Raw genomic sequence first — 144,179 nt, forward strand, 5'->3', positions numbered from 1 at the left:
TTTTCCTAACTACGGCCCAATGTGGTAGGTTAACCTAAGAGATAGTGACTGATCCAGGGCATCCAGCGAGTTCCGTGGCTGGGTTGGGACTTGAATCCAGGGGCCTTCCTAGATGAGGGTTTAGCCCGATGCGAAGCCCGGGCTCCCTGCTGTGCATGCAGATGACGCACAGGGGATCCTGGGGTCAGGTCGGGCTAAACCCTCCCTTGACCCGGGATAACCAGATCCACTTGTGGCCCGGTTTTTCCGCAGCCCCGGAAAAATCCCGGGGCTGCGGAAAATCTAGCTGGTTCCACGGCTTTTCCCGGCTGCTCACTTACTCACGAGTAGCCGGGAGAAGCTGCGCACTGGGAGTGCTGTGCCCATTGGGCTGGGGGCGAGGGAATCGCGGGGGGGGGGAGAGATGGGGGCCGGGGGGGAAGAGCGGACCTGGCAGGAGAGATGGGGGGGAGAGCGGAGCCAGGAGGGGAGATCGCGGCCAGGGTGGTGGTGGAGGGGGTATTGGATGTGGTGAGTGGGGGGGGGAGCGAGCGGGGGGGAGAGCGGAGGGGGAGAGCAAGGGGGCGAGCGAGGGGGCATCGGACATTGTGTGTGGGGAAATTGGGGGGAGTGGGGAACCCTTTATTTTTAAAAAAACCCAACTTACCTTTTCGTTGGTGCGCTCCTGCGCACATGGCCCCTTTAACATTTTTTTAAAAATGGAGGACGCGACGGGGCTTTCCTTTCCCTGTCACATCTGACGTGTGGAAAGGAGCGACAGCCCACGCTACTTCTAGCGCGGGCTGGCTGCTCCTCCCACACGGATTCTGAGGTAGGTCTAGCAAGGCCCCAGGTCTTGTTGCTCCTAATTTGACACTACACCACATTGCACCTTCACGGATTGCCATTTGATTGGTCAGGGTAGGCTGCAACCTGGGTGCCAGGGTGTGCGAGTGTAATATGAATGCAACCTGTGCCTTGCCCTCTCTGCCCTACTCACTATTGTCTGGCGTGCATGACCGTAACATCTGCAGCGGGAAGTTACCAGTAGGTCGAGGGGGTGATATGGTGGGAGGAGAACATGGATAACTGGAGGTTTGCAGCTGAGCGGGAGAAAGGCAAGAGCTCCACCTGACTGATTCTTTATGGGACGATTGCCAACAGAAGACTCTCTTTCCAGGATGCAGAAGGAGAATGCGGTGCTTGGAAGTGGCTGGCAGGAGATTCAGGCCAGGCCAAAGAAAGCCCGGCTCCACCAAGCGCATCGCTCAGCTGTGGAACTCGCTGCCAGACAATGGAGCCACTAGTTTGGGTGGCTTCAGAAGGGGAGTAGACCAACTCTTGGAGGAGGAGGTTGTCAGTGGCTACCAGTCATGATGGCTACATGCAGCCAGTGATAGGCAGCCGCGTGGAAGGAGAGAGCGATTGCCTCCATGTCCTTGTGGGCTGCCCAGAGGCATCTGCTTGGCACAATGGAAAATCCCTCCAATTTTAGCCATTTCTTGCTGTCCTGTAGCCTTCTAAAACCAATAAAGGGGGACTCCCCCCTCCTCCTTCCTGGTTCCTTCTCCCCCTGTAATTTGAGCTCTGGGAGATTGTCTCTATTGAAGAGCAACCCCAGTTGTTCAGATTTTCCATTTCACCATATAGAATCATAGAATCATAGAATAGCAGAGTTGGAAGGGGCCTACAAGGCCATCGAGTCCAACCCCCTGCTCAATGCAGGAATCCACCCTAAAGCATCCCTGACAGATGGTTGTCCAGCTGCCTCTTGAATGCCTCCAGTGTGGGAGAGCCCACAACCTCCCTAGGTAACTGATTCCATTGTTGCACTGCTCCAACAGTCAGGAAGTTTTTCCTGATGTCCAGCTGGAATCTGGCTTCCTTTAACTTGAGCCCGTTATTCCGTGTCCTGCACTCTGGGAGGATCGAGAAGAGATCCTGGCCCTCCTCTGTGAGACAACTTTTTAAGTATTTGAAGAGTGCTATCATGTCTCCCCTCAATCTTCTCTTCTCCAGGCTAAACATGCCCAGTTCTTTCAGTCTCTCTTCATAGGGCTTTGTTTCCAGACCCCTGATCATCTTGGCTGCCCTCCTCTGAACACGCTCCAGCTTGTCTGCGTCCTTCTTGAATTGTGGAGCCCAGAACTGGACGCAATACTCTAGATGAGGCCTAACCAGGGCCGAATAGAGAGGAACCAGTACCTCACGTGATTTGGAAGCTATACTTCTATTAATGCAGCCCAAAATAGCATTTGCCTTTCTTGCAGCCATATCGCACTGTTGGCTCATATTCAGCTTGCAGTCTACAACAATTCCAAGATCCTTCTCGTTTGTAGTATTGCTGAGCCAAGTATCCCCCATCTTGTAATTGTGCCTTTGGTTTCTATTTCCTAAATGTAGAACTTGGCATTTATCCCTATTAAATTTCATCCTGTTGTTTTCAGCCCAGCACTCCAGCCTATCAAGATCACTTTGAAGTTTGTTTCTGTCTTCCAGGGTATTAGCTATCCCACCCAATTTTGTGTCATCTGCAAATTTGATAAGCGTTCCCTGCACCTCCTCGTCCAAATCATTAGTAAAAATGTTGAAGAGCACTGGGCCCAGGACTGAGCCCTGCGGTACCCCACTCATTGCCTCTCCCCAGTTTGAGAAGGTTCCATTGATAAGTACTCTTTGAGTCCGATTCTGTAGCCAACTGTGAATCCACCTAATAGTTGTTCCTTCTAGCCCACTTTTAGCTAGTTTGTTAATCAGCTAATTAACACTTTGTCAAAAGCTTTGCTGAAGTCAAGATATATGACGTCCACAGCATTCCCACGGTCCACAAGGGAGGTTACCTTATCAAAAAATGAGATCAAATTTGTCTGACAGGACTTGTTCTTGACAAATCCATGTTGGCTTCTAGCGATCACCGCATTGATTTCAAGGTGTTTACAGATTGACTTCTTTATAATCTGCTCCAGAATTTTCCCAGGGATGGATGTCAGACTGACTGGTCTGTAGTTCCCAGGTTCCTCCTTTTTGCCCTTTTTGAAGATAGGGACAACGTTAGCCCTCCTCCAGTCGTCCGGCACCTCACCCGTCTTCCATGATTTTGCAAAGATAATAGACAAAGGTTCTGAGAGTTCTTCCGCTAGCTCCTTCATTACTCTAGGATGCAGTTCATCGGGCCCTGGAGATTTGAACTCATTCTAGGAAATTAGGTGTTCTTTGACCATTTGTTTATCAATCTCAAACTGTAATCCTGCCCCCTCAACTTCTGCTTCACTTTTTCCAGGGGGGTCATAGACCCTCTTTTGGGAGAAGACTGAGGCAAAGTAGGAATTGAGTATTTCAGCCTTTTCTTTGTCATCTGTTATGAATTTGCCATCCTCATTAAGCAGTTGAACCACCATTTCTTTCCTCTGTCTTTTACTACTCACGTATCTGAAGAAAGCCTTTTTATTGCTTTTAGCATCCCTCGCTAATTTCAGCTCATTCTGAGCTTTAGCCTTCCTGACGCCATTTCAGCACTTCTGCGCCACTTGCCTGTACTCTTCTTTTGTAGCCTGTCCTTCCTTCCACTTCCTATATGTATCCCTTTTTGTTTTCAGGTCATCTCTAAGCTTTTTGTGGAGCCACATTGGTTTCCTCTGTTGTCTTCTGTCCTAAGTATGTTTAGAGTGCTTGCTATTCTTGGTGGCAAGAGCAAGATTCCCTGGGTGGTGGTGGTGGTGGTGGTGGTGGTGGTGGTGGTGGTGAAACAAAAATGGTAGGTTTCCCTGTGTTCAGTCTCGCTTGCGGGCCATGGGTTAGGGTGAGTGGGAAGATGGGCCCCAGCATTTTTTTAATGGGTCCAATGCAAACTTGTAACATGGACACAGTCTCAGGGGGGTCATGAAAGAAATGTTTCAATTTTAATTCTGGATAACGTTTTCTACATTTCTGACACTACACCGTTGTCCACACTGGGGCCTTTCTACCATGACACTTGCGCCTCCCAGTTTTTCTGTAATGTAGCATCCACCTTAAAGAGGAAACGTACAAAGCGTTTTGATTATTTTGTGATTTTTTTTTTGCTTTGCAGCTGCACTGGCTCCCAGGCCTTAGCTAGACCTAAGGTTTATCCTGGGATCGTCCCGGGGTCATCCCTGTTCATGTAAATGACACACAGGATATCCCGGGAGCAGGCAGGGACGATCCTGGGATAAACCTTAGGTCTAGCTAAGGCCTCACTGTCCCTGAATCAATGTCCCTGATTATTACAGCGCTTTGCCTCTCCCACCAGCACCTCTCCCTCCTGCCTATAAACAAACCCAGGGACTGGTAGTTCTTGAGAGAGCATGTCTCCTAGGGAAGCAGAAATCTCTCTTTCAAAACCCAAGCCCTAGTTCAACAGCACAAGTGCACACTGACCTGGTTCCCATGTAACAGGGTTGTTGTTGAATCATGGGTTGTCGTTACGTGTGAAACCTACACTATAGTTTAATGGTTCTCTTCCTGGGTTGTTTGTGGTTAACAAACTATAGTTAAACCATAGTGCAAGGTTCGCATGTAATGACAACCCATACTCAACCGGTACTCTGGGTTGTCATTATATGCAAACCAGTCTGTGCCCGGGCCAGCGATTCAGAACGTTTCAGCAAGTTCAGAATGTTGCTTGTTCTGCTCTAACGATGATTCAGGTTGGCTAATAAGCAAATTTTACAAGTTCTGGGACGTAAGTTTCCATAAAGATCCCCAAGCGTGATCTGCTGCAATTTAACCTCAGTTTTTTTCCCTCATGGTGATGGGGTTGCACCATGGGCCAAGGGGAGCTGAATCTCCGGGCCTTGATAAAGTGTACGTCCCCCATGATCAGGCCCAGTAGGAAAGCTACTGAAACACATATGTAATTGGGTTCCAGGGAGCATCCCCATGTGAAAGCAGCAAGTGATGTACTATTACTTCCCCAGCGGTTGTGCTGCTTTGATGCCCCTCAACATGACTCTGGCAGTGAACATGCCTTTTCTGGGAGATGGTTTGGTATATCCCCGTCTGCCTAGCAAGGGACACTTGTCTCATCTCTGAGTCATGGCTGACTTTTTCTCTTCTCTCTTTGCTTTTCTTGTGTTCCACATCCTCCACCACCAGCCACGTCTGGCTCTCTGGCCTTCTCCGTGGAGTTGTACAAGCAGTTAGGTGCTTTCCTGTGTCTGTTGCAGTGTGGCATCTTGGGCTCTGTGTTTTGGGTTTTCTTTTTCGTCGCTCCTTTGCAAATGGGTAACCAACTCTACTGATTATGGGGGGACGTGGACACGGAAACATTCCGTACATTTATCCTGTGGCACGGGATTGCACAGGAGCTGATTTCCTCAAGGGGTGTGTGTGTGTGTCAAACACAAAGAGGCCTGGATTTTCCCAATCTGAGCCAGGAAGGTGTGGGCTGATGAGGTGATAAAGGACCATTTTGTTGTTTATTTGATGCACAGCATCACATCTACAGGGCATGGAAACGGCTTCCCCCGTGCTGTGTGTATGCGTGCATGAAAGAGACCTTGGTGCGGTGATATGTTGAAAGTTACGCAGATTACCCAGCTACCGCTTGAAAGTGGGGACCTCATTCTATTAGCGGCAGAAGCATGCAGAAGGTCCCCAGGCAGTGGTGGGAATCCACTCTGGGTTTCAGTCAGAACCAGTCAGAACTCTAAAGGCACTATTCAGCACCTTGGAATTCTGGCTGGTTCTGACTGAAATCCAGGGTGGATCCGCAGCCCTACCGAAATCAGAGCCACCAGCCTCCAGTGGTCCCAAGTTCAGTCCCTGGCATCTTCAGTTCGAAGGATCAGGTAGCAAGTGTTGGGAAAGCATACACACACACACACACACCTCCCACCACGGAGGGTCTATGTCATCATCATGGCAGAGAGTACTGGGCTGGAAGCACTAGTAGTCCGTCTAGCATAAAGCAGTTTTCTAGACCATTCAGTCACACCTGGTGGAGCAGTATTACACCCTGCCCACCTGCCCACACAGAAACATAGCAGTAGCTGATTGGAAGGATGTAAGTCCCTTGCCTACATCATGGAGAGAGAGAGAGAGAGCAGACAGCATCATCTGTGGTTAAGTGCTTTGAACTCACTGGATCCTTCTTCTTTAACATCATTTCTCAGAGCAGCCTAGCAGTTCTTCTAATGCCAAGTTTTGGCAGTGTGGATAAAAATCAATGATTAAAAAAAAATCCAAAAAATTGGATTTTTTAAAATTTAAATCAGATTTTTTTTTATTTAAATCGGATTTTTTTAATAAAATGCTTTTTGAGGAAAAATCGATCTAAAGATAGTTTTCTATTTAAGATACATTATAGTGCAAAGGTTATTCATCATGAAATAAAGGTTAGTTTTTAATTACGGTATGTAGCATGAGGCTGTTTACGTTTTTTGGTAAATGAATTCCATTAATCCATTCACAATGTCAGGCTCTTCCAGAGGTTTCTGTAAGATGATTTTTCTCCTTCCAATAAAGTACAGCAGAAAAGTTGTCCAGATATGAATGATTAACCTATTAAACTGGAGATAGTTCACCTCACAATAATTTCATAATTATCTATCTATGATGTGTTTCTAATAGTATAACCAAATCAGTATTTTTTTTATATAACTGTAAAGGAAGGAAAGGAACTTCTCGTGCAAGCACTGAGTCATTACTAGCTCTTGGAGGGACGCCAGCTTTCGCTGATGTTTTCTTGGCAGGCCTTATAACGGGGTGGTTTGCCATTGCCTTCCCTGGCCATTACTACCTTTCCCCCAGCTAACTGGGTACTCATTTTACCGACCTCGGGAGGATGGAAGGCTGAGTCGACCCGAGCTGGCTGCCTGAAACCAGCTTCCGCTGGGATAGAACTCAGGCCATGGGGAGAGTTTCAGCTGCAGAAACTGCTGCTTTACCGCTCTGCGCCACACAAGGCTCATTATAACTGTAAAATTAATCTGGAAAGTTGCTATTCTAAAAATGAAACCTTCATCTGGTTGTAAATATTAAGATTATACTAGCAAGAACGAGTCTTTGGTAACTCTGAGTTGTGTAAAATATTGCGAGGAAGAGTGCACTTTTTTTGGGGGGGGAAGTCACATGGTTAAATCGAGTCTTTCTGAGTAATGTTTTAAATTGTGATTGATTAATTTATTAAAATTGATTTAAATCAAATCCACACTGAGTTTTGGGACATGAAACTTGTTCTATTTTTGTGTATTGAGAGATGACTGAGTTAAAAAGAAAATGAAAAACAGGGGAAATGAAGCTGAAGGTGTAGGAGTAGGTTCCTAAATAAACACGGGAATGGTTGGGTGTTGCTGAAGGGCTCCTTATGCTGTGTTTTCTCTTTCTCCCTTTTCTTGTGGTTATACGTCTTTGTAAGAAACAATAAATGTGATTATTCAAATTTTAAAGACATCAGAGGAAACCAGAGGAGCCCAGTGGCATACCTAATTAGGATCTCTTCTCTTGATCACTAATTAGGATGGATCATCATACTGTAGATGTGTCATATTTGAACTGTGCATGGGCATAGCCACTCAACTCTCTTAGAAACAGGCACAAGTAGGAATTGGGAGAAGATTATTAGTCACCCACGTGTGTGTTTGGAGATTTGAAGGAAGCAGGGACAGCAGCTTTCTCCAACCTGGTGTCCTCCAGATGTGTCATTCTGAGCCAGCATAATCAATGGGATCTGGAGAACATCAGGTCAGGGAAGACAGGCGTACACCTTTCAGATATGATAAAATGGTTGGATTTGGGTTTATCAGAGTACCAAAAAATGTATTTAAGCAGACCACTCACACACATGATATGATATCAGATGGATCACCTACAGCAGCGGTTCTCAACCTGTGGGTCGGGACCCCTTTGGGGGTCGAATGACCCTTTCACAGGGGTCGCCTAAGACCATCGGAAAACACATATTCCCGATGGTCTTAGGAAACTGTATTGACTGAACTATGTCATGTATCATCTTTTGTATTATTAAAGCTATTGTTATATATTATGTTCATTAGCAAACCATCCCATGACAATGGATCATGTAGAGAAGAATGAAAATAATTTCATGGTTGGGGGTCACCACAACATGAGGAACTGTATTAAAGGGTCGCGGCATTAGGAAGGTTGAGAACCACTGCTCTACAGGAATCCATTTCTTGCCTCCTGCCAAGCTGGTCAGTGATCCATCAGTTACCACACTTTGTTTGTTTGTTTTATCAATTAATACTTTTATTTATTTTCCACACAAAAAAAGACACATAAGGAAAGGTACCAAAAAACCAAACTACTACAAACTATACAAACTACTACACCACGTATACATCTACTAAAATAAACACAATACATAAAGCTATATTTCATTTAAAGCGATCTTCATGTCAGACGGCAAACATCCGTTGTTTCTAGATTGCCAGGTATGGATTTCATAACAACAAGCTAATGTATATATATCAAAGGCAAAGGTACAAGTTATATATAAAACCCACAAAAAAATAAATCATCCTTTTGCTGTTCTTGTATATACTCGATAAAAGGTTTCCAGTCCAATACATAGGAGGCTATTGTTCTTTCATGTACTAGCGCCGTTAATTTTGCCATCTCCACCAATTCCATCACCTTGAGGAGCCATTCTTCCATTGTTGGTAGTTGTGTTTTCCCCCCAATATTGCGCATATAGTAGTCTTGCCGCTGTCACCATATGTTAGTTACCACACTTTGGAACAGGTTCCCAGTGAATTTTGTATCTATATGGTGGCAATAGCTTCCAATACTTAAAAATACTTTTGAGAATGTCGAGAGAAGTTGTGTCAGATTCCAGGCTGATTCAAGAACTGATCTGTATAGAAATGTCATAGATGTTCTGGTGCCTCTTTTTTTCCTCTTTAGAGAGTGTGTATGTCTATACATACAAAGACCCCGGAAAAGATTGCACTTCATGCATCTATCTGATGTAGTAGTAGGTACACAAAAGCTTATGCCACAATAGATCTGTTCATTTTTAAGGGGCTGCAAGTCCCTTCTTGTTTGCTGCAAGAGACTTGCATGGCTACCTCTTGTAAGATTGCTTTGTTCACTGCCTCTTCCTTACTTGACGGGTCAGTTTACTTGTCAAAGGAAAAACATTTTATTTATTTGGCATGGCTTGTTCTTTACAAAGCCCAGTTTGTTATTGGAATGGGACAATTAAAAGAAGCAAGGGCTCAAGATGCAAATTTTCTTGTTATTCATTAATGTTGGTTGGTTGGACTTTGTTTATGTATTGAATTTAAGATTAATAATAGTAATAAATTATGATTTAAAGACACCCCCCAAGCTCTGTAGTTCTCCTGAAATTGCTTGGTTTCTTCCTGTATGGGTCAACTTTGATTGCTTCGGCATTTATGTGCATAACTTATTCACACACCCCACCCCCTTTTGTACTTTGTTAGGTTAATCACAATATGAATTAACCTTGTTCAAAAGCCAGAATTCGAGTAGTCAGAAAGTGATGCAGTTCTAGTGTACCCTCCCTAGAAATTGGTGGAGCTGGTATTGGCACATAATGGGTGAAATCTTAACAGCTATCTGTTAACAAATACATAAAGCAGCAATTACATCTTTAAATTATCTTTCCCTCTAAACAGATCCTAGGAGTGAAGAGCTGTAAAGGCCTTCCTCTGAGAAAATGGTGTGAAATCAGATTTTAAGGAGCGATACCATTGTGAAACTTGGTGTGCTATGAAGACATTCCATGTCCAATTGTATATCTGCTTCTCTTATCTTTATTTTTCTGGTTGTACCTGGATCTGTTTTCCACAATTTGCCAAATGCCAGCCCCGTATTAGCCTATTTGAAATGTCACACTTCCTCCTCTGTATTGTTCATTCTTGGAATGGAATGTTAGCAAGAGGCGGCTGTTGGGTACCTTTAACTTCCGACATCTGCTGCAGCTTTATGCACACACATTTTATGGGTATGGTGGGCCATTGAGGAAAGGCAGAATTAGTGGCACAGAGGAAGCAGTACTGGCGCCTATATCTGGTTCATGTTACTACCTTTTCCAATGTAGCTGCTGCTGTTTGCGCTGACTTCTCTATACTTCTGGCTCACATAGAGAGGCAGTCATGTGCACGTCCAAGTAATGCTTTCCACGTTCTCAGCAGCTTGTGGAAAGTCGCTGCAAATAAAACTCGTGTGTCATAGGCCTGCATGTGGCCACTTCTATGCTTGGTAGGGGTGGTGAGAATGAGGAGAGGCTGCCATGCTGGGAGAGACGTGAGAACTGGGAGATACTGATGGAATTCAAAGAAACAAATAAAGCCACTCCCAGAACAAATACATATGGCGGAGAACATCTTGTATAAGAATGGTAGGAAGAGTCTCAGTTGCGGAAGTATTTGATGGTCTGGCTCTTGAACTTGAAATGTGACAGGAGCCTCTGTAATGTAACTGCAGAGAAACACTAACAGGCAACGCAGAATTACGAGGAACTTCAATATCACTGCACTAGACCAGTGCATGCATGCAGCAAAGGGTTGTAGAGTCCAACTGATTCCCAAATGTGTTTAAATGGATGTGATCATGGGGTCACTAAAATGCTGTGTTGAATTTGCCACCAGCAGTTAGTAAGGAGATAATAGATAAGACAGTTATTGGGGCCTAAGCATGGGTTAAGTGACAACAAATTAGTCTGGCATGATTTAACTGGAATGGCGAGTGGAATTTGAGCTGCACCTGCAGTATTTTGAGATGCTAAGGTTAATGCACCCATTAGAGTAAGGAACTGAGGGCCTTGCTAGACCTACCTGATAATCCGGTGGGGAGTCGGGGCGAGGCCGCACTGCAGCTAGCGTGGGCCATCGCCCCTAGCTAGATGTAACACGTGACGGGGTAAGGGAAAGCCCTGCCGCGTCCTCCATTTTTTTTTATCTTAAAGGGGCCATGTGCGCAGGAGCGCACCAACAGAAAAGTAAGTAGTTTTTTAAAAAAATAAAGGGTTCCCCGCTCCCCCTGCCCCTGATTCCCCCCCAATGTCTGACGCCTCCCCGGCCCGCTCGCTCGCCCACCCATCCCCGCTCGCCTGCCCGTCCCCGCTCGCCTGCCCGTCCCCGCTCGCCATGCCCGCCCCCCGCTTGCTCGCCCGTCCCTGCTCGCCATGCCCGCCCCCCCGCTCGCTCGCCCGTCCCCGCTCGCCATGCCCGCCCCCCGCTCACCCGCCTGTCCCCGCTCGCCATGCCCTGGCCCCGTTCTTCTTCCCCCCCCTGTCCGCCATGTCTGATGCCCCCCCTGCCCTCTCGCCGTGCCCACCCGATCACCCGCCTGCCATGTCCGATGCCTCCTCCGCGCCCCCCCGTCCGTGATCTCCCCACCCTGGCTCCGCTCTTCCCCCCCATCTCTACTGCCGGGTCCGCTCTTTCCCCCAGCCCCCATCTCCCCCCCTGTGATTCCCCCCCCCGGCCCAATGGGCACAGCGCTCCTATGGAGTGCTGTGCCCAGTGCGGGGCTTCTCCCGGCTACTTGCGAGTAAGCGAGCAGCCGGGAAAAGCCACGGAAGTAGCTAGACCTTGAGCCCGGGGCTGCAGAAAAGCTGGGCCATAAGCGGATCCGGTTATCCCGGGTCAAGGGAGGACTTAGCCCGGCCTGACGTCTGCACGCACAGCAGGGAGCCTGGGCCTCACACCGGGCTAAGTCCTCGTCTAGCAACGGCCTGAGCCTCCAGAATATGAAATTTCTATCAACCAGTCTTCCCCAACCTAGTGCCCACCAGATGTTTTGGGCCAATTCCCATCAGTCCCAGCCAGCATAGGCAGTAAGGGTTAATAGACATTGTAGTTCAGAATAACTGGAGGGCACCAGGTTGGGGAACACTGATGTACCCTATTCAGGCATGATGCCTGAACAGGGCTTTCCTCTTTTCTTTCTTTTCCTGAATTTATGGGAATGGGATTGGTCCCTAACCAGCCTCACCCACATTGCACCATACTAATACTTGGTAAACTTAACAACATTTCCTGCCGCCATGTCTTTGCTTCCTGTTTTCTTGGGGCTGCCTGGACACTCTGAATGCTCTGCAGTGGGGGCACGGTGGCGCTATGTCGGTTATACGATGCAGCAGCCACCTCGCAGCTTCGTGGCTTTCCCACGAAGCTGCGAGTTAAAAAAGTCAGGGAGTTACCAGACCCTGGCAGAGGTGTTCCTGGGCGCATGGTGCCCCCTTATTGGTCACCATCTGCCCGGGCAGAGAGTAGAGAGAGGGCCAAGCGGGTCAAATGGCTGCTGGAGTTTTCTCTCCATTGGGACTAGCCGTCGCCACCGTGCAACAGAGAAAGTGCAGGGTTTCTTTAAATGTGGTGGCAACCCACCGCCTTCTAATATTTCTCAAATTATTGTTACATAAATTTATGTTTGGGACCAAGTGTAACAGAGTGTCCAGATACAGATGCACTTGGTAGAAAGACGACTTGGAGGCCTCTTGGGTTTTTTCAGTTTACTGAACTCGAGTTAAGGGTAAAAATTGTCGCTCATGAGTATACAATGTCACGCCCCTCCCTAGTTGAGGGGATATTTTATACATTCATGTTATCAGCACCATCAGCCTTTATTCATTGATCCACGTGATTCATCATGTGGTTAGTAGTGTTGGTATGTGCTTGTTAGCGCAATCAAACATTTATTCCACGCAAGTGGAAATGTAACTTCTTTGCTAGGTTAGCACTCTAACCCTATTGGTTCACTTGATGATTTGCGTCACTGAGCTTGTGCTCTTAAAGTTTCTATGTTCTCAGCCCCGTAGGAACCTCCCCAAACATCAGACCATTTACTGATCTGTATCGCTGCCTCGCGTGTGCGTGGCGTGTAACTTTTACATCAGCGCTGAGGCTGAGTCCCCGTATGTGGGACCACTCTGAGAGGGACTTTCCGGGCGGCATCTTTGGTTAGTAGCTTTGATTTCCTGTTAGGCGTTGCTTGGCAACCTACAATACAGGTAAACAGTGGAAATTTGTATAACATTATCTCCAAAGGTATCTTTAAGAAAGGCAAGTAATCTTCCTTAGACTGACCACATAAGTAAAATCAAATTGTTGTTTGGGAACGCTACTATTTTCAGGGATGCCCATGTAGCAATATGCAGTCCACGGGCCTGTCTTCACGGTGCTGCATCGCCACTCCTCCTCACTGAAACCCTGTGGTATCGCTGGTGAGGGGTGGGGTCAAGAAGTCTCCATGCCAGGAGAGACCCTGGGGTTTTCTGGCGGTCATCCGGGTATTGGAGCCCGCCCCCTGCCATTTTCCTGGCTCCGGCAACCAAGCATAGGTCACCATCCACCCCAGAATGCCCCCTGGATCTACTACAGAGTGAGGTCACACAGCTGTGGTGACCTCACTTTGAAGAAAAAAGACGGGGTTAGTCCCCGACATTTTAAAAACAGAGGCCTTAGCTAGACCTAAGGATTATCCCAGGCAAATGGAGGGATTGTCCCTGCCTGCTCCCGGGATCCCCTGTGTGTCATTTGGATGCACAGGGATGATCCCGGGACAATCCCGGGATATAGGCCTGGTCTAGCCATGGCCACAGCTTCAGAGAAAAGCCCCATGAGGGCTGCGAATTGGTGGCTGCATCATATAAGGTGTATAGGCAGCACCCCCAGGAGGTGGGGGAACAACTCCCCTTGCAGTGTGTTACAGAGGATGTGGGGGCACAATGTTCAGACTACACACAAATTGTGCACCTCTATATCCTCTGGGACACTGGAGGATTTGCAATCCTTGATTCTTTCTGTAGCCCCAGCAGTGGTATAATGGTAAGCCATCTTGTGCCACAGCTTTCTCCCTGGAGCACTGCCTGTCCTAGAAGAGACAATTCAAGTTTAATCACCAAGACACACATTCCATTCAACAAAAGCTGATTAAACTTCAATTGCCTGAGCTTTGAACTGACTGACGGTATCTTTGAACAGCTCCTGAACCCTAATCATTTTGTCTATGCTTTCCATTTATGAATAAATCATTTTTTGTTTTGCTTTTTTAAAGATACAAAAAGTCTCTAGGGCTCTCTATCTTTTCCTTCCCACCCCACTCTTTCAATTGAAATTCACTGCGGTTTAGATACTTGGGGATGAAATGACTCAGGGGTGGGCAATTTGTAGTCTTCCAGATGTTTTGGGCTACTTCTCCTAAGACACACTTCCCCCCCCCACCCCATATAAATATCTCTAAAAACGGGGTGCGTCTTAGAATCGTGGGTGCGATTATTATTCTTAGAATCAAAGCTTTTTTTCTGTTGGTGGTACTGAAATTACTGTGTGTCTTACAATCGAAGAAATACGGTATCTTGGTGAGGGTTGATTATTATTATTATTATTATTATTTATTTATTTATGATGGGTGTTGTAGGTCAAAACATCTGGATAAGTTACCCACCCCTGTAAACATGTGGATTGCAAACATCCTGCTTTGCATTATTTACAATGTAATATGAAGTAAGACCCAGTGAGTTCAATGGGACTTACTCCCAGGGAAGTATGTATAGCTTTGCAGCCTTAGTTCTGCTGAAGGCATGTTTGTTTTTGTCTCCCCTGGGAGCTGGCAATGGAGAGCTTAGGCTATTGGGCGGTATAAAAATGTAATAAATAAATAAATAAAATATTCAAAATTTCCGCATAGGGACATTTGGCAGGAAACCTAAGCTCCCCCCGCCTTCCACGTGCACACACGGTAGGGAGATAATGTTCTATGTGGGCATTAGCAGAGCAATTTTTGAAACGTTTAAAAACAAAACCAAAACCACATTTTTCAAGACTCCCATCTTTGCTGCTGTCTTTTGTTTCTGAGTGGACATTCTGCTGGGGAATCAAAATCCTAGTTTTCTCCATTGTTTTCTAGGCTGCAGCACCCACTTCCACCCTCGGGGTGGGGGTGGGGGGAAGCGTATAAAGGAACTGGGAAGTTTTTTTCTCTCCAGACCACTGCATTGTCGCTCTGCGCTTTCCCTATCTTTGTGCCTGGAGCAGCTGTGGAAATACATACTGATGTGGTGTAGCGATGGTGCAACATAACCTGTTGTTGCTCTTGTGCCCTCTTGGTGTATTCTTCCAAATAGCCAGCTGCATGGAAATGTTGAGAGCATATCAATATTCTGATCACAACTCACTGGCCGTTTCCAAATCAACTGAAAACCGATCTTCCACGGCTGTGTTGCAGCAGCCCTAGTTCATGCCCAGCAGACGCAACAACACATTTTGACACTTTAGGCGGAAAGTCTCCTTCTTGCTAATTAACCTGGGGAGCAATCCACCAGGATGCTGTCCTGCACATTGAAAAATCTACCTTTAAAAATAATTAGAGGTGGTTGTGGACAGAGAAGAGCAAACCATTGTGTTACAGCTAGAGGCGTGCAAATGGTTGTGGATTTTACCCTTGAGGAGGGTTCTGTTAGTGAAAGCATTCTGATGGCCAAAACAGACATTACTTTAAATGTGTGTCTAGCAGCTAAGTCTCTCTCCCTCACCACCATTTTTACTCTAGAGGAGATGCAGGAATCCCAATCTGGATTACCCCTAGTGGGATGGGGTGGTAGAGAGGCCCTGTGCCTACTCTAGAGGAAAAATGAAAAGAAAAAAAGAGACAGAGCTGCCAGTCATGCATTTTAAAGTAATGTCTGTTTTGGTCCTTAATAGATGTTGTTCATAGCGCAGCACAATGAGATGGAGGAACTGTGATATGGTAGCCTGTATTATTTCATACTACAGGTGGGTGATAGCAATTTAAAAACAAAAACAAAACTACCTTGTAAGACAAAAACTAGCATAGCAGGAAGAAAGATTCTATTATTATTATTATTATTATTATTTATTTATTTATTTATTTATTTATTTATATAGCACCATCAATGTACATGGTGCTGTACAGAGTAAAACAGTAAATAGCAAGACCCTGCCACATAGGCTTACATTCTAATAAAACCATAATAAAACAATGAGGGGAAGAGAAAGCAAACAGGCACAGGGTAGGGTAAAACTAACAGTATAAAGTCAGAACAAAATCAAGTTTTAAAAGCTTTAGGAAAAAGAAAAGTTTTTAGCTGAGCTTTAAAAGCTGCGGTTGAACTTGTAGTTCTCAAATGTTCTGGAAGAGCGTTCCAGGCGTAAGGGGCAGCAGAAGAAAATGGATGAAGCCGAGCAAGGGAAGTAGAGACCCTTGGGCAGGTGAGAAACATGGCATCAGAGGAGCGAAGAGCACGAGCGGGGCAATAGTGTGAGATGAGAGAGGAGAGATAGGAAGGAGCTAGACAGTGAAAAGCTTTGTAGGTCAACAGGAGAAGTTTATATTGGATTCTGAAGTGAATTGGAAGCCAATGAAGAGATTTCAGAAGTGGAGTTACATGGTCAGAGCGACGAGCCAAGAAGATGATCTTAGCAGCAGAGTGGTGGACAGAAACCAACGGACTGATGTGAGAAGAAGCCCCCTCCCTGCTGTACTAGTTTTCTAGCTCAGCCCCCTCCCTGCTGTACTAGTTTTCTACTTGCAGGGAACTGTTTCCCTAGGGGAACACTCAACTATGACCTGCTACAGGTATGGTGGCAGAGTGCTGAATTATTGGTGCTTCTAGATGAGCACAGAGGTAATCCGACTTCTCTTAGTCCAACCCTCTGTTTCTACCGTATTTCTTCGATTCTAAGACGCCATCGATTGTAAGATGCACACTAATTTCAGTACCACCAACAGAAAAAAAAGCTTTGATTCTAAGAAATAATAAACGCACCTGTGATTCTAAGACGCACCCCGTTTTTAGAGATGTTTGTATGGGAAAAAAGTGCGTCAGAATCGAAGAAATACAGTATATACCAACCTTATAGTAGAAGTCTAGAAGCAAAGATTTGGAGGAGACATACCAGGCAAAATGCGAAGTTCATTAAAAAATATTTATCTATTACACGTTTATACCGCTCAATAGCTGAAGCTCTCTGGACAGTTCATAACAATTAAAACCATGAAAATGTGTGAACCAGCCCTAAAAGAGAAAGGAAATAACTGAAAGAGAGGCCCAGTAGGAGCCAGATAGAGAGACACCCAGGGCGGCATCAGGCTAGATTTCAGTTGTAAATGCAGAAGAGACTGGGCGGAACTTGGAATTTGGTGGAATTTGGAGTTGCTGATGAAGATAAACATCTTCTACCGAAAACTCCCCCCCCCCCGCCAAATAAAATGCCTTGGCTGGATACAGAGGAAGTTTTCTTTAAGGAAAGCTTGTAAAAGCAGAAGTTTACAGACATAACTTCCCCACTAGCAGATGTTGGATCAACAGATTAATGAACCTCTTTTAGGCCGTTGCTAGACGGGGCTGTAGCGCGCGTTACATACTGTCGTCGTCTCGACAGATCCAGATGACGTTCACCAGGATCCGTGTTCATCCTGTGGTGAAACCTCTATTTTCCCGTGTTTTCTGAAACGGCTTTAAGTGCTGCTTTTCCTGTCGGCGCGTGCGAATTTGAATTCGGGAGGCAGAAGTGTGGGACGAAATGAGGTCAGTGCGGTTTCCGGTGTGGTCAGCACTGGTCAGGAAAAGGCGTGCTAAGGGGAGTGGTCAGCGCCTTCGGCCAAGCCACCTTCGCCGTTTGCGCCCCGTGCGCAGCTGTGGCAGCGGCGTGGCGGCCTTTTTTTAAAAAATCCAACAGCTTCACTTTGCGCATGAATGGAGGACCGGAAAAGTGGCTGGTGAGCTGTTGGGGGTTCTGGTGGATGTGTGGGATATGTGCAGCTCGGTACCTCTGTGTGGGTCACTCTTCGGGAAGGCGGGCATCCAACTGTAATGGGAAGTTGGTGACCCGTTGCGGTGGGCAGCCACAGGTACCGTCCTAATGCCGGCGGTTTTGGCTGCGTGGAAGATGTAAAGGCGAGCGCGGAATGACGGGCACGGTATTGGCACGCAGGGCCGTGTGCCTATTGCTGTGGGTACGCGGCAGCTGGCTGTAAGGGGGCAACAAGCGAGAGTGGGCGGCCATCTTCCAGTGGCCACGCGGCGGCAGGCGGAAGGTCAAGGAAGCATCAGCCCAGGGGGTGGCCACCTGCCCTAGGGGCCCTTTAAACTGTGTCAATACACTCCCCTGTCCTTCCGACTGCATTTGCTAGGGGGTGGGGAGTGAGGGGGGCAGGCTATTGACGCTGGTTTCGCGGTGGTGAGGAAACTGACGAGCCCCCTTCTCTCTGCTTGGCCCCTGTGTAGGTATCAGGAATGGGTCCGAAAGGGAAGGGAACGACTTGGCGCCACAAGGAGATTCTAGATCTGCTGGACATTTGGGGAGAACAGAGGATTCAAGAGCAGCTGAGGGCTAGCCACCGCAACTTTAATGTGTTCCAACAAGTGGCATGGGAGATGGGCAAGAGAGGCCATAAGCGAACCGCAGAAGAGTGCCGCACTAAATCCAAGGGCATACAGACAGAGTACCGGCATGTGAGGAACTATAATGAGAGGTCAGGCAGCAATGCCACCATGTGCCCGTACTACGATAAATTACATAATATTCTTCGTTGGGGATACCACAGTGCGCCCCAAACGCGTGGCAGGCAGTCTGAAAATTACTCGGACACAGTCCAAACGCCTATCTACCCAAGCCACTTAGCCACCACCCTCTCTTCGTGTGGGCTCCCAGGACATGGGGGATACTTGGCTCAGCAATACTACAAATGAGAAGGATCTTGGAATTGTTGTAGATTGCAAGCTGAATATGAGTCAACAGTGCGATATGGCTGCAAGAAAGGCAACTGCTATTTTGGGCTGTATTAATAGAAGTATTGCTTCCAAATCACGTGAGGTACTGGTTCCTCTCTATTCAGCCCTGGTTAGGCCTCATCTAGAGTATTGTGTCCAGTTCTGGGCTCCACAATTCAAGAAGGACGCAGACAAGCTGGAGCGTGTTCAGAGGAGGGCAACCAGGATGATCAGGGATCTGGAAACAAAGCCCTAGGAAGAGAGACTGAAAGAACTGGGCCTGTTTAGCCTGGAGAAGAGAAGATTGAGGGGAGACATGATAGCACTCTTCAAATACTTAAAAGGTTGTCACACAGAGGAGGGCCAGGATCTCTTCTCGATCCTCCCAGAGTGCAGGACACAGAATAACGGGCTCAAGTTAAAGGAAGCCAGATTCCAGCTGGACATCAGGAAAAACGTCCTGATTGTTAGAGCAGTACGACAATGGAATCAGTTACCTAGGGAGGTTGTGGGCTCTCCCACACTAGAGGCATTCAAGAGGCAGCTGGACAAGCATCTGTCTTCTATTAATGCAGCCCAAAATAGCATTGGCCTTTCTTGCAGCCATATTGCACTGTTGGCTCATATTCAGCTTGTGATCTACAACAATTCCAAGATCCTTCTCGTTTGTAGTATTGCTGAGCCAAGTATTCCCCATCTTGTAACTGTGCCTTTGATTTCTATTTCCTAAATGTAGAACTTGGCATTTATCTCAATTAAATTTCATTCTGTTGTTTTTAGCCCAGCACTCCAGCCTATCAAGATCACTTTGAAGTTTGTTTCTGTCTTCCAGGGTATTTGCTATCCCACCCAATTTTGTGTCATCTGCAAATTTGATAAGCGTTCCCTGCACCTCCTCGTCCAAATCATTAATAAAAATGTTGAAGAGCACTGGGCCCAGGACTGAGCCCTGCGACACCCCACTCGTTGCCTCTCCCCAGTTTGAGAAGGTTCCATTGATAAGTACTCTTTGAGTCCGATTCTGTAGCCAACTGTGGATCCACCTAATAGTTGTTCCATCTAGCCCACTTTTAGCTAGTTTGTTAATCTTGAGTGCCTGCCCATCTTAATCCTTTAGTTTTATCACCCTTCACTCTCCATCCTCAGCTCTGCTTTCCCCTTCTTCCTGGTTCGCTCCGTTCGTCTGCCATCTCAGCTCTACTTTCATGTCTTTTGCAATGACATTCCCTGGAAAGGCCCTTCTCTGCCCTGTCCATCAGCCCATTCCTTTTGTTTTTAATAATTTATTCTTCTGATTGGACTATTACTATTGTGCATAATTTATTCAGCGCAGAGTTAGGGAGCTGTAAAGGGCATGGCACCCCACCCTCTGATCACTGGGAATCTTATTAGCACGTCCTTTAAATTGTGTGTGCAATGACCACACACACTTTAAATCTTCTTTGCAGCCATTAGGGCTAGAATCTTGCTTCTTTTTTTTAAGTGCAAGCTGAATTTCTCAGGAAGTTGTTGTTGTTATTATTACTGCTACATTTTTTACCACCCTATAGCTGAAGCTGTCCGGGTGGTTTACAAAAGATAAAAACATCAAAAACGATATACAAAATTTGAAACCATAAAATCATTCAACAGGCTATAAACACAAAGACAACATCTTATTTAAAAACAACTTTCAGCTATCAGCCAAACCTAAAAACCAGATCTGGGGTCAATTAAAACTCATCACATGCTGTTAAATGCCCGGGAAAAGCGAAAAGTGTTGACCTGGCACTGAAAAGATAGCAATGTAGGTGCCAGGCGGGGAGTTGAATTATATGTTACATTACATAATAATACACATCCTGACCTTTTCCTTATGCACTCATGGAATCATGGCCAACACACATTCGAACCTTGACCGACTTCTTCGGCAAATCCTTTCTGGGGTCACTAGAGATTCACTTGCTCTGTGCTGACTGCTGCCATATCTCTACCTGGCTTCCCCACCTCTGTTTTTGCATTTTTTTGATAATGGGCTAATATTAGTAGAGTCTAGTTTGCCTGTACATCAGCCTTCCCCAACCTGCTGCTCTCTATATGTGCTGTACTACAACTCCCAACATCCATGGCCAGCAGCCCAAGGGCCATCCTAACTGGGAGTGATTGGAGTTGTAGTCCAATACATGGGGGGCGCACAATGTGGGGGGGGAGGTTGCTGTACGTTTCCCTCTCTCATATTTTCAGCCCTGTGCAAACTTCCCAATGGTTGGGGAGTCTTTTCTCGTTGGAGTGAAGACTTCTTGACCAGCTGCCGTGACCCATCGCCTCCAGGACAGCTCCACCTCATATAAGCAGACCCTGTGCCTTGTGTGGTTATGTACTGAAGAGCAGTGAAACATTTATTACAGAAGTAATAGACTGATGTCCTTGTTATTATTTTTCTTCATCGAGGGTGGGTTGTGGCAGCCAATGGCCAGACTTCCTATCCTCACCGTTGGTTTGGATCTGTAACTAATGGGATTTTATGTATTTATTTATTTGCAGAAGGACCTCCCTTTGCCCAGGAAAAGCAGCAGGTAAGTACAGGATTTTCATATCTGTAATATATGTGTTACAGAATCCCAAGGTAAGAGAAAACTCTTTCCGCACAGCTCTTTTGTCATCCCTTGTCCATGGTGGGTAGAGGAAAGTTTTCTGAGATATATGTTATTTCCCAGTTGCTAGGCTGATGAACTAAAGCTCCTGGCCCCAAGGTGAAGGCCACCAGCCTTTTGCCACGGCAATGCTTTGTGTGGAAAACAGGGTTTAAAAGCTCTTTGCTGTGTGGATTGTCCTATTTGCATGATGCATGTCCTTGGCAGTGGTGGAACTTGTACAAGTGTTGCACACAAGTCAGGTAGGTGGTCATGCTTGCAGTGTGGAACTTTTAAGCATTAACCTCCACCCATGGAGTGTCACTACGGGGAAGGAAATTTCAGCAAACATGGGGCCCATCATAACGTTTTAAAAGCTGATTTACAGCTTAAATCAGTTTTTCCCAACCTGGTGCCCTTCAGATATGTTGCACTGCAACTCTCATCATTTCCAGCCAGCATGGTTATGGGGATTATAGTCCACCACCCCTGGAAGGCACCAGGGTGGAAAATCTGACTTTAATTCAGAATTTCCATTGATTGCTATTTTATTGTCTCCCGGCTTGCATAGACACTACCCTAACAGGATTGATTCCAATGTAAAACCTACACAATTACAGTTTTAACACTCATTCTGAATTATGAGCAAAGTGTTTCATTTTTAAGGGGAAAAAATGCCTGCTCTGTTCAGCAAGTACTTTTCTTGCAAAGCCACTCAAGAGAATTAAGTAAGGGGGTTGGAGGCCAAAGCGCCAACTGTTACCCCACAAAACAGGGCTGCAGGCTATGTCCTCGGACATCTGCCTTGCCTCTTGGTTGGCAACTGTGTGGCAAGTCGTTGGAGGCCAGATTTGTCCTAAGGAATTCCAGTTGCTGACCACTCTACTAGGAAGAAAAGATATTTCGTGAAGAAATCGTGTTGGACTGGGGTATAATGGTTGTGATGTTGACTGGTTCTGTTAAGGCAATCAGTTAACTAATTCTTAACTGAATATTCATAGAAATGGAATATTACATTTGCATGGAGTTCTCCCACTATTTAAAAATTTTGCAGGAAAGTTTTCTTATGTGCACACTCCATTAGTTTACAATTCTCTACTACTTGCTCTAGTCATTATATTTTTACAATTTTAAGTTAAAGAGAAGTCAATTTATAAAGGTCATAATTGACCTTGCAGTAAGGAATTTATTTATTTATTGCTTTTTTTGTGCACGAGGCTGTTAATCTGCTGAGCTCCACACAAGGAGCTTTATCCTTTCTTGCTTTTCTGCTATTTTACTTCTAGGTGGCATTGTGCTGTAGCAGGATAAGGCATTTACACAAGTGGGATGTTATATTTTATTTCACTTTCACAAGATCTACATGTGGATTTATTGTGAACTCATCATTCTTTACTTACAGTTGTTTACGGATTCTTTAAATGACATCATGACCCTCCAGTTTCACTTCTGTTTTTTAAGATCATTTCCCCATTTTTTAAAAGAGCTTTTCTACACAAGACTGTTAACCTGCTGTATCGACTTTCAGTTTCATCACAGAATTAAAATCCGAGCGCTACATAAACAGCTCTTCCTTTCCTGCTTTTCTGTTACATTACCTGTAGGTCATGCTGCGGTATAACAGAATAACTGGATTACACAATTAGGAAAATACGATACATTTTTCTCGCTCTAAAAAACCCGAGGAAAGTACTCAGAAGCGAAACTGGAGGATTATGACATCATGTAACGAATCCGTAAACATGTGTGAGTAAGGAATGATGAGCGCATAATAAACGCCTCATACAGGAAAGCTCTTAGAACGGGGGAAATGGAGTCTTACTTGTGAAAGCAAAAAAAAAAAAGTATTTTCCTACGTGTGTAATTGCCTCAGTGCCACCTATAGGCAGGGCTGGTGCTGCCATATAGGCCAGTCAAGCGGCCGCCTAGAGCGCCAAAGTAAGGGGGGTGCCGAACGCCACGCCCGGAAGTCGCCCTCCCATTCCCAGAGCTGCTCTAGCCGAGCGAGGGCATCTTCCGGGTGCGCCGTTCCAAAGCTGCCCTTCCGTCCCGCCCCACCCCAGCATCCGTGGCTTGGCTTCGGCTGGGCACCTGCCCAGCCGAAACCAAGCCAAGACACTCGGGTGGACGGACGGCTCCACGTTCTGGCGTCCGGGCACACTGGACGTCAGAATGTGGAGCCATCCGCCCCCCGCCCCCCAGCATTATGCCCATCCAGAGCCAAGCCGGGACACATGTTCTGACTTCGGGTGAGAGAAAGGTAACACGGCCTCCATCCCTGCCTGTCTCCGCCTACCGGGGGGTGGGGTGAAAGCCTAGGGTGCAAAATAGCCTGGCACCCGCCCTGCCTATAGGTTTGTTTGTTTATATATTTATTTAAATTATTTCTAGGCATTCGTTATATCTTGTATTGAATCTACTCCGTTATGGGATACTTTTAGGTAGAGTTTTGTGCATGCATAGCAGTTTGTTTCTATTAAACCTCAAACTGTGCCCAACTGTGGATGCAACTCTTACCTTAAATCAAACTAAGGCTGATGGGGATGGATGGACCAGAGAATTATGTTTCGCCCGCCCCAGCCCCACGCATACACATGGTCACTCTGCACTACAGTTTCAAACCTAGATTCCAGTGCTGAGTTTAGTGTTTCTATTTTTGAAGCACTTTCTTGTAGTATTCTGACTTGAAGGACAAGACTGCTGAATACAGCAGGAATGAAGAGTATGGATATTTGGGACAGATGGTCAGTAAATTCAGAGGAAGACAGAGGACAGGGGTTGTATTCCTGAGAACTCAGCCAAAGCTTTCCACTCATTTCTATCTATTGCTCTCTACCCATGAGGATGGGAAACCAACTTTGTACAAATAAGGGGAGCAATTGTTCTAACAAGCTCTGGGATGTCCCTGCCTCTCAAAAGATGCCCTCACGTGGCAGGGCAGAATAGAAGAAGCCAGCCTTTCCTAAAATAGAGCCTTCCAGTTGTGTTTGACTACAACTCCCATCATCTTCAGCCAGCATGGGACCCTGGGTTGGGATGATGGGGGTTGTAGTCAAACACATCTGGACGGTGCCAGGCTAGAGTAAGCCAATTCAAAGCCTGTAGCAAGACTTTAAGAAGTCTCTTTTCATTTGTTCCTGGGAATGTGAGTGTGTCAATATGGACGTTGTTAGGAGATGGTGTGTGTGTGTGTGCGTGTGTGTGTGTAGTTGTGTTTCTTTGGCCGTGCACATACATTTCCCAGATTAAAATGAGCATTCAGGTGTTTCTACAGATGTCTGTTGAGAAAATTTTCTCTGTGCATTCATGTATTCCCCCCCCCCCCTCTGGGAACAACAGAGTAAAATATGAGAGAACATTACTGGCAGCTGAATAAGCATAGATACCACGGTATATGGTTGTATTTACTGTATCCTGCAGCAGTGCAAGCTTGCATGGTGTTAGTTTACAGGTTTTGTTCTGGTTCTGTGGCTGATCACCTACTTGGAGAACTGCAGCCAGTTCCTGGACTGCACGGGTGCAGCAGCTCAGGTCCAGGGTCCAAATCTGGTCTGCCTGGGGTTCCCCAAATGGCCATGCTCCCCTCCCCTGGCCCCACTCCCTTTCTGCACTTGATCTTGGCCAAAAGGCTAAGAACCCCTTTCCCCACAACCATCTCCATCAACTAAGGCTGAGTTATTAGCAGTAAGACCTTTAAGTTAAAAGCATGCTTGGGTTGGGTGGGTTCCCCAGCCACTTTTGCCTTCGACTCTGCCCACCATTGGAATCTGCCCCTCAAGATTCCACAGGTGGAATTCAGCCCTCGGGCTAAAAGAGGTTCAACACCTCTGCTTAGGATGACCCTATGAAAAGGACGACAGGGCCCCTGTATCTTTAACAGTTGTACTGCAAAGGGAATTTCAGCAGGCGTCATTTGTATGCATGCAGCACCTGGTGAAATTCCCTCTTCATCACAACAGCAGCTTTAACTGTTGTGATGAAGAGGGAATTTCACCAGGTGCTGCATGCATACAAGTGATACCTACTGAATTTCCCTTTTCTATACAACTGTCAAAGATACAGGAGCCCCGTCCTCTTTTCATAGGGTCACCTTACTTTCACTGTACTGACACAGTGGTAAAAGCGGCTTGAAACACTTGTGTGTGGTGTTGTGGTGGGGAGACTGGATGTCTCTGTGCACTCATGCTGCTGTACCACTGGGGGTTTGCTGTCTTGGAAGCATCCCTGCTTCATCAACATCACTATGATCACATTTGGGCCGAAACCCTGTGCCCGCTTACCTGGGAGTCAACCCCATTGACTTGCTTCAGAGTGGACTTGTGTAGGATTGTCCTGTTTGGGAGGAAAAAGAGAAGGCTTTCAGTCTGGCCTTTTCTCCAACCTGTCAACTTTCCATTTGCATGGAGACTTGTGGCGGCGGTGGGGGGGTGGGGCTCCGCCATGCAAGCAATCCCCCCTGGTGCATTCTGAAGTGCTATAGCTGCGTGGAGGACTGTGCCACATCTCCCTCCCTTGTCATATGTCTGAATCAGCCCTGTGATTATTACGAAACCAAAAAGTGCTGTCTGTCTGTCTGTTCGTTTTCCTCTCATGTTGTCAGCAGGGCTTTGCACCCCTCTGCCATCCTTGCCAATTGCTTTTCTTTTACATATATATATATTTAAAATGTGCTGAAAAACGGTGTAATTAGATAAAACAAAGCGAGCAAAAATCCCAGAGTGACACAAAATCCATCCAGCAGGTTGAAAATGAGCTTGCCTGTCACCTGATCACATTTTGCACCCATTGGAATGGGAGCAAGCAGTGGGGTAGGTGGGTGGGAAGACCAGTACACAGCTGAAGCAGCTCCGCCAATGTACAGCAACCGTTACGGATGCACGCTGATGCATTTTGTACGCTACTAATGGTGGTTCAGGCAAACAAGTCCTCTCAATCATTTGCCACAAGCAGAAACTGCAAATTTGCACACCAACTCAAGCGGCATTTAGAAAGTTTGCAGTTGCATGATGTCTGCCTATACGTGTTATTTGCCCCGAGGTGGTGGCACAGTGACGCTGCGTTGGTTGTACGACGCAGCCACCAACTCTCAGCCATCATGGGGGCATTTCCACGAAGCTGTGGACTAAAAAAAGTCAGGGACTTACCCCGACTTTTCCATTTGTTGCAAGGCCACCATCCTTCTTCCGTGTGTCGGTGGAGGCCTCAATTCAAGTTCACGCCAGATGGTGGATCGCGCCCCCCAATTGGTCCCTGGAGGCGTGGGGAGGCAGGGCAAGATGCAGGGGAGCGGGCTCATGGCCACGGGAAAACCTTCCCTCCGACCGTGGAGCCCTACTGTGTAGCAGCGATACCATAGAGTTTTGCGAGGAAGGAAGGGCAAAGCGGTGCCGTGAAGACACCCCCATGGAGAATTGTTTTGACTTGTTTTGCCAGATCATAATGATGCTTAGCATTTATATGGTGCTTTAGAGCGTTCGAAATTTATTTATTTATTTATTTATTTATTTATTACATTTCTATACCGCCCAATAGCCGAAGCTCTCTGGGCGGTTCAGAAGGGCCTCAGAAATACAATAACCCTGTAAATTAAGTCAGTATTATTGTCCCCATATTTCAAACTCCTGCTTGTGCTTTTATATTGTATTTTATATGATGTTTTTATACTGCTGTTTTATACTTTGGGTGGTTTTAATTTTTGTGAACCACCCAGAGAGCTTCAGCTATTAGGTGGCATAGAAATGTAATAAATAAATAAATAAATAAATAAATAAATAAAGATGGTACCGAAGCCAAGAGAGATGTTCTCCTAATGAGTTCAGGGCAGAGGCAGGATTTGAACCAGACAATTCCTTATTCCTTGCTTAGTTTCTTCGCCACAACACAATACCAGCCAGTAGTGGGCAGCTGCCATGGTCAGTGGGGAAAAGTGGTCATCACAAATAGAATAATAGAATCATAGAATAGTAGAGTTGGAAGGGGCCTATAAGGCCATCACGTCCAACCCCCTGCTCAATGCAGGAATCCACCCTAAAGCATCCCTAACAGATGGTTGTCCAGCTGCCTCTTGAAGGCCTCTGGTGTGAGAGAGCCCACAACCTCCCTAGGTAACTGGTTCCATTGTCATACTGCTCTAACAGTCAGAAAGTTTTTCCTGATGTCCAGCCGGAATCTGGCTTCCTTTAACTTGAGCCTGTTATTCCGCGTCCTGCACTCTGGGAGGATCGAGAAAAGATCCTGGCCCTCCTCTGTGTGACAACCTCTTAAGTATTTGAAGAGTGCTTTCAAGTCTCCCCTCAATCTTCTCTTCTCCAAGCTAAACATGCCCAGTTGTTTCAGTCTCTCTTCAGAGGGCTTTGTTTCCAAAGGTGCAGTGGTCTTGAGAGTGACTTCAACACCTGTCTCCATAGGATTGATGATTTTCTCCTGTTTTACTGGGGAAATTGGCTCCTTCTTCAAAACAGAGCAGCTTGCATTGGACAAAAGAACACCTCACCCAGTGACGTGTGCTCTGTTTCCCAGATTCAACGTTAATGTGTAGGTCAGTTGCTGGCGGCTGGTTAAATCAGCTTTCACCCTGCTGGCGCCTGCATTGCAACCATAATCTCGAGCGAACCATTCTGTGCCTCTCCGTGTCCCAGCCATTGTGTAGCTGACAACACCCAGAGCTCCACATACAATCGGGCAGCCTGTTCATGTGCGGAGATATTCACGGTGGACACTTTTGTATGCCAAAGGAGTGTGGATATACCCAGCCGAGGCAGAAAACAGATCCACCTTTTACACAAAGCAGCATGTATTTGTGCACAACCTGCCCGTGAACATAAGAAATAACTCACCTGTCTGTGCACGCCCAGTAGGCCAGTGTTTGTATGCAGCAAATGTGCGTACACACAATCCACACCCATATGCAGAGCAGAAGCACCTTCAAGCGTGCACTCATGCACACACTGGCACTCACACAGCGCCGCCCCCTCACGCCTCCCCCTCTTCTGCCTGCCCATCCTCACGCTCCCTCCCTCCCTCCCTCTCTCTTCCTCCTCCATTCCAGTTCTCCTTTCTTCTTCTTCCAAAGGGAAGGCTCACCCCAGACCTCCCCCTTCCACTCTTGCTCCAGTGGGGGCTGAGACGGTGCTTCAGCAGACAAAATCCACCCTCCCCCCCCAGAGCAGGCTCGCCACCATGACCCCCCTGGGGGATGATGTCTGAGTCCCTGTGGACAGCGCTCTCCAATTTCTCTATGCCCGATTTCCTTGACAGCAGCATGTTTCGTCGCACAAAAAGGTACCGAGAAAGGAAGCTTTTTGCCTTTCTGCCTCCGTCCCTCCATCTTCTCCATCCCTCTGTAGCTCCTCCTTCCCCCATCTCCCCTCCACTTCCATTCTTCCATCCTTCCTTCCTCCTCCATCACTTCATTCCCTGTACCTCCACATTCTCTCTCTCTCTCTCATCCCTCCTCCGTCTCTTGCATCCTTTGCTTCCCAACCCCCACTTCCCTTCCTCCTTCGCAGCAGTGGCTTTGGGGACCCGGACCGTCTGCTTTTTGTGCCTGCGGGGATGGCTGAGTGTGATCCCCTCCCTCCGCCTGTCATGGCCAGGCAGCTCAGCATCTCTGGGGAGGTGGCTACAGTGTGGGGGGGGGTTTGCAGTGGCTGGCAGGATTGTGGCGCAGTTGGGGGAGAAGGGGAGGATGGCATGGCAGCTGCCAGGGACATGGATGTATCCGAATGGGCAGCGTTGCCTGTCGAGATGTGATATGTCTTCCCTGTAGGGTCCGTCCATCTCTTCATTCATCCGTCTAGCTGGCTTTCTGATTTAGGCTCTGGGGGGCCCTTTCTTCTAGGTCACTTGATCTTTGGCAAGCTTGTGGCTGCTGGATAGGCAGATGGATGCACTGAAGACGTGGTGGTGGGAGAGAGAGAGAGAGAGAGAGAGAGAGAGGCTGGATTGGGAGTCTGGATGCAGTGAGCAAATGGAGATGAATAGGAGTGGGGAGGCTTCCTGGATGGAAGGACGATGCAGAGCCAGAGGTGGGGGAAAGCATATACATACATCTGGCCTCCTGAAAGATAGGAATGATTCTTAGTAGTACTGATGCATATATATATATATATATATATATATATATATATATATATATCGCGGTCCTGAACGGTCCTCTAGGGATGTGGCCGCGTATTTGGTAGGGGGAAAGCAAGGTGGGAAGGGTAGAAATAGGGATCAGTGGAAGGGTGTCTGTAGAGGCAAGCTGTTGGGTCCTGGCCTTGTGTTTCCTGGTGATGCTCATGCTGGCTATGGGTTTTTCAAGTGCCTACGTGCTTAATGCTCAGTTGGTGGCACCTAGGAATTTGAAATATGTTCTAGCCCCGGAGGTGATGGTATGAAAAGTGATCTAAGATGACATGGTGGGGGGGAGGAATCTTCCCTTACCCATCCTCCGTAGCAGCTGATAACTACATGTGTAACAATAATATTCTCTGCATTGTTAAGCTCTTCCCCCAGTAGCCTCCATTTCCACAATGCCTGAATGTATCACAGTCTCCTTTGTGTTTTCCTTCCTAACCTGCCTGGCTACAGGGCTGTGTTCTTATATTTGCATATCAAAGAGAGACGGAAGGACATGTCCAGACTCCATCAGCAGGGTTTCTCCCAGAGGCACTAGTTAAATTTAGTTCTCCCTGCTGTGTTGGTTTACCAGAAATGCTGTCTCTCTCTCCCCACTCACCCCAAGTCTGGCTCAGTCTGAGTTGTTTGGGTTAACTGCCCATCTCTGTATGTGTGGACATCTGTATACTTCAAGTGTGTTCACTTGAATTTTGGTAATTGGAAGGATGGGTTTGAGACTGACTGGAAGGATGAAATGGACATGCAGGGGAATTATGGAGTCATGCGTGTCAGTGTGTGTGTGCATGTGTTAAATGTAGATGTGGAAGCTGGGGTGCATGTTGTCTTTGTGCGTCAGGATGTGTAGTAAAATAGTGGTGTAAGGCAGAATCTGGTGTCCTTCGGATGACTTGGACTACAAACCCCAGCGTCCCCCAGGCAGCAGGGCAGGCTGAATGGGGCTGAGAATTGTAGTTTAACACTGGGTGGGGTGAGGACCAAGTTGGGAAAGACTGGGATAGGAAATTCAGGCCAGCGGCTAGGTCACTTACGATGACTCCTTGCACAGAACTGCAATGCTGGAAGGCACTGTTCAGATGTGCAAGACTTGGACAGTATCCCTAGCCAAAGAAGGGAGAGGTGTTGAGTTGCAGAGGGGCCAGAATCAGAGATATCTTCTGCCCTATTGCTCCACCTATAGGAAAGATGTGTTCTCAAACGACCAGAAATAACCTCTGAAGAATATTCCCAATGTGTGAGTTGACCAAAGCAGTTATGTGTTTTTTTAAATTTATTCCACCCCCTGGCTAAAGAGCTCTGGGCAGCATATTTAAAGATGATCCCATTTTACTCTACCACAGCTCTGTGAGGTAGGTCAGGCTGAGAGCGAGTGGCCACCCAAGGTCACCCTAGGGGCTTCCTAGTTGAGCCTGGGTCGGAGAATGTTTAAGGGTTCAGACGCTGCAGAACGCATCCGATCGCACTGCTTTTCTGAATACCTGACGTGGTTTTCCAATGTCTTTGGGAAAAGATCTGCCCCCTTGCGCTCAAGAAAGGGGGAAGAACTGAGGTGCAGACTTAAGAGCTAGCCCGGATGTGACGAAGGCAGCCAGGCAGCCATGTGACTGCCCTATTCGGAACAGTGGGCAGTGTGGGGCAGAACTGGAGGGTGTGGAGCAGAGCCTTCCCCGACCCATTTCTCCATGCTTCTTCACTTTCCCTTCCAGCCCAGTTCTGATATTGAAAGTGAGCCGAAATGTGGAAGGAAAGTGCCTGAAGTGATGGCATACAGGGAGACAAATTGAGGAGGGAGCAGGTTTAGGCTCAGGTGAATCGCACGTGAGCCTAATGTTAGAAACAGTTCCTATCCCCCACGTCACACATGCATGGAAAGGAACATGGCTGCTCCTGTTGTATCCAGTGTGACACTGTCACTGGATCAGGATTAGACTGTTCTTACACTCTTCCCACCGCACTGACTCAACCGTCTGCAAGGCAGCACAAAGCATTTACCCCAAAGATGGAGTCTGACCTTGCCTGGGTGCATCTCACCAGTCCTTGCTAGAAACCTTACATGGTGGAGCTGAGATTGCTGCTGTTAATGGAAGATCGTTGTTCCTTTTTCATTGGTAACTCTCTTGTTTTAAGCTTTTACGCTGAGAAATTTTCACTTACGGCATTCCCTTCCGCAATTCACAAGAAAAAAGTTGGCCTTGGAAACCAGAGGCATTAGTGCAAATACCCCCTCCATCGTGGACTCCCAGCCTGGCCTTTGGCAAGTCATCTACAGACATTTTAAAGTGTTATATAAATGCTGGCCGTTAATTGTAGCATATAATCTTGTTCCATTTCGAGATATGCAAGAGGGGAAAATCTTCAAAATATCAGGGAATACTAGAGGCATTCAAGAGGCAGCTGGACAACCATCTGTCAGGGATGCTTTAGGGTGGATTCCTGCATTGAGCGGGAGGGTTGGACTCGATGGCCTTGTAGGCCCCTTCCAACTCTGCTATTCTATGATTCTATGAATGTGCCCTGTTATGCTTCTGTCTCATGTGCTCAGTTATTTCTTTAGTTCTTTATACATATCCCGTCTTTTTGGATAACTCCTTTCAAGACGGCTTACAAAGCGTGTTCAGAGGAGGGCGACCAGGATGATCAGAGGTCTGGAGACAAAGCCCTATGAAGAGAGACTGAAAGAACTGGGCATGTTTAGCCTGGAGAAGAGAAGATTGAGGGGAGACATGATAGCACTCTTCAAATACTTAAAAGGTTGTCACACAGAGGAGGGCCAGGATCTCTTCTTGATCCTCCCAGAGTGCAGGACACGGAATAACGGGCTCAAGTTAAAGGAAGCCAGATTCTGGCTGGACATCAGGAAAAACTTCCTGACTGTTAGAGCAGTGCGACAATGGAATCAGCTACCTAGGGAGGTTGTGGGCTCTCCCACACTAGAGGCATTCAAGAGGCAGCTGGACAACCATCTGTCAGGGATGCTTTAGGGTGGATTCCTGCATTGAGCAGGGGGTTGGACTCGATGGCCTTGTAGGCCCCTTCCAACTCTGCTATTCTATGATTCTATGATTCTATGAATTCAAATAATCAGTCCATTGAAATCAAAATCAGAATGTAATAAACTATTAATAAAAGATCCTCCTAAACAAAAGTGCTTTAAAAGAGCACTTAAATGTATGGGGGCAGGGGCACGGTGTGTTGCCCGTTATTCCTGGGTGCCACCACAGAAATGGCCCTGTATTTGGTGCTTGCAAATGAGTCTCATTCAGCAAGAGACCAGACAGAGCAGGGCCTGAGATGACGATCTTAAGATCTGGGATGGTTCATATGTCCAGAAGATTGTACAATAAGGATTAGGATTGTACAAGCAATCCCAGTTGGCTGTACCAGGGATAAGATTTTTTACAGATTGAGAACTCAGCTCTGCTTTGGGTCCTGTAGCAAAATATGACGTAGAAGTAGAAGAATTTATTACGGTCACAAGATCAGCAAAACAGAACAGCACTGTAAACACAATAATATTCCCAGAGTTCATTTGTTCAGGCATTAATTTCTACCCAGGGTTAGAGGTGGCATGGGAGTGCAGAAAAATGGAGGTAGGATAATATGGAATTTCATAAACAAATTGTTTTGATGGTAGTATTTGGATACCCAGTATTTTTATTGCCGACTTTGGGGGGAAATTGAGGGATTTTACTCTTGCAACTGGGCATGGTGCTGATAGCTCTTCTTCGCTTCTTGTACTATCTGTAAGTGTCTGAAAATTAATATTTCATTCCCTTTGTCTTATGTTGGAAGGGGGGGTGGAGAATGTCTTTCAGGAGGCATTGAATTCAATGAAGGCTAGTTCCCCACCCCTTAAGACCAATGAACTACCTTGTTGCCTTCACAGTGACACTGGCTGAAAGGTGGCGGAAATTTCCACTTTATAAGTTTATGTTAAAGGAGAAAGAGACTTTCATTTGTGCTAACAATTGTAAGTATGCCACTAAGAGGTGGTATTAATTCTGAATGAACTAACGCAAAGGATGTGGCTTTGTTGTGATGAAGCCATGCGTAGGAGCTACTGGCTCGGTGCAAGGTGGGCAGGGAGCATAGGTAGGCCAAGTCCTGTGCCCAGGATGTTGTTGAACCTCTCTCAGCCCAAGGGACGAATTCAGTTTGGAGAAGCTTTCAAGGGGGCACATTCTGGTGCTGGGCGGAGTAAAAAATACCAGCATATTTTAGCTTGTAGCTCTTCCTGCCAGTAGCTAAGCCTTAGAAGAGGCATTTCACCCTTTTGGAATGGAGGAAAACACACACACACAAAAGCCCAGAAACGACCGAATGATTGGTGGTCAAGAGAAAGTGGGTGGGGCTAGGAGAAGGGGTGGAACCGTCTGGGGAACCTTAGAAGTCTGGATTAAGGCATCAAATGGGCTGGATTTGACCCAGAAACCTGAAGTTCAACACCTTTATCCTATGCCCTGGCTGCAGAGGTTGGCCTCGGGAAGGGACGGTGGTTCTGCTGCCCACAAAAGTCCTAGCGACAAACTTCTGGGCATAGATTAAAGACCTGTCCCCTTTCCCCTCAACCTTCCTTAGGTTTTCCTGCTTCACACGCATAGATCTCTTAGCTGATGGCCACAGCACCTGGTGCTGACTGGCATGTGTGAATGAGCCGTCACTCATTCACCCAAGATAAACCTTTCATATCACCTCAAACATAATGCTTCTTTTTCAGTGGAATCCGCTCTGAGTCATGGAGTGGTGGGAAATCAAACAATGATTCATGCGTGTGTGCATCAGCCTCTAAAGAGTAGTTATGTCAGGAATCACCTCGGCTTGCCCGTCTAGTTCAACAAAAGAGAAGGGTAGGTGTGTGCTGACGGATATCTTAGACAATCAGAAGTGATGTAGGAGCTCATAGTTGTGAATGCTCCCCAAGTAAACAAAAGAAAACAAACCTACCCACATAGTGAGGTAGCACAGTGGGGAGAGTTGTACACTGATCCTTACTCTCCAATGTGCTAATTACATGGGTGGTTTTTGTTTTTGTTTTATGGGGGGAAGTATTTTAATAATGCCGTCCTCCGCTTACAGTCTGAATTGGTCTACAGCCTATTCCGACATTACCTTCACAGTGTGGAACCTGCTGAAGCTCCTTTTCCTGCATAAAGGTAACATCAGAAGATGTGGGTCACAGAGGAAGAGTCCATGATATAGATCCTTCCCATGTCAGCATTTCCACACCCAGAAACTGTTCCAGTACTGGTATGGGAAGACGCTTATAGTACAAACTCATCTTGCATGACCTGGTGCTTCTGATGTTATCCGTGAAGTATCACACACACCTGCTCTTCAGAGTGGTGTCCAAAGACCCCAGAGAGCTGGATTGCAAGGGATGTTGAGTTGCACCTCTTGGATTGTGTAGTGTTGGTTACAAGAGGCAGCCAAAGGTCTTGCTGGACAAGCCAAAACCCCTCATGCCCATTAGAGCTACATGAAGGAGAATATGGGGAAGATGGTTTGGGAAACAGATTTGATGGTACAGATAGGGCAACAGAGTTGAGAGGGAATATGGAGACAAAGAGTGTTGAGAAACATGTCGGTGAGAATTAAAGAAAATTATTATAAAATTATATGGAGGTGGTATCTAACCCCAGTGAGATTAAATAAAATAAATAAGCTGTATTCAGCAAATTGTTGGAGAGGCTGTGGGGGAAAAGGAACGTATTTACATATGTGGTGGGAATGCGAATATGTACAAAAATTGTGGAAAATGGTGTTTAATGAGATAAAAGAAATTGTTGGAATGGAGATTGAGGAGACACCTAGTGTGGCATTACTATCATTATATGGAGATTTAAAGTGTAATAAAGAAATTAAAGAATTGATAACAAATTTGCTGACAGCAGCGAGATTAATTATATCTAGGAACTGGAAGGTTCAAGGAGATTATCGTATTGAAGAATGGTATAAGGAAATTTGAGATATTGCCATTAATGATAAATTGACATGTAATATAAAAGTAAGAAGAGGCATAACAAATACGAATGAATTTGAGGGAATTTGGAAACAGTTTCTGGTATATGTGTTCTCTAAGGGAAGTGGAAAACCACCACCAGAAGAAGTAATGAGATTTTGGAAGCAGGAATAGATCCCAAAGGGTGAAGGGGAGCAATTGTATTGTTTGATTATGAATAATGATAAATTACAAATGTTAACACTTGAGCAAATTTATGTAATATCTTTTTTTTTCTCTTCGACTGTTTTAATGTGATGTTGATGTATTTTAATTTGTGTTAATAAAAAGTTATAACAAAAAAAAGAGCTACATGAAGAAGGAGGAGGAGGAATTAAAATGTAATAATTACAATTATTACAACAACTGCAGCTATTAATTACAGTGTTTGATTTCATTGGTCTTTCTCTTATGTGCACATGGTCATTTTAAGGGCCGTTCCAGATATTGCGGCTTACTCTGGGGAATAGGGGGATGAGATAATGCATCTTTCTCTGATCTGTCCAGATTTAATTGTCTAAGCAAGCACGACAGTTACGGTGGGTGATGCTGTCAACCAACCCTTGAAACGCTAACCGATGTTGCTGGTAAATTACAGCGCTTGGCCCAGTAAATACTATTGTTACACATCTTTTGCTGTGGTTATAGCAGTATTGCAGGGATCCATTGGTTGGTGCCTGTGACATTGCTGGGCTGCACACTACAAGTCTCCCTTGACCCCATTCTTCCCTACGTTATTATGAATGTCGAACCATTCATAATGTGGATGGCCAGTAGCTCAGTAGTAGAGTACCTGCTTTATGCTCAAAATGTCCCAGGTTCAATCCCCAGTGTCTTTATTAAAAGAAGCACATAGCAGGTGATGGGAAAGACCCCTGCCTGACGCCCTGGAGAGCCACTATTAGTCAAAGCAGGTAATACTGGCATAATCACTTGCCCTTTGAGGCTACCCAGGTTGTTTCTTTACATCCTTTAATGACTCCGTTTTATTGAGTGGCATAAGGAGTGCCAGAACCAATAAGGAGAGGTGGATATGACAGCAATCCCCAGAATGACTGCAGGACAGAATGTTTAGATTTTAAAATAGGGATTGATCATGAGAGGCAGGGGTGGAGGAGGCATAAAATTCTGGCAGTGAGGCAAAAGAACAATACTTTTACTTTATTTTATTTTATTTTATTTTACAGGCCCTTGATCTTGCTCAGGCAGGCTGGGAAGGTCATGCCTTCCTTGCTAGGAATGGATCTCATAAGTGGGGGACCCACAAGAAAATCTACACCAAATAACTTGAGCCCCTGTAGAGAGGGCTTCTGTTTATGGCTCCAGCTAGCCTGGGACCAGGAGCATTATAGATTTGTTTGGGCTTGCAAGGAGGGGGGTGTCATCTCTTCTCGCTCCTCCCAGAGTGCAGGACACGGAATAACGGGCTCACGTTAAAGGAAGCCAGATTCCAGCTGGACATCAGGAAAAACTTCCTGACTGTTAGAGCAGTACAACAATGGAACCAGCTCCCTAGGGAGGTTGTGGGCTGTCCCACCCTAGGGGCCTTCAAGAGGCAGCTGGACAACCATCTGTCAGGGATGCTTTAGGGTGGATTCCTGCATTGAGCAGGGGGTTGGACTCGATGGCCTTGTAGGCCCCTTCCAACTCTGCTATTCCATGATTCTATATACTGTATAGTGCTAAGGAGCTGAGCTTTGGGACTGGTTGGCAGCCCAAACTTTAGTGCTTCATTGTGATGTTGGGGAGAGGAGTGGGAGAATAAAAAAGGAAAAAGATGTCCTTCCTAATTTCCTCTTTCTTAAACCCCCCTTCTCTTTCTCTCAATTTAACCTCCTGGTGTGTATGCTCCTGACCCTTATCAAGGCTCCCTTTGTGCCTAGTCCAGAAACTTCAACTAGTTCAAAATATGGCAGCCAGATTGGTCACCATTACACCTAGGGGTGACCATATTACACCAAATTTAAAATCACTTCACTGGCTGCCAGGGTGGATTTGATTTAATTTTATTGGATTGAAATCATGATTGAAATCACGATTTAAATCACTACGCAGAAAGACTCGATTTAATCATGTGAATCCTCCCCCCTCCCAAAAGTGCACTCTTCCTCGCTATATTTTACACAACTCAAGAGTTACCAAAAACTCATTCTTGCTGGTATAATCTTAATATTTATAACCAGATGAAAGTTTCATTTTTAGAATAGCAACTTTTCAGATTAGTTTTACAGTTATATCAAAAAAATACTGATTTGGTTATACTATTGGAAACACATCATAGATAGATAATTATGAAATTATTGCGAGGTGAACTATCTCCAGCTTAATAGGTTAATCATTCATATTTGGACAACTTTTCTGCTGTACTTTACTGGAAGGAGAAAAATCATCTTACAGAAACCTCTGGAAGAGCATGACATTATGAATGGATTAATGGAATTCATTTACCAAAAAAATTAAACAGCCTCATGCTACATAATTAAAAACTAATCCTTATTTCATGATGAATAACCTTTGGACTATAATGTATCTGAAATAGAAAACAATCTTTGGATTTTTCCTCAAAAAGCATTTTATTAAAAAAAATCCGATTTAAATTTTAAAAATCTGATTAAAATTAAAAAAAACTGATTTTTTTTTTAAAAAAAGTCATTGATTTTTACCCACCCTGCTGGCTGCCAATTAGTTTCTGGGTGAAGTATAATGTGTTGGTTATTACCTTTAAAGCCCTACATGGTTTGGGTCCAGACTACCTGCGGGATCGCCTTCTCCCATACAATCCTGCCCCACACACTCAGGTCCTCTGGGAAGAATTTACTCCAGCCAATAAAAACAAGGCTGACAACCATTACCAAGAGGACCTTTTCTTCTGCCAGTCCCAAATTGTGGAATGTCCTGCCGGAAGAGATTCATCAACTTAACAGTCTTCTGGAAATCCGGCAGGCCTACCCAGTTGAATTTCAAGATGCCTTTTAATAATGTGCTGCTTTTAATAATGTATTACTTTTATATGTTTTAATCAATTATATGTATTTTATGGTGCTTGCATTTGGGTTGTGCCTTGCCTCTATCCAGAGGGAGAAGTGGGTAACAAAGTGGGTCATCATCATCATCATCATCATCATCATCATCATCATCATCATCCAGGAATACCATAGGGCAGGGGCGGGCAGAAAATAGATCAGGATCTAGGGGTTGATCTTGGAATATTTGTAGTCATTTGTAGTTATTCTTTCAGCTGTTTAACAATAGGAGCAACAAAATGTCCCCACCCACCCCGCCTCAATTAGGCTGTTACAATCCTTGATTTGCAGTAACTCAAATAGAATCTGTATACATATATGCAGGTCATCCCACTATATGGCTCATGGGGCACAGTAGACAATAGGCTCCACCCCACCATTTTGCTTCTGGCTTCATAGAATCATAGAATAGCAGAGTTGGAAGGGGCCTTCAAGGCCATCGAGTCCAACCCCCTGCTCAATGCAGGAATCCACCTAAAGCATCCCTGACAGATGGTGATCCAGCTGCCTCTTGAAGGCCTCTAGTGTGGGAGAGCCCACGACCTCCCTAGGTAACTGGTTCCATTGTTGTACTGCTCTAACAGTCAGGAAGTTTTTCCTGATGTCCAGTTGGAATCTGGCTTCCTTTAACTTGACCCCGTTATTCCGTGTCCTGCACTCTGGGAGGAGCAAGAAGAGATCCTGGCCCTCCTCTGTGTGACAACCTTTTAAGAGTGCTTTCATGTCTCCCCTCAAACTTCTCTTCTCCAGGCTAAACATGCCCAGTTTTTTCAGTCTCTCTTCATAGGGCTTTGTTTCCAGACCCCTGATCATCCTGGTTGCCCTCCTCTGAACACGCTCCAGCTTGTCTGCGTCCTTCTTGAATTGTAGAGCCCAGAACTGGACGCAATACTCTAGATGAGGCCTAACCAGGGCCGAATAGAGAGGAATCAGTACCTCACGTGATTTGGAAGCTATACTTCTATTAATGCAGCCCAAAATAGCATTTGCCTTTCTTCCCCTTCCGCAGTCTCTATTTTGCTCCTGCCTCCAGATGGTGGACCATGGGGTTTAGTAAAAAAAACCTAAGTAGATCCCACAACCGTGAAGTCTGCCTAGGCCTACCATAGGGACTTGAGCAGGCCCGTTTCTAACAGATGTTCTGCTGCCCTTAACATCTGTCCTAGATATTACCAAGCATGGTTCATTTTTAGCTTTCTTTTTCTTTTCTTTTAATTTAATGTAAAGAAATTGCTTGGCTCTTGCCTACAAAAGCTCATGCCATGTAAATTTCTTAGTTTTTAAAATGGTATAAGACTTCTTCTTTTTTTAGGTCCTCTCTAAAAACTGAATGTCAGAGATGGGACAGCAATGATGACCATTCGTTGGATATGTGGTGGTGTGCAGTTTTGTGTCTGGAGCTGGCTGGTGTTAAAAAAATCTGCCCTCAATCTCAATCTGCCCTTGACCTACTTCATACATAACAACAACCCAGGATACAAATAGAATATGGGTTGTCATTGAATCGTGGGTTGCCGTTACATGGAAACCCTGCACTATGGTTTAACTATCGCTTGTTAACGATGAACAACTCAGAGTTCTACAACCCAACAACAAACATGGGTCCTCTTCCTAGGTTGTTTTTCATGTAATGACAGTCAACAACAACCTTCGATTCAATGAGAACCAATACTTAACCCATACCTTAGGTTCTCACTATGTGCAAACCAGGCCATTAAAAATAATTCTTCATCATAACCTTTGTGTGAGTTTGGTGTTTGCCCAGAACACATATTGGGAACTTTCTGTAACTCAGCCTTTGGAAATAGCAGCAGCAGGAATGAGAGGTGACGAGACCCAATGCCTGGGCCACCCCATGTTCTGGCTGCAATAGCGTGCGGGTGGGGTGGGGTGGGGTGGGCTTTCTCCATGCTGGGAAGAAGTACAGTTCCATGCCTCTTTCCACCATGAAGAAAAGAAAAAGAAAAAAAGGCGGATGACGTTAGGGAGCAGGGCCATGTCCTTGACATCATCCAGCCTGCGGGGGGTGGGGTGGGGTGGGGTGGGGTGCAACCCACCTCCCCAACCCAAAACAGTTCTGCACCCCTGGAACGCTTGAGAAGAGCCCTTGGAGACAGATTCCTTCAAAGGTGCTTCTTCCTGCTCTGGTTGTTATTGATTCATATCCTGTCAGTCACAGTATTGAACCTCAGCATGTATCAGACACCAGGGCTGTTGCACAACACCAAACCATTGTTGGCAACATAGGCCCACACAGCCTCTGAGCAATGGTGCAGCTTGAGGATCTGACAGCAACATGGATCTGGGCAGACATCCATCCCTGTGCACCACCAGTAACTTACACCACATGCTTACACAGCACTGAGCGGCAGCTGAGTGGCAGGTATGGGAATTGCATCTGAGGAACTGAATGGGCGTCCAAGACAGCCCTTGTCAAGGTGTACATCTGAATGGTGCTAACCACAAGGTCACCCCAGTTTGCCTACATGCTCTAGCAGAAGTTCCTTCTTTGAATTTGCTTTGTTTATGGTATGACTTGAAGAAGCCCCAACTCATCACTAAGTCCAATTCACTTGAGAGTGCAGGGCACGGAATAACAGGCTCAAGTTACAGGAAGCCAGATTCCGACTGGACATCAGGAAAAACTTCCTGACTGTTAGAGCAGTACGACAATGGAACCAGTGACCTAGGGAGGTTGTGGGCTCTCCCACACTAGAGGCCTTCAAGAGGCAGCTGGACAACCATCTGTCAGGGATGCTTTAGGGTGGATTTCTGCATTGAGCAGGGGGTTGGACTCGATGGCCTTGTGGGCTCTTTCCAACTCTGCTATTCTACGATTCTATGAGAGCTTATACCTAAGTAAACGTAGAAAGGTGTGAGTATTGTGCTATTATGGCAAATCTTCTGCCTCGAAGGTGGGAGGCCCCATTGAGTGGCTTTGGGAAGAGAAACATAGGGCTGTAAGTCTCACCTAGAAATGTTACTTATTTATTTATTATTTTATTACATTTGTATTCCGCCCCACAGCCAAAGCTCTCTGGGCGGTTTACAACAGTTAAAAATGGTAAACATTAAAAAGTATACAAAATTTAGAAAACATCAAAAACATCAAAACAACAGTATAAAAACAACAGCATTAATTTAAAAACAACAATTCTGGGGTCCATTAAAAATAAACTTAACGTTGTTAAATACTGTTAAAATGCCTGGGAGAAGAGAAAAGTCTTGACCTGGCGCCGAAAAGATAACAATGTTGGCGCCAGGCGAGCCTCATCGGGAGATCATTCCACAGTCAGGGGGCCACCACTGAGAAGGCCCTTTCCCTTGTTGCCATCCTCCGAGCTTCCCTCCGAGTAGGCACTCGGAGGAGGACCTTAGATGTTGAGCGCAGTGTACGGGTAGGTTCATGTTGGGAGAGGCGTTACATCAGGTATTGCGGTCCCAAGCCATGTTACTTATTTACTGTAATTACTTATTTACTGTATTTACAAAACTCTGCTCTGCCCCAAAAACCAAGTATGACTGTCTGTTCCGTATGAATGGGAACTAATTAAATACCCAATGCCCTCCTGGTCATCTTTCAGAGGAAGAAGAGCTGAACATCTAGTGGTCATAGCAGCTAAGTGGAGCCAGGGCTTTGAATTTCTATCCTTCCTTAGAGATGGTGTGTTGGAAGTCAGGTCCGGGAGCAGGAAAAGTTCTCCTTTTGGATCACTCTCTAGATAGGCCCACCTCCATCTGTAGTGGGGCTCTGTGGCCCTAAGTCCGTGGTGGGGAATATGTGGCCCTCCAGATGTTGTTGAACTGCAGCTCCCATCAGCCCTAGCTAGCATAGCCCATGGTGAGGGATGATGGGAGCTGCAGTCCAACAACATATGGAGGGCCACACATTCTCCACCCTTGCCGTAGCTGGAGTCCTTGGCTCACCTTACGCATGACCAATGCTCCTACTTTCCTCATGAGCCTCTTATGAGAAGGTATCTTAAGGCCTTAGCTAGATGGGGCAAAATCCCAGGGCGATCCCCTGGACCGTCCCTGTGCGTCCACATGACGCACAGGGGATCCCAGGATCAGGGAGGGATGATCCGTCCCTTGCCCTAGGATCTCGCCCTACACTTTAGGGCCGTTTTTTCTGCGGTCTTGGGATGATCCCGAGACCACGGAACGTGTGGGCGGGCATCAGGGGTTGTCCCGGTTTCTCGCGAGAAGCCAGGACCTGCGCACGGGGCATAGAGTTCCTCAGGAGCTCTGCGCCCATTGGAGGTGGGGGAAGGGGGGAAATTAAGTTTAAATTAAAAAAAAAACCCTACCTTTTTGTGCACGAGTGTTCGTGCGCTTTTCTTCTTTAAGAAAAAAAATAAAAATGGCGGCTGCAATGTCCTCGCCTTCCAACGTCGTTGCGTGACGTGGGAAAACAGAGGGAGAGATCTCGTGATAAAAATATTGTGAGATCTTCACCCCTCTGTCCCGCTAGACCGCTAGGTCTAGCTGAGGCCTAAGATGGCGTGTCCTTTGGAGGGGGGCATAACTCAGTTATAGAGAGCACATTATTTGCGTGATGCTTAGCATCTGCAGTTACATGGGTCGTGGGTAGCAGGTCTGGGAAAGATGTCTAGTTGAGACCAACCAGCCAAAGTAGGCAGTCTTGGACTAGACCAGTGGTTCTCAACCTTCCTAATGCCACGACCCTTTAATACAGTTCCTCATGTTGTGGTGACCCCCAACCATAAAATTATTTTCGTTGCTACTTCATAACTGTAATTTTGCTACTGTTATGAATCGTAATGTAAATATCTAGGGTTGGCGTGATGATGTCATCACGCCAGGCACTCGTATGTGGGCGTACCTGCATGTGGGCGGACCCTCCTGGAGACGGATAGAGGAGCGGTGTCTCGGTTCCTAAGACCATCGGAAATATGTGTTTTCCGATGGTCTTAGGCAACCCCTGTGAAAGGGTCATTCGACCCCCAAAGGGGTTGCGACCCACAGGTTGAGAACTGCTGGACTAGACAGATTGATGGCCTGTCTCAGTCCAATGCAGCTTCACTTTTCACAAGGTGGGGCAACGGTTAAGTGGGCACTACGAAAGGTAACAACCTGCTACAAGTTGGAGTAGTCCGCTGAACTGAACAGAAAGGAGAACTGTTTGGGCAGGCTTCTCAACTGTGGTCTTTCAGAGAAACCCACATGGTTTAGCATCCTTTCTCTTATGCACACCCTGATTTCGACCTGTCTTCTTTTCCTCTCCTTCTTTCCTGCCCTTTGTACAGCTGCCGAACCAGTAACAGAAAGAGCCTGATCCTGACAAGCACATCGCCGACGCTGCCACGGCCTCACTCTCCACTCCCAGGTCATATTGGTGAGTTCAACCCTGGACCAGTCTCATCCTTCTTTCCAGAATCTCATCCAATATTTGCATAAATTCTACACAAAAGGATCCAGTCACCCTCAGCCGTGTCTTTCTGCCCAGGCAGTGGTCCATTCTTCAAATAAGGCCTAGTTGCCTGTTCGACTGGAAGGAAGGACATCTTGGACCTAAGTAGTTACCATCCTTATCCAGGTCTTACGCTGTCCTAGTTCTTACCCGTACTGATGCAAGTCCTTCACTTACGAAGACCTTTTGAAATGTGGGGGTTCCTTCACATTGCCACAACTGCCAAAGACTGGTTGAACACAGAGGGCTGTTCTGTGGCTAGTCTAATGCTTTATCTATTTGCCACAATATGGCAAGCTATCCACATAAATCCAAAGAGAAATCGCACCCCGCTCAGTACATGTCCACCCACCCAATATCCATTCTGATGGGTTTACTGTGTGTTTAGCAACAAGCATTAAATCACCTCCAAAACCGTCCTGTTGTGTTGATTGAGAACTAGTTTTGACCTTGTGGGGTTTATCCATCTTCCTCTCCGCCTCTGCATCAAAGCTGTAATTTTCCCACTGATTTTTCCCCCATCTCTCCATGCATCCAGACCATCTGTCTTTTATTCTATCCATATATTTAGCAGTGTGAATGTTGCATCACCTTCTCGTCTGTTCTTCTTACTAACTGTCCATGCCATTGACTGTCCATCTGCTCTACTCCTCATCTTTTCCTCTGATTAGCTGGCCATTTCCTCTACCTAGCTGGCCATTTGATGCTTCATCATCAATCCACTATTGTCTTATCCATCTGTTTGGTTGGTTGGACTCTCTCTCTCTCTCTCTCTCTCTCTCTCTTCACCTTTCTTATTTATTTATTCACCCATCCAGCACCCTATTTCTTGGCCTCTTTCTGTCTTCTGTTTTCATGTTGAACACGCTTCTCTGTATCTCATCTGATTTCACTGGCTTGTTGTTGGAGTTGCTATGGCAACCTTTTTTTTCAGCAGGGCAGGCTCTCATCAGAATATGCTGTCACCTTGAGATGGCGTTAAGGATTTGATTTGTTCACGGTCTGCTAGCAGTCTCATGAAGCCAAGTGTTGATTTCCTTTCGTGTGTTCTTTCCCTGCCCTGTCCACAGGTAGCAGCCCTCTTGACAGCCCTCGGAACTTCTCCCCCAATACACCAGCTCACTTTTCCTTTGCTTCTTCCCGCAGGTAAGAGCAGCCCTTCATTCTTTGGGACTTGGGTATAAAAGGGCTGTAATTCCATGTTTGTTTATTTATTTATTACATTTCTATACCGCCCAATAGCCGGAGCTCTCTGGGCGGTTCACAAAAATTAAAACCATTCAAAGTATAAAACAACAGTATAAAACCATAATATAAAATACAATATAAAAGCTCAACCAGATAAAAACAGCAGCAATGCAAAATTACAAATTTAAAACACCAAGTTAAAATTTATTTATAAACTGTTAAAATGCTGGGAGAATAAAAAGGTCTTCACCTGGTGTCTAAAAGCATATAATGTAGGTGCCAAGCGAACCTCCTTAGGGAGCTCATTCCACAGCCGGGGTGCCACAGCCGAGAAGGCCCTCCTCCTGGTAGCCACCTGCCTTCCTTCCTTTGGCAGGGGCTCGCAGAGAAGGACCCCTGAGGATGACCTTAGGGTCCGGGCAGGTACATATGGGAGGAGGCATTCCTTCAGATAGCCTGGCCCCAAGCCATTTAGGGCTTTAAATGTTAATACCAGCACTTTGAATTGGGCCTGGACATATCCTATATGTTTCCCACTATATCCTATATGTTTCCCACTATAGGATAGAGACTGGTGCTAGAATTAGGATGAGGAAGAATCTAACTGCTGCCCTAGCCTTGAGCATGGTGTATTCAGTAATAAACTCACCCACTACCCTCCTCAAGAGGAAGTAAGGAAGTAGAAGAAAACAAGGATCTCCTAAGTTTCCATATTAATCAACAAAACAACTGATACTTTATCTGATACTTTTTGTTAAAAAGTAAACAATAAAACCATTAAATCAAACAATTCAGAAGCAGGAGATACTATTAGCTGTTACCCCAGCGGCTTGGACCATTTCCTTACTTCCATTCAATCCAGTGTGTGGTTCATCAAAGCTGCCAAAGGATCCTCAACATGTTCAGCCTGGAGACCACAGAGATGAAACCAGAATTCTGTCACGGGTGATGGTTAGGGTGACCATATGAAAAGGAGGACAAGGCTCCTGTATCTTTAACAGTTGCATAGAAAACGGAATTTCAGCAGGTGTCATTTGTATATATGGAGAACCTGCTGAAATTCCCTCTTCATCACCACAGTTAAAGCTGCAGGAGCTATACTAGAGTGACCAGATTTAAAAGAGGGCAGGGCACCTGCAGCTTTAACTGTGGTGACAAAGAGGAAATTTCAGCAGGTTCCCCATAGATACAAATGACAGCTGCCGAAATTTCCTTTTCAATACAACTGTTAAAGATACAGGAGCCCTGTCCTCCTTTTCATATGGTCACCCTGGTGATGGTTGCCTAGATTTTGAGCTTCTACCTGCCTGAAGTGGTTCTTATTTTTCTGTCCTTTCATCATGGGTACCCTATTCTGGAATCCCCCCCCCCAATCGCCACCACTCACAGCACTGCAACATTATTTCCAAACCCCAGGAGGAGGGGTGGGGCTTGTCCTACCTGAAGAACCCCTCAGGTTTGCTTCTGATAGTACAGCAAGCAGCCCAGGGGAATTTCCTCTTACCCTCAGCAAGGCGGCACCATCTTTTCAGGGCCTGAGACCAGGCAGGGCCGGGCCTGTTTGAGGCATAGCTCAAGGCCTGCCATAAATTCCACTGGAAGTAGGCTTATCCATTAGCAATACTCATTTGATGAAGTCTTAGCATTTTCCCATGCCCAGCTCTGGAGGTAGGGTCCTCTGAGCAAAGGCCCAGGGCCTACAGAGCAATAGGGAATCCATTTAGGGGTAGAGATCAGTTGCACTGTGCACAGGGAAGGAAGTTAACCTAGGCCATTGCTAGACCAGGCGTTAGCGCGGTGTGAGGCCCGGTTTCCCTGGTGTGCATCCAGATGACGCACAGGGGAATCCGGGGTCAGGCTGCGCTAAAACCTGCCTTAACCCGGCATAAGCGGATTCGCTTATGTCCCGGTTTTTCCGCAGCCCAGGCCTCAGGCCGGGGCTGCGGAACGTCTAGCAGGGTCCTTGGCTTTTTGCGGCTGCTCGCTTACTAGCGAGTAGCCGGGAGAAGCCACGGACTGGGCACAGCGCTCGGGGGGAAGGCCGGACCCGGCAGGAGAGAGGGGGGGAGAAGGACGGGCATCGGGCCTGGCAAGCGGCGGACGGGGGTGGGCAGGGGAAGGGTGGGCATCGGGGATGGCAAGGGGGGGAAGAAGGACGGACACGGGCATTGGGCCTGGCAAGGGGGGGAAAGAAGGACGGACATGGGCATTGGGCCTGGCAAGAGGGGGGGAAGAAGGACGGACACGGGCATTGGGGATGGCAAGGGGGGGGAGAAGATTGGGGACGGGGACAGGCCTGGCGGATGGGGGGAGGACGAGCGAGCAGGCAGGGGGGAATCTGGGGCAGGGGGAGTGGGGGGAGGCTTTATTTTTGTAAAAAAAACACTTACCTTCTCCGGCGGTGCTCATGGCTCCTTTAAGGCAAAAAAAATGGCCGACGCGGCAGGGCTTCCCCTTGCCCCGTCACGTGTTACGTGTAGAAGACAGCGACGGCGTGCGCTAACTGTAGCGTGCCGTCGCCCCTCCTCCCTGCCGGATTATCTGGCAGGTCTAGCAAGGCCCCTAGGCATCAGTTCCCACACACTCTTTTTCCCCACCCCACCTCTGTGCACTCTCTCAGCCCCCCATCCCACTCCAATAAATCCGTATTGCTTTTGTATGCTTGGGAGGAGACCTGTAGGGTGCTGGCTGTCATTCTAGTGTTTGATCTACCGGGCCCTGCTTCCAGAATGCAACATACAGGCACATTTGAGGCGGTAGAAGAATCTACAGTTGCTGCTCCCTCCTCCCCATCTGCTCTCGGCTCTTTTTATAGTCACACCACCACTTCTTCCTCCCACCTCTCCACCCCACAAAAGCCAGAGAACAGACTGTGAAGTTCCATCTTGCTATCAACAAAGTACTGAGGAAATCCACTCTAGGCTGTTTACATCTCTTTGTTCTGCGATCTGCTAAATTGGACTAAAATGCGTGAAAGGTTTTCAGTCAGGAGGATGGGTAGAAATTACCTTGTGTCAAGTTGCTTGCAAAAACGCGTGTGCTAGAGAGTGGGTGCACTGAAATACAGTGCAGTCTTACATGGGATGGCTGGAAACAGACCCACTGGGGCCAATCTGTGCATCACTGAAGCTGCCTAATTCATGGATAAAAGGAGGCGGGTACAAGTTTTTGTTTCCTCAAGGGCTTCCTTGTACCGTACAATTGCCTACATGGAGATTAATTTGCAGCTGCAGTTGCTTGATTCATGTTCTTCGTGCAAATAAAAACACTTGAGCCGTACATCTGTGTGTACTTCTCATGTTCCAGTGCCTGTGCTCTTTTGTGCATGAGGAGATAGCCTTTTGGGGCCAGCTTGGCTAGGGAACTCCAGAAGCCACTGGCCAGATGTTCAGGGCATCATGAAGGAAGGACCATCCAAACCAGGGTCATTCAATACCTGAGGTCAAAGCTGAGGTACCTTTCCAGGGAGACTGGGAGCAAGATGCAGGGATCCAGCAGATACAATAGAAGAGCCAGCAAGGCTAAGACTAGGCTGTTTTCCAGGATACCTCTCATTTATGGAATTTATAGGAGGTCTGGAGAGCAGCATCTTCTGTTTGTAGCTCTATCATATTTCCCCACAAGTTCTTCTGTTTTTTTTCTTACTAGAAAAAAAATGTGAAGGAGGAAAAGACAGAATAGCTGTGCCTTTTGAGTGTTAGTGCTAGGAGGCCCCCATCTGGAAGCACCCAGGGCTGACTTGGCAGTATCCATAGGTAGCCCAGATCGGGTGAACCATTAGGTTATCTGGAGGTGGAGACAGTACTGGTGCCTGAGGGGGCAAAACACTGACCTTTTGCCTTCACTCTGCAGCTTCGAGGGGTTCAGTCTCTATGAAGAGAGACTGAAAAAACTGGGCATGTTTAGCCTGGAGGAGAGAAGATTGAGGGGAGACATGATAGCACTCTTTAAATACTAGAAAGGTTGTCACACAGAGGAGGGCCAGGATCTCTTCTCGATCCTCCCAGAGTGCAGGACACGGAATAACGGGCTCACGTTAAAGGAAGCCAGATTCCAGCTGGACATCAGGAAAAACTTCCTGACTGTTAGAGCAGTACGACAATGGAACCAGTTACCTAGGGAGGTTGTGGGCTCTCCCACCCTAGAGTCCTTCAAGAGGCAGCTGGACAACCATCTGTCAGGGATGCTTTAGGGTGGATTCCTGCATTGAGCAGGGGGTTGGACTCGATGGCCTTGTAGGCCCCTTCCAACTCTGCTATTCTACGATTCTATGAATTCTACTTGTGGTTTACTATGGAAAAGCAATGATTTAATTGCTCAAGGAGTCATCTGTTTGGAAGCACCCCAAGTTTGGAATTTAGCCGACACAAGGACTTTCTCTCATGCTTTCCTTATCTCTGAACTTGGCGCTGCTAGGAGAATTCTAGTTCAGATCTCTGATTAGAATCCACCCTTGATCCAAAATTGCTGCACTGATTTGGAGTTAATATTCCTGAAGGGCTCGTATTCTTCCCTTATTTGACCCATGTGCTCTACTGCAGCAAATCCAGTTTACACCCTCGAAGGCTATATCATCACCATACATGACCTTATTGCTTCTTTCAGGGCTCCCACTGTTTTCTACTGGTTTTTATTTGTTAGCCATTTAATACGTTTTTAGCTGTGTATATTATTTATGTTTACATTGTTCAGGTTTTATGCGTCCACCACCCAGAGATCCCAGTGATATAGGGCAGGGTACAGAAGTTTTAATAAATAAATAATAAAATAAATAAATAAATAAATAGTCACAACTTGCTATCAAGCCATCCATGGACCTGGGCTTATTCACAAAAGAGGATTAAATATCTCATCAGAGAGACACTGAAAGGGAAAGAATGTTATGCAAGAACATTGATAGGAGAGCAAAGCTTTGAGCTCCTTGGAGGGAAGGCAGGATATAAATGTAATAAATTCCTAAATATGATTACTTACCACCAAGATTACTTACCGCCTTCAGCATCTGATTTGTTTAGATTTCTAAGGCCATAGCTACACGGGGCGAAATCCTGGGGCGATCCCTGGGGTCGTCCCTGTGCACCTACATGACACACAGGGGATTTTGGGAGCAGGGAGGGATGATTCCTCCCTTGTCCCAGGATCTCGCCCTCCCCTTTTTCCGTGGTCTCGAGCTGATCCTGAGACCACAGATCGTGTGTGCGGGCATTGTGGTTTGTCCCGGCTCCTCACGAGTAACTGCGAGGAGCTGGGAGCTGGGCACAGGCCACAGAGCTCCTCAGGAGCTCTGAGTCCAGTGGGGGTGGGGGTGGGGAGCAGGAAAAATTCAATAAAAAATAGTAAGACTTACCTTCTGCGCATGAGCGCTCGTGCGCTCCTTCTTCTTTAAAACACACCAAAAAATTGGTGCCCACAATGTTACGCACCATGTGTAGACCAGTGCAACGATCTCACTATAATAAAATCGCGAGATCGTCACGGTACAACCCCACTGGTCTAGCTGAGGCCTAAGTCTGTTGTTTGGATTGTTTAACAAAGCTAATGTTCAGACGGTTTTAGATATTCAAAAGAGATCAAACTAAAAGTATTCTCTCACAGGCAATTTTATTTATTTGGCTTCTGCTGCCTTGCCTCCAAGATGCTTTGATGGCATGCATAGGAGTGATTTTATTTTTTATAGTACTACCCTAGAGATGTCTTACAACGCTGAAAGATGATAACATCATAAGACGATTTGAAATAATAAATTGAAGCGTGAAACCTACAAAATAGTTTAACAATGAAACAAGTTAAACACCAAAATGCTCACTAATCCAATGAGCCATGAACCTTCCAAAAAAGAAGGTTTTGGTTTGTCTTCTGAGAAATGCAATAGGGACAACCAAGGACGTTATTTCCTCTCAATAATCATGCAAGACAGTGTAAGTTCTGTGATAACGAGCTGATGAAGACCACCCTGTGAGATTCATGGCTGTGGATAGATTTGAACCCAGGTCTCCCTAGTCCTAACCCAGCTACATCACCTTGACTCGTTCAGTTATTCAGTGAGTGTAACATCATAGAATCATAGAATAGCAGACTTGGAAGGGGCCTACAAGGCCATCGAGTCCAACCCCCTGCTCAATGCAGGAATCCACCCTAAAGCATCCCTGACAGATGGTTGTCCAGTTGCCTCTTCAACGCCTCTAGTGTGGGAGAGCCCACAACCTCCCTACGTAACTGGTTCCATTGTCATACTGCTCTAACAGTCAGGAAGTTTTTCCTGATGTCCAGCCGGAATCTGGCTTCCTTTAACTTGAGCCTATTGTTCCGTGTCCTGCACTCTGGGAGGATCGAGAAGAGATCCTGGCCCTCCTCTGTGTGACAACCTTTTAAGTATTTGAAGAGTGCTATCATGTCTCCCCTCCATCTTCTCTTCTCCAGACTAAACATGCCCAGTTCTTTCAGTCTCTCTTCATAGGGCTTTGTTTCCAGACCCCTGATCATCCTGGTTGCCCTCCTCTGAACCCGCTCCAGCTTGTCTGCATCCTTCTTGAATTGTGGAGCCCAGAACTGGACGCAATACTCTAGATGAGGCCTAACCAGGGCTGAATAGAGAGGAACCAGTACCTCACGCGATTTGGAAGCTGTACTTCTATTAATGCAGCCCAAAATAGCATTGGCCTTTCTTGCAGCCGTATCGCACTGTTGGCTCATATTCAGCTTGTGATCTACAACAATTCCAAGATCCTTCTCGTTTGTAGTATTGCTGAGCCAAGTATCCCCCATCTTGTAACTGTGCGTTTGGTTTCTATTTCCTAAATGTAGAACTTGGCATTTATCCCTATTAAATTTCATCCTGTTGTTTTCAGCCCAGCACTCCAGCCTGTTCTTTTAATATGAGCAATAGCGAGTGTGTGTGATCCAAAGGTGGATGACCCACCTTATCCGAAGTCCTACTGGACACAACTAGCAAGGAGGGCAGAGTGGCATTTTTCTTTCTCTTGTGTGTTGGGAGCACAGGAGGGCTTGGGATCCTCCACAGTTTTCCCTGGCACACACTTGGAATGCTCCTGGAATGCCTCCTTTTTGTGCTCTCTGACATTGGAGAAGCACCGGCCATGGGCCTTTTCCGTGGCCTCACAGAGGAGACTTGCAACATCAGGTCTCCCTCTGCAAGGGCAGACCTCTCTGTCTGCCCTCACAGGGGGAGAGCAGAAAAATCCTTCGGCCCCCTGGGCTGCCCTCCCAGGAGCCACAGGAACGTGGCCTAAGTTTCTTTGCCAACCTCCAAGTTAAGTCAAGGTGAATAGGACTCACAGGATTGAGTGTGGCTGGCAGAGTCTTGTGGGCTTGAGAGGGGTTATTTCCCTACTCACAAGAAGACCTATATCTCTAAAGTACCTCTGTTTTCAAAGCTGGGACATGTCAGAGGAGCTGGCAGTGACTGATCAGAAAGGGGCAGCATATGCCGAACATGTATGAAGGAGACCATTTTCCTGTTTGCTACACCCTAAAAAAGGGCTATGGGCAGGTCTTAAGATGGCTGAAAGCTGGGCTGTAAATAACCATACATGCTGCATCCTCCTTCTCCTTTCATAGAGCTTAAAGCAGAGCTCTGCAAACTGTGTGTCACGACACGTTAGTGTGTCAGCTGCAGTGTGTAGGTGTGTCACGCGAACGTAATGAGAAACCTCTGAGTCTATGTGAAATAAGCAATACCAACTTGCATGCATTTTTACGCAGCAAAGGTGCCGATTAGTATGGTGCACTAGTATATTCCCCTTCCGTCGTATCCATGTACGCACACCATGGTCAAGGGATCATACAGGTACTGCGCATGCACAGTCTGCATAATGGGGTCGAAACAGCTGATTCCACATCACTTCTGGTGACGCAGCTGCACCTGGAATGACGCATTCGAGAAATTCCATGGGTCCAGTTTTTTGATAGAACACCGTCTCAACCGCCGCTCAATCGCAGCTCGACAAAATTGGTTCAATGTGAAAAGTCTTGGAAATGTATGTTATTATCTTGCAAAGCATATATAAAATATAAATGAAAGGTTTTCATGAGATATGTTGTGTCCCCATACATTTCGTTTTTAAAATTTATGTATGTGTCCGTATCTCTTATAAGGGGCTAGTTTAACCTCCAGTTTGCTAGTAAAACTGAATTACTGTGTCGCGAAATGATGCTTGTCTAAAAAGTGTGTCGCCAACGTGAAAAGTTTGGAAAGCTCTGGCTTAAAGCAACTTCCATTTGGTTCCCAGCCAGTTTCCCCTTGAGACAACTTACAGAGGCAGGCCTGCTCAGCTTTAGCAAAGGACCTGCCTTCTCTGAGTGCACATCGCTGATTTGTCCTTTTCTGGGATGGTTCCAAACACCACAGCCTGGCCAAATTGGAGTGGGCCAACATCCTTCGAACACGAAGGATTAATTAATAATTCAAGACGAGACCGATCGATTGTCACTGAATCCAGAAGATTGATTGCAACAACCCAACAGCATTTGTCGATATGTTTATAGCCTTCTGTGATACAGCCAGGTCACACAGGCATTGTGTATGTGGCCAGTCCCTTGTTTATGGTCCAGGTTCAATGTGCTCTTACAATGAAGCACTCCTATCACGTGTACACCAGAAGCACATTTTTGACTCTTCCATACAAACTGTGTACCTATGTGTGATTATGCAAGTTGTGGCATGGAGGCCTACCCCTGCATACACCTTTGTGTGTGACAAAATGATTAACACCATCTTCCCTCTGAGAAAAGGCTAGAATTGGGGAGGGGGGATTTGAGTGTAGAATAAGAGACGGGGGGCACCGTAGAGGCTTCTAAAAGCATGAATGGTGTGGAGCGATTGATTACTCAATAAAGTGGATTTGGCAATGGGTCCAAGATAGGCAAAAGAAAACACTTCTTCACACAACACATAAGGAATTCACTACCGTCAAAATCATCAGGTTAGTTAGATGGCTTTTGAAAAAAGTGTCAGACAAGTTCATGGATGGTAAGCCTTATCAGCGGCTAGTAATCATGATTGCTAAATGTTTCCATGTTCAGCAGCAATATACATCAGAGTACCAGTGTCAGGAATTAACTTAGCAGAGATTAAGCAGCAACACAGCAGCGTCAGCGTTTCATTCCTCTGTTTGGTCACTGAGCACTGTCCCTCCAGGAAGAACACGTACAGCTTTTCTTCAGTAAAGATTTTACTGAGGTATATAACGTCTTCTGTACAAATATACATCCAGCGTACATAACATCACCATCCAGCATCCACCCACACCACCATTACATCTGTACAACTTTATATACATTTCATACAAGGTATTGCACACAGTTCCATCAGCCAATTGTTCAATCAACAGTTGAGGCAGGAGGCCTTGATATTTTACAGTCCAGTACTGATGTGTAACACCTGTAGAGAATCGAGGATCCAAAGTCCAAAGATTGTGCCAAAGTCCATTTCTTCTTCTTCCAGGGTTTAACCCTCTGTGGGTAAATTTTTCAACCCTGACAACCAGATGCTGAGGACAAAATAGTTTAAAAGCGACTTGCTACCCTCCGGTGCCATCTTTATTTGGGTTCAAAAGAGTGCTTTTGTGTTTTGAAATGCAAAACTCCACTTCTGCCTTGTACTTAGGTTCTTAAGGAAGTTACATTTCCTTTAGTCTCACCAGTTTGCCTTCTGGGAAGTGAGTGTTTTGTGACTGTCCATGTCCACCATGGTAGCCAATTTATGAACAGACAAGACCCACCCTCATGGCAGCCCCCAAAACTTCTGTTGCCAGAATTGAGCTGGAGGCCTTTACAGGCCCAAACCCGTCTTTCTTGTAACATTATCTAAATGCTAGTTACCTTAAGAAAAATCTCTAGTATTTCCATGACATGTAATTAAAGCCAATAAATGGATCTGTAATTAGGCTTTAACAGGGAAGTTTTCTTAGGTAACTCCTACATGTCCTGACATGTCTGGAAGTGGAGTTAGAGATGAGAGGCTTTGTTTGGCATTCAGAGCCATAGGCCTTGTGTACACCCTCGTGCCTTGGAAGTCTGAATCCAGTTAGTTCTAGCAAGCTGCATTTATTTATTTAATAATATATATGAAATGCTTATAGTAAAGAAATTTCTAAGCAACGTACAAAAACAAGTCTTTGTACAGAGGTTGTGCTTATTTGGGGGGAATGCCTGTTGGAAAAGGCATTTTAATTGCCATAAACCGAGAAGGGTTGATGGCTACCTAATTTGTAGTGGTAGAGAGTTCCAGAGAGTGTGTGTTAGAATATTAAAGGCCTTGTTCTGAACTGTGATGGAGCAGACCTCTAAAAACGTGGGTACCACCAGGAGGGTATCTCTTGTTGAGCACAGCAACCATCAGGTAGGGTGACCATATGACCGGATTTGCCCGGGTTTTGATGGCAAATCCGGGAGGGGGAGGGGAAATCGGATATTTTTTTCAAAGAGCAGCTCTAATGGGAATTAACAAAAATGCTTATAACGCCGTCATTTTTTAAGATAAAGACATGAAATTTGGCACAATGGTAGCTCTTAGGAAGGGCTTTAGTCATACCAAATTTGAAACAGATCCGTTCATCCATTGATTTTTTAGGAATTTTTTAAAAATTGAGGTTTTAAAATTATTATTTTTAAAATCGTCATTTTTAAAGTTAAAGAGATGAAACTTTGTACCATGATAGGATTTAGGTAGAGCTTTAGCCACACCAAATTTGAAAAAGATCCGTTCATCCATTGATTTGTAAGGAATTTTTTTAAAATTGGGGTTTTAAAATTATTATTTTTAAAATTGTTATTTTTAAAGATAAAGAGACGAAACTTTGTACCATGATAGGATTTAGGTATAGCTTTAGCCACACCAAATTTGAAACAGATCTGTTCATCCATTGATTTTTTTAGGATTTTTTTAAAAAATGAGGTTTTAAAATTATTATTTTTTAAACTGTCATTTTTAAAGATAAAGAGCTGAAAGTTGGCACCATGATAGCTTTTAGGTAGAGCTTTAGCCATACCAAATTTGAAACAGATCTGGGGCCAGTAGCAAACCCTGTTAACAACAACAGCAGCTTGCAATGAGTGAAGATACAGTCAGAAAAGATATTTGAGGGAAGGGGAGAATGTAACACACAGAGTATAGCAAAAACTTCAAAGTACAGCAAAACCTACAAAAGTAGGAGTGAGTGAAGTTAATTTCAGATACATTGAATCTCTCACTTGTTCTTTATTTCAGTGATTTTAACATTAAGATTTGTCTTAAATGTGTGCTGTAAAATCAGACATGTGACCAAGGCTATGTTCGGGTGGTCACACCCCCTTGGTACTGGACACGCCCCCTTGCTACTGGACACGCCCCCTTGGGGGCGACCATGTTGTCCTCCTTTTTGGTTTCCAAAATATGGTCACCCTACATCAGGTGATCTCATTTCTAGAGGAACCTGCAAATAAGGCACGACTAACTGAATTACAATTTTTTGGAAAATGTTGTTGTTGTTGTTCAGATCAGATCATCTCTTTATTGTTTGTAGCCAATGGCCATCACAACATCATAAAACATTAAAACATTAATCTGATTAAAACCGTTGAAACAGTAAAACAAGTTAACACATTAAGCAAAATAGAACAGCAATAAAACACGTTATCTTGAATCATTGCCATACTCTTTGTGTTATTATCTACCTTACCCAAAGTCAGAATCCAGACCCGCCACAAAAGCTCTCCTTAACTTCAATGCTGCTAGGGCAAATAGAGCCACCCCTGTAGCTTACAAAGTTGTCTGTATCTGCCAGCAACCACTTGATTTTGAACTCTTCCGTGTGGCCTTCAAGGAAGTTTAGAAAGGGGAGGATGAATTTGGTCCGTGGTGATTTATAAAAGTGGCAGTGAAGAACATAATGAGCCAAGTCCTCAACTTGGCCTGCTCCGCATATGCAGAAACACTCACTTACAGGACAGTAACCATATCTCCCCTTCATTAGTTCCGTAGGCATCTGTTGAAATCTTAATTGCGTAAACGCTCGCCTGACAGGGAAAAGGGTTAATTCCTTAAGATATGAAGCCATTTTGTGGTGGTGGTGTTTTAAAAAAATCAGAACTGGTTCTGTCTTTCCTCTCTAAATCTTGTACCCTCTCAACTCGGTAATTTCAGGGCAGATGGCCGGCGTTGGTCCTTGGCTTCTTTGCCATCATCTGGATATGGAACCAACACACCCAGCTCCACTGTATCGGTAAGAGCCTCCTGTCACTAAGAAGACCTGGGAGGGAAGCAAGGGCTGACTGGATATGGGAACTATTTATTGGGCAGTGGTTCACAGCTGTGCCGGACTAGGGTGATTGAGAGTAGCCATGTCCATGAAACTGTAAATGATACATATGACAGGCCAGCCCAAGACACTGAGGTAGCACATAGCGCTCCATGCTAGGTCAAGGGGCAAAGTATCCAAGGCCAGGCAAGTTATTTTAGCCCCTAAGGCAGAAGGTCCTACAAGCACTTATAGAATCATAGAATAGCAGAGTTGGAAGGGACCTACAAGGCCATCGAGTCCAACCCCCTGCTCAATGCAGGAATCCACCCTAAAGCATCCCTGACAGATGCTTGTCCAGCTGCCTCTTGAATGCCTCGAGTGTGGGAGAGCCCACAACCTTCCTAGGTAACTGATTCCATTGTCTTACTGCTCTAACAATCAGGACGTTTTTCCTGATGTCCAGCTGGAATCTGGCTTCCTTTAACTTGAGCCCGTTATTCTGTGTCCTGCACTCTGGGAGGATCAAGAAGAGATCCTGGCCCTCCTCTGTGAGACAACTTTTTAAGTATTTGAAGAGTGCTATCATGGTTTCTATTTCCTAAATGTAGAACTTGGCATTTATCCCTATTAAATTTCATCCTGTTGTTTTCAGCCCAGCACTCCAGCCTATCAAGATTACTTTGAAGTTTGTTTCTGTCTTCCAGGGTATTAGCTATCCCACCCAATTTTGTGTCATCTGCAAATTTGATAAGCGTTCCCTGCACCTCCTCGTCCAAATCATTAATAAAAATGTTGAAGAGCACTGGGCCCAGGACTGAGCCCTGCGGTACCCCACTCGTTGCCTCTCCCCAGTTTGAGAAGGTTCCATTGATAAGTACTCTTTGAGTCCGATTCTGCAGCCAACTGTGAATCCCCCTAATAGTTGTTCCATCTAGCCCACTTTTAGCTCGTTTGTTAATCAGAATGTCATGTGGTACTTTGTCAAAAGCTTTGCTGAAGTCAAGATATATGACGTCCACAGCATTCCCATAGTCCACAAGGGAGGTTACCTTATCAAAAAATGATATCAAATTAGTCTGACAGGACTTGTTCTTGACAAATCCATGCTGGCTTCTAGTAATCACTGCATTGTTTTCAAGGTGCTTACAGATTGACTTCTTTATAATCTGCTCCAGAATTTTCCCAGGGATGGATGTCAGACTGACTGGTCTGTAGTTCCCAGGTTCCTCCTTTTTGCCCTTTTTGAAGATAGGGACAATGTTAGCCCTCCTCCAGTCGTCTGGCACCTCACCCGTCTTCTATGATTTTGCAAAGATAATAGACAAAGGTTCTGAGAGTTCTTCCGCTAGCCCCTTCATTACTCTAGGATGCAGTTCATCAGGCCCTGGAGATTTGAACTCATTCTAGGAAATTAGGTGTTCTTTGACCATTTGTTTATCAATCTCAAACTGTAATCCTGCCCCCTCAACTTCTGCTTCACTTTTTCCAGGGGGTCATAGACCCGCTTTTGGGAGAAGACTGAGGCAAAGTAGGAATTGAGCACTTCAGCCTTTTCTTTGTCATCTGTTATCAATTTGCCATCCTCGTTAAGCAGCTGAACCACCATTTCTTTCCTCTGTCTTTTACTACTCACGTATCTGAAGAAAGCCTTTTTATTGCTTTTAGCATCCCTCACTAATCTCAGCTCATTCTGAGCTTTAGCCTTCCTGACGCCATTTTGGCATTTCTGCGCCACCTGTCTGTACTCTTCTTTTGTAGCCTGGCCTTCCTTCCACTTCCTACAAGAATAATAAATTAAAGAGCTCTTTGTTGCTTGAAGGCCACCTCACTCTGCCTAATGGTAGGGACGGCCCTGCGTGTGTATGTATATATAGAAGAAATTGCTGAAATTGGCCAACTGATCCCCAGATTACAACTGCTCACACACCAACCCACACTGAGATGGCCCTGTGTGTGCACTGCAGGTATGCTGGCCAGATAAAGGGAGGGAGGAAGCCACTGATGCCAGTCTGGGTTGTCCCCCACTCTTGGAGGAAGGGTCTGCCTAATGTTAGGCATTGTAAGATGATGTATCACTAAAAACAGACCATGTGGGACCATATGTGAATGTTCTTCCCTAATTCCGTAGCGCTGAGTGTAGTCTCCTATACACTCTGGAATGCCCTGCTGTAGGAAACTGAGCTGTACATGTGTGGTTCACTGCATGTAGTGACATGTGGCCATCTTAGCTCCAGATCAACATGAAGAGCTGTAGTTCAATGGCCGAGTGCAGGCCAAAGGGCCCAGGTTCAATTCCTGGCGTTTCCAGGTAGGACTTTGAAAAGACTCCTGCCTGAAACGGAGAGCTGCTGGAGCTCAGTGCTGAAGTGCAGAACTAGATGGGCCAATGGTCTGACGCCATGTAAGGCGGCTTCCTTTGTCCCAACCACATTCTGTGGGGGCAATCCCAGGCTGACCCTCGCAAACCACCCTGTTTAACCGGCTGTTGGAATATATATTTTGCTTTCTATGATAAACCGTTGTCTGTGCTGGAAGGCTACACAGTCAATAAGGGTGGAATGGGGCCATATCCAGATCTGGCTGCACTACAGTGTCAGATTTGGGATGATGTGTGTAAATAAATGGCAGCTGTGCTCCATTCCGGAGCTTGCTGCATCTCCGCATCGACGAAGGGCTGGTGGCCAATTCTGTCCCTTCTTCTCCTCCTCACAGTCATCCTGCTCCTCCCAAGAGCGCCTTCACCAGCTACCTTATCAGCCCACTGTGGATGAGTTGCATTTCCTTTCCAAGCATTTTGGCAGCACTGAAAGCATTACTGATGATGATGGGGGGCGGCGGTCTCCTGCTGTACGGCCCCGGTCCCGGAGCCTCAGGTAAGGTTGGGGTGGCTGAGACACCGGCTCTAAATAGCAACCTCCCTTTGTTACATATATGGGCATCGTACATTTAGCCTTCGCTCAACAGCTTTCCTAGGGATAGAATGAGAGACCCATTGTCAAGTTCTTATTTATTTATTTGTTACATTTATCTACCGCCCCATAGCCGAAGCTCTCTGGGTGGTTTACAAAAGTTAAAAACAGTAAACATTAAAAGTATACAAAATTTAAAACATAAGAACAACAGTATAAAAACAACAGTATCCATTTAAAAACAACAGGGGTCCGTTAAAAAACAAACTTAGCGTTGTTAAATGATGTTAAATGCCTGGGAGAAGAGGAAAGTCTTGACCTGGCACCTGAAAGATAACAGTGTGGGCGCCAGGCGAGCCTCATCGGGGAGATCATTCCACAGTTGGGGGGGCCACCACCGAAAAGGCCCTCTCCCTTGTTGCCATCCTCCGAGCTTCCCTTGATACTCTATGGAATGGGATGGTTAATTCTAAATGGTCAGCATTCCAGTGGACTCCGTGCTGACTCTAGCTAGCAGTCTTTCCGGTGCAGGGATGGGTCCAGAGGCTGCCAAAAAAATGGAGTACCTTAGTAAACAATATATTTATCGCAATGATCTGTGCTCTTAAACTACCTTTACAGCAATCATGTTGGTCTGGATATCATTGTTGGTTTTACTGATTCAGAATGCTGGATTAGAGGACTTTTGGTCTGATTCAGCCAGGCAATTCTTATACTTCTATAAAGAAATAAGTTTCCAGTACCTGCATAATTCTGAGCTACAGTGAGAGCTGCATTTTATTGTTATTCCTTTGTATAGAAAAGCCTTCCCCTTTCTGTGTGACATTCTGTTCCTCTCCCCTCCTTTACGTCCATCCCCCAAACCCTCCACCATGGAACCAAAACACTTCTCAAATCCCATAGTGATTTTTACTTTTAGTTTAAGGCTAATCCCTGCCACATATTTATTTATTTATTATTACATTTATATCCCACCTTTTTTCCTCCAAGGAACCCAAGGTGGCATACATAGTCCTCCTCCTCTTCATTTTATCCTCACAACAACAACCCTGTGAGGTAGGTTGGGCTGAGAGTCTGCGACTGGCCCAAAGTCACCCAGTGGGTTTCCATGGCCGAGTGGGGACTAGAACCCGGATCTCCTGACTCCCAGTCCAACACCTTGGCCACTACACCACATATACTTAGAAATCCACGTAGCTGAATCACAATGTGTTCTGCAAATAGAATTCAAAGAGATAACAATATAAAGGAAAGGACGAAATTATCACCAGGGGTTGACCTATTATTATTCCTTTGCAGCCCGGGCCGGTCTCCATCCTCCTATGACAATGAGATAGTAATGATGAATCATGTTTACAAGGAGCGATTCCCCAAGGTAAGGCCTGCGATAGGAGGAGGAGCCTTTGTATCAAAGACCCTCCTACCACTTTGCTTGGAAACCTAAAAAACGGCCAAACGCACTGCTAGAGGCAGAGGGATCTGTTTCACTGGACCACCTCCTGTTGGCGAGAGAGAAAGAGAGAAGCTTTTTATATTGATACTTTAAATTTAAATTGAATTTACACATTAAAGCAGCCTTCCCCTGCCTGGCGCCCTCCATATGTGCAACCCCCATCACCCACTACAATTATCATCACCCACAGTCTGTACAGCCAATGCCATGCTGGAGGTTATAGTCCAGTGAACCTAGCCAGCACCAGGTTCAGGAAGACTGCTTTAAAACTTGAATGGTTTTGCTCAAAGCAGTATTTCATTACAATCCTCTATCTCATTCTCTTTTGATTATTTCAATATTCTAAACCAGTGGTTCCCAAAGTGGGCGGTACTGCCCCCTTGGGGGCAGTGGGATTGCATAGAGGGGCGCTCAGAGGCAAAGGGGTGGCTGGCAGGGGGGCGCTTGAGGTGGTCTTTTCCGAGAAGCGCCTCTCCAGTAGGTCTTAAGACCCAGGGACATTTTTATGGGAGAAGGTAGTTTGTTCCCAAGCCATATAGGGAAAGAATCCACACTTGTATTAATACCGTTTAAGAAGAGTCCTTTTAACGGTGAATTGAAATGTTTCAAAAGCACCAAAATGCTAATGAAGAGACATACCCTGGTTGGTGTGCCCCGCCATGCTGGCTGCAAAACAGAGGTGTTCGCTCTCTTTTCCCTCCCTCCCTCGGCAAGCCTGCGGCGGGTGCTTCCCATTTAAAGGGGCTGTGCGCAGGGGGCACTGGGCGTGAGTTGTGGAACCAAGGGGGCGGTTACCTGAAAAAGTTTGGGAACCACTGTTCTAAACCAACACGCTGAAAAAAATTAAGAAAGACAGACACAGACAATCGGGATTGAGCCTAGGGTCAGAAGCAATGAGGTGGATTGATAAATAAATTGGATGTGCACTTACTTGTCACTTATAAAAATAGATACGATGAACAATGGAAATACATTCTTCCTTATGAGACAGAAAGAGGGCGTCTGGGGCTGGGCATGCATTGTTAGATACCTAGAGAGAAAAGCGTGTGTATGTGTGTGTGATAGATAGATTAGACAGATATCTGTGTTTCAGCTCTTACTGTGGATTGGGTTAGCTGTGATATACCAGGCAATTCCCTTAGTTAGGAAGGGTTTTCTTACCCAAAACTCATGGATGGTGATGATTTAATTGCAGGAAGCATAGAGAATGTTGTTGGTAAGGGTGATGTGTCAGGATTCTTTGGCTCCTTTCTTGACTTTGGGAAAGGAGCAGGGCCTAGTCTAGGTTATTTGGGAGAGTCTTTGTTCCCCTGACGCGAGAGTCTCGGTTTCTTACCCCAACAGGCCACGGCACAAATGGAAGAGAAACTGCAAGATTTCATTAAGAGCTATGAGCCAGACAGTGTGTTGCCCTTGGCGGACGGGGCGCTCAGTTTCATCCACCACCAGGTCATTGAGCTGGCACGAGACTGTTTAGCCAAGTCCCAGGAAGGCCTCATAACCACTGTCTACTTCTACGAGCTGCAGGAGAACATGGAAAAGCTGCTGAAAGATGTGAGCATGCCAGTGAATAGATAAAGGCCTTAGCTAGACTTATCTCATAGTCCGCGACAGAGGAGGGAAGATCTCGCGTTGTGGTTAACCCGAGATCCCTCTTCCATTTATACACGAGGCGCGACAACCTCAAGAAGAGAGGCGTCGCGCCCGCCATTTTTAAATTTTTTAAAGGAGAAGCAGTGCACGAACGCTCGTGCGCTTAAGGTAGGTCTTTTTAAAAAAATTAACTTAATTTTCCTGTTCCCCTCACCCTACCCCCGATGGGCGCAGCTCCCGGCTCCACGTGAGGAATCACGCGGAGCTGGGTCAAACTGCGGCAACGGGCCACACGTTCCGCGGTCTCGGGCTCAGCCCAAGACTGTGGAAAAACCGGGCCCAAAGAGGAGGGCTCTATCCTGGGGCAAGGGAGGGATGATCCCTCCCTGATCCCCTGTGCGTCATGTGGATGCACAGGGACAATCCTGGGGTTCGCCCTGTGATAAAGCCCGGTCTAGCTAAGGCCAAAGTCAGAAGTGTGACAGTGAATGCAAGATACAGACAGTAGCATTCAAAGGGGGTGCAAGGAAGCTGGGTTGACCTGGGCCACAGCTAGACCTAAGGTTTATCCTGGGATCATCCAGGGTTCGCCCCTGCCTGAGCACTGGATCCCCTGTGTGTCAACTAGATGAACAGGTCTGACCCCTGGACGATCCAGGGATAAACCTTAGGTCTAGCTATGGTCCCAGGAGTGATTTCTGTTGGGAAACTGGAATTGTGGGTGGTGAAAAATTAAGAAGGAAGCAGCCATGATGGGCAAAGGGAGCCATGTGGGACCAGAGAGGTTGAATGGAGTGATAATGAGGCCATGGAGAGGTGTGCCTTGCAGGTGCAGTGGCATTCCATGGAGGTGATGTCAAGTTAACTCTTTCCCTAATGAGACACCTCTTCTGTTGCTTGTAGGCCTACGAACGCTCCGAGAGTGAGGAGGTGACCTTTGTCACTCAGCTGGTGAAGAAGCTACTCATTATCATCTCTCGTCCAGCTCGCCTACTGGAATGCCTGGTGAGGCACTGAGGGGTGTGTGTGTGTGTGCGTGTGTGTGTGTGTGATGAGGAAAATGTTGAATGAGTGTGTGTATGATGTGAGTCTGAGTGTATGTGTGTGAATGAGTGTGTGAGTTTTGTGTGTACATGCTCCTGCTTGCCCGTGTGCTCACATGTGCAATTCCTGATGTTTTGGCTGACGCCCAATGCAGCCCTCAGGGCCAAAAGGTGTTGCCCCCCTGCTCTAAATGCTGCAAAGGTATCCTGTAGTTGGAGTAGAAAGGAGCCACCAGAAAATTCTAAATGTACATTCAAAATACTCCGCAAGTGGCAGATGGGAGAGCTGTGTTGCTGGATATTACATCATAAAATAATACCCAGTTTACATAATAATCACAAAAGCAATCTGTGCCCAGTTTGAAGGAACTCTTTTTCAGATACAAAATGTGACACTTTCAAGTGCTCAGATACCATTACAGCGGAGGCAAAATTCAGGGGCAGGATTCTGTGTGGATTCTGCACAGCTAATGATGGTGTAATGTAAAATTTTTATGGAGAAGGGAAAAAACCCTGAATGTGCAGAAAGGCCCTTACCATGCACAGGCCACATGCACAGGCCTGACTGCTATAATGCAATAACTGTAACATTTTTCTTTTATTCAAGGTGCACTTGACCTCGTATATTGCTGGCCCTATTTATCCCTAATGTGTGCATTTGCCCAAACATTATATTTTAAGAAGATCTATCTTCTTGTAAAGTGTCATGCAAACCGATGGTGCTAAACACTTAATTACTTTATTATATGTTATCTTTTTTGGCACCGGGTCAAGACTTTTCTTTTCTCCCAGGCATTTAACAGCATATGCTGAGTTTTTAAACTGACCCCAGAATAGTTTTTTTTAAAACTGATATTGTCTGTTTTTGTTTGTATTTTATGCTTTTTTTGGTTTTAAATTTTGTATATTTGTTTTTAATGTTCACTGTTTTAAACTTTCGTAAACCACCCAGAGAGCTGTGGCTATGCGGAGGTATATAAATGTAACAAATAATAATAATAATAATAATAATAATAATAATAATAATAATAATAATAATTGTTACCCGCCTCTCCCTTTGGATCGAGGCGGGGTACAACACAAATGCAAACACCATAAAATACATATAATTAATTAAAACATTTAAAACTAATACATTATTAAAAAGGTGTCTTAAAATGCAACTGGTTAGGCCTGCCGGAAGAGGTCAGTCTTTATGGCTTTCTTAAATTCTGGAAGACTGTTAAGTTGATGAATTTCTCCCGGCAAGCCATTCTACAATCTGGGAGCGGCAGAAGAAAAGGTCCTGTGGGTAATAGTTGTCAGCCTTGTTTTCGTTGACTGGAGTAAATTCTTCCCAGAGGACCTGAGTGTGCGGGGCGGATTGTACGGGAGAAGGCGATCCCGCAGGTAGCCTGGACCCAAACCATGTAGGGCTTTAAAGGTGATAACCAACACTTTATACTTCGCCCGGAAACTAATTGGAAGCCAGTGAAGAGATTTTAAGACTGGTGTGATGTGGTCACCCCTAGGTGTACCGGTGACCAACCTGGCTGCCATATTTTGAACTAGTTGAAGTTTCCGGACTAGGCACAAAGGTAGCCCTATGTAGCGCACATTGCAGAAGTTGAGCCTTGAAATTACCAGCGCGTGTACTGCCGTCTTTAGGTCTTCCGACTCTAGGAAGGGGCGCAGCTGGCATATCAGCCGAAGCTGATAGTAGGCACTCCTGGCCGTCGCATCTATCTGGGCTGTCATTTGGAGCGACAGATCCAGAAGTACCCCAAAGCTGCGAACACAGTCTTTCAGGAGGAGTGTAACCCCATCCAGAACCATCTGTCGGGGATGCTTTAGGGTGGATTCCTGCATTGAGCAGGGGGTTGGACTTGATGGCCTTATAGACCCCTTCCAACTCTGCTATTCTATGATTCTGTGGTTGACACACCTCCTTACATTTAATAATGTAAACTAGGTTGAGAGCCCCTGCAGGGTTAGTGGATGGGCATCCATTTTTAAATAAATGCCATAAAAATAAAAAGAGAGCTAGCCTGGAATCCCATAATGAGTACCAGCTCTTCTCCCAGAACCACCTCCCCTTCCAGAGCTGGGAAGACAATTCAGGAGCCTTGGCTGGAGTTCTTGCCTCCATCCCAACCACCAATATCTGCTATCAGGGCTTCAACTGAGCTATGGCTCACTAGTATTGGGCATCTTGTTAGCACCAACCATGCAAGAAAAATGGATTTGGGATTTGGAGAAGAATTAAGGAGGGCAAGATGAGAGGTAGACAGGTCTGATGCAAGCGCTCAGCCCACTGGGAAGGTCTCTTATGTTGCTGATTTCATTAAAAGAGGCTTTCTTTAAAAGTAGGCCTACTCCGTGCCTGCTATTTGGACTTTCCCTTCCAGCCCCAAAACATTTTGGGCCATAGAATCATAGAATAGCAGAGTTGGAAGGGGCCTACAAGGCCATCGAGTCCAACCCCCTGCTCAATGCAGGAATCCACCCTAAAGCATCCCTGACAGATGGTGGTCCAGCTGCCTCTTGAAGGCCTTTAGTGTGGGAGTGGCCACAACCTCCCTAGGTAACTATGGAAGCCCTGATGGCTTGGATTCCTTTTGCCAGCCGTGTTCCAGTGTGGAGGGTCTCAAAGTTGCCTTATCCTTACTTCATAATATTCCAGGTCTAAGCTCTAGCCCTGAAAAGAGATTGTGGGCTGAATCCCGCTGAGGCCTGGCACAGATTAAGCCTTCCCTTCAGCCCCCCCAATCCTGGCTCTGCTCTCCACCATCCGGAGGGCCCAGACCATCCACCGGTGGGGGTGAGGCTTGGAAGGTGCCTGTTGGTTTCCCTGATGACGCACCTGCCGATTGTGGGAAGTGCTCCCTCACTGTGGCAAGTCGCCATCTGGCTGGTCGGGGAGGTGGTTGTGCTGCATCACTTTGGCTGGGGCTGAGTGAATGTGGCGTCTTTTGCTGCGCTTTACATAGGTACAAGCATTGCTAATGTGGAAAGCGTGAGAGAGGCAACAGGGAGATGTGAGCCAGCGCCTCAGCACCTGATTACTCCTCCCTGTCCCCACCCCCTGTAATCTGGATCTGTGTCCTGTTTCTCAGAACACTCCTGCTTTTGATGGGAGGCAAACCACGAGGCCTGCTAAGTAATCCACAAAGCTTTTATTAAGCAACAAACGTCTCTTCTACCTGAAGAGAGTCTTACCTCTTGGAAACGTCCCCCTAGGCAAAACTATGCAAACTAAGCAAAAAAATGGTCCGTTCAAGAAGAATAGGAAGCCACTTCTCAAATGCCTTGTAACTTCAGAGGGTCTGGTGCGGAGGCAGGTTGTGGCATAATCTAACTGACTTTCTCACACCTTCCTTCCGTGCCGTGTGTTTCAGCTCCCGGCGGACCCTAGCATCAGCTAGCTTGTCGGGACGCTCACCTCCAGAAGAAACCTCACTTCCCACTGAGTGTGTAGGATTTGGCCTTGAGGAGATAAGCTCTGGAGAGGGCTGACTCCCAGCTGGGGTATCGCCTGTGAGAGCTTCCTCCCCCACTGGTACAGGCTGGCTGGTGTCTCCTGCCGCCGTCTCTAGTTCCGAATCTGATTCTGATTGATTACCTGAAACACCTTCTCCCAAAACAGGGGCAGTAGGGTTAGACATGACAATCTGGAAGGAAAAACTACACACAGAATGCTTCTTTTTTTTTTAAAAAAAAAAAAGTGCTTTAAAACAACAGCAAGGAAATCTGTTTGTCTATTAAAAACATTTTTCTGTATTTACTTAGCCATCCAATTCCCCCCATTCCAAATCAGACTATATAAGGGAGTGTAGGTAGGCTGTTTAATCCCCTTAAAGATTTTGTGGGGTTTTCTCCTGCCTTCCGTTGGCTTGTGATGATTGGCTGAAGGAAGTGATCGTTCAGATCCTGCTCCAGCTTGATTTCCCCATTTGTGGCCAGCTTTGCCGAGGTCTTTCCCGAGAAGCAGCCTAGACCTCTGGCGCTCTGCAGCCGCTCAAATCGTTTTACAAAATTCTACAAAAGTGTACAAAATTATGCATGGTATGGAGAATGTGGACAGGGAGACATTTTTCTCCCTCTCTCAAAATGCTAGAACCTGGGGTCATTCCATGAAACTGATTGGTGGGAGATCCCGGACAAATAAAAGGAAGTACTTCTTCACACTGCGCATAGTTAAATTATGGAACTCACTACCACAAGATGTAGTGATGGCCACCAATCTGGATGGCTTCGAAAGGGGGTTGGATAAATTCCTGGAGGAGAAGGCTATCAATGGCTACTAGCCCTGATGGTCGTGTGCTATCTCCAGTTTTCGAGGCAATAAGCCTGTGTGCACCAGTTGCTGGGGAACATGGGTGGGAGGGTGCTGTTGTACCATGTCCTGCTTGTTTATCCTTGGCTGATGGCTGGTTGGCCACTGTGTGGACAGAGTGCTGGACTAGATGGACCCTTGGTCTGATCCAGCATCAGGGCTCTTCTTATGTTCTTATGTTTAACATCCCATGATTCCTGATTCACAGTGATCACAGTCTAACTTAAAGAGGTTCCAATCTAACTTCCAGCCCAAGTGGCTGACTACTGCTCCGCCATAGTACGCAAACTGATTTATTTACAATATTTTTATATTGCTCCACATCTAAAACAGACTCCAGAGCGGTGAACATAAGAAGTAGAAAGTAAAAAGATTTTTAAAAAGAATTAAAACACAATTATTAAAATGGTTGTTTTAAAAACAGAATGACAATATAAACTGTGGGTTAAGGGATGCTTCCTGGAAGAGAGCTATTTTCAGGAGGTGCTGAAAGCACCTTGATGTTGGTGCCTGCCTGACCTCTAGTGGCGGGGAGTTCCAAAGAATGGGGGCCACCACACTAAAGGCTTTTTCCTTCTGGACTCCAGTCAGGCCATAGGTCTATGTGGAACCACCAGGAGCATATTCTCTGATGACCTCAGTGACCAGACCGGTTGGTAAGGGAGAAGGCTCTCTCTCAGGTATTCTGATCCCAAGTGGTTTAGGGCTTTGTACACTAGTTCCAAAACCTTAAACCTGACCCGATAGTGAATAGGTAGCCAGTGTAGAGTTGCTACCCCACTGCCCAACTGTTCAAATGCTTGAAACCAAAACCTCAATCACAGGATCTCTTCACTTACACTACTCTTCACTCATTCCCTTGAACAGCCTTCCCCAACCTGATCCCCTCCAGATGTGTGAGACTAAACTCCCAAAATCCCCCAGTCAGTTGGCTGTGGGATTCTAGGATTTGTAGTCCTACACATCTGGAGGGGATCAGGTTGGGGAAGGCTGCCGTTATGGAAGAAGTGCTCTGCTCTAAGCCGGGACTGTTCATGGAGCAATGCCCAGCCCTAACTCTGACCGACTCTGCTGCACTCTAGGAGTTTAATCCTGAGGAGTTCTACCACCTGTTGGAAGCGGCTGAGGACCATGCCAAAGAGGGACACCTGGTGAAGACAGACATCCCTCGCTACATCATCAGCCAGCTGGGACTCACCCGAGACCCCTTCCCAGGTAATGCGACAAAAACCAGCTGCAAGCAAGTGGGCAGCCCTGTGCGTGCATACCTGAGCTACGATACCTGTTATGTCGTGTGACCATACCTGTGTGTGACTTCATGCATGTGTCAGCATGCTCATCTTGTAACTTCTGTGGGTTTGTGGCAAGTCACCCTTCACATTGCCTGTTGAGTTTGGCATTACATTAGCTCCCAAGAAGCACCGAATTGCGTTTTTCCCCAGAGGGATTCATTATCCTGGACCAATCTTACTTCCCCTGCAACATTCAGGATAACCTCTCCATTTGTGTGACTATTGTGTATGCTGGTGTACTTGATAAGCAGTATATAAACAAACAAATAAACAGGTTGTGATGGCACTAATGGATGTCTGGGAGGGAGGCCAGCCAGGACAGCATATTTCCAAGATCTTAACAAAAAGGTCAAACACATCTGGAATTTCTCAGGGACAGAGTTATTAACACAGTAGCCCCCATAAAACAGGAGGAGACCACTAGCCAATTTTGGGGCAACCACCTTGTGTTAGTTAATTGCCGGAACTCTTGTGAAGCGTAGTGACTTTCGTCAAATCTAGCGAGGGTTTTCAGGATGCCTTAATAGTTAATGCTTTGCAGATCTGTGTAAAGGGATCCTGAGAGTGTCTTTTTTGCTTTGTAATTTGTTTTAAAAATGTAAGTGGACACTGGAGATTCTAGTAGAAGCAAAACAAAAAGGTGGACAGTGGAAGATTGGAAGTCATTCCACCCACCCCTGCTGTAGTTGTATGGTTATGACAGGGGATTGGGATCCTTTACAACGAGGGAGGGCAATGTGTAGCCTTCTAGATTTTTTTTTTTACCTACAACTCCCATCATGCCTCACCATTGGCCATGCTGGTTAGGGCTGTTAGGAATTGTCGGCCCAAACATCTGGAAGGACTTGTCCTGCTTTAACTTGAGAACAGTCTCTGCTGTGGGCTCTGGACCAATTCTGGTTGGACCGAAACCCTTTTCTCATCCTAACTGTGAGGTCTCGTTCTTGACTCTGAGGCCGAATTCTTACTGACTCTTGACTCTGAGGCCTACTTCTCACCGAGAGGACTGAATGTTCCTTCGTACAAAACCGTTCCTTTCACGTCCAGTGCTTGAATTGTGATGGAAAGGTAGTGTGTATGTCTGGTGGTGGGGCTAAATGAAATGCAGGAACCCACCCACCCTGAATTCCCCCAAACTTATTCAAATTATGGACCATCTGTAGCCTCCTAAAAACAATAGCTAAAGAGTCTGTCACAAAAGCTAAGTGAGGTGGGGATGGACCCCCTTTCCATACTCTCTTCATAGAATCATAGAATAGCAGAGTTGGAAGGGGCCTACAAGGCCATCGAGTCCAACGCCCTGCTCAATGCCGGAATCCACCCTAAAGCATCCCTGACAGATGGTTGTCCAGCTGCCTCTTGAAGGCCTCTAGTGTGGGAGAACCCACAACCTTCCTAGGTAACTGAATCCATTGTTGTACTGCTCTAACAGTCAGGAAGTTTTTCCTGATGTCCAGCTGGAATCTGGCTTCCTTTAACTTGAGCCCGTTATTCCGCGTCCTGCACTCTGGGAGGATCGAGAAGAGATCCTGGCCCTCCTCTGTGACAACCTTTTAAGTATTTGAAGAGTGCTATCATGTCTCCCCTCAATCTACTTAATTTTAATTTAATCTTAATTTGAGCATGCCAGGGAGAAGGCTAGGCTAAAGCCCTTTTCCTTGACACTCTTGTTTCGATGTGTAGGGATTTTCTTTTAATATGGAGGAGTACTTGGTCATGTGAGGCCCCCATCTGGTACAGCCCAGGCACAGATTTGCTATCCTTGGCAGGGCCTACTGCTGATGGTGCCTCTCCTGGCCCCCCTTACATTTTCTTTTTCTGGCCCGGCACAACAAGCAGTGCCAGGAGACTGGATCTGGCCACCATTTAAATTTCCCACAATGCCCCCAGCCTAGCATGGGGAATTAAAAGTGGGCTGCCAAGTAAGCTTGCCCGGTTCCACGGACAGAGGAACCGACCCCAAAGGACACTTCTCCAGAGCCTCTCAGATCTGTAGTTGGCCCAGCCTAGGCTAGTTCACACAAACATGAGAAGCTATCTTGTCCTCCATTTGATCATATATCCCAGATAGGTGATAAAACAAAAGCCACTCGGATGTATGAATCTGCCTTATGACTGAAAGCGAACATTTTATCTAACGTTTTAGAGATGGTGCTTTCCTGTTTTTGCTTCTTCTGGTCTCAACATCACTCCGGTTGTACCTTTTACTTCCTTCAATACCCTTTTGATTTTTTTACATAGAATTATGTGGAACTAGATCGCTTTTGATGCCTCGAGTCTGAAGTCAAGGCTGACAGATCCCCATGGTCAGGCTGTGCATCTTCCTTCATCTGGGCAAATTGAGAGATAGACTGCGCATGATGTAGCAGACATTTGGGTTGAGTTTGGACGACACGATAATCAACGGAGGGCGGAGTAATAGGAGGAGCATCGAAATCAACCGTTGCTTATTGTGTTGTCCGAACCCGGCCTTGGAATGTTTTCCAGCTTTCAAAAAAGACTTGGCTGTAGGCACCGGGGGCTCTGGATTTGATCAGAGCAGTGCAGGAGGAGGGGGTCATGTAACCCTTTCTCCTTAGACTGGTTTCCCAATCAAAATTGGCCGTTTCCAGCTGTGTTTCTTCCCCAAGGGCCCACGGGGATGGGGATTGCATGGACTTGTCATGTGTTATTTGAGGAGTCCATCTGGCGTCAGAGCACCCATGTCAGTTTGGCAGAGCAGAGGGGCCTCCGAGGTCCTAGGTGCAAGGGGGAGCATCTCACATTTCCACACGAGGATGGTTTATTTGTTACACAGAACTTGTAAACATACATGTTCATGCCTGCAAGTTAGCCTGCACTTTAGTTAGCCAGTGGTACACACAGGGCAGGGCTTCCAGCAGAATGAGAAAAGAGGGCCAGGGCCCCCAAACACTGCAGGGCTGGCTTACCACATTTTGAAGGAAGGGAAGTTATACACATTACCAGTATCAAAAGAGTCTAAAATGACCTCACTGCATCACTGCTGTCAGCATCTGTGTACAGTGTGTGTGTGTGTGTTTGCACATACTGTTGCATTTGTGTGAACAGGGTTTCACGGTTGCATGTATGTTCCAGTGTGAATGTGAGCAAAACTGCACACCTGCCTGCACCCACAGGTGCTTGCATATCTGTTACTAAGGTGTGTGTTAAGGTGCATGCAAACCGCATTCTGTGTTAGCAGTGCATGGTTGTGCCTCCAGCTGCGTCGGCTAGACGCATGTGTCTCCCCCACACACACACGTTGAGTTAGCATGCCACGCTGTGTGCGTATATGTACCACCTGCATGTGCATTAGTGTATATGCATGGCTATGCATATGTCTAAGGTTTCGCCCTTTCTGTGCTTTCATGAATGACAATGGGGGTCGCTAAAGCCTTGTTCCCTTGGCTCTCCCTTTGGCTTTTTCCAAACCCCGTTGTCGTCAGATGTGCTGTATGTGGAGGAGCACGATAGCGGAGGATCCAACACACCTGAGACAGAGGAGTTCACGGAGGTCAGTACACAGGGTGCAGCCGTGCCAATCCCACCCCAGGTCTTTGCCATCTACCCCTGGCTTTTTCTTTCGCACACACGCGCACCCTTGTCTTACCCTGCTCGCTGGTTCTGCTGCTACCGCCCCGACCAAAGCCACTTGGTTGGTGTTGAGTAGGGTAGGGTGACCCTATGAAAAGGAGGACAGGGCTCCTGTATCTTTAACAATTGCATAGAAAAGGGAATTTCAGCAGGTGTCACTTGTATATATGGAGAACCTGGTGAAATTCCCTCTTCATCACAACAGTGAAAGCTGCAGGAGCTATACCAGAGTGACCAGATTTAAAAGAGGGCAGGGCACCTGCAGCTTTACCTGGTGTGATGAAGAGGGAATTTCACCAGGTTCTCCATATATACAAATGCCACCTGCTGAAATTCCCTTTTCAATACAACTGTTAAAGATACAAGAGCCCTGTCCTCCTTTCCATATGGTCACCCTAGAGTAGGGTGCATGGGGGTATCGAAAGCCATGTACTTGGCATTGAGCCCACGTTTCTCTACTAGCAGCAACTGGTATTGCGGGTCAAACTAGACATTAATTGCGCAAAGGGAATTGACATACACCTCTGTGGTTTAAATAGCACCCCTGTAACCTTCAAAGCGTGTTTCCACACAAGGTTTTTATGGTGCTGTCACCTTGCCTCATTCACGGAAGTTTAGGTGAGGTCCAGACTACGATGTCTTCTACTCATGATCCTCCTGTGTTTTCTTCCCCCTTCCCCCTCCATCTTTTTCCTTAACACGGAAAATCCGTTAAGGTGAAAAAGGTGGAACATCTGCGCAAGGCCCTCTGGTTGCTGGTGCTAGGAGCCCTCTGCCCAAAAGGAACCACAGTTCCATGGCTGCTCAGACTCCCCCCCCACCTCCATAGCCCCCAAAACATGCACGATTTGCCTTCATGCAGTTAACGTTGCATCTAGTTTGGCCCCAAGGCGGGGATTCATTTTCGCATGAGTATCTCCTAGGAAAATTAAGCACCTCATGTTTATTCATACAAGAGAGCCAACTGAACTGTGTGATCCTCTGCGTCTTTCCATCAGAAGCAAATCCATCTGAGTTCAACAGGAGCGGAGGTGCTTCCAGATGGAGAGATCCCACTGCTGCCATTCCTTCTTTTCTTACTTAATGGATTTTCCACGATAAGAGAATAGAGGGAAGAAGTGGTTGGAAAACATGGGGGGGGGGGCTTAGAGCATGGGGAGATGCCAATACCTTTTCCACGAATGAGGCAGGGCAGAAAAATCAGGTTGCCTGGGATTGCAGCAAATAAATAGATACGTTAAGATGCATCTAAGTTTATAGAATATTAATGGCAAGAGAGGATCAGGAAGATGGTTATAAATTGGTATGGGAAAATGATATTAAATTTCAAATAAGTAACCAGAGTTGGGATAAGATATGGAAAGCACGGAATTTGAAAACCTTATCAGTAAGGATAAAAGAATTTTTTTTATAAATTGGTATGGCGGTGGTACCTAACACCAGTTAAACTAAATCAAATCGAGAAGATGCATCTAAGTTTATTTCTAAAACTATTTAACCGAGGGCTGATTAAAGCTTTAAAAACGGATTTAACTGCTCTCTTTTTGATGCTTTAATGATCCATTTTGAATAAATGTATGTTACTAAAACCTTGATGTAGGGCAGGATCCAAAGGGCTGCTTAGGCCCGTGCAAGGGATTTGCACTACCCGTTTGCTTTTTTTATTATTTATTTATTTATTTATTTATTGCACTTATATACTGCCCCCATAGCCAGGGCTCTCTGGGCGGTTTACAGAAATTCTAAAATTAAGATTAAAATGAGTATACAAAATTTTAAATCCTAAAACACAAAACATACACACATAAAGCATTAAAAACCATTTAAAAACTAAACATGTGGGTGATTAAGACGTGCCACCGTATGCCTGGGCAAAGAGGAAAGTCTTAACCTGGCGCCGGAAAGATAGCAGCGTTGGCGCCAGGCGAGCCTTGTCAGGGAGATCATTCTACAGTCTGGGGGCCACCACCGAAAAGGCCCTGTCCCTTGTTGCCACACTCCGAGCCTCTCTCGGAGTAGGCACCCGGAGGAGGACCTTAGATGTTGAACGTAGTGACCGGGTATATTCACGTCAGGAGAGGCGTTCCGTCAGGTATTGTGGTCCCAAACCGTGTAAGGCTTTATAGGTCAAAACCAGCACCTTGAATTGGGCTCGGAAACATAGGCAGCCAGTGCAAGCGGACCAGAGCAGGTGTTATATGGTCGAACCTTCTGGTTCCCAAAATCAATCTGGCCACTGCATTTTGCACGAGCTGCAGCTTCCAAACCGTCTTCAAAGTCAGCCCTATGTAGAGTGCATTGCAGTAATCTAACTTGGAGGTTACCAGAGCATGGACAACTGAAGCCAGGTTATCCCTGTCTAGATAGGGGCCACCAACCGGAGTTTGTAGAAGGCACGCCGTGCCACTGAGGACACCTGAGCCTCAAGTGACAATGATGGGTCTAAAAGAACCCCCAAGCTACGAACCTGCTCCTTCAGGGTGAGTACAATCCCATCCAGAACCGGTAGAACACCCCCCCATCCTGTCAGCGGAATCACCTCCTAACAGCGTCTCAGTCTTGTCTGGATTGAGTTTCAGTTTATTAGCCCTCGTCCAGTCCATTGTCGCAGCCAGGCACCGGTTCAACACATCCACAGCCTCTCCTGCTGAAGATGAAAAGGAGAAATAGAGCTGCGTGTCGTCAGCACACTTGCCTTTATGCGGCTGACGCTCCCCCCCCCCCAGTATCATAGGGCCAGCTTCCCTCTGCTTCAGAAGCTGCAGTGATGGGGCTGGGGGAGGCTGCTGTTGCCAAAAACAAATCCAACACCCTCCTGGGCTCACAGAGCTTGTTTGATGGTGCTTTGTTTCATGGCTCTGGGCTTGGGTCCCCTCTATGAGATATTGAAGGATGTTTCAGGTTCCTTGCAATGTAATAAATGAATGCTTCCTCTCCTTGCTACAAAGAATGGCTATCTTTAATGGCTACTTTTTAATTTCCCATTCAGTGGAATTGAAACAGTGAAATAAATGTGCCCTTAACTTGGAACTCCAGCAGTTAATCAACTAAGACTTAAGCTGATTGATCTGTTGGTTAAATAAATTAAAACTTGCAGCCCTAGTTACGTGTTTCACATGTTAGATGACTCCCTTGGAGTTGAAGAAGCTGTTGAAGACTGTCCATTTTGAGTTCAGCAGAGGTGGCAGCAGGGCCGACCGAGGATGGCAGTCCCCATGCTGACTGGGAATGATGGGAGTTGCAGTCCAACATATCTGGATGGCATCAAGTAGAGGAAGGTGCCAGTGAAGCTGGGTGCCATTGGAGAGCGGTGCTCCAGGATTCCTTGCAAAGCCGCAAATAATGTCATTTGTAGGCATGCAGCACCTGGTGAAGTTCCCTCTTCATCACAACAGTTAAAGCTGCAGGAGCTATACTACAGTGACCAGATACAGAAGAGGGTAGGGCTCCTGCAGCTTTAACTGTTGTGATGAAGAGGGAATTTCACCAGGTTCTCCATATATACAAATGGCACCTGCTGAAATTCCCTTTTCTGTACAACTATTGAAGATACAGGAGCCCTGTCCTCCTTTCCATATGGTCACCCTAGCTCAGGTGGAGTTGGAAGAGCATGTTGGGAGGCCTGGGCCTGCAATAGGCAGGTGAGAGGGGAAAGTAAGGAGAAGAGGTGGCCGTGGAAGAAGGATTGGACAAGGAGCATAATGGTCAAACGGAAGAGAGGAATACATGTTGGTTTATTGAATCTGAATGGTGTACTATACACTTGGTTTGTGAACCGTTGTGAGCCACCTCAAGCCTTTGGGATGGCAGGGAAGATATGAGCATGCTAAACGGGAAATAAATGACGAAGCGTAACTGCCGCACAAAGCCAAGGGTGCATCCTCTCCCTCGTTCATCCATGCTTCCCTGAATATGTACTGCATTTTTCATTGGGAAAGGAGCAAGCTAAGGGAGGAGGGATGCACCATGCTGCCATGCAGAAACGGGGATGGAAGCAGCACTTCTGCACAAGTATGCAATGGCACACAGGCCCAAGCCCCCAGCTATGGAGGGCGTGGGAAATTATGGCATTTTCACACGCAGCTGGAAAGGCAGGAAGCGCCACTCCTAGAACAGCTTTCGTGCCGACACCAAGCAGAGGCTCAGAAAAAGGGGCGATGCCGTGCCCACGGTGGGCATTCACCGCCCCTCCCCAGGCTACCATTCCATTGGTGCTGTTTGCCAGCCAAAGCAGGGGCCAGTTTGTTTGGGTAGAGAGGGGCGAGGCCAGTGGTTCCCAAACTTTTTCAGGTCACCGCCCCCTTGGTTCCACAAACTCATGCCCAGCGCCCCCTACCCTACCCTATAAAAACCATTATTCAGAATAGCGGTTTTCAAGCGACCCACTAAGGAAGATAAGAACAATGAAATTCAAAACAGTAACAATTAATTGAATGTTTATTCAAAATCCAATTATTTATTTATTTATTTATTATTGCATTTTTATACCGCCCAACAGCCGAAGCTCCCTGGGCGGTTCACAAAAACTAAAACCATTCAAAGTATAAAACAAACAGTATAAAAACATGATATAAAATTACATTTTTTTTTAGCTTATTCAATTAAACATAATTGATGAACTTGATCCAGTGATATCATCTTTTCAAAGTCTGATAGTCATTTAGCAAGGATATTAGGTATCACATTTAGTAACTAGGGTAGATCGAGTACCTCACTATTCTGTAAATTCTTAATGGATTGGATGGGCTTGAAGTGATGCGAGTTTCCCAAGGTCTGGTTTAAAATCACTTCACATGAGTCTTAAATCACCACGTTTAGTAATCGGGAGTCGATTTCGTTGCTTGGAGAGAAGTAGGCAGACCACGCTAAAACCGCATTCCACCAAATATGATGTTGGAAATGCAACCAGGAGCTTCTGAACCACTCTCCATAGTGAAGGATAGCAATCAGAAATTTCCTTCTGTAACCAAAACTCCTGGTACGGGGAAAAGGCCACCTCAAGCGCTGCTGCCCCATCACTGCCCCTTTGCCTCTTAACGCTCCCCTATGCATTTCCACCGCCCACTTTGGGAACCACTGGGCTAGATGGACAAAACCTTTCCTGCACTCTGGTTGTCTTCAGCTGCAGTCGAGCCCCCCAATTATGGAATGATCTCCCCAACAAGGCTCGCCTGGCTCCAACATTGTTATATTTTTGGCGCCAGGTCAAGACTTTTCTCTTCTCCCAGGCAGTTAACAGCATATGCTGAGTTTTTAACTGACCCCAGAATAGTTGTTTTAAATGGGTATTGTTGTTTTTATGCTTTTGATGGTTTAAAATTTTTGTATATTTGTCTTTAATGTTCACTGTGTTTATCCTTTGTAAACCGCCCAGAGAGCTTCGGCTATGGGGCGGGATATAAATGTAATAAATAAATAAATAAGGTGAGCCAGAAACAAGTCCTTGTGAAAGAATGCATAGAGTAAAGCCAGTAGTAAAACATCCCTTATATGTGTTGCAAGGCCCGTGAGAACTCTATATGTTAATTAAGAGTGAAATACAATGTAAGTTCCCCCCCCCCAAAAAAATGCTGCATGGATTATTCTTCTGCTGTATGAAATATTATTATTATTTAGTAAAATGCAAGACAAAAAGTGAGGCATGCTGGAGTCTAGCCAGCCTTTGCCAGGCCAGGTGGGAAAACAGCCCAGGTGTAGGCTCATGGTTCCCCTCAGCTCCCTGCCCAGGTGCTTCTGGGATAGTTTGGGATAAGAATGAGCAACGGAGGCTACAAAAAGGAGGCTACACACATCATGTGGAATCTCTTAAGCTTCCTGTTCTTTATTGCTAAGCTCTTATTGATGTGACCAACATATGCCTGGCTTGGGGACTCTTCTTGGGGAATGAAGAAAACAGATGAGTAACTCCATAATAGGTCTCTGAATCAGTGAATGGCTCCACCACCAAGGTTCCTGTAACATCAGATCCTAGATGCTGTTGCATAGTTGGAGATCCCCATTTTGCATTTGTAGTTCTTCAGGTTTTTTGCATTTCCCACATCTGTAAATATGATGGAAGAACCTACATTGGCCAGTATGCCTATATAGTTTCAGGATGGCTCTCTTCCACTTCCTGGTACCAGTCATCACAGTGTTCGCAAGTGCTGTATCTCAAGACTAAAGTGCAGGGTTAGTCTGTGTAAAACAAGAAGGAAAAAGGCCTCCGAATAGGGCGGGAGGGTCCTGTCTTTATCTGAACTGCTTGTGCCCTCACACCTAGTGTACCTGCCGTTACAGAGTCGTGGAACTACTCCAAAGCCAAAGAAGCCACCAGGAGAAGGAGACTTTGAAACTATTAAACTTATAAGCAACGGAGCATATGGGTGAGTGAGTTTACTTGCATACTAAGCTCCTTGGACCTGCCTGTCTGGAAGGATCTCTGCTTCTGGTTCAACACTTTAGCTGCAAACCAGTCCGGTTGATTTTCTGAGTCCAGGATTCTCCTCCCACGGTGGTAGAGTAGGCCAGCATGCTGCTCTCCACCACACTCACAGAAAAATGTACGATGCAACAGTCCATATGGTCTCCCCAAATCAGGTGAGTTCTCCCCCACCCTTTGAGATGAAATAATTAAGCAATTTGGGCCTCTTAAGCAGCCATCTTTCTTTATGAGCATGGTAGAGGAAGGGATGCAAAAATCTATCCCCTCTACCATGGGAGTAGGATCTCTGATCTTCGGAAATACCTGAACTGGGCTCAAACAGAGAGAGGGCCTTTTCAGTGGTGGCCCCCAATTATGGAATGATCTCCCCAATGAGGCTCACCTGGCACCAACATTGTTATCTTTTCGACGCCAGGTCGAGACACTTATCTTCTCCCAGGCATTTAACAGCATGCTGAGTTTGTTTGTTTTTAATGGACCCCAGAATAGCTATTTTTATACAGATATTGTTGTTTTTATGCTTTTTATGTTTTTAAATATTTGTTTTTAATGTTTGCTGTTTTAAACTTTTGTAAACCGCCCAGAGAGCTTCGGCTATGGGGCTGTATATAAATGCAATAAATAAATAAAGTAAATAAATAAAATATTCAGGAGACATAATTTGAAAAAGAAAAATTGTGTATTTTTTTTTAAATAAAATTATATGCCACCCTTCAACAATCTTTCCATAGCAGTTTACAATAATAATAATAATAATAATAATAATAATAATAATAACACATAATAATAATAAAATCACACTATAATAGGATTCAGAAATTACGTAATTAGAACAGTAATTAAGACAACACTTAAAAGCAGTGATTCAAAAGTTTATGAACTTTAAATAAAACGAAAACGAAAACCTTGCGAGGCACCAGGCAAGCACCCCTGTGGAGGGCATTTCACAAGGGGGGGCCACCACCACTGAGACCTGGAGGAGGGCATCCGAAGAAGATGTTAGTGCATGAGCACGTTGACTAGGACAGCTCTCACCCAAGGATGGCCCAAGGCCTTTTATCATCTCAAGAGGTCACAACAATGTGGAGAACTGGTGCAATGGATGTATGAGCAGATCTAATCCCCTCGCACCCAAAACCGTTCTAGGTAAATGTTTGTTTTCCAATCCATTGTTAAGAGATTTAAGGGCTCCCTGTTCTCTAATTACTAGAGAACAGATTCTAATAATTAGAGAACAGGGAGCCCTTAAATCTCCTAAATTCTCTACCCTGTTCTTGGAGAAAGTGGTTCTCAGGTGTGCTTTGAGGGAGTGGGACATGATGACTCCAGGATTCTGTATTTCCTGATTCTGGCAAGGGGGATGCAGGCCTGCTGGCCAGAGCCCAGGAAATGCTACTTGGTGACACCGCCTCCTCTGTTTCCTTCTCCTACCTCAGAGCTGTGTATCTGGTGCGGCATAAAGAGACCCGCCAGCGCTTTGCCATGAAGAAGATCAACAAGCAAAACCTCATCTTGCGCAACCAGATCCAGCAGGCCTTTGTGGAGCGCGACATTCTGACGTTTGCAGAGAACCCCTTTGTGGTCAGCATGTTCTGCTCTTTCGAGACCAAGCGCTACCTCTGCATGGTCATGGAGTATGTCGAAGGTATGGAGCCCCAGCACATGGTGGGGATGGAGGCCCTGTGCCGCTTTGCCTAATGGTAGGGCCGGCTGTGTGTATCTAGGGTGACTATATGAAAAGGAGGACAGGGCTCCTGTATCTTTAACAATTGCATAGAAAAGGAAATTTCAGCAGGTGTCATTTGTATGCATGTCACACCTGGTGAACTTCCCTCTTCATCACAACAGTTAAAGCTGCAGGAGCTATAATAGAGTGACCAGATTTAAAAGAGGGCAGGGCTCCTGCAGCTTTGACTGTTGAGATGAAGAGGGAATTTCACCAGGTTCTCCATATATACAAATGACACCTGCTGAAATTCCCTTTTCAATACAACTGTTAAAGATACAGGAGCCCTGTCCTCCTTTTCATAGGGTCACCCTGTATTGGCTGTGTTAGCCATGGTCCACGGTTGAGGGGGGAGTTGTATTGACATTAGGGTACAGAACGCTACAAAGTGAATTTATCCAACAACACATTACTAAGAACATCCATAAAATATACCAATCACCTACTAAATACAGCATTGATCAGACCACAACTCTGCTTGTACACAGGAATGATAGTGGGGGAGGAGTTAAGCACACACATCACATGCAAAAGGTCCTAGGGTCTAACCAGTGGTGGCTCCAATGTCAGTGGGGCAATGAGTCCGCTCTGGGTTCTTGGAGAGCTCCGTTAGAGTTCTGAATGGTTCCGACTGAAACCCGGAGTGGATTCACCATCCCTCTGACATCTGAGCCACCAGCCTCCACTGGTTCAAAACATGACAGCTCCAGATAGGTGTGGGGACAGACAGCTGCCTGAAACCCCAAAGCAGCACTGCCGGTCCGTGTAGCCCAGAAATGGGCAGAAGGTAGATCTGGATCTATGGCTAGATCTCTGCATGATTTGCAGTAGATCAAAGATATCTGTTGTTTAACAATAGCAGCAATATTATACTGCCTAAATTAATCTGCTGAATTGATGAAAGCTGGAGCGAATTTTTGTGTAGAATGAATGTGAGCTCCATTCAGTTCAGGTTCTTGAAACAATCTCCTGGGCACACGTTTTATTCTATTTGTACACCAGGTTTTGGGGGTTGGATGTTCAAATAAAAAACAAAGCAGATCCTGCAAGTCTGATCTCTGCTCAGCCCTGGTGTAACTACTCATTTAGCTTAAGGCGGCTTCCTATCTTGCTAAGACAATTGCAAATTATTGCAGTTTGGAAATTGGCGTTATGTAGAAAGGTTGCTGGAGTGCAATACTTTGGAGTGTGCGCTACTATGTGCAATGTGGGTGTTGTGCTCCCACGTCCTCTGTGATGTTGCAAAGGATTTGGGCACATCTCCTGGATCGTGTGGTGGAACCTCTCAAGACAGCTCATGAAACTGTGTAGTAAAAGACTGGGACTTAGTTCTGAGCTGTGGAGGGATAAGCAAAGAACGTTGAGACAAAAGGTGGACTAACAAGATGCCTCTGGGATGAGCTACTGTCTCAGTGAGCCCAGAAACATGGAAGAACTGGCCTCTTCCTGGCCAGCTATTCTGACTTGTATGCCACAAGACAAGTCCAAAGTATACGGGAGTGCCACATGAACAAATGCCACAGTGCGTATACAATTGCCACCAGGCCTTGGCATGAGTTTGATGTGGTCTACTGAATGAGGGGCAAGCTGCAGAGGAGACTGTGGCGTTACCCACATTTCTATTCCCTTAGGTATGTCTAGTCTAGGTGAGTATGTCTAGAGAGTACGGAATGTTGGACTGAGTGGGTGTGGCTGGCGATGCTGTGGAAAAGGGGGAGGAGTCTATATATGGGGGAGCTGAGTGGTCTGAGGGGTTTGGTGGGTGATGGGGTTTGGAGGGTAGATGTGTTTAGCTGTGTGATTTCTTGTCAGGAGTTGTATGAGGAGTGAGTGAAAATAAGATCATAAGGACTAAAGATTGTTATTATTAGGTTTGTTACTACCAGTATTCTTAAGAATAGGCAGGATTTGAATAGAATTTGAAGGAACTAAAAACTGTAAACAACAATAAACATTTTCTTTATTTTGCTCCATAAAACCACATGACAGTTTAGCTGTATCTCCTGCTCCATTAGTTCATAAATAAACACATTACATTAAACCTTCAGCCTGCTGTATTCACAGAAAAGCCTTTTCCAAATCTCCTTACCTTTCCCCTCTGCTATAAGGGAAAGGTTATACTTCTCTTTTTACCCTGCTCCTGGGGTATTTAAGTGGTGGTGCTTAGCCTGAGGGAGGTGTGTGCGTCAGAGCCTTGTGTGTGAAGTGGTGGTGTCGCAGAGACCCTGTGTTGTAGCCAGGTCTCTGAGCCTTTCTGTTCTTCTCTGGGGTGTGGCAAACCACTGCTTCCCATTGGATACACACAGCCGGCCCTACCGTTAGGCAGAGTGAGGCGACTGCCTCAGGCAGCAGATGATAGAAGGGTGGGGAGTACTAGTGAGCTGATGGAGAACAGAGCTGTGTGTGCCCTGTGGCCTTCCATACGCCCCCTAAGCCAGGGGGCAGAACCTCAGTTCCCTGGGCCAAATCTGGTCCTCTAGGGTTCCGAAACTAGCCCTCTGGGGTTCCCAACGCCCTCTTCCCCTGGCCTTCCCTCAACCACTGTTTGGTGGTTTCCTGTTTTTTGTGCATTTCCCCCCTATTCGAAGAGGTTGAAATGCTTCCCTTAAGACTTAGTTACTGGCACTAAGTGCTTTAAGCTGAAATACGCTGGATTTTTTTGGCTCTGCAATTTTGGGGGGGTGGGGGTGGAGGATGCTGTGCCATTGCCAGTGTTTAAATAAGATTAAACTTATTGACCTCCGTTATCAGGTTGTGCGCCTCCATGGGGAACACAAGGGGGAGAGTGCAGTTGTATTCATGTCCTGCTGTGAGCTTTCCATTAGCATCTGGTTGGCAACTGTAGGAATAGAATGCTGGATTAGCTAGGCCCTTGGCCTGGTCCGTCAGAGCTCTTCTTACATTTTTATGACTGCAAGCTTCAGTCAAAGGATAGGACAGAGCAGTAGAATCATAGAATCATAGAATAGCAGAGTTGGAAGGGGCCTACAAGGCCATCTAGTCCAACCCCCTGCTCAATGCAGGAATCCACCCTAAAGCATCCCTGACAGATGCTTGTCCAGCTGCCTCTTGAAGGTCTCCAGTGTGGGAGAGCCCACAACCTCCCTAGGTAACTGATTCCACCGTCGCACTGCTCTAACAGTCAGGAAGTTTTTCCTGATGTCCAGCTGGAATCTGGCTTCCTTTAACTTGAGCCCGTTATTCCGTGTCCTGCACTCTGGGAGGATCAAGAACAGATCCTGGCCCTCCTCTGTGTGACAACCTTTTAAGTATTTGAAGAGTGCTCTCATGTCTCCCCTCAATCTTCTCTTCTCCAGGCTAAACATGCCCAGTTCTTTCAGTCTCTCTTCATAGGGCTTTGTTGTTGTTGTTGTTGTTGTTGTTGTTGTTGTTGTTATTATTATTATTATTATTATTTGTATCCCGCCTTTTGCCCAATGCTGGGCGTCAAGGCGGCCTTACAAAGTTTAAAATATACATTGGGGGGGGGCGGGGCGGAGGGAAACAAAACCATAAACATTTAAAAAATACACAACAAAATTATAAGACATTAACATAGATGGAGGGCTGGATTATTCTCCAAGGGCCTGCTTGAACAAAAAAGTTTTAGCCTGCTTCCGAAAGCCCATCAAGGAGGGAGCCAGCCTAGCTTCCCTGGGAAGAGAGTTCCAGAGCACCGGAGCAGCCACCGAGAAGGCCCTCTCCCATGTTCCCACCAAGCGTGCCTAGACCCCTGATCATCCTGGTTGCCCTCTTCTGAACACGCTCCAGCTTGTCTGCGTCCTTCTTGAATTGTGGAGCCCAGAACTGGACGCAATACTTTAGATGAGGCCTAACCAGGGCCGAATAGAGAGGAACCAGTACCTCACATGATTTGGAAGCTATACTTCTATACAGTATAGAAGTATACAGAGGACTTCATACAGTAGTCCTCCGTATGAATAAGACAGCACCCTAGTTGCCTCCCTAACCATCTCACCTTTCTCCCAGCAGGCGGGGACTGTGCCACACTGTTGAAGAACATAGGGGCACTCCCCGTAGAGATGGCCCGCATGTACTTTGCTGAGACCGTCCTTGCCCTGGAGTATCTGCACAACTATGGCATCGTCCACCGTGACCTCAAACCTGACAAGTATGACACTAAGGGCCAGGGCCTCTCTGGGGGTTATGTTGCCACGAGGGGCGCAGCAGCGTGCTTTGCTCAGCTTTCCTGGCATTCCCTGCCAGAACTTGGGGTGGGTGGGTGGGTAGGGAGTGGCTCTGATGTGTTGTCTCTGATGGGTGTCCTTCTGGTATTCTCCTTAGCCTACTCATCACTTCCATGGGACACATCAAGTTGACCGACTTTGGTCTCTCCAAGATGGGGTTGATGAGTCTCACCACCAACCTGTATGAAGGTCACATTGAGAAGGATGCCCGGGAGTTTCTAGACAAACAGGTGGGACCTTGATGGGGTGTGTGATGGGGGAGGGGGTTGTGTGTCAAAACCCAAAAACTGTTTTGGGAAGTTGTATGAGCTGAGACTAGAGAATGCCTTGTTGCACTGTGATGCAAGTCAAGTCCGAAGGGGAGTTCTCTCTCTACTTCTCTCAGATTCAGGTGCTAGAGTTACACGTTTACCTACAAAGGACAGAAATAAAGGAAAATTAGTCTCAGTTTTGCTTTAACTATGGAGCAGTTCACCGCCGTCAGAGTGCTTGGTTAATATCTACGGAGGTATGAGATAAGATAGGACAGAACGACGTTGCAGCTGACCTGAAGCTCTCATCTCGTTGACTTGTTTTTAAACGCCACTGTGGACTTTCAGTAGGGCCAGTCTGCCACCTTGAATGCTTTATCAGCAGAGGAAAGGCGTTTCTGCGTTCTGTAACCAAATCAACGCCTTCTGGACTTTTAAAAGGATGATATCAGAAAACACACTGCAAATTGTCATTGTATATGTGGGGAAGAAAGCTGTAGAGGACCTTTCCCATTTCTTTCTTTTTTAAAAAATTCTGCAGTATTTTTTTGTAAGAGGTTTACTATAAACAGGGCCTCGTGTGGCGCAGAGTGGTAAAGCAGCAGTTTCTGCAGCCAAAACTCTCCCCACGACCTGAGTTCGATCCCAGTGGAAGCTGGTTTCAGGCAGCCGGCTCGGGTCAACTCAGCCTTCCATCCTCCCGAGGTCGGTAAAATGAGTACCCAGTTAGCTGGGGGAATCACGGCCGGGGAAGGCAATGGCAAACCACCCCGCTATAAGGCCTGCCAACAAAACGTCAGCGAAAGCTGGCGTCCCTCCAAGAGTCAGCAATGACTCAGTGCTTGCACGAGAGGTTCCTTTCCCTTACTATAAACACAGGGGTGTTTCCAGAGAGAGAGTTCCTAGGGCTGCCAGCCATTGCTCGTTGACTGAAAGCAGAATTCCCATTGACTGTCCGCTCTTCAAGAGGGCTTGTGTGTGCGTATCTCACTAAGTTCTGTCCGCACAGTTGGCATGACCTAACCAAGGGGTGTTGCCCCCCCCTCTGCTTTCCCCCACCCCTGTTGGTCACGATCCGCCCCTTCCCTTGATGTTCTAAGGTGGGTGCTTCTCATCACCATTTTTGCACCCTGTTTTCTGTGTGTGTTTCAATTTTTTTAAAAAGGAGTGCCTACAGTACAAGGCAACTGGATTTCGCTTGTGCTTCCAATTGATCATGATTAGGACAGAGGACCTTAATGCCTAAGTTTTTACTGCTCAGTTTCCTGCCCTCATCTAGGACTCTTCCCTGGTTTCTTCTTCTAGTCAATTTCAAATGCCCCCTGATTTTTCTTGTCAGTTTTTACAAGCAAGCTGTAAAATTGTGGGATTTCCTTACATCTTCAATCCCACCCTCTTCTCTCACATGTGAAGGGGTTTCCTTTGATTCATTGTTTCTTCAAAGGGAGAAGGAAAATCAGCAGTCGAAATTGTCAAGATGTGTGTTAGTTTTGCCTCCCTGTCTCCTTAAAAGAAGGGTGTGTGTTTTTAATTGGCAGCTCTTGCACAATTTCAGTGTTCCCTTATCCCAGCATAGGGGGGGGAAACCACATTTAATTTTTTTTCTAAAAGAAATTGAGCAAGCACCAGCTAAAGGATTGCAGCCCTAGAGCCAGGATCTTTACTCAGACAGAAGTGCTGCTGTGTTCAATGAGCCCTCCGTGTTTTCTAAGCCCAAGGAAGCATCAGGAGAGGGGGTGGAAAGACTTGCTTTGCAGGACACAAAACAACTCTGCAACAAAAAATGTACGGCAAGCATTCGAGAACGGAGGGGAATCGCCAAGGGAGAACTCATTTCACTCTGCCTCAATCATGCATTTTCCTGTCCATATCTGCAGATAAATAAATAAATAAATTGTACTGCTGCTCTTCTCTTTCCCCTTCTTACTAGAATTTTCTGAGGTTAGAAAAAAGAGAGCTGCAACTGTGGGAAAACACAAGCTTGGTTACAAATGGATCACAATGCCATCAGCGCTCTCCATAAAATTCTATGAATGAGGCTGAGCAAGTCAATGATTAAGCCTTGACTGGAAGCACCCATAGCAATGAGCAATATGAATCATTGGGAAAATGGGGACAGGGACAGGACGGGGGGGGGGGAATTGACCCCTTCCTAACAGGTTGCAGATGTGCTTAGGGAACGAGGAAGTATTCCAAGGAAAACAATAAGACTTAACAAATGGTAGTCTGCTAATTTGACTGACTTCAGGTAATACTAGGGTGACCATATGAAAAGGAGGACCGGGCTCCTGTATCTTTAACAGTTGTATTGAAAAGGAAATTTCGGCAGGTGCCATTTGTATATATGGGGAACCTGTTGAAATTCCCTCTTTATCACAACAGTTAAAGCTACAGGTGCCCTGCCCTCTTTTAAATCTGGTCACTCTAGTATAGCTCCTGCACCTTTAACTGTTGTGACGAAGAGGGAATTCCACCAGGTTCTCCATATATACAAATGACACCAGCTGAAATTCCCTTTCCTATGCAAATGTTAAAGATACAGCAGCCCTGTCCTCCTTTTCATATGGTCACCCTAGGCAGACGTATCACCAAAACTGTCATTCTGCTGCTAAAATAAACCAGTAACGTTTCATGTAAATTTTATAAATTGCTATGTGGATATCAAAAGAGGGTTTTTTTTAACATGTTTTTTCTTCTTTCTGAATTATGATTGTTATGATATTTGGGCACTGACAATTACAATGGAACTAAGGAAGTAACCCTATGCATGTTTAGACAGAGAGAAAAAAGTCGCTACAGCTCTTTTTTGTTTGCAATTTGTATGTCTCGTTATATATATTGTTTTAACTAGATATTATAAATTTGTAAGGCACAGTGACTTGGAAAATGTCTCCAATTGTAAATATTATGATACAAAAGATTTCTTGGTTTTTTAGCTAAAGCCCTGAGGAAGAATGCAACCGCGTTTGAAATGCGTAGGCACCTGGCACTTTAATAAACATTTTTAATAATATTATTGTAGAAGAATTCTTGGTTCCACCCTTGCCTTTGGCTATTTTTTTACTCCCCTATGGGGTTTTCCTTGCTTAAGCATGCATAGGACTGTGCCCTAAGTAAAATTATCCAAAATATTTATTTATCTATTTATTTATTTATTGCATTTCTATACCGCCCAATAGCCGGAGCTCTCTGGGTAGTTCACAACAATTGAAATCACAACATGCATCATAAAATACAATATAAAATGTTTTAAAAAGTACAATATAAAAGTACAAACCAAAATAAAATTTAGTAGCATATTTCTTAACATGCACCGATTGGGTCCAAAGCTGGTTAACTTCAATTATGGTACAGAACCCAGAGCTCCCCGAACTGTTCATCCAAACCAATAGGCAGTGTGGACTGTATACTAGGTTGGATGCCTGGGGCTCAGTGGCCCAATCTCTATGCTAGTTGAGTGAAGACTGGTGTCTTGACAGGTGTGCGGGACCCCTGAATACATCGCGCCTGAAGTGATCCTTCGTCAAGGTTACGGGAAGCCAGTGGATTGGTGGGCTATGGGCATCATCCTTTACGAGTTCCTGGTGGGCTGCGTGCCCTTCTTTGGAGACACCCCTGAGGAGCTCTTTGGCCAGGTCATCACTGGTACGTGAAGGGCAGGGGCTGGTCGTTGTGGTCCAGTTCTGGGCTCATTGGGTTAGAATTTGCTCCAGCTGTGGCTAAGGAGCTGGGGTGCCCCTGGCTGAACAGGGTAGGGGGTTGAGTGTAGTGAGAGGAAAGATATAGGGAGAGCGTCATGAAACCGAAAGCAAAGTGTTGGGATGGAGCTGAAGTCCTTGGGCTCAGAGACACTGAAGTTGTTCACACAACAGGCTAACCCACACACCGTGGTTGAAGCTGGGTTGTTTTGAACAGTGTGTTGTTTTGAACAGTGTGTTGTTTTGTTGAACTTAGGGAGTTGTATGGATGCAGCATGTTTTCCACAGGGTGGGTCACCGTGTTATCTGAACACAGCCAGGGTAACTTGTTAACCATGCAGTGTGGCTTGTTAAATATCCTGTACAACCCCAACAACAAACCATGGGATCTCAAGGCTGCGTGGTTAACAAGTCGCCCTGGCTGCGTTCAGACAACATGCGAATTCAGAGTTCAACAAACAATCCATGGTTCAAAGCAACCCACACTCAACCACGGAGTGAGGGTTAGCGTGTTGTGTGAACAGCCCCACGGTGGGTTGCTCTTTTGCCCGCTCTTCCAAGTAGGGATAAAATAACTTGGATATGGATTCATTGCTCAAGAAATTATTGTTTAAGTTGCAGCTGTAATTATGGTAGCTATTTAACTAATCTCTGCACTGAGGAGAGCCTTCCACTCGTCCCAGCTGCCACCACCACGTTGCAACACCTTGCTTCTGCTCTGTTGCTTTCAGATGACATCTTGTGGCCAGAAGGGGAGGAGGCGCTCCCAGCTGACGCTCAGCATCTCATCTCCTGCCTCCTGCAGACTAACCCCCTCCTCCGCCTGGGGGCAGGTAAGGACAGATAGGGAAGGTGGTGGGATTTCAGCATGACCCAATCCAGGAGGGAGGGATGGTCCTGCCCCCGGTTTTCAAGTAGTTCTGTATCTTCTGGGATGTTGCAACCTGGGGCATGACACTGTTGACCTGCTGTGGCCTTGACAAGTCCGTGGCAATGTCCCTTGAGTGCTCAGGCCCTGCCCCCTCCCCAAAGTCCCTGCCTGGCAGCAGCAGCACTTCTACGCAAGCGTCTGCCTGCCCTACTCGCCACCCGCACTTTGATTTGTGGTGTTGTCCAGCAGAGGGCAGCAAGACCCCAGTGTTTGGTTTCTGCAGGTGGTGCCTATGAGGTGAAGCAGCACGCCTTCTTCAAAGATCTGGACTGGAATGGGCTTCTGAGGCAGAAGGCGGAGTTCATCCCCCACCTAGAGTCCGAGGAAGACACCAGCTACTTTGACAGCAAGTGTTCCCTTTTTTCGCCAGCCCCCAAGCCCAAATGTTTTGCTTTAACGAACTGTGGCTGGTGGGCCTCGCTCCACTTTCCACTGCCCACACAGATCTAATCCCAGACTGCTCACCTGCTAAGGGCCATCTCCTTGCTTCCTCCCCACCTGAGGGAGATCCTGGGTGCCTCAGTGGGAAATTGCCCCCCAATGCAAATAGCAGCTTTGGAGGAGCGATTCCCGTCAAGGCCACAGCAAGGGAGGAAGGCGCTGTGGCTCAGTTTGTATGCAGAGGGTCCCACGTTCAATCCCCGGCATCTCCAGGTAGGGCTGGAAAAATCCTGCCTGAAACCCTGGAGAGCTACATCAGTGTCAACTGCACTCAGCTAGGTGGACCAAGGGTCTGGCTCAGTCTAAGGCAGCTTCCAGTGCTCCTGTGAAATGGCCAAACTCCCCCTCCCATTAATTCTCAGCCCCACCGTCCCCAGCAGCTGCTATTTGCATTTTTAAAATCATGTGAAAAGCAAAACAGTAAGAGGAAGGCATGGTGTGTGTGGGTGTGTGGGTGTGTGGGTGGGTGTGCCCAGAGCTGTGGAACTTGCTGGTTCAGAAAGTACACCCGAGCAGGAGTTTGAGCATTTTTTGGAAGTACAGGAAGGGCCGATTGATCCAGGCAGGCAGTCACGTGGCTACTGCTTGGACATCCCCTTTGCAGGTGACATTAACGTGGCTGAAATTGCTGCACTTGGCTGGAGAGCTGCCAAATGGTTTGCCATGCTGCCAACCAACCGCATGCGCTGGGGCCCAAGACTTCCCCGCTTGGGACAACCTTAAAAGTGGCTGGTGTGTAGTTAGGAAAGAATGGGGCTAGTCTCTGACATTTTCTACATTTTAATTAACTCCCCCCCTCTCCCGGATTATATATCCCACTTACTTGGTCCACAAGATCAGGTAGGCTAAAAATAGGGTGACCCTATGGAAAGGAGGACATTGCTCCTGTATCTTTAACAGTTGTATTGAAAAGGAAATTTCAGCAGGTGTCATTTGTATATATGGGGGAACCTGGTGAAATTCCCTCTTCATCACCACAGTTGTAGCTGCAGATGTCCTGCCCTCTTTTAAATCTGGTCACTCTAGTATAGCTCCTGCAGCTTTAACTGTTGTGATAAAGAGAGAATCTCACCAGGTTCTCCATATATACAAATGACACCTGCTGAAATTCCCTTTTCTATGCAGATGTTAAAGATACAGGAGCCCGGTCCTCCTTTTCATAGGGTCACCCTATTAAAAACAAACAATTAACATTTGGGCCACGTTAACCACGCTCCGTCTGCTGTGGCTGGCAAAATGGCACGTATTTGACTGATATGTGCTGCCCATGCCTCTAAGGCTTGGGTGCTAAATGGATCAGGGAAATTCTGGGACAGGAGGAGAATGTGGTAGAGTGTTTGTTTGTTATGTTCTGTTAATATATGAGCCTGTTGCCTAGCAGAAAGAGAGAACCATCTCTAGGTGTGGGAGGCACTACTTGTACGGGGATGTTTTCAGCTCTTTTCCTGTTTGCCATGGGATTTTTCACTCAGGTGCAGGAATACAGCTGCCTATTATAGAATAGTAGAGTTGGAAGCGGCCTATAAAGCCATCGAGTCCAACCCCCTGCTCAATGCAGGAATCCGCCCTAAAGCATCCCTGACAGATGGTTGTCCAGCTGCCTCTTGAAGGCCTCTAGTGTGGGACAGCCCACAACTTCCCTAGGTAATTGTTGTACCGCTCTAATGGTGGGGAAGTTTTTCCTGATGTCCAGCTGGAATCTGGCTTCCTGTAACTTGAACTCGTTATTCCATGTCCTGCGCTCTGGGATGATTGAGAAGAGATCCTGGCCCTCCTCTGTGTGACAACCTTTCAAGTATTTGAAGAGTGCTTTCATGTCTCCCCTCAATCTTCTCTTCTCCAGGCTAAACATGCCCAGTTCTTTCAGTCTCTCTTCATAGGGCTTTGTTTCCAGACCCCTGATCATCCTAGTTGCCCCCCTCTGAAAACGCTTCAGCTTGTCTGCATCCTTCTTGAAGTGTGGTGCTCTCTGCTGTTTTTCCTTTTCTATCCGCTTGGGCCGGGCTTAGAGAGGCTAGTGGCACTTTAAGAGAAGCCACATGGTCTGTCTGGAGCAACATGGCCATTGCGTCCTTTTTCAGCTCGCTCCGATCGTTATCACCACATCAACTCATATGACGACGACGACACAACAGAAGACGAACCAGTGGAGATACGGCAGTTTTCGTCTTGCTCGCCCAGATTCAGCAAGGTGGACACCTCGCTTATTACGTTTTAATTTCATGTTTGATTTTAATCCTGGAGAGCTGATTTAGTGTGGTGGCTGTCAAGGATGAGCTGAGAGGTCCCTGATCCCTCCCTCCCTCCCTTCTGCCATGAACTCACATGGTAGCTCTAGGCAAGCCGCCATTCCTTCAGCCCTCCTCTGAAAATACGAGAGTGTTACTGGCCTAAGTGTCAGGGCTGTGGTAAGGATTACTAAAATAACGGCTGTATTTATTTTTATTTATTTATTTATTTATTTATTGCACTTATATACCGCTCCCATAGCCAGGGCTCTCTGGGCGGTTTACAGAAATTCTAAAATGGAGATAAAAACAAGTATATAAAATTTAAAATTCTAAAACATAGAACATACACACATAAAGCATTAAAAACCATTTAGAAAAACTAAACATGTGGGTGATTAAGATGTGCCGCCATACGCCTGGGCAAAGAGGAAAGTCTTAACCTGGCGCCAGAAAGATAGCAGCATTGGCGCCAGGCAAGCCTCGTCAGGGAGATTGTTCCATAGTCTGGGGGCCACCACCGAAAAGGCCCTGTCCCTCGTTGCCACACTCCAAGCCTCTCTCGGAGGAGGACCTTAGATGTTGAACGTAGTGACTGGGTATATTCACGTCGGGAGAGGTGTTCCGTCAGGTATTGTGGCAATCAAATTTTAATTTATAAGATGAGATAATTGACAAGAGGGGTTTAATCTCTCTTGCACTAGCCAATTCTACACACAAACACACCCACCCTTCCTGTCACAATTCCCCGCCGCCCCGGACAGGATCTGAAACTGGAACTAAGCTTGGCTTGTGGATTATTATTTTTTAATGGTCTTTGGGGCATGGGGGAGATTTACAGGGGACAATTGGTGGATGGAGGAAGTGTTTAGAGCACAATAGTACACCTAGCCTTGTGCTAATTTTTGTGGTGGGGTAGGGAGGGCATTCGAATTTTCCATCTTAAACACCAGAGATGTGCTTGAGCAACAGAGAGCTTCAGCTATTGGGCGGTATAGAAAGGCAATAAATAAATAAAATAAATATAAATATAAATATGAATAAGAGCCAGTGTGATGTAGTAGCTAAAGTGTTGGACTGGGAGTCCGGAGATCTCTAGTCCCCACTCAGCCATGGAAACCCACTGGGTGACTTTGGGCCAGTCACAGACTCTCAGCCCAACCTTCCTCACAGGGTTGTTGTTGTGAGGATAACATGGAGAGGAGGAGGTTTATGTACGCCGCCTTGGGTTCCTTGGAAGAAAAAAAGGCGTGATATAAATGCCATAATAAATAAAATAAATACCTTCTTGTAACACGTTCCCGTATGCATGTCATTAGGGGCAAGCGAGTCCATGCAATGTTTCCTGAGCGTGTCTCACCCTCCCTGCCTCGCCCCCCCACCAGGTGTACAGCAGCATGGAGCACCTGTCCCAGCACGAGCAGAAAACCCCAGGCGTCACCAAGCGGGACCAGAGCAACAAGCACAAGGACGAGAAGTTGAGCAAACGGGAATCCCTGGGCAGCTTCACCCTCCGAGACAAGAGCTGGCGCACCAACTCCCCGGAAATGTGAGTCCCACGCTGGGCTGTTCCGCAGCGGCTGTTCCCTTCCCAGACTTAAAGGACTCTGCCTGGTCCACAGGCTTTTACAGAGGGTCCAGGCGTCACTGTCTTCCCCTTGTAACCCTTCTGTGTTTTCCCACCGCTGCTGCTTCTTCTTTTTTTCTTACGATGGAAAATTGGACGACGAAGAAAAGGTGGAAGAGCTGCTCAATTCCCTCTGAGTGGCAGCTCTGATACCTCTTTGTCCATCTGGAAGCACCCTAGGTGACCGTTCGGGAATCTTGAAAAGTATGAAATAACTCTGTGTTTAATAAACAAATGCTGTCTTTCCTTCTTATGAGGAAAGGTCATTTTAAGATTCTTTTTCATTCTCTATTATAATTACACACCAGAAGCAAACAACAGCCTAGAACCAGAACTAGTGGGCTCTTGAACTGCACCTTCAGTGATGGATATTTCTACTCACTTCTTAAAACTAGATCTAATTGAAGCTTTAGGGCGCAGAAGTTTAGGGCCCTTGCTGCTGGGAATTTTATTTATTTATTTATTTATTTATTTATTTATTACACTTCTATACCGCCCCCATAGCCAGAGTTCTCTGGGCAGTTTACAGAAATTCTAAAATGGAGATAAAAACGAGTATACAAAATTTAAAATTCTAAAACGCAGAACATACACACATAAAGCATTAAAAACCGTTAAAAAACTAAGCCTGTGGGTGATTAAGGTGTGCTGCCATATGCCTGGGCAAAGAGGAAAGTCTTAACCTGGCGCCGGAAAGATAGCAGCGTTGGCGCCAGGCGAGCCCTGTCAGGGAGATCGTTCCAGAGTCTGGGGGCCACCACCAAAAAGGCCCTGACCCTCGTTGCCACACTCTGAGCCTTTCTCGGAGTAGGCACCCGGAGGAGGACCTTAGATGTTGAACGTAGTGACTGAGGCTTCCGAGTTTACTATGCCCTGCCAGGCTGAAACAAAGATGAGGAGCTGAGGTGATCTTTCCCGCCTGAAAAGCCTGTCTCGTAAGGTCACTTCAGAGGGAGAAGGAAGAAGGCAGGAGGAAGCCCAGGATAACTCATATCCTGGCCTCTCCAGTCTCCTCCCCTCCCAGCCCACTGGAGCGCCCCCTTTCCTCCTCCTCCTCCAAGGTCACTTTTCTGACCCTGGAGAGGCAGCCGGTGTGGTTCTCTCTATATCAACTGTGAGGGGTTGAGGTCTGTGGTCAGATCTCCAACACCCCCCCCCCCCGTCTCCCGACCTCAGAGGGCTTTTCCTAGCTGTCCTATGGTTTCTGGGGCACTCGTCCATGGACCATAGGGTTACCCTCCCTGTTGACAGACATAATAAAAGCAAGCCACGTGACTCTAAATCCGAATGAGCCTTTACCAAGAGTAAGCCCTGGCTGAGACTGCGGTTCTGACCCTGGCCTCCCACGTTTGGGGACCCAGGCAGCTGGCTTGTTTCTGCCTTGCAGGAAGCGCCTCTCGGCCTCCGAGTCGTCGTACACCGAGAGCGATTCGAGCCCCCCGTTGGGCGCCCGCCGGCGCTTCTCGGCCCTGATGGACACCAGCCGTTTTGCCGTGCCGCTGGAAAGTGACAACGAGACCCTTGGCAAGGGCCCTGTGAAGGCACCTGCAGAAAACTGGCCCACGGGGCCTGCACCACCAGCCGAAGGCAAGGAGAGCAAGGAGGGAGCAGCAGGCGATGCCAGGCAGGTTCCTGCCCTGGTGGAGGCTGAAGCAGGTGAGTCGGGGCCAAGGTGAGACAGGATGGTCTCTTGCAGGAAGTCCTCGCTCCGGTAGTTCAGAGAAAGAAGCTGCAATTGGAGGTCTAGCTGACTTGGTACATGAGGATGGCCTAAACTGGTTCTTGGTACATCCACCTCCCTTGTTACATTCATTTCTCCCTTCCAGCCTCTAGTGGGGAGATTCTGTTTTGGGCCAGAGAGACCCCACACCTCTTGGAAGAGGGGACAGGGCACCCCCAGTAACTGAAATCACCACTGAATCACTCTAAGCACTCAGGTTTTCATTTCAGAGTATATTTGACCTCTGTGGATCTTTCCAGTAGATATTGCCCAATAAATGCACAGTTGTTAGTCTTTGTAGGAAATCAAATATCTGATTCCCGCAGAAACAAATCTTTTGGGTGGAGGAGGGGAGGAACAGCAATTCCCCCCAAAAATCGAGCTGCAAAGTCTTGTCGCTGAGAAAATGCCGACTCTCTGCCCTCCCCACACCCAAATTCCCCAGGTAACACACTTATTGCAATAAGGAGGTGCACACGATGTCTGACTGATTGTACTTGATACAAGTCCGTGTTAAATTATTTTGATAATTTAACACTGCAACCCACTCCCAGCCCCCTTCCATTCTTGTGCCGCTCGCAGTAGAGCTGGTGGATCTTGACCTACGGGTCAGAGCTCCCTCTCTTTCTGTTTCGCTCTGCCGCCCTTAACGGCACTCGAAATCTGCTGCCTGAGACTGTTGCTTCACTTTACTCATGATATGGAAGGCTCTGATTGGATAGTGCCTGCGAAGTCAATGGCGATGAGTGGCACAGAGTCATTTTGCAACCCCTTTGTTACGTGCAAGAGCTGATGAGCCGCTCTGGTGTGCGGCAGAAATGAGGGAGCCATATTTCGTCGAAGTTTCTAATTTTAATGGTTATTTTATGTTTTTGGTCACACTGTTTTTGGGGAGAGTTTGTAGACTTCCCCCAATCTGGTGCAGGAGTGAATGTCTCCTCCGCCTTATTTATTTCTTCAATGGCACAAAGACTCCCCCCTATGTCGGGTGGGGAACTATAGGCCTGGGGGCTAAATCCGGCCCTCAAAGGGCCCTAATCTCAACCTCTGGAGTTTCCCAGGTGGCTACACCCCCTCCCCCTAGCCCCACTCCTTTCCCCCTTGATACCAACCGTTAGCAGTTTCTTCCCTATTCTCAAAGGTTGAAGTTTCTCTTAAGGCTGAGGAACAGTTTTTAAGTACCATATGCTGGTATTTTTGGCCCTGCCCACTTTGCCTTTAGTCCCACCCACCCCCTTTTGCCTTTGGTCCCACCTGGCACTGGGATGTGGCTCTCAAGATCTTCTCGAAAACTGAATGTGGCTCTCGGGCTGAAAGAGGTTCCCCACCCGTACCCTATGCCTTATGTAGGGTTGGGTTTCTTACTCCTGGCATCAGATTGGATTTCTTGCCACTGGTACTACGAGTGGCGTTGTACTGCTAAGAATTCGATAGAGGCCTGAGACAGCTGTTAGCAAGCCCCTTCCCTACCCCAAGATCAGCTGCTCCCTGCCTGCACACAACCAGCCCACCTCCCTCCATCCTCCATCCTGCCTGCTAGCATTCAGTGCTTTGGCTCCAGCTGGGGCAGCTTGACCCATTTCCCCTCCAGAAACAGAAGACGTACTAGCCGTTAAGTGCTCAAAGGCTCTGGAATACCACGAGTTTTTTCAGTGCTGCAGTTATTCCTATTCTGAATTTGGACTGCGTTGGTAAATGTGCTGTGCTGAGGTTTTACGGCTGTAGATGTCTTGAAAATCCTCAGATTATGAGAGACAATGGCTCAGAAGCCGACCCACTGAGCTGGCCCTCGGTGTGGCGAGGCCCTCGGGTCCAGTCCGAGGCCAGTGACCAGGCATGTCCCCTTTCTGCCCCATGGTGATTTGACCCAGGCCCTTTGGGGCACTCTTGGAGAGGGCAACATGGGTGGGGGTGGGGGGGGCAGGATCCCCCTCCCATCTCTTTGGGTGGCATCTGAGGTTTTAGCTACATTTCGTAAGAACAGGAAAGGAGCATGGTTTCCGAGAGAGCGTGGCAGGGGCTCGCGGCCCAAGCATCTAACTGCACGGCTTCCGCTCTGTGGCCCCCCAGCAGCTTAATTCGGCCCATGGGCTTGGAGGGGCCCATCGTGAGGGCAACCCTGCAGCTTTGCAGTCGCAACGTCCAGGTGCCGGCTAGCCCTTTTAGGTTTCGACGTGCTTCTCACCATTCTCCTGTTCCTTTTTGCACCATTCCTGTGCGTTTGGTGGCCAAACGGAGGCGTGAGCCCAGGACTCTGAGCGTCTGCTGGGGTACACTGGATGCCCCCCACCCCTGATGCCTTCCCCCAACCCATTTCCCCAACTATGTAGCGAGAAGGTATGGATGGGCAGAATTACCCTGACAGGTGGGCCATCTACCGACCCGATGAGGAGCGGGGAATCTATGGGCAGCGCGCCCCCCTGGGGAGGCGGGTCGGGCCTTTCCCATGGCGGTGCCTTCCCCTCTGCCCTGCGGACCCTGCTTGAAGGCGAGGGCCCCTGGAGTGTGGTCCGGTGATGTAGGGCTTGAGTCATCATCCCTCTCTCTCCCCTCCCCTAGGCGATAAATCAAAAGCGGGTGAGCTACAGCCCCCAAAGGAGCTGGACCCATCAGCCCCCAAAGCTACCAATGACTTGGTGCTGCGTCGGGCCCGGCACCAGCAGCTCTCAGGGGACTCCACGGCTGAGAAGCGCAGCTCCCGCACAGGGGGCAAGGTCATCAAATCTGCCTCAGCTACTGCGCTGTCCGTCATTATCCCCACAGGTACGGCCCTCCTCCTCTTGCCCCCTGCACACGCGCCCCCACACCCGCAGGCGCAGCACTGACCCATACGAGCAGCACCCCCCAACTCTCTCAAGCCACCCCGATCCCTGACAGCACCAGGCCGCTCCCAGGCCGTTCATTCCGCTGACACCCCCCTCCCCCTCTCTCACACGGTGACCGTGCACAACGCCCCCCCCCTTTGCACAGAATGGCTCCACTTTCCTCAGACTGGCCTGTTTCTGTGGGCGGCATCCTGATCCCCTCAGCCCAGGGGCTCTCTCTCCCCCATTCTGATAGGAATCCTCCTCCCTCCCGCATCGCAGGCTACATCCGTTCACAGCACAGACCCCTGCCCCACCCCCCACCCTCGCCAGCAGGTCTCTGCCTTGATGCCCCGCATGCCCACTCCCCACCCCACTCCTTTGGTGCGTCTAGCATAGTTGCCGGGCTTGTGTGTATTTGCAGTTGTGTTTTTTTTTGAAAAAGTCTTCCACAAGAGTAGTGGATTTCTGCAACCCGCATATCTTATGCAAATGAAACAGATTTGCATGATCTATTGTTCTTTGCATGATTTTTATTTTGCAGCTTCTGCTATTTTGCATAGTGTTTCCCCCCACCCCCACCCCCGGTTCTCCTTCTGTTACTTATTATAGTGGGCAGGCGAGGACGCTCTCCAAGGTGCTGAAGGCCCTGTGGCCCCTGGAGATCCCATTGAGAATCTCGTCCTTCCTGGGATTTCAGCAGGCCTGGCCCACGCACTCTCCAGCCTCTCTCTGCAGCCGTGGGGGCTAGAAAGTGGCTTTTATTTTAAACGAAAGCCGAGATTCTTGGGAAGCGGGATATCGGACTCCCTGCAGCTTTGCAGGTGCACCATGTGCACGGCCCTTGCAGGTGCCTCCCTCCCATCTCGGACAGCGGTCTAGACGGTGTGCTTAAGAAAACGGGGGCAGGTCAAGGTCCCAGTGATGCACCACTGCGGGGAAACCGTTTCCCTTCCCAGCTAGAAAAATACACACCAGGCTTCATTTGCCCTAGGGACCTCCAGGAGCATTTAGCTCTGTCCTGCTAGACACTCCTCCCCTCCCCTGATGTGCTGCCCCCAAAGCCCTCCAGCCTTTGAACAGATCTTAAAATACCCCCCATCCCACCCCAGTGTTCTAGGCTCTGTAGTGTTTCCTTGCTGCCGACAGGTCCTGGGAACTGTCTGATAGTCCTGGGGGCCCTGAGCTAGGCTGGCTGCAGAGACCGGAGAGTAACCCTAACCGTGGCCTAGAGCAGGGAGGCCGAGAGCCAGGGGTTGTATCCGGTGTTAGTCTATCTTAGGTCTCATTCATTCCATTGGGTTTATTCTAAGCAGGACTAACAGTGGACATGACCCCAGGACTCCCATCCTAGAAGGCAAGAGGTGCTATTGTAAGCACGTCCCACGACACCATGGAGGGCTCCTTGCTCACCCTTTCCTGTTCTCTTTCCTTGCAGTGGAACAGCACAGCAGCTCCCCACTGGCCAGCCCCATGTCTCCCCGGTCACTCTCCTCTAACCCATCGTCCCGAGATTCCTCGCCATCGCGGGACTATTCACCAGCCGTCACAAGCCTGCGCTCGCCCATTGCCATCCAGCGTTCCGGGAAGAAGTACGGTTTCACCCTGCGCGCCATCCGGGTGTACATGGGGGATAGCGATGTCTATAGCGTCCACCACATCGTCTGGGTAAGCAGGCCTGGTGGGCGGGCATTCTGGGTAGGCTGAAGCTCGCACAACGGGAAAGAACCCTACACCTGCTTTAAGAATAGGACTAAGCAACTGCGGGAGCTTGGGAAGGGCGGTGCTGGGCCCCGCCGGAACCAGGACCCCTCTCCCAGAAGAGGCTGCGTGGCTGCGCTCCCAGCAATTCTGCTGCTGTTTCGCAGGCCTGCGGGTGGGGGTGGGAATGCGATTCTGCAGAGAAACAAGGTGCACGAGGATCCCACCCCCTGGGGCTGCCTACACGGCTGTGAGTTGCAGCGGCAATAAACAACCCACCCACCCCCGCGCTTTTGCTGCTTCAGGGTGCCGGTAGCGAATTCTGACACGGCAGCAAAAGCACAGGGTTTCCGGCAGCTGGTCCTGCCTCCTGCCCGGGTGGACAGCAAGCAATCCGGGGTCGCCATCCGCCCGGCCGCACCTCTGCCGTGACGCCGTACACACCTTGCTTCTTTGCAGCTTTGCGGGAAAGCTTTGCGGGGGCTGCATCGTGTAATTGGTGCAGCTCCACCGTGCACCCACCCTGGGGCTTTCCGTGCATATAGACAGACCCCCTGTTTCTCTGCACCCGGCTCCTGCCTACTAAAACATCTGTTTGGGGGAGTGTGTGTGTGTGTGTGTGTGTGTGTGTGTGTGTGGAGTGTGATGCTGCTGGGAAACAAGTACATGCTCCCCGTGTACCGGCACAATTCCCGGCACAATCTCTCGGAACCCAGTGGTGCAGCAGTGATGGAGGCTGTGCTGCTGAGGCAGGGGACCAGTGGGGAATGCAAAACTCCCCGGTGTGTGTGTGTGTGTGGGGGGATATGTCAGCTGCTCTCCGCGTATTTCCAAGTTCAAGGCATACCGGCTGTTTTCATTTTGGAGGTGTCTACCCCACAGTAATCTACGGGTAACAGCCAACTCTTCGTTGCGTTTTCTCCGAAGAAGCTACCGTGCAAACAGGACAAACAAACTGGGGGCCTGTTAGAAACCTACAACGCTGATAAAAACAAGAAGAAACAACAACACACAATTAAGTCTACCATGCTGATAAGAATAAGAACACCAATAAACATAGCCTTGTTACTACACTGATGTCATCACCAGCACTGCGTTGAACTATAAACCGTGACTGTGGTTTCGGTTTCTCTCTATATTATGCATTAGAAATGACTCGTTCTAAAAATGTGGAGACGATTGTGCTAGGAGTTATTTGCATGTGCCGTTTTGTTAGGCAACCAGCAGTTTGCCATTGACGGCTGTGTTGTTTCGCCATGCAGGTGATGCATCAGTTATAACCGTTATCTTTGCGAATAAAGAAGGGCGGTGATCATTGCCCATCTTCGAATGTATCTCTTGTAGCCGTGCGCCTTGTGTGCACTCTGTATATATTGTCTTCTGCTCTGGCAGCACGTGGAGGAAGGGGGTCCAGCCCACGAAGCCGGCCTCTGTGCAGGAGACCTCATCACCCACGTCAACGGAGAGCCAGTGCACGGGCTGGTGCACACGGAAGTGGTGGAACTCATCCTGAAGGTAAGCGGGAGTGGGGCAGCCGACCTGGCGGGCCTCCGCCGGGGCCGGGGCCAAGGGCTTCCACTCTGGTCCCACCACCGGCTTCCCCTTCCCTTCCCCAGAGTGGAAACAAGGTGATGGTGACCACCACGCCCTTTGAGAACACCTCCATCCGGATCGGGCCGGCCCGCAAGAGCAGCTACAAGTCCAAGATGGCCAGGAGAAACAAGAGGAGCACCAGCAAAGAAGGGCAAGAGAGGTGAGAGATGCCCGGAGAGGGGCAGGTTTGGGGAGGCAAGCTCCGGATGGAGACGAGGTGGGCTGAGTACAGCGGAATCCCCCTTAGGTGGACGCCCTTCTTTCTCTCTTTCCTCCCTTTCTCCCCAGCAGTAAGAAGCGCAGCTCCCTGTTCCGCAAGATCACCAAGCAGTCGAACCTGCTGCACACCAGCCGTAGCTTGTCGTCCCTGAACCGCTCGCTGTCCTCCAGCGACAGCTTGCCCGGCTCGCCCACCCATGGTTTGAGTGCCCGCTCGCCCACCCAGAGCCTGCGCTCCACCCCCGACTCTGCCTACCTAGGTAGGAGGCCGAACGGACGGGGGGTGGGAGGGAAGCCGGAACAATGTGGGACACTGCTCCTGACACTCTGGCATGCTGGGTGCGTCTTCTGCTTGTCCCTTGGAGAGGAGTCTGGGTGCCCGGCCCCAGTTCCCATGAGGCTTGCCTCCCTTAGACTTCACCTGGTCTGGTTGCTCTTAAAGCATCCCTTTTCCCCACTACCTAGTGGGAACCCCCACCCCCACCCCCACGCCCCATGTACCTGATTCCGTGTGTCTAATCTCTGCAAGCTAGATTTTGACTTGCAGCTGGAAAGGGTCATAGGATCAGCCTCGGTGTTGCTCCGAACCCAAGCGGTTTGGAAGTTCTTTTGTTGGGGGTGGGGGTGGCGTGTGTGTCCCCCCCCCTGCACTTTTGATTCAAGAACGTAGCGGGGAATTCCTGTCCTGCATCTGGACCAGCAGCCTAACGGCATCCAAACAGACACCCCCAGGGAAATCTACAAGCAAGCTATGAAGGCTTGCTCTTCGTATCAGGCACACGCTGCCCCTGCATCCGGAGGCTGCATCCTTCAAGCGACAGAGGGTGGCTACCGCCTAAATCGGAGCCGATGCACCGAGTCCTCATAGTATCAGCCGTCCCGCCGTGGAAATGCTCTGGCTGGTGCTCACGTGGGACGGGAGGATGAGGGCCGCCCGTGTCCTTTCCCAGCAGGGGAAGCAAAGGGTGCCCCTCCCTGGTTCTCCGAGCGAGGCAGGGGTCCTGGCCGGCGGCCACTCAGCCTGCCTCTTTTGCCTTTGTCCCCTCCTAGGTGCCTCTTCGCAAAGCAGCTCCCCGGCTTCCAGCACCCCCAATTCGCCAGCCACCTCGTCCCACCACATGCGGCCCAGCACGCTGCACGGCTTGTCCCCCAAGCTGCACCGCCAGTACCGCTCTGCCCGCTGCAAGTCGGCTGGAAACATCCCCCTCTCGCCTCTGGCGCACACCCCCTCGCCCACCCAGTCCTCCCCGCCGCCCCTGCCCGGCCACACCGTGGGCAGCTCCAACACCACCCAGAGCTTCCCGGCCAAACTCCACTCTTCCCCGCCTGTGGTGCGGCCCCGGCCCAAGAGCGCCGAACCCCCCCGCTCCCCGCTCCTGAAGCGGGTGCAGTCGGCGGAGAAACTGGGCTCCCCGCTAAGCTCGGAGAAGAAGGTGGTGGTGAGGAAGCATAGCCTGGAGGTGGTGCACTCCGAATACCGCAAAGACTTCTACGGGGAGCCTGGCCTCCACAGCCTGGCTGAGTCGGACGGCGAGAGCCCCAGCGAATCCGGGACCCCCAAGCCACTGGCCACCCGGCGCCTCGGCCGGCAGGAGTCCCCGCTGAGCTTTGGGGCGGGGGACGGGGAAGCCGCCGCGGAGGCCGGTGCCAAGGGCCGCGGGCCGGAATCTCTGCTCGGGGACTGCCGGCGGAGCCAAGCCGTGCAGACCGAGGAAGCCTTTGGAGGAGCGAACCGGGCCCTGGCTAAAGCCCTGAGCCCCGTCCAAGAGCACGAGCAAGGGCGGAAGGGAAGCGGGGAAGCGGAGGTGGGCCCGCGGGGGCCGGTCCCCATTGTCCTGGAGCCCAAGGAGAGCCAAGAGCCCGGCCCTCTGGGAAAGCCGGCCTCGGAGCCCTCCCAGGACAAGGCCGGCTCGCCCAAGGAGAAGTGGATCTTGGAGGTGGTGGAAGAGCACACCACGCTGGGCCCCTGCGCCAAGACCCCCAGCTGCCTGTGCCCGGAGGGGACCAGGAACGGACTGAAGCGAGGCTCGGCCGAGGCGAAGGGCAAGCGGGCGAAAGAAGAGGGGCCCGTGCTGGGGCCAGGGAGCAAGTGTGCAGGAGACGCCCCCCGGCCCTCCCCTCCTGCACTGGAGAAAAAGGGGGCCGCGCACTGAAGGAGAGGAGGACTGGCTTTCTCACTGTACCCTCCTCCTCCTCGAACACCGCCCTCGCTCGCCTTTGCCTTTCAGCCTTGGTGGCAGCAGCGGCGGCGGCAGAAGCAGTAGTGGGGGGTGGGCTGGCCCTTCAGCTGCTTGTAAATATGAAGGGCAGAGGCAATGACACCTCCCCTCCTCCTCCCCCTCCCCCCCCCCGCCATCCCCTGTGAATGGCATGTCCGGTGTTAGGCCTTGTAAAGTACCTATACATATCTCTCGCTATATATATTATATTATTTATATAAATACATATACATATATATATATATATATGAGCAAGACTACTCTATACATGAAATGGTTAATACTGTGATCACTCCCCGCCCCTCAAAAAACACACACAAAAAGCTACTCCCAGTTCCCCCGTGCTTCAGGCTACCCCTTCAAGTCTGTAGGGAAAGATATTCGAACTGGAATACGTATTTATACCCAGCGAAGTTTGAATGCAGAAGATTTTGCCCCCCCCCCCAATTATAATTCTTCTTGTTGCAAGATTTGCATGCAAAGGGGGTTCCAAAGTCATGCAAATTTGTCATTGATTGATTGGGAGAAGGGATAATGGCAGTCCAGGGAGGGGGCGGCAGTGTGTAACTCTTGTAGCACTACGATGAAGCTGACATCGCAGCAGCTGCGAGCAAGCAAGCTCCATCCTTCACAACCAAATCCCACCCTCCCCACCCCATTTCCAACTTGCTCATAGCACATGTCCAAAGTATGCTTTTCTCTCTTGTATGCCTTAGGTGAGGCAGGCAGATGCAGAATCCTTGAATCCATTATTTTGCTTTTATAATTACTTCGGCAAATTAGTGGATTTTCTCTATCCCGCTAAAGTGATTAATTTAAATATCAAATTGACTTTTCTAGCGAAGCAAAGTGCTCGTCGTCGTTCCGTTCCTGGGGTTGTAAATGTGTTTCAAACTGAACAAGAGCTCTGAATGGGAAAAGCCGGCTTGGCTACAGCTTTTGAAAAGGCATGCCTTAGTCATGAAAACAAAGTGTGTGTGTGTGTGGGGGGGGTCCCCCCGCAGGAGGAGGCAGCTTTGGGGCGCTGTCAAAGGGGGCAGAGTGGAAGAAAGGCAGACCTGGCCCAAGAAGGGGCAATTTCCCTGCACTGGAGAGCTCAGCTGAAGTGGGGCCTGCTCTGGAGAGCTCCCCACTGGAACGGAGGGGGCGCTGTGCTGAGTCGTGGTTGGCCTTTGCACATGCTTTGCATGCAATCCTTGGCACATCAAGGGATCAGGTAACGGGGATCAGGTAACCAAGACCCACTGCCCATCTGAGGAGAGAGTACTGGGCTAGTCCAACAAAGAGTCTGACCTGATCTAAAGCAGCTTCCTAAGTGAGAAATCGCAACCTGCCATGTCAGCATTTCCACCTCCTAACGGTTACCAGGTGTAGCCCTTGTGCAGGAGCTGTCCTTGCTGAACAAGCCCTCCTCTCCTCTCACCCTTGGCTCCTTGGTGTTCTCACTTCTTTCCCATCTCGGTTTGATGAGCCCATCCTATGTGCGGCTTCTGAGACTCTGGTTTTGGCTACTACCAAAGGCCGTCCCTGACTTGGTTAGAGAAGAGGCATGCGGCGTTGCGGTCTGAGCTCAGGGTAAAAATGCAGTGAGATTCAGTTTTGGGGAAGCGGCTGTCCAGATCTTTTTATTTTCACCAAATGTTTTCCTCTCTGTTCTTCGGAGAGCTTGGAGCAGTTGGCGTTCTCCCAGTAGGTGCCCAGGTGGGATGTGAACCGGAGGAGAACAGGAGTTTAGACTCTTGAGCTGACCTACGAAATGGCCTCTCCTGGCCCTTTGCTGCACGCACGTAGAGAACGGCTGGCCCTGGCACTTCCGTGGCAAGAGCTGGCACCAAGCGCGCGAAGCTACACTCCATGTACACTAGGCTGCAGTGCAAGGGCACTACAAAATCAGGGTGGCTGCTGCCGTCGCCATGCAGTCAGTGGCCTGTTTGAGAGTAGGACTTGCCCTTGCAGCTATAGATTGGTCGCAATGCATGAGGCTTGCCTTGCTGCCCAGTCCTGCGTTTGCAGCATTAGTGTTTGTGGGCTGTGATGCATCGTGTATGCTGGGGCTGCAAGTGGGCAATGTCATGTGTAAGTGTGCACCCATGATCTCAGAGCATGCGGGTGGCCAGTTCTCAAACCCTGACGTTGAAGGTGGTGCTTGGCAAATGGGTGGGAGCAGGGACAGAGCCTCACGATGCCTGGTGGCTCAGGGGTGAAATGCGTTGGAAATGGAGTTGGAGCCAATGGTAAAAATTCTCTAGCCAAACTCAACCCATCCACACAGGGTGATAGAGCCCTTCCAGGGCTCAATGTGTTTTCCAATCTTTATCTAATACTTCAAAATATGAGAGAAGGACAGAGCCCAGTGGAGGAACTCCCAAGAACAATAGCCTCCCACCCCCACCCTAGCTTTGCATCCCACTTCCTCTGCTGAGGATTTACATCCTTGCCTGGAGAAGTCGGGCAGGAAACTGAAACTCCAGAAACACTGGACCAAATCCAGAGATTTGGCCACTCTGCCACAAATGGCACAATTACACCCTACCCATTGGGATTATCCCAGATGTGGTTTTGATGATAATGTCACTGGACCGAAGCAGTTGATGCCTGATCCAGAGGCCGCTCCGTCGCCTGCTCCCTCCCCCCACGGTGCTCTCTCAGTCCAGTTACCTTCGAAAGGGGTGATGCTCTCTATGCAATTATCAACTGCTGGTAGAAGTCTTTCTCTCTCCCCCCCCTCAAATTCCGTGCCTATTATCCTACAACAACATCCATTCACCCATCCTTCCTCATCCACCCTGATGGCAACAACAACAAAAATCACTTGTTTTCCTGAAGAAAGCTGGATCCTGAGTCATCCAATCTTCCACTGGAAAAGAATAGCATTGTGGGGGGAGGAGTTTGTTCAGCTTGGTGGGTCCCAAGCTGGGTAGGCTGGTCCATATGCATCCTCTCTCCTCAAACCTATGAGATCTAGAGCAATGGCTAAGGCATTATGTTTGCTCCAGGTGAGTCTGCAAATGTGTGTTGAGAAGCTGAGGAGCGTAACTCCTAAACTGGGGTGTGAGGGGCAGCCATGAGTGGGAAAACGTTTTATCTGCATGAATCATTTTCTTCCCCCACCCCCAGAGTTGCTGGGGCCATAGTTACAAGGGAGGAAAGCACTTGGAAGAGCAGGAGGAAAACTCCAGCCAAGTACGAGGGCCCTAGCCAAGCCCGGCCACCTTGCAGGGAGTGTGCATCTAGGCGTGCTGTGCCCCTCAAAGTCTGACCTGCATGAGTGCTTGGTGAAGGACCCCAGCCATGTTGGCATCTGTCTGTAGTGGGGATAAAGGTATGTAACCCACCTCCCGCCACAAGGAGAAAGGAAGCCACATAATAGTCAGCCTGCAAAGTGTGTCTTCTGGACCATTATAACTGTCTCCAGGCTTATTAAGGCAGACACATTGTCATGTTAATAAACCAACCTGTACAGCACGTCTGGTCTTTACCGTCTCTAATTGTGGACTGGGTGGGATTGGGAAGGGTGGGTGGGAAGGTGGGATCGGAGAATTTCCATCCTCTTACTTCCCAAAGTCCAGAAAAAGAAGCCCAATCCAGAAGAGACTTTGCACAAAGAGCTGGATTTGGGGTGAGGTGCCATCCTTGCCCCTTCTTGAGAGAGTGGAATGTGGTTCGAAGGAAGAGTTGCCCCAGCTTGGCATCAGGTAGGAAGGAGCCAGGGGCTCCCTGCGCCCAAGCTGCTGCCTGGCTCCCACGTGTTGCCCAGATCACGGGGCTGTGCTCATTTCCTGTGTTCTCCCCTCAGTCCTCCTCCTTCCTGGATAGGTCTGGCTTCCCTCCAGCAGCCTAGAGCCTGGTGGTTACATAACAGCCGGGACGCTGTGCCAGGAGGTTAGTGTTACAAACAAGGCGGCCATTGTGCACGTGAGACGCGCCTCACACGGCCTGCTGTGCCAGGACAAGGAAGTGAGGGCAGAGTCACTCCGCAGCGGCCATTGCCAGTTTTCTCTCTGTGGGGCTGGAGCTGCCCTTTCAGCATAGCTAGCGAATTGACTCACCCTTAAACAGCAAAACAACCCTGAATCATCTGGCATGAGAAATCCAGGCCTCCAGTTCTTCATTTGGTCAGCTGTGTGGTTCTGGGATTGCCTGATTTTCTAGACTCCATTCCTCTCCCCAGCTTAGGACTAGATTTGAACAAATGTTAGATCTATTCCTGTAACACTCCGTGCTACCTGGATGAGTACATTCCCCCCATTGCTTGGTCTTCCCTCTTGATTTCCACTTCCTTCGCCGTGTGGTGCAGGACTAAATGTGTGGAACTCCATTGTGTGGAGCCTGAGAAATGAGGAAGGGCTAACGCTGATCGGATTTATTCTCTGTTGCTTTGTAGGTGCAATGTTCCTAACGTGAGAGGAAAATTCAGTAATGCCTGCCCCTACATCCAGGGTTCCCCTTGGTGCTGCCATTTCAAAGAACCTCCTGTTGCCTCAGAAACAGAAAACTACCCATCCCACCTCCTACACACAGTTCTTGATGTACCCAAGAACAGCAAGCAAGGTGGGCCATCTAAAGATGGTGGGCTTGGGGTCCTGTTAAGAATATATCTGATTCATGGGGTACAATCCACCAGGATGCTATCCTGTACAACGCCCACTAAAAGGAATGGCAATTGTGCAAGTGCACTAAATTTCAGCCAAGCGTTACACTGGGGAACATGCTAGCTGAGTGTGCCCTCATGTTAATTAGCAGGAAGGTGGGTGTCAGTTAGGAAAGGATACCGAATTGATCTGGCCCTAAACACCAAACTTCTCATCCCAAGATTCTCCATCAGTGATATGTGACCCTTCCACACAACCCTTGAACCATTTATCTTCCCAGAAAACTCAGTACGTTACTGAAATTATAAATGTGTGTATAGGAGGAAAAGGAGTGGGCTTGAATATTCCCCTCCCCAAGTGACACAGATTGTCAGAAGCAGGACAACAATGTGGACTTGTTCCCCCACCCCACCCTTTTCTGTGTACGCTTATGAGTGATGTGAGCAATGGAGATGACACACAATGGTGGTAGTTATTCCATCATGGTTACTGTAGAATGTAAGGGTATAATCAGGTGTACATAACCTCAGATCTGCCTGCAAGCCAAGCTTTCACTTGAAATAGTGAAGCTCCACCTGTAACAGACCACGATTTGAGCCTCACATCTACCTCTAATTTTGGATGTCAGACTTGGTCACTATTGGACTTAACCTGGGGTCTTACCCACTTCTTGTGCCAGTCCTTGAACTTTCACCCAATCGTCTTCAGTTACCTAAACGTTCTGGTTACCACCTGCCCCCTCTAATCCCATTAATCCTTGATCCCTTTCCTGAGCTAGTCGGAGTATCTGCAAAACAAGAATGCTTCAGCAGGGTGATGCAATTCATAATAGCAACATTTCCACAGGGGTGCTGGTGGTTAAGACCAGGTCCACCAGTCATGATGAAGTTGCAGCTGTTTGTCTGGAGACGCCCACTAAGTACTCCGAAGAGAATAGAGGCTGAGCTGTCACCAGCAACTTGACTTCTAGAGTGACTCAGCAATGCTTGGAAGGCAGTGGCTGCGAGAAGGAAAGGTGACCTGGCAGTCACCTGGATCCCAGCAGCCAGTGGAGATGACTTCATCCAGTTACTGGGTCACTCATCTTTTCTTAGTTCAGGGTCCATCAGGTAGCTTCCAACTCATGGTCCAGCTTACTAAGGACAGAGAGGCACTGGAAAAAATACTAACGTAACTCTAGTAATCGCTAGAGCCATATCTCCACTGAGGCCACTTCCATACAAACCACTTTGGTTCTGAATGTTTCTGGGTTTCTAGATGCATTCTGTATTATGACCAAATATTTTACTTTATTTATTATTGCATTTATGTCCTGCCTTTTTTCCTCCAAGGAACCCAAGGCATGTGCTTAAGCCTCCTCCCTCTCCCTTTTATCCTCACAACAACAACCCTGTGAGGTAGGCTGGGCTGAGAGTCTGTGACTGGCTCAAAGTCACCCAGTGGGTTTCCACAGCCAAGTGGGGACTACAACCTGGATCTCCCGACTCCCAGTCCAAGAGTTTAGCCACTACACCACACTGGCTCTGTATGTAGGCAGGTGTTTGTGTGTCTCCCCTCTCTTATAGCATGGTCAATGCAAATATTGCAAGGGAGACAGACCTTGTTCCACATTCAGCCACATTTCACCACACGTCCAGCTTTTTCCACTCCACTAGCATCTCATGGGCCTGTTCACACAGTCAGATTGGCATGATGAGAATATGAGTCAAACATACCTGGGCCAAGCTGAGCTGATGTAACATCTTCAGCAAGAGCACAATGCAGAACACTACCTACATCACTAACCTCAGATTCTTCTATCTACCAGAAGAGCCCTGCTGGATCACACCACAGATCTACCTAATTGAGGATAAAATTCTTGATTTTAGAATTTCTGTAAACCGCCCAGAGAGCCCCGGCTATGGGAGTGGTATATAAGTGCAATAAATAAATAAATATAAATAAATTATTTCCAACCAGTTGCCTCTAGGATGTTGCACAAAGGCAACAATTCCCCAGTTGCTTGCCCCCAGGAAGTGGTATTCAAAGGCAAAGTGCTTCTGTACATGGAGGTTGCTAGCAGGGTTAATAATCACTGACAGGCAGGTCATTGATGAATGTATCCAAAACTTTTTTTAAAAAAAATCTAAGATGGCGGCCATCCCCACATCAAGGAAAACATGGAAGCTACCTGTGTGGAGAAGGATGTTTTCATTTACATTGGTTTTAATTGGGATTCACCCCCTCCCCCCCGCCCCCATTATTTGATTGTAAGACACCTCGAGGACCACACAGTGCGAAAGTGAGATATGTTTTGAATAAATAACATGTCAGAAGTGGCCCAAGATGGACCAGTTCAGCCAACCAATCAGAGACAACAGAGGGGACAGCCATTTAAACAAACAACTAAACAAGAAAGTACTACAAGGACAGTATTTCCCCTGAATGAGGGAAAAGTCCCCTCCCCCATACCCATGATTCGTGCTTAGATGCTGCATAATACTGTATTTCTTCGATTCTAAGACGCACTTCCCCCCCCCCATGTAAACATCTCTGAAAACGGGGTGTGTCTTAGAATCACGGGTGCGTTTATTATTTCTTAGAATCAAAAGCTTTTTTTCTCCTGGTGGTACTGAAATTAGTGTGCATCTTACAATCGATGGCGTCTTAGAATCGAAGAAATACGGTAGGTACCATGAAAGCGTGCACTTTTGAAAGATTTTTTGCTCAGCTGCTGATCTCACAAAGGTTGGCGGATGACATTTCAAAAGAGCAATTTCAAAACATTTGCAGCACAATTAGCTTGCACCAAGTCTGAGGTAGCGAATAACAGTTGAATATGTTTTTTTTTTTTGCAAACAAAAGGAAGGTTGAAATAGCTTTGATTTTCACCAGAGATCATAAATGGTCCTTCTGGGTGCCCGTTGCATGAAGCACCTTCTGCTCGCTTCCCTTGTAACAGGCCAGACGATTTGCCCATCTGCAGTCTCGTCGACTCAACGCTAGCATAAGCACTCCAGGGTCTTAACCAGAACTTGCCCATCAACTGCTACCCGGCCCTTTCAATTGGAGACTGCCATGAATTGAACCTGGAACCTTCCATATGCAAAACTTTTCACCTGTTAAATTTCCCCACCTCACTACTACATGACAGCTGAAATAAGAGCTTTCCTTGATTTGCACCATGAAAGAATTTACAAAAGCTTCTTTGACCAAATTAATATGGAACGAAGCGGACCCATAACTTCCCCATCGCTTCGTTGGCTTGTATGCTGCTGTCACCGAGAGCTTAAGGTAATCGCAAACCAACTTGGCTTTCGGGGTGCTTTTAATGAGGCTTTTGTTCTGCAAACATTTTGCTTAAAACACTGAATGTTATAGGGAGCCCAGATGATGTTTTCTGTTTTTAATCCTCCTGTGTTTCTCCGCCGCTTCTTTCATCCTTTATTACCAGGAAAAGTCCCTAAAGGAGGAAAAGTCAGAATAGGTGCACAATGCCTATTGATTGGTAGCAGTAGGTGCCCTCTGTCTGGAAGCCCCCTTAGAGAGGGGCAGCTGGATGGAAATTAAACCAATGGTTATTTTGCAAGGCTGCTTGTGGCACGAACTGGTGAGGGGGGGCAGCCCAGCTATGCTTCAGTTAAGAACTGACTGTGTGCCATATAATGGCACCGTTAAGAAATTCAGAATCTCCACAACAAAATGGTTCTGGAATTCACTTGGTGTTGACCTCATTAAATCCCAGATCCAATTTGTATGCCATTTGCCTAAAGGCGGTGTGTGTGTGTGTGCGCCAACATGTTTTCTGCTAGCTTTGCTTCCAGTGTCTTTTAACACAGCGTTCTGACACACCAATAATTAAGTCGGCGAAACTTCCACACCATTTCATCTCCAGGTCAGGGAAACGGCCGCCTGCCAAAAGTCTGCCTAACAGGCTGCTGATAAAAGGGACAAGAAATCAAGTTGGCAGCCCTTTTTTTGCACGGCGCCCCCTCCCATTCCACGGGGCACTTGGGATCCCCCAAAACAGGGGTGGGCAACTTGTGGCCCTTCAGATGTTTTGGCCTACAACTCCCATCAGCCCTAGCCAGGATAGTCAATGGTGAGGGAAGATGGGAATTGTAAGCCAAAACATCTGGAGGGCCACAGGCTGCCCACCCTTGCCCCAAACCCAGAGCTGATCCTCCCATGCCTATGGAACAGGGTCCCACAAAACCAGTCTGCCCAACTAGCCCGCTGTCAATACAGAGCTGTGTGGAAAGCGCAGAGCTCCCCAGGGCCCATCCCCTACCCCCATCCTGGCTACCCCATTTTCTGCTCTATCGTCTTTAGCCCAGTGGCGGCTGCAGCTGCCATGGCAACGTAAACTAGGCATTCTGATGGGGCTGCTTTCATGGTACAACACTGGCTCCCAGCCGCCCTCAAGCAGTGCTTGTGTGTGAGTGAGTGAATGAGTGTGTGTGTGTGTGCATGCGTGCGCATGCAGGCGGGGAGTGGGGGAGCCGATGACCTACTTTTGATGGCACTTTCTTCTTGCCCTTGCTAATCGGGGATAATCCTCCCCTGACCCAGAGATGCTGCAAAACGAGGAAGCACAGCCCTGGGTAAAATGTTGCTAGCGTTCCAGGGGATGCAAAAAGCCAGAGGGTGGATTAGGGTTTTGTGAGAGGAACAACAGGACTGCTACTCGCTCCTTTAAAAGCTGACCCTTCAGCAGCTTCTCAGGAGCACAGCCTCACCTTGGAATATAATGTATGCAAATAGAGCATAGCCCAAGGGCTCGGTCACAATGCCTAGCTCTCATTGCCCCATCACCCCTGTAAAAAAAAGGGATAGTGGCAGAAATCCATATCTGACCCAAAATAGCTACATGGAACATCTATGTTCAGAGGCAGTATACCTCAGATGCTGGGGGGAGCAAGGAAAACAGAGTAGGCAATGGTGCCAGCCTGCACGCGGCCTTCCTGGAAGCGTTTGACTGGCCACTGCTGGAGAGAGGAGACTAAATTCGACAGATGCTTTTTCTCTTTTCGGCTCTGGGTCCCTCTGCAGCTCACAGCAGCAGCCACCCAGGGTTCTGTATCCAGCTGAAGCTATACTCTTTCTTTCCTTATAATTTTAAAAAATGGCACTCTCCACTCCCCTAAATGCTTTCCCACTGGGATCCTCTTCCTAATATAAAGCCATTTCTTCTTAAGAAAACAAAATAAATGATATCAAACCCACAAGGGACTGGGCCAGGTTTAAGCAGTCAGAAGCAGAGGCCAGGAGGTAAGACTCAACCCTTGCCATGCTTCACACAGCCTTATCAACCACTCATATGCCCCACTTTTAATCTCCAATATCACACCCACACCCACACCCACCATCCTAGATTCAACAGCAGGGAGAAATTCAGGTGCAATTTTCTTCTCCCAACGGGGAGGGAAATTATTAAAGCCAAAGGGCAACCTCTCGTGATAAAAGCAAGTGAAGCCTCTGAGTCTGAACTCAGACGGGCCTATGCAATTGCGAATTTGTGCTAGACCCAAAGACCATATTGTGCTAGTGAGAGAACCGCAGTGGCTACCATTTTGTTACTGTGCGAAATGTTGACCTTTTAAAAGCCTAATGGAACCTGGGACCAGGGTGACGTCCCTGGAGCACTATCATAGAATCATAGAATAGCAGAGTTGGAAGGGGCCTACAAGGCCATCGAGTCCAACCCCCTGCTCAATGCAGGAATCCACCCTAAAGCATCCCTGACAGATGCTTGTCCAGCTGCCTCTTGAAGGCCTCCAGTGTGGGAGAGCCCACAACCTCCCACACCGGAGGCATCTCTACTAAGATCGTCATCAAGTGGTATCAAGCCTTGCCTGAGGCAAAGTCAGAACCTTCAAGGGCTTGAAGACAGTGATGGTGCCACCCTAGCTGGGGAAGACTTCCCCCTACACGGCCCACAGTGGTAGCTCTCTCCTGCATATATTTAAAAAAAAAAAACCCAGGCAAAGACTTCTTTATTCTGTCAGGCTTCTAGGGAATATGTTCTTGGCCTTCTGCTGTTCTGACACGAATCTTTTAGGAATGACATTTCAAATACTGATATTTTATTACTTCAGTGTTGTACTTTTGGTATAAACTGCATGACTTTAGGCACCTTGTGGATGGAAAAGGTGCCATACAAATATATTAAAACAAATGGACAAACCCTTGAAGAGTGCAAGTGCCCCGTACTCTGTTGGCCCGGGTTGCCCTGGAAAAGAAGGACCACCACTTTCTCCTTTGTGCCAGACTTTCCCCACTCCAAAGGAACACTCAACAACTTCTAAGCGTTTCTTAAGGTTTTCTGTACATTTATTTAGTATTTAAAAACACAGATATCTCTGTTCGACCAGAAAGTTCTTGACAGAAAACAATGTTGTCACTGGCAATCCGACAACTGTCCTATCCAGGAGCCTCAGCACCAGTGCAGGGTAACCTGGACGGCAACTTTTCAGTGTTCTCTGTTGATCCTGATCCCAAAATCTGTTTTCAAGTAACAATGCCTTGTAGTGACGACCACCTGATTAGCTCAGCGAGACCCATTCCATCTACACTCTGAATCCCAGGGCCTAACAACGCCAGGATCTCACCACCCTTTCGATCTCAGTAGTTCTACAGCCTGTCCTGTCATGAGGCCCCTTCCAGGTCCAACCCATTTATGATCCTTTTGTGTCTCATGATCCTGACTTCCACCAATTCCAAAGCCAGCGGCCCTGGGGTCTGGGTAGATCACAGCCCCTCTCCTCTTTCCCAAACCCAAGGCTCATCCGGTCATGTCGAATTTCTTTCTTCTCCAAGTCCCCAGGTCAGTTTTTGAAAAGCAAAAACAAAAAACCAAATCTTTGCCCACACCTGAGTCTCCTTCAAGTGGGCTGGGGCCCATCGTCATGACAACCATCCTCCCACCTGCTGGCACGGTCCTTGGGCACCGAGTGGTTTGAGTGGAGCCCAGAGCTACGGCCCAAAAGTCTCTCCAGGGGCCCGCCAGAGGTGGCCGGCTCGTTGAGGAGCAACGCTTGCCGCACCAGGACTGACATCTCCTCATGTCGGTCACTGTCCCACTCTGGTGCTGCGGGGGCTTCCTGACAGCAGCCTGCCGGGAGAGCGCTTGAGCCAGGGAATAACTCTTGGACACCGCTGCTGTGCGCCCTGCACTTGAGCCGAAGCTTGTGAGGAAGAGCTGCTGTCTTGACATCCAGATGTGCGTCCAGTGGCACTGGAAAGGGAGCAGGTGAACATCCCCAGCCGGCCTCCTCACTGCTCTCCTCGCTGGTGTAGCCCTCAAAGGGGGAACTGGGCTCCTGAGTTTTCCTCAGGTGCTCCCCCTCCAAATAACCGGTGGGCGGGCTATAGCCCTGGGACTTGGAGCAGTAGCCGGGGAGGTCTTGCAGCTCCTCCTGTCGGCAATGTCCATCGCGCTCCAGGCAAGGGCTTTTGGGGGACTCTGCGACACAGCCGTCGGCTTGCTCCTCCTGCTCGGGAAGCAAGGGTTGGGGGGGTGCCACTGCGGTGAAGCCGTTGGCGCTGAACAGGATGACCCCCCGAGGGACCGGGCCCTTGGGCTCGGGGTGGAGCTGCTGCAAGGGCGCGTCCCCGTAGGCCCGGCTGACTGCCTGGGCCTCGCCCAGCGTCTGGGGCTCCGGGCTATCCCGAGACGAGCCATCCGACATGTCCGAGAGGGACCCCCGGGGCGAGTACTTGGCAACCGACACGCTGCCGCTGTCCCGGCTCGACTGCTCCGTTTCAGACGAGTCCTCCGAGTGGTGGGCCCGGGACAGGCTGCTGGAGTACACGCCGTGGTCGCCGCCCCCGTAGAGGTGCGCCGCGGCATTGGCGCTGGCCGTGCTCAGCTGCTGGCTCTTCTCCATGAAGGCCGCTGTGCTGATGAGGCCAAAACGCAGCTTGAGCTGCAGCAGCTCCGTCTTGAGCCGCACGTTCTCTTCATTGAGCGCCAGCACCCGGTTCTCTAGCACCAGGTCGTTGAAGCGCCGCTTCTCCCGGGAGCGCTTGGCAGCCTCGTTGTTCTTCCGGCGCTTCTCCCAGTAGCTGGCGTCCTTCTTCTCGTCGGAGATGAACTCTCGTTTCCGCCTGCAGTTGGCATTGGGCTTGCCCTTCAGTGGCCGGGCTCGCTGAATCATGCCGTCATGGTGGAATCCAGGGAAGTTCCCTGCCACACACAACGAAGGTGAGCTGAGACTCTCCATCGTAACGTGTGTGTGGAGGGGGCAGGAATGACGTCTCCTGAGCACTCGCGTTCAGACACGCTTTCGCTGTCCTGCCACGGGAACGATTCACCTCCAACTGCTGCCGCTGAAATGGAGGCTTCTCTCTGGCTGAGCACACAAGGCTGTTATCAAACTGTATTGCCAGGGGAGCGACTTCCAATGCTGCCTTGAGCTGTCCTCCAGTTGCGGCAGTCGCGTGGGCTCTGAGCTCCCAGCAATGTGAAAGTAACTGTCCAACGCAAGGAGACCATCTTCTAGGACACCCACGGGAGCTGGACTTCCTTCAGAGTCCTTCAGACGGAGACCCAGGCGATTCAGGGTTTCGCTGCTCCTCCTTCAATGTCTGGAGGGTGTCCTTCAGTTTCCAGGAAACAAGTGGGGCCGTTCAGCCGTACTCCAGCAGACGACAAGAGCAGAGATGTGACTGGACGGCAGGCACGGTGGGGAGTGGAGGGCATCAGTGCCAACCGCTGTGTCAGGCCCAGAAGGCAGCAGAAACGCCTAAGGAGGGAGGACATAAAAGGAGGGTGTTACATCTCTGCCCAGTGCTGTCACACACCTCGGGCTCCGTTTACATAATCCAGCAGGTTCAGACAGCATTGCCGCGGCCCCTGGCGCACATGCACCACACCCCGCATTCCAGTTCCCTTCGGAAGGAGATGTGTGCTTGCATACAATGGGCGGCGGGGGGGGGGGGGGGTTCACCAAAAAAGAACTGAACTACATAAGCATACATACACATTCTGCCTGCCAGTTAACACACACACACACACACACTATGTACCGTGCACACATACGGCACATGTCATTCTTGCTCCCCACCCCCAAACCCGGTCCCAAAGTTTGCAACCCAATCCTCTTTTACGTTACATGGACACACAACACCGCATGTTAACTCTTCTGAACATACACAGATAGATGGCACACGCCAAGCAAAGGAAGAGCAGCTATATGCAAACTTTGTCTGGCACAGAGATGGTCTTACAGCACACTGCCAGGCTCAAGTTGCCCCAACACACACACACACACACACACACACACACCACTTCACACCTCATTTCCCCTCTCCCACAATCTAGCCCCCATCTCACCTCATCCATGCAAGTGCATGTTATTCCTTGCGAGAAATGTCCACATATGTAGGAAAAACGCAGTCCCAAAAGGTACCGTTCACTCCCCTTTCATTCACAAATGCACCTGGTCGCAGATACACGGCCTGCATTTCTCAAACCATGACATGAAATCGGCTCCATCGCTTTTCTCCCTCCTCTCTCGTAGACAACTAATCCCATTGCTTTCTCACACACAGCCCTGCTCTGGCTAAAGGGCTTTGCTGCAGGGGGTGGGTTGCGGGGTGTACAGCGGATGGAAGCGGACTGGGAACCTTACCCTGGAAAGCTACAGATCCGAGGCAGGCTGTCTCCTGTCCCCATTTTGACTATTGAGGAATCAGGCCAACGAGCAAGGCAGTTTACATAAGGCAAGCCAACCCAGCCACTCCTTGTTGCCACTGTGACACACACAGAGGAATGCTGAAGCTCTCCTTTCCGAGAAAAACAGGGCCATGTGTACGAAGCGGCATGCTCTCCCATAATGGTGCTGCCCCCCCCTTCCTTTCCCCTGCATGTGATCTACGTGCATCAGGCGCAAGCAGCAGGAATATAGGTCAGTAAACACTGAATATTTATCAAGCTAGGCAGTCAAAACAGGTCTGATGATTACGGATTGCACAACAGCTCCAGAAAAAGAGAGCGCAGGCATAACGCCAACAACCTACTGGCCTATAAACCGTTCCTGCACAGAGAAACAATAGGAGGCCGGGAAGGCGTTCTATGGAACCGGAGAACGAGCCAACGTCCTTACAGCCTTCTTTGTGGCTGGCATACTGCTAGGCCTTGGACCGCAGACTGCAGCTTGCTTATGGGAGGACTGGGGTGGGCTGATGGTCAGAGCATCCCACCAGGTCCTATGGATGGGGCTTGCTCCTTTGGCTGTGGCTTCGGGGCTGCTCTACATGCGGCTTTTCCCTACGCAGATGACGACGGTGGTGGAGGAAGCAATGAGTATGCCGTCACTTGCGAGTGTAAACATTAAAAAAAAAAAAGCTTTGTTTATTTTAGGAACTGGAAGGAACTAGAATCCACTCACCAAATCACAGGGAGAAAATGTTAACAGGAATTCAGGGCCAAAACATTTTTTTACAAAATTGCAATTCTCCGTAACAAGCTATTCCGCCCCACCCTTCAAGCCCTGCAGTGAAGAAAATGACGCAGCCCAAAGTTACAAGATCACTGGCTTGTCATATAGGAAACTTTGTTATGCAGCCGGTCATCAGATCCTACCACGCCCATACAAACGCCCCAACTAGGTATAGAAAGGTGAGCTGTCAGAAATCAACCCTCTAGTAAGCAAAGGCCAGGATGGGCTGATATGCGGCCATGTCAGGGTCCTTTGCCAATAGCTGGAAGCAAATGATGTAGTGGCTAAAGTGTTTGGACTGGGAGTCCGGAGATCTGGGTTCTAGTCCCCACTCGGCCATGGAAACCCACTGGGTGACTTTGGGCCAGTCGCAGACTCTCAGCCCAACCCACCTCACAGGGTTGTTGTTGTGAGTATAACATAGAGAGGAGGAGGATTATGTACGCCACCTCGGGTTCCTTGGAGGAAAAAAGGTGGGATATAAATGCAATAATAAAATATATATATATATATATATATATATATATATATATATATATATATATAGGACATGTGAGAGACTCTCAATGTTGCATTAGAAAGCAAAATAGGTCTCCAAAGACATCGTCTATTGCTCCAGGGGATATTCTACCAAAGGTGCTGGTGGTGAAGTTCTCCCGAACTTCCGAACCTCCCGAACCTGGAAACCTTCCAGATGTGTCAGAGTACAATTCCCATAATCCCCAGCTAGTGTAGCTCAGGATAATGGGTCCAACGCATCTAAGGGGCCCAAGCTGCGGAAGGCTGGGTAGGGCTGACCATGAGAAACACACATTCACAGCATCTGAAAACGTGTATTCATTCATCTCAAAGTCACTGCCCTCTCCACAAAAGAAATAGGGTGTATTAGCTTGGGTGATGGGGCTAGTTGCAGGCAGGATTTTCACATTCTCCTTTGCAATTTCTGTTTTTTAAATTTTATTTTCCTGCTCCGTCCACACCACCAAGAAGTCTCTCTCCTGTTGCTGCTGAGTCAAAAGGATGCAACTGCTAGCATTTTAGGCTGAGAACTGCTAAAACTTCCAAGTCTGCTCTCTTAACCCCCGTTCTCCCTGGGCCACTCATTTGGAAGGGTCAGCAACCTCTAGCCAGCCCTTTCCCTGCCCCACACACTATTTCCCATTCCGGGTCAGGGCAAGAAAATACATTTTCCAGCTAAACAACCCAAATCCCACGCCCTGATCCGGCTGCGGGGCCTGGCCTCGTGTCTCAGATGGCACATGGAGCTACCAGCGGGCTGGGCTGGGTGTGGGCAACCAGGATGCTACGGGCTTGGGCATGCAGAGCAACATGACCTACTTCCCAGTCTGCGTCACCTCCCTGGGGCAGTAGGACTCACAGCCCTCAAAGGAGGTCATATACAAGGACTGATCTACACTTACAGCCCTTAGCTTCAGATGCCCTGCACCTCCGGATTCCTCTACACAATTGAAAAATAAATACATTTGTGCCGTTAAACAATGCCAGGGATCAGCCCAGGAAGATCAAAAGAAAGTAAGAATGCTTCTGAGCAGGAGTGCTTTTCATTCACAAATAATTAATCACAGCCAGCTTACGCACATCTGGGGCTAGGTGGAAATGGCTTCCAGGTGAAAGGGTATAAGATAGGAATCATAGAATCATAGAATAGCAGACTTGGAAGGGGCCTACAAGGCCATCGAGTCCAACCCCCTGCTCAATGCAGGAATCCACCCTAAAGCATCCCTGACAGATAGTTGTCCAGCTGCCTCTTGAAGGCCTCTAGGGTGGGAGAGCCCACCACCTCCCTAGGTAACTGATTCCATTGTCGTACTGCTCTAACAGTCAGGAAGTTTTTCCTGATGTCCAGCCGGAATCTGGCTTCCTTTAACTTGAGCCCATTATTCCATGTCCTGCACTCTGGGAGGATCGAGAAGAGATCCTGGCCCTCCTCTGTGTGACAACCTTTTAAGTATTTGAAGAGTACTATCATGTCTGCCCTCAATCTTCTCTTCTCCAAGCTAAACATGCCTGAGCTTTGGTTGGAGACTCTTACAAAGAGTGAGTGGTCTGAGGTTGTTCAGCTCAGAGAGAAATGGTGTGTGATAACATACTGTACATCAAGAAATCAGGCAGCGTAGGCAAAAGGCTAGGGCTCTCCCTCTCCTATAAGCAAACACGCCCTCAGGAATGCGGGAGGCGCTGATCAATGAAAGCTAACATGAGCACGTTTACACACCGCTTGGAATTGGTCACCCAAATTGTGTGTTAGAAGATTCAATCAGCAAAAGGGAAATGTGGGTGACATCTACAGAACGTGGAAGTCACGTTGCCAAATTCAGGGCAGGGGCTGCAAAGTCTCAACGATGGACAGGTGCTATGTGGGTGAAGTCTCGGATGAATTTGTTGGCCCTCTCAGCAATGCTAAGGTGGTCAAATTTTGAACCTGTCTCTTTAGCAGGGGCTTGATCTGCAGCAACTGGTAAGACAGCCGCATTTCGTTTTGTGCCGTGAAGAACTTCGAAACTGCTGATTTCTGCATATTGATTATTCCCTTTGAAAGGCACAGAAGGAAGCAGATACTGGAAGGTGTACTTTCCTTCTTGGACAGTTGGCAAACCCCATCAGATGTTTGGGTACTGGGCTAGCTGCCTGAAGCACTGGATCACTTGATTTGGCCAAGAACGTGATGCCATTTCTTATTATATGAGGGCGTAGCTCTAGCCATGGTAGTCTGTGGCAGAAAAAAACCCAAAGGATCTTGTGGCACCTCAAAGACTAACATTTATGGTGAAAGGAGCTTTCTAGAGTCCACTTTATCAGATGCATGAAGTGTTATCAGTTGGCGCACGCGCGCACACACACACACACACACACACGGGTAGAAGGGGGGAACTGTAAACAGAGGAGAGCATAAGAAATTACTGGGCCCCATCAAGGTTCCTCAAACAAGTGCAGAGAACCAGCCCTGATGGCTACAATCAGGTTCAACAGCTTTATGACTGCTTCCCAGCCCATTTCCCGTATCGTTAAGAGCAGCCCAGCACAAAGAAATTAAGTAGTTTAGATTTCCCCCACCATTTCACCACTGTAAAACAAGACAAGCATGCCAGGGAGGGGTTTGTGTGTGTGTGTGTGTGAGTGAATAATTCCTATTCCCTCCTCTGGCTTGGGTTTCAACAGTACCTAGTCAAAGCTGGAATCCCCTTAGTAGGGCAACCTCAGGCTGCTAGTGAGACGTCTGCCTTGCCAGGTCTTCCTCCTGGGCGGATGACCTTGTTTGCACTGCAGCTTCCTTCCTCAGCACCCCATGACTTGCACCTTCCAAACTGCAACCCCCTCCTCTGCGCTCCCTCCCTGTAGGGCTGCTTCATGATGTAACATTATTACATGGCAGTGTCTCCGCTTTCCAAGCAAGAATGTTCTGTTCCTCTCAAGGCTGGAGCTGAGCCACTGTAATTCATCTTCCTCGTCCCCCTCATCACTAGACAATATTCTGCAGAACCAAACCTCTGTTCACATCGGGTTGCCTTTTTCCGACAGAGGCCTTTTAACACACAGCATGGCAAGCAGAAATGTAACAGCTGCAACTTAAAACACAGTGAAGGGGGAGCCTGCACCTGTTGAATTTTTGCCTGGCAAGCAGCTTGTCAAAGTCTCAGAGCATCTGCCAGGAACGAGGTGGCAGTATGAGGGGTTTGGGTGGGGGAAGCCTTAGGATCTGTTGTATAGCCAAGGTTCTCAAACTACAACATGGGACAAGGAAAAAAAATACTCTCAGGAGTATCTAAGAGTAAACTCTATGGGATAGTGGTGAAGAGCGCAGATTGACATGTTAAGATTTAATTGAACAAAAGATATTGTTTTTATGGAGAAGGGGGGATGTAATATGTGGATGTATGTACCTTTAAGAGGCCTGTAGCAGCTAGTCCCCAGGTCCTCATCGAAGGCCTGGGCGGAGCCTCTGTTTCTTCCAGTTGGTGTTGTGGGCCTTGCTGAGGGAGTTTGGTATGTCACTGTTCTAGGAGGTTTTAGTAATAAAGGAATCCAGCAAGGAAAAGACTCTGAAGTTATTGCCTGGTAGTCTAGGGGCAAGTGGCAGGCTGAGCAGGTAAGCTCACCCGTATGGTCCCTATGCCTGAGGAACACTACAAACTCAGCAAAAATGTCAAGAAGCCAAGTTAGGGGTTTTACTCTGGGCAGGCAGCGTGTTAGGCTCCTGGGCCTTAGCCAGCTTGACATGGCGCAGTTAAGCAGGTGCGTGGTGACCTCACTGTTTGCAGGCATCAAAAGAGGGCCATAAAAAGGTGGCAAGCATAGGCCAAGCTCACTCTTAGGGCTTTGCTAGATGAGGGTTTAGCCTGGGCTAATACCCGGGATCGCCCCTGTGCATCTAGATGACACACAGAGGATCCTGGGTTTAGGCAGAGGTCAACCCTCCCTTGCCCCGGGGTAATGGGCTCCACTGAGCCTGGGATCGCAGAAGGTCTAGCCCGTTCCGTGGAGATCAGGGCCAGAAGGGGAAATCAAGGGCAGGGGGAGCAGGGAAACTTTTTTTAAAACTTACCTTTGGCGCTTGTGTGCTCCCTTTAAAAATAAAAAAAATGGCGGACGCGACGGGGCTTTCCTTTAGCTCGTTGCATCTGACGTGTGGATTAGAGTGACAGCCCGCGCTAGCCACAGCGCAGGCTCGCCCCTCCTCCCGACCGGACTTTCAGGTAGGTCTAGCAAAGGCCTTATTCTCAGATGGAAGTCAAATCTATCAAATAGTGTGTACAGATTGAGAAGATCTGGGTTCAGGTTGCCACTCAACCACTAGATGGCCCTGAGCAAGTCATGGCACCTCAGCTTAACCTATCTCACAGGGTTTAGAGGATACATCTAACCTAGATACTCCACACTGACCCTGTTCAGATGACACGCTAAGCCACAGTAGTTAAGCATTTTGAGCTAAACATCACGGCTTAGCATATCGTGTGAACCATGACGTAGCGTGTCATGTGAACCATTCCTAACCATGGTGGCTAAATAACCAAGGTTTAAACATACTTACTAACCATATGCCACAAAAGGATTCTTGACCTAACCATGGCTTAGTGTGTCGCCTGAACAGGCCACTGGCTCCTTGGAGGAAGACTGAGGTACAAATATAATTAATAAAGAAAAGTAGTTGTTAAGAGCTATATAGTACAGGGCCTGCTTTAAGTTTCTCTAAAATGGAACCCCAAAGGGGAAAAACACATTACAAGAGCTTATTACCTCAGCATTCCCACTCAACAAGTGGGTGTCTTGACTTCCCAGTCAAGACTTGGCCTACTAGGCCTCCCTTAGCAACAACCAAGCCATCCATGGAGTCGATTTCATATTTCCGTGTCAAATTGCATCATTCTACCTCCTCCTCCTGCCACTGACTCTGAGCAGCTTTCCAGCAAAGCCACCGAGCCCTCTTGTGACAGGTCCATACATGTTTGATAGGGGCCTTCAAAGCACCAGCCTCTCTCGAATTTGGTCATAATTAATTGCTCAATTCTGCACATGGCAGAAAACAAGAACTCCTCTGGCTAGAATCTGATATTCCTTTTCATCCCTTATCAACCGCTATTCCTTATCAACCGAAGAAACCCTAAGCACACAGCACTGCTTCGTTTTGAATATACACACAACAGACAATGTTAAAAAGAATGGGGTTGCCTCTTTTTTTAAACTGTCCTGTTTATCTGTGTTAAACCACAGGCTGGCACACCGAGATTAAGTCAGAGAAACTTTTCCCGGGATGAAGATAAAAGCTTCTTCTGCTTATTTTCTCCACGGCAGTCATGCTGCTTGTTTAAAATGTACAGGAGTAAGTATGGCTGTCACTTGATTGGGGAGGAGGGAAACAACCAGCCCTGATTCTGTGCCCTCTGACAACACTTGGCTTCTGCAAAAACCAACAGGTGAAGTTTCGCCCACATGGAGAAAGGTGTCTGGAGCTCAAACTGTTAAAGGCACAGAAACAGGGGCCAGGGGGAAAAAAGACAACCCTGGGAGCTGAGCACCCCATGAATAAAACAACTTGGCCTCCTATCACTCGGATTTCACAACTGTCTTTGCCACCATCACCTCCCATTGGCTGCCTGCAGCCCACCCTTCTGGCTTTTGTGTATGTGAGCGCTTGGCCTGCTGAGTGTTCTCAAGTGTGTAGGAAGGCTTTCTAAAGCAAAGATTGCTCAACCCTGGGGCGAGGCTACAGATGTGGCAGCAAACAAGCCATTCTGTGCTACACATCAGCACGTACGTACACACACATATATACAGAGAGAGAGAGAGAGAGAGAGAGTTTGTCCAGCATTTCAATTGCTAAGGAACATACTGATCTCAAGAACCTCCAAGAAAGCTCTTGGCTATGATTAGGGTTAGACATTTTGCATAGCTGTTGAAATTACTCCGGATGCCTGTAATTGTTTTGGCTCTGCAGACCAACCAATACCTCAATGCTTAGTGCATTGCGGGGAGGATGGGAAGGCATGGCATGGGGGGCGGGGGGGGCGGAAAGGCGGATGGGGACAAGAACTCCTATTCTTGGCTCTGGGAGGAAAGTGAAGAGTAGTAGTTAAGAGAATTGAGAGGCAGAAGAATCCCCACGATCTGTTGAAAGCTTAGTGTATTCTGGGGATGGTGAAGGGTGGAGCAAAGGAGGATGGGTAAGGCTAGTGGTTAGACAGCGAAAACACCTGTCAGAGTTGGAGAAAGGAAGTAATGAATTAGCTATGAATGGGACACACAAACACACACACACACCTTCTGGTGTTTGTCTATGCTTTGCCTCCACCCGATAACCAATCGTTCCTTAATGCTTCTTGCCAGCACCCTACTCCACCCAGGGTACATGATCAAGAGATAACTCAAACTGGATCAGATAGCCTTTAACCAGTGAGAAGTAATAACACAAGGGTTGCACAAGGACTGGTAAGACCTAGGTTCAAATCCTACACAGCCATGAAGCTCACAGTCATCTCACGCCAATCATTCTCTCTCAGCCTACCTTATAGGACTGTTGTGATGTTAAAGTTGGTGACGGGGTGAGGGTGGGGCACCGCTGTGTGCACTGCCATTGGCGGCATATAAAAGTGATAAAATAAACAACCTTACTATTCTGTAAACTTCCCAGAGAGCCCTGGTTACGGGGGCGGTATATAAGTGTAATAAATAAATAAATAAATAAATAAAGAAGGTGGGATGCTGTATCCTTGCTATGCATACTTTATAGGTAACTAGATTTATGATTTTTAGTATAGATTTAGGAGGTGGCGGTTATTCTGCCTTAACTAACATGAGGTACAATTGTCTTGCATGTGGTATTCCTATCCACAAAGTCTTATATTTATATGTATATTTATCCAATTGTATTTGTGAACTATAGAGCATGGATGTGGGTTTGCAGGCAGAGTGTTTATTTTTGTAAAAGATGCGGACTTTATGAATATAAAGAGTAATTTGACAGATTTTAAGATCAGAAGACTCTGTTGGTCCAGTAAAAATAAAAATGAGAGAAATACTTAGCAATCATCCAATCAGTGTTCCAAATGTGGTATGTGGGCTTTTGAGTTACACAGAAGACTTCTTCATGCTTAAGAAAATGTTTCAAATGAGATAATGTTTTAAAGTGTGGGTACACTAAACAGAAACATCTTTGTCTCCACACACCTCACCCTTCTTCTTCTTTTTTTTTTTTGAAAGGGAAAAAGAACCCTCACCATCTAGCCTAGTAAAGAGTGCTGTGTAACTCAAAAGCTGACATGCTGCATTTGGAACCGTGGTCCAAAACAAGAGATGAAACTAGGCAAGATTTTCAGTTGTTGGAATGGGCCTTCAGTACCCCTTCACATAAAGTATATAAAACTAAATATATGCAAATTGTCGATTCATATACTTAAATAAATTGCAGAGCGCTGTAGATTTTTAATTTATTGTAAAGTATTTGGGTTACCTTGGTGCAGAATGTCAATAATAGCACAGAGTATACACAGTAGAGCAGGGATGGGATAACTTTAGTACTGCGTGGTTTTCTTTTTCTGTCTTTCTGCTTTTAACTGGAGCCGGCCCTTGTATTTTAAATTTAGAAAACAATAAGATATTCTCCTAACAATTCAGACATAACTACTCTGCATTCAGTGATCCTCCCAAGTATGTGCACCCATTTTAAGGAAATAAGGAGTATATTTCTGGATCAGAACAAGCTCCATCTAACCCAGCATATTCTTTGTAAGAATCCCAGCAACCAGCAAAAACTAGAGGCTGTACCAGAAATTGGCCAGCAGAACAGAGGATGCAAGGTTTTGTTTGTGCGAGTATAAACATCTGTATTATTAGAGGAAGAAACGGTGCTGTTTGAACTAGTCACCACATTACATATTTCCTTATACACATTCCTGTGGTCAGGTGAAGAACTTCATTTAGGGAGTCTGTTTGGAAATGACTCTCTAACCTAGAAATGCTTCCTGCGTGCCTCATCTTCTGTAGCATCAAGCTGTGCTTCCTTAATAGTGTGGCAAAGGGATTCTGCACATGCTCAGGGACACTCTATGACAGTTCCGGGCTTGAAGCCCTGATGCCAAGTCAAATTAAAGGCCAGGTCTCAAAATATCAAAATACTTTTGTCAAGGAACGAATAAACACACCAAATGTCATCTTCCGTCCTGTCGCTCTCGGGCTACTTCTCCCACAAATCAGCTTGCCAGAACAACAAAAGCTCTCTCTCGCATCTCACTCACAGAGTTCCTGAACCTCCTGGGCTTGGCATAAAACACACAAAACATTCACGCCCTACCCCCCACTCCCCCACCCCCAAAAAGTAGGTCAAGCTGGAAAGGAGGAGGAGGAGCTTGAATGTATGTGTTGTTGTGTGTACGTATGGGGAGGGGTGTGTGCACAACCCAGCCGGCGCGGAGTTCTCCTGCGCAAGCAAGCAAGCAACCCCACCCCCCCTACCCCCAGTTCATTTCAATAGCGATGCGCCGTTCATTTCAATCGCCAGGGTGTTTGCGCAGGAGAACTTCCCGAGGAGGGTCGTTGCACCCCCACGGGGGCTTTTCTGGCACACAGGGGGTGCTGCTGGGAGGGAGGGGGGAGGAAGGGGGCGGCGGCTGTAATTGGACAGGCACACAAAAACGCAGCAGAAGAGCAGCGCCACACGCTCCTTGCACTCCATGTACCTTGCCCACAAACAAAGCGCGCGCGCACACAACAGACGCGCAACGCAGGCGGGCAGCGCGATAACTGCATCCAGCCTCCCTCTCCCTCCAGCCCCAGTTCCCCCCGCCCCACCCTCCGAGGGAGAGGGGGCGAAGCGTCCGTAACCTCGCTACCCTGGCCGGCGTGCCCCGAGCTCCCCGGGTACCTCTTCCAAGCAGGAGCCGCTCTCGGCGCGGCCGTCCTGGGAGCCCCCGCGTTGCTCTCGCCCTGCCGTGCGCCTTCTCCAAGCGCCGCCGCCGCCGCTGCTGCTGCTGCCGCCGCCGCCCTAGTTTCTCCGCCCGGCGAATGTGTGTTAGTAGGTCAGCCGGTTGCATAAGCGCTTCTCTAAGCGCCTCCGTCACGCTCCCGGAGTCGCCGCACAAAACAAAACGAGGGAAGGCAAGGCAAGGCGGGGAGGGGGGGGGCGGCTAGAGGAGGGCGCGCGCGAGAGAGGCTGGGCCGGAGCCAGGCGAGCGAGCGAGCGAGCAGAGAGCCACGCGGGAGGCGCTGCTGGGGAAAGGCCGGCGCCAGCCAGCGGCTGTCCTCAAAGCCACGCTCTGCCCTTCCCTTCGCTCCCATCCACACACCCCACCCAGCCCGCCGTGCCTCAGGCCGTTCTGGGAAGAAGGCACCCGCCCCGGTTCAAAGTCCGCCTGGGAAATGGTTGTTGATCCAGGCCACAGCTAGACCTAAGGTTTATCCTTAGGTTCGCCCCTGCCTCAGCACTGGATCCCCTGTGTGTCAACTAGATGAACAGGTTTGACCTCTGGATGAGCCAGGGATAAACCTTAGGTCTAGCTATGGCCATAGTCTCTTCCAGGTGTTTTGGACTGCAACTCCATCATCCCCAGTCATGCTGGATTGTAAAGCTCCTCCATACAACACAGGCCACAGCTAGACCTAAGGTTTATCCTGGGATCATCCAGGGTTTGCTCCTGCCTCAGCACTGGATCCCCTGTGTGTCAACTAGATGAACAGGTTTGACCTCTGGACGAGCCAGGGATAAACCTTAGGTCTAGCTATGGCCATAGTCTCTCCCAGGTGTTTTGGACTGCAACTCCATCATCCCCAGCCATGCTGGATTGTAAAGCTCCTCCATACAACACAGGCCACAGCTAGACCTAAGGTTTATCCTGGGATCATCCAGGGTTCGCCCCTGCCTCAGCACTGGATCCCCTGTGTGTCAACTAGATGAACAGGTTTGACCCCTGGACGAGCCAGGGATAAACCTTAGGTCTAGTTATGGCCATAGGCCCCGCCACACGCCAAAGAAAGGCCCTTGCCCCCAAGGAGCTCTGCCAGGTTGAACATCCTCATGCCGGCTTTATTGAAATCTCACCCCTGATGTGTGTGTGGGAAAAGAACTCTGTAGTTCCTCAGTGGAGAGGGGTGGGGGGAATACTCTGCACATGTGCTGGGGCAATTTCGGGGCTCAATTTAGACTCCACATAGGCAGCAGCTCTTTCAAGGGCTGGCTCAGGCAAAGGATGAGACGTCCCCCACCATTTCAAAGACTGAAAGAACTGGGCATGTTTAGACTAGAGAAGAGAAGATTGAGGGGAGACATGAGAGCACTCTTCAAATACTTGAAAGGTTGTCCCACAGAGGAGGGCCAGGATCTCTTCTCGATCCTCCCAGAGTGCAGGACACAGAATAACGGGCTCAAGTTAAAGGAAGCCAGATTCCAGCTGGACATCAGGAAAAACTTCCTGACTGTTAGAGCAGTACGACAATGGAACCGGTTCCCTAGGGAGGTTGTGGGCTCTCCCACACTAGAGGCCTTCAAGAGGCAGCTGGACAACCATCTGTCAGGGAGACTGACAGGGAGACTCTCTGTCCGCCCAGAGAGCTTTGGCTATTGGGCGGTATAAAAATGTAATAAATAAATAAATAAATAAATGCTTTAGGGTGGATTCCTGCATTGAGCAAGGGGTTGGACTCGATGGCCCTGTAGGCCCCTTCCAACTCTGCTATTCTAGGATTCTATGGGCTGACCAGCCATTGAATACTACTCCAGCTCTGGTGACAGGAGACCGGGGCCAGATCTACATCAAGCAGGATATGGCACTTTGAAAATGTCTTGAAAACTGTCAGTGGAGTGTGTCCTGGGCCCCAACAGTTGTCACTACTGTTATAAAACGTTTTGTAAAGCAGTAGTGTAAATCCTGCCTGGCAGTATCCACCACTGCACCTGATAGAAGCAGACTAGTTCAGGGGATGGTGGGTGGGGCTGCTTCAACACATTGCCCCCACTCTATGCCTTTCAATTTCCACCACCTGATACAGCTGCCTCACTGGGCCTCAGGGTAGGGCCGGCCCTGCTGGCACCTAGCCCTGGAACCTATAGACATTATAGTTTATACTTTATAGTATAATAAAGAAACAGATTAAAATGGCCCTTACACATGTCCGGAGACCATTTCCCTCTTCCATATTGACCAATTCAGAAGGAGGGCTTCCGGATAATAGAGTGTTGTCTCCAGATAGTCTTGTGTCCCGGTATCTCCTCTCCTAGAAACTAAGCACTGGGCACTCTCTTCCATGTTTGTTTCGTATATTTCTGGATTAAGCCCTGATGTTGCAAAACAGAATGCTGAGGCAGGGGCCTGGTAGCCCACCACCAAACACTGTGGAGCTGCTTTGGTCATAGGGGAAATTAGCAAACGTTGATAAGCCCAACCCACTTGCTTGCTAGAAAAAGGTTTGAAAACATAAGGGCAGTGCAGACTCCACGTTTTGGTGGGCCCGTTGACAAGACACATCAATTTATTTATTTATTTATTACATTTTTATACCGCCCAATAGCCGAAGCTCTCTGGGCAGTTCACAAAAAGACTGGGTGGCTCACAAATGGGACCCCCCTCAGTAAGTCTGCCTTCTCACCGCCATTGCCACCAGCTGTTCTTGCTCCTCCGCCTCCTTCTCATCACTGCTACCCCTTGCTTGCTTGAGAGGCAGAGAGCCAAGAAGCAAGTAGGCCGTGGCTTCTACTGCTCCTTACCACCACCACCACCACCTCCATTGTCTGGGCCAGAGCAAAAGATAGATGAAGAAGCAGCACGTTGACATGGTGAAGAGGAGCAAGACCAGGGGGCTGTTGTCAGTGAGCCCCTGCTGTGGGGTGGGCCCTTGGCAACACCCAACTATACCAACATTTTACACCAGCCCTGCATAAAAGAAAGCATATGATAAACAAACAAAAACCTAATAGTTGTTACAACACCAGAAATCATTCAAAAATCAACTGGAAGGTCATAGAATCATATCATAGAATAGTAGAGTTGGAAGGGGCCTACAAGGCCATCGAGTCCAACCCCCTGCTCAATACAGGAATCCACCCTACAGCATCCCTGACAGATGGTGGTCCAGCTGCCTCTTGAAGGCCTCTAGTGTGGGAGAGCCCACAACTTCCCTAGGGAACTGGGTCCATTGTCGTACTGCTCTAACAGTCAGGAAGTTTTTCCTGATGTCCAGCCGGAATCTGACTTTCTGTAACTTGAGCCTGGTAAAGGTCTTTAGGGCCCACCTAAAGCCCAGAGGGAGCAGTCAAAATGTTTTTCCCTGGGGAGGATATTCCAGGTATGTGGGACCACCACAGAAATAGCCCTGTCCCTGATATTTGCCAGCCTAATTGTTTCCATTACACTTTAGCATGACCAAGAAGCACAACCTAGGATGGGACGATGCAGGTGCAGGCTTGATTTTGAGTGTTTCGGAGACACCAGTGGTGGGAGCAGGTTTAGCCCCAACCACTCTAGTTATGTCCCCAAAATCACTTACAGTGCAATCCCAAATGGGGTTGGGGTAGGGTACGAAGTGGCAAATTGTCTGCCACATCCAAAGCCAGCCAGGGAAACAGATTGGGGGCGGTGGGTAGACTTGCCTTGCCTTGCACCATGTGGTTTTGGTTGTTTGTTTTGTATTCCTTCCCACTGGTTCCAATGAGGAGACATTCATTACAGCAGCTCAAGGCTGGCATAGTGCGTGCTGATCCTGAGGCCTCCCTGGCAGACAAAGAGGTTGTGAATCCAGAAGTCTAACCTCTGTCCCACCCTCTTTCGGGGGCCTTCCACTGCCTACTGTTGGTGATACTCCTGAGAAGCTTTCAAGGGATGTAACTGGAATCTCTGCTCCATTCTAACCCTCAGGTAGCCATCCAAAGGGTGTAAGATTTCTCTGCCTTGTACTTTCTCCTTTTTAAGTGAATGGCTGTCATGGGAGAAAATTTAAGAGTACTTAGGGATGACAAAATTTGCCCATCTCTCTTGAAATAATAGGGTTGGCCCCTGCCTTTCTCTCTGCATGAGGCACTGGCTTCAGTGAGGGAAAGGATAGAAATATTTGGAGAAGACATAATTTAGTTAGTAGCAATATAGTCTATTCAGGCCAGTCAGATACCTTTTTGTGCCTTTGGCATATTATTTATTTAAAACATTTATATCCCGCCCTATATCATTAAGATCTCAGAGCATACAGTATAAAACAATAAATATACACAGTTAAAAACAAATTAAACCGTGATCCAAGTTAAAACAATATATATTTTAAAAGCAATAAAAGCAGTTAAAACAATGTGCCAGTGAGTTTAACCATCAAAGGCTTTGTTAAAAAGCCATGTTTTTACTTGGCGTCGAAATACAATCAATGTTGGTGCCAATCAGGCCTCCAAGGGGAGGGCATTCCACATTCGGGGTGCCACAGCAGAGAAGGCCCTCTCCCTTGTCCCATCATAACGTATATGTTGCATTGGTGGGATGCGGAGAAGGGCTCCTCCAACAGATCTGAGGTCTCGGGCAGGCATATATAAGGAGAGGCGCTCTCTCAAGTATCGCGGTCCCAAGCCGTTTAGGGCTTTAAACGTCATTACCAGCACCTTGAATTCCGACCGGAAGCGTATAGGCAGCCAGCGCAGTTCCTTTCAGACTGGTGTTATGTGGTCTCTGTAAGATGTACCTGCCAACAGTCTAGCTGCTGCATTTTGCACTAGCTGCATATACGCTTACTACCTAGGCTGGTTTAATGGTTAACAACACTACTGCTTTGGTGGTGTATAGCAGCCTTCCCAGCCTGGTGTCCTTGAGAACTGTTGCCCTACAACTCCCAGCATACCCTGCTGAGAGTTGTAGGCCAACGCATCTTGAGGGGACCACGTTGGGGAAGGTGGGTGTACAGAATCGCCAAAGGGTTGTCCAGAAATGTGAATACCCCTAAGGAATTATTGCATGTGATATTTGAGCAAGTGCAAGCATGGAACGTAGAGCTCTATCAGACAAGTATTTCAGCAGGTGTCATATGAATGCATGCAGCACCTGGTGAAATTCCCCCTTCATCACAACAGTTAAAGCTGCAGGAGCCCTGACCTCTTGACTAGATACGAAGAGGGCAGGGCTCCTGCAGCTTTAACTGTTGTGATGAAGGGGGAATTTCACCAGGTGCTGCATGTATTCATATGACACCTGCTGAAATTCTATACAGCTGCTGTAGTTACAGGAGCCCTGTCCTCCTTTCCATATGTTCACCCTACCCAAGCTTATGAAACAGCCTGACAGTTATTAACATAATGTTCAATTACATAATGCGGTGCTTTCAGTATAGAAAAATTAAGCCAGTTTTCTAGAGGGCAGACAAATAACCAGATATCTGCTTGCCTTAGTCAGGGCAATAGGCCAAGCCACATGGCATTTATTTATTTATTTAGAATATTTATATACCGCTCCTCATTGAAAAAATTTCGGAGCAGTGTACAAGGTAAAATGAAAATAAAAACAGAATAAAACAGTTAAAACAAAATTTAAAAAGAAGCAAAACAACAACAACACAGAAATCCAAGGCTGCATGTTAAAGAAAGGCTTCTTGGAATAAAGATGTTTTCAGGAGGCGCCGAAAAGAGTACAAGAGCCTGTCTGACCTCCAGAGGCAGGGAATTCCACAGGAGGGGCGCCACCACGCTGAAGGCTCTTCCCCTGGTGGATTCCAATTGGAGGATGGATCTAGGTGGAACCACCAGGAGCAGGCCCTCGGATGACCTCAGTGACCGGGCAGGTTGGTAAGGGAGAAGGCGCTCTCTCAGGTATCCTGGTCCCAAGTTGTTTAGGGCTTTGTACACAAGTACAAGAACCTTCAACCTGGCCCGGTAGCGAATAGGCAGCCAGTGCAGTTCCCTCAGCAGAGGAGTTACATGCTGGAAAGGGGCAGCTCCAGACAACAGCCGAGCTGCAGCATTCTGCACTAGCTCCAGCTTCTGGACCAGCTTCAAGGGCAGCCCCACATAGAGCGCATTGCAGTAATCCAATCTTGAGGTTGCCAATGCCTGTACCACCGTGGTCAAGCTATCCCTGTCCAGGAGAGGCCGTAGTTGGCGAACCAACCGAAGATGGTAAAAGGCACTCCGAGCCGTGGCGGCTACTTGAGCCTCCAACGACAGAAATGGGTCTAAGAGTACCCCCAAACTACGAACCTGTTCTTTCAGAGGCATTGCAACCCCATCCAGAACAGGCAATGAGCCTGTCTCCCAGACTCGGGAACCACTCACCCACAGGGCTTCCGTCTTGCCAGGATTTAGTCTCAGTTTATTGGCCCTCATCCAGCCCATTACTGAGTCTAGGCACTGGTCCAGGACTTGCATAGCCTCACCTGATTCAGTTGTCACAGGGAGATAGAGCTGCATGTCATCAGCGTATTGATGGCATTTAGCTCCAAATCCCCTAATGACTGCTCCCAACGGCTTCATATAGATGTTAAATAACATTGGGGACAAGATGGTGCCCTGCGGCACTCCATAGCTCAATTGCCAGGAGGCCGAGGACTGGTCACCCAATGCTACTCTCTGAAAACGACCCCGTAGGTAGGACCGGAACCACTGTAAAACAGTGCCTCCGATGCCCATCCCACAGAGTCGATCCAGGAGGATACCATGGTCAATGGTATCAAAAGCCACCGAGAGATCGAGCAGGATTAACAGGGTTGCATTCCCCCTGTCCCTCTCTCGATAAAGGTCATCCATCAGGGCAACTAAGGCTGATTCAGTCCCGTAACCAGATCGGAACCCAGACTGGAATGGATCTAGATAATCAGTATCCTCCAAGAGTGCCTGCAGTTGCTCCGCCACAACCCTCTCAAGTACCTTCCCTAAAAAAGGAGTGTTAGTAACTGAGTGGTAGTTGCCTAATACCATCGGGTCCAGGGTGGGCTTCTTCAGGAGTGGTCGCACTACTGCCTCCTTAAGGACAGCAGGGACCACCCCTTCCCGGACAGAAGCATTTATCACCCCCTGGACCCACCCAGTCAGACCCCCTCGGCTTGCTTTTATAAGCCAGGAGGGACAGGGATCGAGAGGGCAAGTGGTCGGCCGCACTGCTGCAAGCACCTTGTCTACATCATCAGGCCACAATAACTGGAACTGATCCCACAGAATTGGGCAGATGGTGGCATCGGACACCTCAACTGGAGCTGCACTAAAAACAACGTCAAGCTCACTGCGGAGAGAAGCGATCTTGTCCTCAAAGTGTGATGCAAAAAGGTCACAGCGGGTCCTTGACGGAGCCAGGGCCCCATTTGCTGGGGAGGATGTTAGCAGCCCTCGGACCACCCGGAAGAGCTCCGCTGGACGGCTACTCGAGGACGCAATGGAGGCAGCAAAATAAGCCTTCTTTGCTGCCCGCACTGCCACGCAATAGGCACGATTATGCGCTCTACAGCGTGCTCGGTCATCTTCACTTCGAGTCTTGCGCCATTTGCGCTCCAGCCGACGTCCAGTCTGTTTCATTGACCGCAACTCCTTAGTATACCAAGGAGCAGAGCGGGCTCTACAGGACCGGAGAGGACACTCAGGTGCGATCAAGTTGATGGCCCTCCGCATCTCACCATTCCACAGTGAGGCTAGGGCCTCAGCTGGATCACCAGCTCTCTCCACTGGAAAATCCCCAAGAGCATTCAGAAATCCATTGGATTCCATCAGTCTCCTGGGGCGGACCATCCGAATGGGTCCCTCACCCTTGCAGGAGGGTAGTAACGCCGTGAGTTCAAATCTCACCAAGAAATGGTCTGACCATGACAATGGGGTTACTTGGACCCCCCCCCCCCCCAAATCTTCAGACTACCCATCTCACAGCTTGGAGCAAAACCCAAATCAAGGGTATGCCCTGCTTTATGTGTTGGGCCAATGACAAACTGAGACAGCCCAATGGTTGTCATGGAGGCCATAAAGTCCCGAGCCGGAGCCCCAGAGACAGCCTCAGCATGAAAGTTGAAGTCGCCCAGAACCACCGTCCTGGGTTCCTCCAACACCACACTCGAGACTGCCTCCTCAGTCAGGGAGGATGCCGGGCAGCAGGGTGGGCGGTATACCAGCAGCATCCCCAATCTGTCTCTCTGGCCCAACACCAGATGCAAACCTTCAAGGCCTGCTCCAAGATGGAGTGGTTTCCTGGTGATAGAGATGGAAGTTCTATGAATCACGGCGACCCCCCCACCCCGTCCCTCCAATCTATGTTGGTGCTGCACTGAGTACCCAGATGGGCAGAGCTGAGTCAGATGAACCCCACCCAGCTCACCCACCTAAGTCTCAGTAATGCACGCCAGGTCAGCCCTCTCATCCAGGATTAAATCATGAATAAGAGAGGTCTTATTGCGGACCGACCTGGCATTAAAGAGCAGCACCACAAGGAAGGAGGGCTCAGTGGATGAGCTACCAGGTACATGAGAACTAGAGGAGGAGGGTAGAAGGGGAGCAGTGTGAAGACACCTGAAACCCGTTCTATGCTGATGTTGCAACCCCTTCCTCCTGCCATATCTCCTTCTGCCCCAAATCACTGGAATAGTGGCTCCCCCTCCATGTGTCCCTGCATCACGTCTTCCCAAAAACATCTTTACCTACACCACCTATGCACTCACTTACCATTCAAGCCCACACTCAGTCATACAAACAACACAGTCACATTTCTCACTTGTGGTACAGCCACTGGTCACAGATGGACATCAGGCTACTACCAACTAAGCGATAAAGTGCTTTCCCCCGCCCCCACAATCTCCCTCTCTTAGTAGCTGCTAATTCTACTACTACCTGATGTGTGGCCACACTCCTCCCCCTGGCTCTCACACAGGGGAGCCTCCTGCTTCAAGTACCACAGCCTCTCACTCTGGGCAGATGAAGCAGCTATAATTGGTGAAGCCCCCAACCTCTGCCTCAGGGTGGGGAGGACACAAGAAGTAATTATATCATTTCCCATGAGATCCCATGAGAACTCAGGGAAACTTTTCTCACACAACTGAGGTAATGGTTCAAAGAAGCAGCAAGTTGACAGCCCAGGGGAAGAGAGAGAAATAGAGAATCACCCTCACCCTCATGGCATCCCGAAAGGGCAAACCAAAGGGGCGCACCCCCTTTGGTGTCGCCCCCTTCAGGGACGGCCTGACCGGGGCGGCCCGCCGGAGGTGGCCCGCTGCCTCGTGGCAGGGCAGTTCTTACGGTCTTCAAGCCTCAAGGTCTCAACAGGCTTGGAGACGGCACTCTTCTGCCAATTGGCTGGAGAGAACCTTGGCAGTTGGCTCCACTCAGCAATCAACGGAACTGGGAGGTGGGCGGGGCAGTGGCACAAGCAGCAGGCTGCTGTGGATGGTAGAGCAGTCCTCTCCCCCAGTTCTCTTCTCTCACCAGCTCTGAAGTCTTCCCAGCCTCGTGGCAGGGCAGTTCTTACGGTCTTCAAGCCTCAAGGTCTCAACAGGCTTGGAGACGGCACTCTTCTGCCAATTGGCTGGAGAGAACCTTGGCAGTTGGCTCCACTCAGCAATCAATGGAACTGGGAGGTGGGCAGGGCAGTGGCACAAGCAGCAGGCTGCTGTGGATGGCAGAGCAGTCCTCTCCCCCAGTTCTCTTCTCTCACCAGCTCTGAAGTCTTCCCAGCCTCGTGGCAGGGCAGTTCTTACGGTCTTCAAGCCTCAAGGTCTCAACAGGCTTGGAGACAGCACTCTTGGGCCTTGGGCCTGCAGCATAACACGGTGAAGCGCATTCAGCCATTGAATCCTGCTGATGAAGCATAACATCAGTCAGCAGCCAACAAGCCCGTTGAACAGCAGCCTCTGAGAATGAGCGCTCTGAGCAGTGAGAACAGTGCTGGCTCCAGGTTTCTGAGGGCCCTCTCAATGGGCCCCCTCCCTCAGGGAGTCTGCCACCTCTCCGCCATTGTCACTTGTGCTGCTGCTTCTCCTCCTCCTCTTCCTCATCGTTGCTACCATTTGCTTACTTGACAGGCGGAGAGCCAGGGAGCCTGCAAGCAGTGGCAGCTCCTGCTGCTGCTTTTCACTAAGGCTGTGCAGGGACACACACACCCCCGATCCGCCTCAGGGCTGCCGCGGGGGTTCCTGATCCATCTCGGCACTGAAGCCAAGGCAAAATTTGGACCCTCTAAGGCGGAGGCAGCGCACCCAGGTAAGTGGGGAAGGGAGAGAGGGAGGGTGGCTTACCTGGGTCTGCCGCCACCGCTGGCTTGCGTCCAGCGGCAGTGGCGGACGCAGGTAAGTGGGGGACGGGGAGGGGCGCTTAACTGCTGCCTCTGTTGCCACCGCCATCTTTCTTCTGGCGGCTTCCGGTGCAGCCAGAAATGAAAGGGAGTAGGCCACATGATAACTTAAAATCTCACGGCCTACTCCCTTTCATTTCAGGTGGCGGCACCGGAAGCCGCCAGAAGAAAGATGGCGACGGAGGCAGCAGGTAAGGAGACTGGGGGGGCGGGGCGGTGGGGGCTCCAAAGCACCGGGACAGCCCAAAGCTTCAGAGCCGATTGGGTCCGAGCCACCCCAATCTACTTCGGATTCGGGGTTCAGATCCAAGGCGGTGCACAGCCCTACTTTTCACCACCACACTTGTCTAGGCCAGAGCAAGAATTTCACCAGGTGCTGCATGCATACAAATGACACTTGCTGAAATCTTCTTTTCTATACAACTGTTAAAGATACAGGAGCCCTTGTCCTCCTTTCCATAGGGTCACCCCAGAAGACCTGGATCACAAGGGAGAACAATGTAAATCATTGCCAGCCAGCAAAATCTTAAAAAGAAGTCAACTATGTATAAAGTTATTTATAGCACAGTCCTATTTGTCTTCTCAGATATTAGTCCGATTGCATTCCCAGGTAAGTGTGTATATGATTGGGTGCTGGCTAGGGAATGCAGGACTTTTTTCTGTCTAAACATGCAGAGGATTGCACCACTAATGTATTAAATAATTCCAATACAATAAAAGTTAGTTTTAACAAAGCACCGACTAAATTGTATTCAAGACAAACAAATAATTGTAGAATGCCCACCAGGCAGTGCCCACCAATTCATCTCCTGCCAGGAAAATCAATATCCTCCCCACCAGCCAAGAAAACAAATGTAGCCCTAGCCAATTTGAGCAAAATGGCTCCTGTGCTTTTCAAAAGAGGGGAAATGCCTTCTCCTTCATTGGTCAGTACATGGAAATGGAGGAAAACAAAGGCAGACCAATACATTTTGGTGCCTGAGGCAGAAAATCCAAATGACGCCTCCTGGGGTGGTAAAATACAGTTATTAACAAGATAATTGACCATTTGCTGATTTTAGCCCCCCAAAATCTGCTGCCTCAGCCTAATAGTGGTTCAGGTCCTGGAGGGGAATGAAGCAAGGCCTCACCTCTTCCCTTGCTTGTCAATCACACTAATGCCTTTGAACTCATTGGTCAGGACTCTGGAAGACTGGAGAAGGCTGTCTTCTTACAGTACAGAACATTGCTGGTGCATTTCTTCTCTCTATTTCTATAAGTAAAAAAAAAAAGCGAAGGCTTTTTTTGAAAAGAAAGAAAATTGAAAATCCACAGCAGGGGCCTGAGGTATCCTAGGGACTGCTTCCAGTTGGTGGGATCCTAGCGCTAAAAATCAGAAAGTGTTGTGCAGCTATCACGTCTTTCCTTATTCAGTGGGTTTTCTGCAGTAAGGAAAAGGGTGGAAGAAACACTGAGAAAACACTGGAGGGTTACTAGAGGAAGATGTTGTTGTCTAGGGTGACCATATTTTGGAAATCAAAAAGGAGGACAACATGTTCGCCATGTTAAAATTATTTTTAAAAAATAATTTTAAAACCTCAAACTTTAAAAAAAAATCCTAAAACTCAGTGGATGGACAGATCTGTTTCAAACTTGGCATAGCTAAAGGCCTTGTTAAGAGCAATCATGGTGCCAAGTTTCATCTTTTATTTTTAAAAATAACCTTTTTTTTAAAAAAATTAAATCCTCAAATTTAAAAAAATTCCTAAAAATCAATAGATGAACAGATCTGTTTCAAATTTGGTATGGCTGAAGCTCTACCTAAAAGCTAAAATGGTGCCAACTTTCATCTCTTTATCTTTAAAAATGACAATTTTAAAAATAATAATTTTAAAACCTCAATTTTTAAAAAATTCCTTAAAAATCAATGGATGAATGGATCTGTTTCAAATTTGGTATGACTAAAGCCCTTCCTAAGAGCTACCATCGTGCCAAGTTTCATGTCTTTATCTTAAAAAATGACAGAGTTATAAGCATTTTTGTTAATTCCCATTAGAGCTGCTCTTTGGAAAAATCCAGATTTCCCCTCCCCCTCCTGGATTTGTCATCAGAAACCCGGGTAAATCTGGTCATATGGTCACCCTATTGTTGTCTAGACGGCCCATCAAATTCCATGAACGAAGCAGGGCAAAGGTGTCTCAATAAAAACCTCATCTGGATGGTCTCACCATGGCTATGGTAATCCTAGCTTTGCACATTTCATTGTGCTCATGAAGTCCTTGCCCTCTCTTTCATGCCATGCCTTCAGCTGGCGTTGTTCGCACAGGTTTGAAGAGGGCAGGTAAAACTGGTCACTTTGCTTGTACATCTTAAATAGACATGCAGTAGAATAACTTCCACAGTGTTGGCCAGGATTCTTGGGTCTGACTCTGCTAGACTGGATCCCTTATACTTGCCTTAGATCAGGAGTGAGTAGAAGGTAGATGGAGATCTCCTGGGAGATCTGTGGGTGATTTATAGCAGATCAGAAAGGGTTTCTTCTGACACCCAGTTGTCTAATAATAGCAGTAACAACAAAGCTTCCCCGGTCCCTAAATTAAGTTACTGAAAAAGAATACTTGAGGGGAAACCAAGGGTAGATGTTTATGTGAAAGGACTTGTTAGCTTGGTTCTTGTACTGATCACAAATTCCTGGACAGAGCATGTGCTCAGAGGCACTCTTTTCCTTAATTCCTCCTAGCATTTGCCTATTTGTGTAGGCCACTATTTTGCACCTACTTCAGATTAGCAGATCTCAGGGTTCTAGAAAAAACAAAACAAAATAGATCCTGCAAGCCTGAAGTGTAACTACCCCAGTCATAGTTCACCGTTGGTGCTCTGATTGCAAGGTCTTCCCAAAGGTTCTCTCCTGCATGCACAAACATGTCCTCAGAGACACATCATAAGCCCAGGATCACTTGCCCCATCTCTTTAAACAGGAGGTGCCCCCCCCACATTTGCATATCTTGGTTTGCCTTTTCTATGTGATGTGTTGCAGCCCTACCAGACAAATGTGAGTGCGAAGAAATGCTTTATTGTGTTGTTGGGACCCAAACTTTTCCGTGCAATTCTCTGCGAGCTCCTGCCAAAGGAAGTGAGGCAGGTGGCTACCAGGAGGAGGGCCTTCTCTGCTGTGGCACCCCAGATGTGGAATGAGCTCCCTAAGGAGGTTCGCTTGGCACCTACATTATATGCTTTTAGACGCCAGGTGAAGACCTTTTTATTCTCCCAGCATTTGAACAGTCTATAAATACATTTTAACTTGGTGTTTTAAATTTGTAATTTTGCATTGCTGCTGTTTTTATCTGGTTGAGCTTTTTTATTGTATTTTATATTATAGTTTTATATTGTTGTTTTGTACTTTGAATGTTTTTAATTTTTGTGAACCGCCCAGAGAGCTCTGGCTATTGGGCGGTATAGAAATGTAATAAATAAATAAATAAATAAATAAATAAAATCATGATCCCTCCTAGACATTTTGCAATCCTATGCATGTCACTGGAGGAGCCCTGCAGTAAGAGATCTTGAAATGGTGTGTGGGTGTGGGTGTGGGTGTGGGTGTCTGTCCCTGTGTGTGGGTGTCTGTCCCTGATCTCTTCTCTTCTAGCCTTGAGAAATTCCAGGGATGCAGCACTTCACCAGGTTTGGCTTCTTTTGGAAGGAAGTCATTGTCTGCAGTCTTATGGGTGTTTTGTAATATTTGCATTGATTTACAAATATACAGATTGAGCATAGGAGGAACAGTTTACACATGCCAAGAGATAGCCAGTGTCCATTGTTCCAGGGAGACAGCCAGCATTTTAAGGGAGTCCAAACTCACCTCTCTCTCCAAATTGCAATTAGCCAGGAGTTGGAGGGGGGGAATGGCTGTGGAGAGAGAACAGCATGCTCTTTTGCCAAAATGGCTTTCACTGGCCTGCTGTTGTGGGCCATTTACCTGTAATTTCCCTAACAAAGACGACCTTTGCTGATTTTTCTGGGGCCATTAAGGCAGCCCCCAGCAATTTCTCTCTCTCCATTAACCCTCTCCTATCTCCAATCTTACAATATATTTGATTTTTTTATATATATAAAGTTAATACGCTTTCATAAGGTGCTTCCAGATGGATGGCTTCCAGGGCTACCAATCAAAAGACATTGTGCAGCGAAT

The 144,179-nt window shown here is 47.8% G+C and overlaps 1 protein-coding gene across 1 annotated transcript; it reads left to right on the top strand.

The window, feature by feature from the left end:
* The first annotated feature begins 28,465 nt into the window (after window positions 1–28,465).
* Window positions 28,466–105,202, top strand: MAST1 (microtubule associated serine/threonine kinase 1). Its single transcript, XM_063119326.1, has 26 exons — window positions 28,466–28,560; window positions 43,692–43,780; window positions 44,926–45,001; window positions 57,186–57,264; window positions 59,995–60,155; window positions 61,491–61,566; window positions 62,989–63,198; window positions 64,141–64,242; window positions 69,678–69,810; window positions 73,334–73,401; window positions 79,758–79,843; window positions 81,339–81,547; window positions 85,622–85,760; window positions 85,934–86,066; window positions 89,567–89,732; window positions 90,517–90,618; window positions 90,940–91,062; window positions 93,239–93,348; window positions 94,771–94,934; window positions 96,400–96,668; window positions 99,292–99,495; window positions 100,975–101,204; window positions 102,630–102,752; window positions 102,854–102,990; window positions 103,122–103,309; window positions 104,100–105,202. Exons 1-26 carry the CDS (start codon window positions 28,475–28,477, stop codon window positions 105,200–105,202), a joined length of 4,566 nt encoding a protein of 1,521 aa, XP_062975396.1. The 5' UTR covers window positions 28,466–28,474.
* The last annotated feature ends 38,977 nt before the right edge of the window (window positions 105,203–144,179 follow it).

This window comes from Elgaria multicarinata, chromosome 3 (genome assembly GCF_023053635.1).
Source record: "Elgaria multicarinata webbii isolate HBS135686 ecotype San Diego chromosome 3, rElgMul1.1.pri, whole genome shotgun sequence".
In the NCBI taxonomy this organism is placed as follows: domain Eukaryota; kingdom Metazoa; phylum Chordata; class Lepidosauria; order Squamata; family Anguidae; genus Elgaria; species Elgaria multicarinata.

What these genes read in the sequence shown, in the direction of transcription:
- MAST1 (XM_063119326.1), top strand. Translation starts at nt 28,475, where the DNA reads ATGATGTCTGAGTCCCTGTGGACAGCGCTCTCCAATTTCTCTATGCCC. An exon ending in ATGTTTCGTCGCACAAAAAG is followed by an intron (nt 28,561 to 43,691) that starts GTACCGAGAAAG and finishes CCCTTTGTACAG; the next exon opens with CTGCCGAACCAGTAACAGAA. An exon ending in CCCCGGTCCCGGAGCCTCAG is followed by an intron (nt 60,156 to 61,490) that starts GTAAGGTTGGGG and finishes ATTCCTTTGCAG; the next exon opens with CCCGGGCCGGTCTCCATCCT.